Raw genomic sequence first — 144,179 nt, forward strand, 5'->3', positions numbered from 1 at the left:
AATTAACATTCGCAAAGGCCGAAATTCATAGAATTTTGATCTTTGCAAATGCTAATTAGCTTGATACATATGGCCCCAAGTGAGGCCTGTCTTGCGACATGGTGCATCTTTTGCATTACTGCTGATTGGGTTTTATGTGGTACGTTTTTTTTTTACACCATGACATATCTGCCTAAATGCATCAATTTTTAATGTTGTCACCTCATAGCAAATATTTTGCACCACCGCTGCATCATAAAAGTGACGCACAGTGGCAGAAAAAAGGCATACACCTATCATAAATCTATCCCTAGCATTTTAAATGATTAATCCAGGATGACAATAAAGTGTGTCCTATCCAGAGGTTTGTTTAAGGTGAGGCCTACTCAGGATTGCAGATCAAAGTTACGCTTGATGAAGAATACAGAGGAGATAATACATATAAAGGACTACCAATGAAGTAAGTAATGTGCACTTTATTGCACCAGTCATCATAAATGTATCCTTAAGCTTCTTATCTTGTTACAGATGAACCACCATATGTACCATCAAACTATTTTCCATTTCCTAAATAGCAAATTTTAAGGAATAAATAGCAATTCTTTACTATTCCTAATTTGCAATGAGCAAATTGCTAATTGCAAATTACCCATTCATTTCCATGGGCTAGGAGGCTCATAGGAATTAAGGTTGCAATTTGTGATTAGCAATTAGCTCATCACAAAATAGGATTTTTTTCAAGCGTGCAGGGGTATCTCAAGAACACCCTGCTGCACCCCTGAAAAAGAAATTTGAGAGCACATGGCACACCTACATGCCCTAATGGCATGTATGGGCGTCATATGGGACCTTTTTTTTTTGTTGAAAAAAATGCTTTTTGAAAAGAATTCGCAAATTACCACAAACTAGAAGTTGGTGGTAGTTTCCAAATCCTTAATATCATTTTTTACATATTTTTTTTTTGATACATTGCATTTAAGGAATCGCAAATTTTGAATTATTGACATTTTAAGTAATTTCCACATGTGCAGTGTTTTCAAAATATAATTTGAAAATCGTTTTTGGGGAAAAGTAATGGTTTGCAAATTTATGACAAGGACATAATGGTGTATGCTTCTCTATAAGGCATTTCAGTGTCTCTAATGTCATTTTTCCCATATTACATTATAAGACCTTTCCCCATGAAGCACATTCCTTGTAAATATGCTCCCACCTGTGCATTGCAAATTTAGATTTTGACTGTTTCAGTCACATAGCCATGTTGAAAGTGACCCAAAAAAATTGCAAACGTTTTAAAATAACACATTCATGTGTCTTAAGGACATTTTAAGTCATTTCCCCATGGACAATGTTTTCTAAGTGGCACAAAAGAGGTATACACCTATCATAAATCTGTCCCTAGCATTTTAAATGATTAATTCAGGATGACAATAGGATGTGGCCTATCCAGAGGTTTGTTTAAGGTGAGGCCTACTCAGGATTGCAGATTAAAGTTACGCTTGATGAAGAATACAGAGGAGATAATTCATGTAAAGGCCTACCAATGAAGTAAGTGATTTCTACTTCATTGCGCCAGTCATCATAAATGTATCCCTAAGCTTCTTATCTTGTTAGACATCAACCGCCATATGTATCATATAACTATTTTGCATTTCCAAAAAAGCGAATTTTAAGGAATAAATAGCGATTCTTTACCATTCCAAATTTGCGATGAGAAAATTGCTAATTGCAAATTACCCATTCATTTCCATGAGCTAGGAGGCTCATATAAATGAAGGTGCAATTTGCGATTAACAATTTGCTCATCACAAATTAGGAATTTATTCCAAAGGTGCAGGGGTGTCTCAAGAACACCCTGCTGCAACCCTAAAAAAGAAATTTGGGGGCATATGGCGCACATAAATTTTAACAACATTCCTTTACCTCAACAACGATTTTCAAATCATAACTTCAAAACACTACACATGGGAAAATTACTTAAATTGTCCTTAAGACACATAAAAGCGTTTTTTGATTGGCTTTCCTGCATGGTAGGGTCACTTTTAACATGGCTATGTAACACAAACATTCAAAATTAAAACTTTCCATGCACAGGTGGGAGCATATTTACAAGCAATTTGCGCCACAGAGAAAGGTCTTACATTAAAATGGGAAAAATAACATCAGGGACAGTTAATTGCCTTATAAAGAACCATACACCATTATGTCCTTCTCATGAATTTAAAAACAATTCCTTTTTCCCAAAAACGATTTTCAAATCATAATTTCTAAACACTGCACATGAGAAAATGACTTGAAATGTCATTGAAACACATGAAAGCGTTTTTTGATTGGCTTTCCTGCATTGTTGGGTCACTTTTAACATGGCTATGTAACACAAACATTCAAAATTAAAACTTTCCATGCACATGTGAGAGCATATTTACACACAATTTGCGCCACAGAGAAAGGTCTTACACTAAAATGAGAAAAATAACATCAGGGACAGTCAATTGCCTTATAAAGAACCATACACCATTATGTCCTTGTCATGATTTTATAAACAATTCCTTTTCCCCAAAAACGATTTTCAAATCATAATTTCTAAACACTGCACATGGGAAAATGACTTAAAATGTCATTAAAACACATGAAAGCGTTTTTTGATTGCCTTCCCAGCATGGTTGGGTCACTTTTAACATGGCTATTTAACACAAACATTCAAAATCTAAATTTTCCATGCACATGTGAGAGCATATTTACAAGCAATTTGCGCCACAGAGAAAGGTCTTACACTAAAATGAGAAAAATAACATCAGGGACAGTCAATTGCCTTATAAAGAACCATACACCATTATATCCTTGTCATGAATTTAAAAACAATTCCTTTTCCACAAAAACGATTTTCAAATCATAATTTCTAAACACTGCACATGAGAAAATGACTTAAAATGTCATTAAAACACATGAAATCATTTTTTGATTGACTTTCCAGCATGGTTGAGTCACTTTTAACATGGCTATATAACACTAACATTCAAAATCAAATTTTTCCATGCACATGTGAGAGCATATTTACAAGCAATTTGCGCCACATAAATCATAATTTTCTCCTTAAAGCACACTATTCTCTATCTAAAATAAAGAAATATTTTCTCACCTTAGCAAATACTTTGAGTTTGAAAACAGTCTAAGAAACACACCAATTTGTCTTCAGCAGAGCAAAAGGTATGCACTCCAGAGTCTGCAGCTATCAAAAGCACAGAAATGCTGTAATTCTTCACACATATTTCTCATGTCACCCAATCAAAACTCTTCCCTCACTTTTTTTCAAATGAAAACCCTTCCCCCCTCTGCCATTTCTGGCTATTTTCCATAGCAACCACCTCTTGGAGAAACTCTGGTGTTTGCAAGTTCACACAACAATGTTGCAATTGAACTCTGAACTCTCAGTGCACCTGCATATCCAGTGCTTTCTTTCATTTAATGATTTTTTATTGACCACTCAAAATACATCTCTCAAACAACACATCTGTACACCCTAACTTTCTGTTTTCATCAATCAAAATCCACCAATCACTGTTACTGCTTCATGAACACAGAAACTCCATATTTTTTTTCATTTCAAACTCTCATTTTTTCAACTGCCATTTCATTGCCACACTTCATCTGACTGCAGGAGAACCTTCTCTCACCATGTTTTCTGTCTGGATTGTTGGTCATAGTTATATTCACTGGGCTCAAAGGTACGTTGAAAGCAGGAATTTACCTAACCTCAATTTACAAGATATGGAAATTAAGTGGTTTGGCCACAGAGTATTAAAATGTCACCAATTGATACCATTGGTGAAAACCTTTATGCATTTGCCCAAACCTGACCTGTTAATTGTGCACTGTGGAGGTAATGACTTGGGCACTTTGACTGGGGTAGGTCTGGAAATGCTTTTAAAGGACACCTTTGAGCAATTGATGGCACTTTTTCCTCAGACTGCCTTGGTATATTCAAATATATGCCAAAGACAGAAATGGAGGTGGTCCAACCAATTTTGTCCACAAATTGAGAAATCGAGGAAGCATGTAAACAAATCTGTTTCAGCTTACATGAGAGACCATGGAATGGGCTCCCTGTACAACAATAACTTGCGTTACTACATGCAAGATATCTACAGAGGAGATGGAGTTCACTTCTCAGATGAGGGCAACAGAATTTTCACTCTGAATTTAAGAATGTGCATTGGTACCTACTTATAAGTACCTAAATGTACCATAAACCCAAAAGCTCTTCTCAGAGCTACCCTACATCTGATCACTCACAATTATTATTTAACTCTAACATTTTTCACTAATTTTCAACAAAATACGCTACCGGGGCCGCTACCCGGTACGCGAACCGGGAGCTAACCTCGCGAAATTTTTTTTGAACATTTTTTTTTTCCGCACATATAAGCCTCCTCAGCCACCCTCAGAAAACCTAGGGGGTCAAGATAACTCTACCGTGCCCCCTTCTACCCATTCTGAACATTATTTGCCCTCCATCTTGTATCTTAATTCGACCGAAACACAAAATGGTGGACTCCTGGAACGCTTAAGGTCCGCGAACCGGGGCGCTCAACGGTTCGCGTACCGGGTCGCTCCCTGGGAAGCGCACCATCAAAAAAGGTGGGAAAGTAGTTCACACAAAAGCCACTTGAGATAATTTCACCAAATATAGATTAGCTCATACTACATACCAATCCCTACCATTTTCACAAATTTGATTGGAATTCCATTTAGCCATTTAGCCTGTAGACCTCTCTAAATACCGTGAGGTAAATTACTTCACAAAACACATCTGAAGTGTTGGAATTCACAACCAATTAAAATGTTACTTTCATTTTCTACTTTTTTTACCTGACATTTGATTGGTTATGTACCCGAATATATATAAAGGAAGAGAAGGAAACACAGCCATTTTGACTACTACTTCCTGGTGTACATTTCAATAGGATTTTCATTAATAACTTCAACTTATTTTTAAAGGTAAGTTGTTATTTTTAAAACTGAAGTATATTGTGCACTTTAAGTTAATATGGCAAACTTTTTCTGTTAGTTATATACTATCCCTCTGTAGTACTTATAAATTTAGATACAATCACTCTGATACTATACACTGCCCAAAGATAAATTCACTGTTAAAAACTGCCTATCTAAAATTAATCCCAACATTGCCCTACCTCTACTAATATATATTTTTTTTATGCAAATTTCAGGGAAAATGGAAAGCGAACAAAAAATTTCATTTGAAATTGTCCTTCCAGAGTCCAACACAGAAATCATTGATCCAAATGAGATTGAATTTATGGATGAAACTTGGGACCAAGAACTACTGCAATGTGTACAAGCAGTAGATAACCTCCTTGCAAATGAGGACATTTTACAACCTCAGAGACTACAATGTATATTCCATGATAATTTTGAAATTTCTGACAATGAAATGTTAGAAAGTTTAATAAAATATGAAACACAATAAAAAATGCTTAAAAAATAAAAAAAATAAAAAAATAATCAACAAAAACAACAATCAATTAACATACAGCATTTGAAAAGTCTATCATTCATTTTTCATTGCAGTACGCTGCCCAGAACGCTTCCCGGTTCGCGTACCGGGCGCTACCCACGCAAAAAAACAAAAATTTTTTTTTATTTTTTTTTGCCCCGCGGGGCCCTTTTAAAGCCTCCACATTAAACCTAAGGGGTCAGGGAGGATCTACTATGCCCCCTTATGGTTATTTCCCCTTTTGTTTTGGCCTCCTCTTGTCTCTCAATCCTACCGAGAGACAAGATGGCGGCCGCTCCGGACTGTTTGGAATGTTTACAGACGCCGGAGAGCCAATCAGCTTCGCTACGCGAAGTTTTGGTACGCTCCCCGGTCCGCGAACCGGGAGCTGCCCAGTCCGCTGTTACAGATATATATCTTTTTTTAAATGTTAATTTCTCAAAATCCACTGGAGCACATATATTGAGACCTACAAAAGGCACATCGGGCTACCAGTCTCTACAATTTTGCCAAGTTTCGTGCAAATCCATTCAGCCGTTCGGGCTAAAAGTGCGACAGACCGCCCTATGGAAAACTCAATGTTAAAAACACGTTTTGGGACCCCCCTTTTTTCTCGGCCCCCCCTGGACGAACCCCCCCCAAATTTCCAGGGGCTGCTCAGAAACAAAATGTTCCATTTTCCAGAAAATTTCAGCCAATTCCGTCCACAAACGCCAAAGTTATTAGACATAGAATTTTCAAAAAACCCATAGGGAAAAAATCCTAACTATATATACCTACTGGCGACCGCCAGTAGGTAATATAAATATATATATGTGTTTGTCTGTGTGTGTGTGTGTGTGTATATATATACTTGTATTGTATGTGTGTATACATAAAAATATATATGCGGATATATTAGGGCTTTTACTAGTTAAGTATAGGAAGTCAATATTTGTGTGAGCGATATTTAAATTCCCAACTTTTTATGCTTTGATATTGTATGCATCAATATTATGTCAGTGATCCGAAGACCTTTGGGTAGAAATACTAAGCTTTTGTGTAGTTCAACCATTGTGCCACCCAGCACAGTGGTCAAAGCAACATAAATAGGATCTTGTTCTCCTCACACTGGTCAAAGTATGCCAATGTGCGCTACTACCTTTACTGAAGGTGAGTTCTTAATGTCCTTACAGGTATGCTTTTTGCATTGTGGTATCTTATTGAGGAGCACAGAGGCGAAAGGAGGATGGTTCAAAGTACGTGCTAGGAGACCACATTTTTTTATTACTGTCTCTATTCTTTATGGTTAAATAGGTATAGGCAATTGATTCGATCCTGTTATGGGGTATATATGTTTCTGACAAAAAAAACGCAGCCCCTAATTGGGTGATCAAGTTATCATTAGGAACATATCCCTCTTTTGTGGCTAATTCAATGCTTGTGATCTCTAGTTTGAAGAAATATCTAGTAAGCGAAAAAACACTTCACCAGATTAGGCCAAGAATCAATGATAAACTAGTACTGTTTCTGACTATTAATTCACACTTGGTGTGTCCCTATACATTTATTTTCAGAGCTAAGTGGCTGTAGTCATTATACTAGGTTGATGGCAGTACCAACATTGAGATAACTGATTACCTGATAAATTCACATGGTCGTACAAACAAAGTATGTAATTGAATATTCAACCAATCATAATAATAGAAGTATATTTAAATATCTACATCAAAATATTTATTTATTTCATTTATTCTGTTTATATTTGTATAGATTTGTTTTTATGTCCAGACAGTGCATCTAATGTATCAGACATTAAGCTTGAAATCTTTGAGTCCATAGAGCTATCCCTGCCCTCCTTGGATAATGATATTATCTTCAATAACATTTGGACAAAATTCGACCAGCAATCCTGGGAAGGGAGGATGATCTGAGAGTGTCTCCTGTACAACAATAAGTCCCTTCTTTTGACAAAGAATGGGTATGGATGCCGAAGATCCATCCTTCAACTTTAATATGAGCACCTACAGGACAACAAAGGGGCATATTACCAACAACTAGCGATAATTATCGCTATTTTGGCTTAGCGGCAATATTTTTATCGCCGAGCTGCGGCGATTTTTATCGCTTAGGAACCTTGCTATTATCAAGGTTTATCTCCTAAGCGATAAAAATCGGCCGAAATGCATGCATATCGCTGAAAACTCAGCGATATTCATGCCAGTCAGTCAAATACACTTTATTCGATTGTTAAAATCATAAAAGGTATAAACATTTTATATACATACATTTAAAATACAGGATAACACATAATAAAACAGATTTAGCAGCAAAGATTATAAAAATTGCTAGGTACATTTGATTGTAAAGATTTTATTTCAAAGAGTAAAAACAGACCAGCTCAATGTTAAAAATAAACATGTTCGTGTTATGCGAGATTTCGATCTAGTTGCGGCTACCAAAAAGTTAGCAACGCTAAATATAATGTAAGTGCTGCCTAGATGCTGGAGATAAATTACAGCAGGCCTTACCCGGGTAAAGCCTTCCTTTCTTAAAATAGGTAACAAAAATGTAGCCCTTTCCACAGTGAAAAACCTGCAAAACATAATAAAGTGCCTTGTGTTTTGTACGGATATATCATCACATTTACAAAATGGGGCTGCCTCAGGTTTCGCCCATTTAGGATAGCTGCCCAACTGATAATGGATTAGGTTAAAACGTAACTTGGTCAACAAGAACCTATGGAACGGTTTGGTGACAATGGCAAGATATGGTTCCATTGAGGGAGAATGCAGAAGGAAGTAATGCGATCTAACAGTTGGCTTCTTCAATTCCCTTTCCTCCCTTGCCAGTCTGGCCCCCTCCATGTATTGCTTTTTGATCATACCAATATCCTCGCTCCTAATGCAGGAAGGTGAATAAAAAAGTTCCGGGCGACCCAGCTCTACTAAGGATCTTTTTATATATTCCAGCCAGGGCACCCTATTGGAATGATCTAAGGACATGACATCAGCCATGATGGAGTGGTTCAAAGATAATTCGCTGTTCAGCCAAGTCCTAAGCCTAAAGATTATTGGGGCCAGCCTCAACCTATCGGTAACAAAGTCCAAACCCACCTCCACGTGTGTCGAGAAGGTTGGGGTGGACTGAGGAACCTACAGCAGTGATCGTAAGAACCTATTTTCCACCTTCTGAATGGTGTTGTCTTTTATGTAACCCCATAATGGTGAGCCGTATGCTGCAATTGATACACATTTGGAGTTTTAGATCTTTAACATTGCCTGCATCGGCCTAGCCCCCAACCTTTTAGAAAACCCCATAAGTGAGGCAGTTGACCTTGCCACGGCTAGTCCTCTGGCTCTGACCTGTGGCCTCCATGAGCCTCTCTCGTCAAAGAGTACTCCTAGGTAGGGAAAAACAGCCACTCTTGAAACCACATCCTCCTTGCATTTAAAAATCATCTTTTTTTCCTTTCTGCAATGGAGGCCTACTACCATAGTATGGGATTTGGTGGCATTTCTTTTTTGATCGAGTTGGTCCATGAAAACCCCAAAAGCATCCAACAACCGTTGCAGTCCGGCACCTGTACGGGCTATAAGTACTGCGTCGTCCGCGTAAAGGAGGGCAGGTATTTTAGCCTCTCCAATACGCGAAAATCGCCCTGTACTGCCTCAAGATGACTACTTAGGCCGTTAATGTACATTGTGAAGAGGAGGGGGGCCAGGATACAACCCTGGCGCACCCCTCGCATGGACCGGAAGGAGGTCGTACATCTACCCTCCTTGGTGACTCTGACCTTGGCAAACAATTCCTGATGTAGTGATGCCATAAAGTTTACCAAGGCCCCATCTACACCCATCTTCAAGAGGATGTCCCACAATTTAGTTCTATTTACCAGGTCGAAGGCCAAGGAGAGGTCCATAAAGGCCAAAGATAACGACCCCTCCTTGGCTACAGTGTATTTTGCGAGCAAAAGATGTAGGTTTGAACACTGCTCGACCGTACCTCTCTTCTCCCTAAACCCATACTGGGCATTAGCTATGCCCCCACAACTTTCCACACTATCCCTTAATTTCGTCAGAAGGACTCTTCCCAATATTTTAATGGCAGAATCTAAAAGGGATATGGGTCTATAACACCCTGGATCCTCCCTCTGGCCTTTTTTAAAAATTGGTACTATAACTGAGGTGGCCCAGTAAATAGGAATTACATTACCATTGGCGGCTGTAAAGACATTAGATAGCACTCCTGCCCATAACTTTGGAGAGTGCCGATAAAAGTCTACGGGCACTCCGTCTGGGCCTGGTGCTTTGTTTTTCGAGGTTTCTAAAATGGCTCTCTCAACCTCATCGGTAGTAAAAACTAGCGGGGCATGCTCTGAGGTTGTCGCTTGGGGACCATGTGACCCAGGCGATGAGTCTCCGTACACAATTTTAAAATGGGCGAGCCACCTGTCGTCAGGAATAGCACAATCCGTAAGCATATTTTCCAGACCAGAGAACAGGGGCTGGTTAATCACTTGCCAAAATTGGCTGCTATCCCGCATAACATCAACTGAGAGTAGCTTCTCCCATGCGACTTGCTTAATACCCTCCTTACGCTCTCTGATGGCCTGCTTATACTCCCTCTTTAGGATAGATACAGCCTCCCTATTTCTAGGCTTATGGTTTAAGGCTGCTAAGAGGGCGCTATGTGTTTTGGAGCATTTAGAGTCGAACCAGCGGTGTTGTTTGTTGCCACTCTTCCCCAATCTTACTGTCAGCTGGTTCGAAATTTGTGAACAAATTTCTTCATAGGCCCCCACAATTTCACATTTTTCTGCACTAAGATTCTGACAAATTGCCACAGTACTTTCAATTTTGGGGAACAATACCTCATAGAAGTCATCTGGCACCACGTTAGCCCACTTAAGCCGTCTGCCCTGGTCCACCACTTTTAAGGTTCCCACCCTAGGATTTACAGAGGGCTGCATAGGGCCCATGGAATCACCCCAATAAACTACCAATAGAACAGGATTGTGATCACTGAAAGGGGAAATCAGGGTTCTATATGAAGCAACGCTGTGTAAAATCGCAGGTGACACAAATATATAATCGATAATGGATCCTGGGTCAGGACACCCCCGCGCCGTGTTTGTATTTTCCCTCTGCCGTCTCCCGCTGGCCCCTGTGCCCCCGCCCCGCTCCCCGCTTCCCGCCGCCGTGCTCGCTGCCACACCCGCTTTTCTTCTGTACCCTCCCCGCTCCCGCCTCCCAGCTGCTCCTCCCTCCCTGCACTTGGCCATAAATGGTGACCGCGCGACGCAGGTGAGTGTGACCTGTGCTCAGGACACCCCCGCGCCGCACGGCCACCAGCTGCTGCGTGTGCCTCTCCGCCCGGCTGCTGCACTCAGCCTCGCTGAGCCGCCCTCGAAGACCCCGCCCCCCGCTGCTCTAGCGGGCTCTCGTGCAATTGTGCGTTGTTCTCTCCCCTTGTGCTAACTCCTTCTCATTTTTGTCTCCATCCTTGCTTTTAAGTGTTTTATTCCCCCTTTGTGAACTGACATTTGTTTTTCTGTCTCCAGCCTCGCTTACTGTGTTTTTCACCTGGTTCCCCTGTTTGTATTTTCCCTCTGCCGTCTCCCGCTGACCCCTGTGCCCCCCGCCCCGCTCCCCGCTTCCCGCCGCCGTGCTCGCTGCCACGCCCCCTTTTCTTCTGTACCCTCCCCGCTCCCGCCTCCCAGCTGCTCCTCTCTCCCTGCACTTTGCCATAAATGGCGACCGTGCGCTCGCGCAGCGGGCGCGCCGATTGTGTGCCGAAGGCGCGCCAAAGGTAAGCCCGTCTGCACCCGTCCGCTCCTGGACCGCACCCAGCGCCCGGACCCCTGGCCCCCGGAGACACCAGCCCACCCGCCGGACCTACGACGCCACCAAACTCCACGCACTCAACGCCGGTCTAATCCCGGACTGCTATCGAGCCACCCCGAGACGCACCCACGGACCCTTCTGCTGCCACTCCTGCAAGTTCACCTGCATCCGGACCTGCACTACACCAGCACCGACCAAGCCGAGCTCCAGCAGCAACCACCTCAAGTGCATCCTGCTCAACACCCGCTCCGTCCACAGACACGCCGTCGAGCTCTGGAACCTGCTCGACACCACAGCCCCAGACGTCGCCTTCCTCACGGAAACCTGGATGAATGCCTCCTCAGCGCCCGACATCGCCATCGCCATCCCGGATGGATACAAGATCACCCGGTAGGGACCGCGTCAACCAGACTGGAGGAGGCATCGCCATCGTACACAAGAACACCATCCGCATCACGACCAACACCGACGACACCCTCCCACCCGCCGAACACCTGCACTTCCAGATTCACATCAACCCCAAGACCACCCTCAGAGGCACCCTCATCTACAGACCCCCGGGACCACGCACACAATTCAGCGAAGACATCGCTGACTTCATCAGCCCGCACGCCCTCAGCTCCTCAGACTACATCCTCCTCGGGGACCTCAATTTCCACCTGGAGAACAACAACGACCGCAACACCACCACCCTGCTGGACAACCTCGCCAACCTCGGTCTCAAGCAGCTGGTGACCACCCCCTCCCACTACGCCGGACACACACTCGACCCCGTGTTCTCATCCAGCAAGGACATCGCCTTCAGCCACGCCTCCCGACTCCACTGGACGGACCACAGCTGCGTCCACTTCAGCTTCAGAAGGACCACGATCCACCACCACCAGCAACAGGTCGCACGCAGAAGCTGGAACAAGATCACAGCCGACCAGCTCGCAACTTCCCTGAGCATGAACCCTCCCACCAGCGTAACGAACCCAAGCCAGGCGGCCTCCAACCTCGCGAAGTGGATCAGCAACTGCGCAGACGACCTCGCCCCCTCTGAAGACCCCGCCTGGCAGACCCGGCAGCAAGAAAGCCCCATGGTTAACCGAGGAACTCAAGAGCTCCAAGAAGAACTGCCGAGCCCTCGAGAAAGCCTGGCGCAGAGACCAACACCGAACAACATGACTGCCCTCAAGCTCGCCACCCGAAAACACCACCAACTGATCCACGCCACCAAGAAAACTGCATTCAAGGAACGACTGGACAACAACGCCCACAACAGCAAGGAACTCTTCAAAATCGTTAAAGAGCTCTCCAACCCCAACGCCGGCAACAACGACATCACCCCTTCACAAGACCTCTGCAACTCCCTCGCCTCCTACTTCCACAACAAGAACGCGGACATACACAACATCTTCAGCACTCAACCGACGCACGCCACGACTGAACCACCGCCCCCCACCACCACCCTCCGCGCCTGGACCCCGATCAGCACCGAAGACACCATCCGCACGATGAACTCCATCCACTCCGGATCTCCGACCGACCCCTGCCCTCACCACATCTTCAACAAGGCCGACGTTGTCATCGCACCCCACCTGCGGGACATCATCAACACCTCCATCAACACCGTGACCTTCCCGGAGAGCTGGAAGCACGCCGAACTCAGCGCTCTACTAAAGAAGCCATCAGCCGACCCCACCGACCTCAAGAACTACCGCCCCATCTCGCTGCTCCCGTTTCCTGCCAAAGTCATCGAGGAGACCGTCAACAAGCAGCTGGCCGCCTTCCTCGAGACGAACCGATCCCTCGACCTCTCACAGTCTGGCTTCCGGGCCAACCACAGCACCGAGACTGCCCTGATCGCAGCCACCGATGACATCCGAGCCCTGCTCGACAACGGAGAAACAGCGGCCCTCATCCTCCTAGACCTCTCCACGGCCTTCGACACTGTCTGCCACCGTACCCTAGTGCAGCGCCTCAGCAGCGTCGGAATCCAGGAGAAGGTACTGGAATGGATCATCTTGTTCCTCGCCGGAAGGACACAGAGAGTCCGCCTCCCCCCGTTCAGATCAGAAGCCACCGAAGTCATCTGCGGTGTTCCTCAAGGCTCCTCGCTCAGCCCAACACTCTTCAACGTCTACATGAGCCCCCTCGCAGCCATCGCACGCCAACACAACCTTAACATCATCTCCTACGCCGACGACACCCAGCTGATCCTCTCCCTCACCAACGACCCCGCCACCGCCAGAGCCAACCTACACGAAGGGATGACAGACGTAGCCAAGTGGATGATGAACAGCCGCTTGAAACTGAACTCGGACAAGAAGGAAGTCCTCATCCTGGGATCTTCACCCTCCGCCCGGGACGACTCCTGGTGGCCCCCCGCCGGGGGCAGCGCACCCAAACCAACAGACCACGCACGCAACCTGGGCTTAGTCCTGGACTCCTCCCTCTCCCATACCAGACAAGCCAACGCCGTCTCCTCGTCGTGCTTCAACATCCTGCGCATGCTACGTAAGATCTTCCGGTGGATCCCCACCGAGACCAGGAAGACAGTCACCCAGGCCCTCGTCACCAGCCGTCTGGACTACGGCAACTCCCTCTACGCCGGAACCACCGCCAAACTCCAGAAGAGACTCCAGCGGATTCAGAACACCTCAGCACGACTCATCCTGGACATCCCCCGTCGCAGCCACATCTCCGGACACCTGAGAGATCTGCACTGGCTCCCGGTCAACAAGAGAATCACCTTCCGTCTCCTCACCCACGCACACAAAGCCCTACACAACCAAGGCCCAGGATACCTCAACAGCCGCCTCAACTTCTACGCTCCCACACGCCAACTGCAATCGACCGGCCACGCCCTCGCCGCCATCCCCCGCATCCGAAGAGCCACCACAGGAGGAAGGTCCTTCTCCTACCTGGCCGCCAAGACTTGGAACTCCCTCCCGACCCACCTCCGCCTGACCCAGGACCACCTTGCCTTCAGGAAGCAGCTCAAGACCTGGCTGTTCGAGCAGTAGCGGACCCCCCCCCCCCACCAGCGCCTTGAGACCCTCCGGGTGAGTAGTGCGCTATATAAATGCTCTGATTGATTGATTGATTGATTGATTGACCCTTTAAAAGTGCTGAGCCTCGGTCCGCCTGAGCCACTGGCAGGTTCCAACAAATTGGAATTAGCCAATTACTCCTCTAATGCCTCTCCCCCTTTGGAATGCTCAAAGTGCATAATGTCTGGGCCACTCTGTCCCAAATAATCAATTTTGCCGCATAACAAAGTACATGGATGGATATTAAAATCGCCCATAAGGACGAATTCGGTATTAGTGTGTGTATCTAAACTGACCTCTGACAAAAATTGGTACAGGATAACGAGATTATCATTACTATTATCCTGGGTTCCTGCATTATAAAAGTTAATAAAAATAGTTTTCTGGGTTGGGGAGATCACCCTTTCCACTAACAAAAGATTTGGCGAAGCTTGGTTAATTACTTTTAAAGCCCCCTTGAGTTTTAATTAAAATAGCAGAATAAGGCCACCTTTGGCTCTGCCCGCAGCACTGGGGGCAGCTGGCACCACAAAGCTCGAAAAACCATCTAGGCAAAAATTAGGTGATATGTCCCAGGATTCCTGCAGTGCTACAATATCATGCAAAGAAATAAAAGCGAGCCATGCCTCATCGACCCTTCTTGTTCTAACACCCGCCACATTCCAACTCAATAGCCTGCATACTTCCACTGAGTCAGAAATGGGACTAGGTTCTTCTCCTAAATGTGCTAATGGTGGTGCAGGTAGTCAATCTGTGTCCTCTAGCCCCAAAAGTGAGGAAAAACGGTTGCTAAGAACCAGCCCACACCCATCTGTTGTTCCAGATATGTGTTGACCAGGGGGTGCGTGCTGCCGTGACTCAGAGGGCTTGGGTCCAGTGTGGGTCATTGGGCTCGCACCTACTGATGCTAGATGGCAAGGGTTTTGCATTCCTAACCTCCCCTCCCTTACCGGATGCGGCCCTCTCCTACCCCCTATGGGAGCACAATGCGGGCCGTGTGGACTTACTATGGGAGGGTAAAAGAAGCCTAAAGGCAACGGTCTTAAATGATCGTTGCTCAAGACTCCAGATCCGTCCCAGAATAACCATCAGCCACACCGGCCCTGTCAAAATTGACTATCACCCAATCCCCCTGCACCATTTTCGGTACCCTCCCAATCCACCCCACCCTATTGGCTGAAATGATCCTGTTGGAGATACTGCTCCCACTACATGAGTCCGTACACCAGGCTCGTGCTTTAGCTATAAGGTCTCTTGCGCACTCACGCTCTCCTATTTTCAATGGGGGAGTACCCACGAAAATTGCCACTAACGGGGCTGCTTCTGGTGGTAAATCTAGATGAATATTACTGCCCTTAGGCCTATTAGCTACGGGCAACCTTTGTGGTGCCCTAGGGTTTTCCAATTGGATGGGAGGTAATGGGACTACCATAGGATCAGCAGGTGACACGCTAGCCCTGGGCTCACTTTTTGAGCTACCTGACCCTGGCCCAAGAAGGCCCTCATTGTGTCTATCCAAAAGCAAATTGTGACCGTTAACCATTTTATCAATGATAGCACATTTCTTAAGGAGTCCCTCCAAACAAGCGTTTAGGGTATCCACAATGTCCTTAGCGATGGCCACGAGAAGCGGTTCAATCCGGGCAACAAAGAGCGCCTCCAACTGGTCCCCTAGAATATTGGTAGATGTACTTGTGGACCCTGGCAAGTGCTTAGCTTTCCCCCTTTTTTTCTTCATCGATGGGTCGCTGGGCTGTGGACAGGTGGTAAGTTGTGGTGTCTGCGGGGCACCAGATGAGTTACCCGCTCTCGTGGTAGGTGCGGCTGCTGGCTTTGTGATGATTACCAAAGGTTCCAGCGGAATAGTGGGGGTAATAAGTGCATCGCCACAGTCTACTGGGTCAGCAGATTCCACTGGTGTTAGAATACTAAGTGTATTGGGTGGAGGGGCGGCTTGTACCAGGCCCAGTTCATGTTCGGCAATAGCAATTTCTATGTTGATAGCCCCCACCTCCAAAGAAAGAAATGTTAAGATAGACTGTGAATGTCTTGGCACCTTGGCTTTCGTGCTATCCTCCTCACCATTGCTTGTGTTCTTTCGCTTACCCATATCAAGGTGTTAAGGGCCTGGCCCAGCCCTGCCTCCTTCTGCCAGCGACTGCCTTAGACTGCCTGCCCTTTGCCCGGGCTTCGCCCGGCGCCGTCCGCGCGCGTCCGCAACGCGGAGGAAGCTGCTCGTCTTTATGCGCCTCCGTGCGCGGTAAATTGCAGGAAGTGGGTGTGTCCGCCGAGGAGTCTGGGAGCTGTAGTCTTCCTCTACTACGGCCCCGCGGTGGTGCTTGCGGTGGCGGCAGGGAAGACCAGCAGCGTCAGGGCCCCAGACAGATGTAATCAGCAAGCAGCAAAAGCAACCCTAAAGGCAAGTAAGTATCAGCAGCGTTGTCCCCGCTCCTCAGTGGGAGCTGCTCGTCTTTATGCGCCTCCGTGCGTGGTAAATTGCAGGAAGTGGGTGTGTCCGCCGAGGAGTCTGAGAGCTGTAGTCTTACCCTACTGCGGCCCCGCGGTGATGCTTGCGGTGGCGGCAGGGAAGACCAGCAGCGTCAGGGCCCCAGACAGATGTAATCAGCAAGCGGCAAAAGCAACCCTCCAGCAAGTAAGTATCAGCAGCGTTGTCCCCCCGATATTCATGCATTACCGAGCTAATGCTCTTAGCCATGCTATCCACCTACCATTGGATAACATGGCTAAGAACTACTCAGGGGCAGGTGTTAGCTTTTGGAGATATTCGCGCTTAGCGCGAATATCTCCAAAAGTTGGTAATAGGAGATAGCGATGTTAGCGACTGTTTCCAGTCGCTAACATCTTGGCACGCCCACTTTGCATGTCATTAGTATTAAATTTCACTGACATGCAAAGCGGGGCCCAAGATGGTCGCTATCTCCTACTAGCTGTCGCTAACTGGTGTTAGCGACTGCTAGGTAATAGGGAGATAATTTTTATCTCTACTTTCTTGGCTTTTAAAGCCAAAAAAGCAGAGATAAACCCCCTTGATAATATGCCCCAAAGTCTCTAAAATGAAAAAGGGAATGGAGACACTCTCATTGATGGACTGTGAAGATGTCAGAGCTCTAACAACACCTTTGCAGAGACAATCAAGAGGACACAAATGTGGCTAGAGGGAATTGATGATCGCTAGCTGATTTAATAGGCCAACTAGAAGAGCACTATTACGGGCCAGACATCAAGACAGTTTACAACATATCAATACTTCCATGATCAATTTTGAACATGGACCGAAATGTAAAATGGACTTCTTCATTATTATCCTGAGAATACTCAACAAAAATTAGGTTTCTGTCTGTGTGTCCCACCAAACCATTGCAAATGATATAATTGTGGCCTTCAGTCATCTCACTGCTGTTTTGGAGGGCATATGGCCTACACCATCATCCTTTGGTGTCTCCACAAAAGAGGAACCTACACCTGTATGTCCTCCTTTAAAAACCATCAGTCAGCATCATAGATACAAAACACTGCAAAACTAAACAATGAGGGCATGTTCTACTCCACTATCTCCTTAGTTTTATATTTCTTACCGTCATATCTTTTCATTGTTTTAACACCTTTTTGGTAAAATGCATTTATACTCTATCAATTCTTTTTAATCAAACATCGTTATTAACTATTGGGAGATGTATAGTTTGCTAAACTTTCTTTTTATAAAAAATGCTTGTTCAAACATCAGTCTCCTACATGGTAAACTTAGGGTTTGACGTACATGCTGAAATGTGAATCCTCAAACACTTATTATTTTTGTGTGATTACAAATTATTAAGTCACGTTAAAAGCATTATTTTCAGCAATAAATATTTCTGTGGCTACTTCCTAAAAAATACCTTTGTATTATAAGTACACACTTACTAATGCTTGCATAATATGTGTATACAAAATACTAATGCAAGTTCAGGCCTCATACTTCAAAACTCCTTGAAATATATAAAGTTTTAAGCAGGACTCTACAATTGCAGACATGAGTATTGTATTTCTTTCAAGGAATCGGCGCAAACAGACTGCAGTACAATTGACACATATGTCCTTAGATTCAAACCATACTCATTTTGTTACCTGTGCATAACTGACACCGACACTTCTCCCAAGAAGCTCTTTATGAAGCAGACACCCCCTCTTGCATCATTTGGAGGCTCATTCCCTCTTCCAAAAGTAGGTAATCGTCTGGTCACTGCAGACAGGTGCAAATGACTTAATGTAATAAATAATACATTGGATGAAGTTACATTCCCTTTGGGAGGTGACAGTAAAAAAGAAATCTATACTTGTTTCAAAGCAGCCCTCTAAATACTCAACACAAAAATCCCTTGCTCTCGAATACAAAATTTAAAACAATATAAAAAATAGGGGTAATGATGTAGAATTACCAAAAATATCAATCTGGCAAAAGAAATATTTCTACTGTTAGGCAGCGTATATTTTGTTAGAGGTGGTTCTCATTTAATACATCAATGTGTATCATTCAATAACAAAATGAATACCTCACATGCACTATAAACACATAGAATTAGTTTTTAAAAGTATGTTAGCATGCATCAAATTGAGCAACAGAAAATAATAATATTTTGCATTACTATGAGACATATTGGCAAAACCAACTTTGAGTAAGTAAGGTGATACTCCTGTTATACTTTTTTATGTACTCTTACATGAATTTGGGATCTGCCTCAAAAACATTTTTGAAATTGATATAGAATGGGAAATAATTTTAAAGTGGGTTGTTCACCCAGTATGCCATGATGGTCCTACGAACAATTGGCATGTTGGCCACTGCACAGAAGGTCCTTTATCTAAAAATAAAGGTCAACAAACTGATTTTTCCCTAAAAGCATTACATTCCATAATTTGGGTAGAGGAAAAAGAGGGAGCACCCACCTGACTTGGCTCTCTTTTTATGTGGTACCATAAAACTGTAAATTTTTTGCGAGTTACTCATTGAAGTGTAAGCTTTAAAGGGAGATGCCAGGGGAGCTTTTTGAAAATGTAAAGAATTCTATGCATAAGGCGTTTAATCAATTTAGAGTGAGGAATACCAAGAAAATTAAGATTACAATAATCAGTCTTTGAGAGAGTACAGAATGGAATAACCTGAGCATGAAATTGGGACATGAGGAAGAAAAGTGTTTCCTAATAATTGAGAATTAAAAAAGACATGCTAAGGTGGGAGAATTCATTGGAGATTGCAAAGAAAGAAGGGAGACAAAGATGATTCCAAACAATTTGACCCTAGAAGCAGGCACCAGAGCACTGCCTAAAGAATTAGAAATAAAATAATCTTGACACCTCTCCTAGAAGTTTCCAGATGCCAAGACTTATATATTGCTCATGTTAAGATTCAAAACATTAGTGACCATCAAACCCTGAACCCATGATAGGCAAGTTGCAATGTTAACCATAGAATCAGCAGCAATATTTTAAGCAATAACTAATCAATTGAAAAATATATTAGTCTCTGGGTGGGTCAAACGACCTCCATCCTAGGTAAACATATCAGTGAATAATTGAGCTGCTACACACAAGGGTCAGAGAATCTCTGAGGGGCATATTATCAAGAACTGCGATAAAATTATCACCGCTTTAGCGGCAGGAAACTGCTGCTAAAACGGTGATAATGGACATATTATCAAGCCTATTATCGCCATTTTAGCTGCAGTTTCCTGCCGCTAAAGCGGTGATAATTTTATCGCAGTTCTTGGTAATATGTCCCTGAATTCTTTGCAGTAGCCGCCCTTGCAGGTAAGCGCAGTGGGGTAGAGTGGGGGTGAAAGTGTCAAACGATGGGATAGGGAACGTCAAATAAATCAATAAATAAAACCACTTACCTTGCGCTCGCCGCATCGACGAGTCGACGATGCGGAGAGCGCAAGGTAAGTGGTTTATTTATTTATTTATTTTACATTCCCTATGCTGTTGTTTGTCACTTTCACCTCACCCTTGCCACACCCGCCGCACCGCACTTACCTGCACGGGCTGCCACTGATTCTTTGACTCCTTTGATAACTGTGGTGTATAATTAATGAGTTATGATAATCCATTGATGTAAACTAACCATTCTGGCATTGTTGGAGTTGGTTTGTCCTACTATGGTGCATGTAAATTCTAAGATCATTGTGTTTGCTCAGTATTTCCTGAAAATATATTAAGTGACCTAATGGTGTTATTTTCTGTGTCCTGCATCTTCCAAATATGTTTTTACTGATTTACTTACTTAGGCAAACCAATGACTTTAATTTTGAATACCCCTATCTCGGTCTTCAACAAGATGCATTTTGATGGTTATGGGCTTGATTTAGAGCTTGGTGGATAGGTACACCAATACAAAAGTTGTACAATGATGCGTGTGTTGGCGCCTGGCAGTCAAAAGTGCACCAGCTCAGGGAACGAAATATTAGGCTCTATTTGAATAAATATGTTATAATGTACTCTCTCACTTTGACACAAGGAAGCACAGCAACTCTGGTTGCTGTGCTACCTTGTGCTAAATATCAGTAAAGCTGGAACTATATGTGTGCACAGAAGTCTTCTTTTCGGGACTGCCCTAAGTTTTCATCTCACCCAAGCTCAAAAGCGAGAGCTTTCCATTTTTAAATTTCAGATCCACCCATGAAGGGGTGGAGCCTTCCGACAGCATGATCTTTCAGCTGCGAGCTGCTTCAGCTTTCCATTTTACACAATCCGTATAGAGCAATTGTTACTACAGTGTACCATGTCATCTAATTAAGAATTTTATTTATTTTCACTGCAAGAACAAGAGAGGCATCATAATATAACTACTAAAGCATAGATGGCAGTGGGATGGAGCACTTTATTTTGAATAAAGATAAAGAAAAAAAGGAAGGGAAAATGCAATAGAGATTCTGCCTCAGTCACAAAGAAATGTGATTTATCAAACTAAAAAAAGTCATGTAGAGGCAGTTCAGTACATTCTTGTGCTTCATACAAAAGCGAAAAAATACTTTATAAAGAGCCCAGTTGACATGAACATAATGCACTACATGGCACCTTTCATTTTCTAAAATATGCAAGAAATCAGTAAGGAATTTCGAATTGTATTATGATGTTAATTGCTTTAACATTGAAGCATGCTTTAGAATGTATTTCATTAGGTTTACTGTGCTTAGGTAGAGAGCTGTCCCTGACACGAACTTGCTGCATTGGTCTGTGCTGACCTACAACATATGCTCACCTGCTTTCATAGTGAACTTACAGACACTTATTTCTACAGTAGATAACACAGGAAGTTACTTAATTGGAGTATTTCTAGAACACCAGCTTATAAAAGCAAGTAGGACAAAGGTCCTAGGGTGTATTTGAAGAACATATGCATTGCTACTACTACTACTGAAGAAACTGATATGTATTCCACAATTTTCATTTAGTTTTTTTTATTTAATCAAATATGTTACAAAATGCTTGTTAATACTTTATGTGAGTAAATGGAGGGGGGACAAAATACACAGATTGAATAATTGGTTTTATTTATTTTTATTCTAACAGGTGTGAGGTAGCAACATTTTAAATTTTAAAATCCATGGAGCTCATCTATGGTATTTTGGCATAGGGAAGCACTATGCCAAAGCAAATGGGCTGGAAAGCACCGCATTGAAGCAATACTGTGCATTCCTGTCCTTTCTGCCTGCCCTGGCACAGTTTTGGCAGCCTAGCTTTAACGTAGGCACCCTTGTTATGTTATGTTATGTCAAATGATTCTTGTTAAGCGCACTAACACCCAAAGGTTTCTTGGCGCTGGCTGAAGGGACATGTAAGTGAACAAGAAGAGTTTATTCAGAAAGGGTAAACAAAAAGGTCTTAAGGAGTTTCCTGAACTGAAAGAGGGAATTGCTGGATTTGGTGATCAGGGGAAGAGAATTCCAGAATTTAGGGTCAAGAAAAGCAAAACGACGACCTCCAAATTTATTAAGTTTAAATTTGGGGATGACAGCCAAGTGAAGGGAGGCTGAGCGAAGAGAGCGAGCAGGTTGGTACAAGGTGATCAAGGATTTTAAGAAAACAGGACAGGAGCAATGAAGAGATTTGAATACCATGCAACCCATATTGAAGGCTGCTCTCTCCTTCACTGGTAGCCAATGAAGCTTGCGGGTCAGAGGCCTCGCAGATTGCCACTTAGGGATCTTAAATATGAGGCGGGCTGCCTGGTTTTGTACAACCTGGAGGCGGTGTAAAAGAAAGCGCGGGAGTGCATAATAAAGAGAATTGGAAAAATCAAGGCGCGATGTGACGAGGGACATGACGACCTGACACAGGGCTGCATGTGGGAGTAGGTGCGTGATCTTCCGGATTTTTCGGAGTTGGAACATACACGAAGAGATCGTGGCACCCACTTGAGCCTTGAGTGATAGTTCGGCGTCGATTGTCACCCCCAAACTCCTGACGGCCTTGAGTGGTGTCGGGGGGGAACCCAAATCGGGAGGCCAAAACTGCGGACCCCAATAAGCGGCACTGGAGCCAGGGAGGAGTAGCTCAGTGTTTCCAGGATTAAGTTTTAGTTGGTTCAGATTCATCCATTGATGGATATGAGTCATGACGGCATGGAAGTTGGTAATCGCCTGAGGAGAATCGAGTGGAAAGACGAGCTGCAGATCGTCAGCATAGTTGAAGACGATAACGTCCCAATTGTGAAGGGAAAGAATTAGAGGGCGAAGATAAAGATTAAATAATAACGGGGAGAGTGAAGAACCCTGGGGGACACCGCAAGTGATAAGGGATTTGGATGCAGTGAAAGGCCCAAGACGTACAGCTTGTGATCTTCCTGTCAGGAATGACTCCACCCACCTGAAAGCTGTGCCCCGGATGCCAGCTTGTCCGACACGGTGGAGAAGAATGTCATGATCCACCGTGTCGAACGCGGCAGACAGGTCCAGAAGGACCAAAGCCTGAGGTCTCTTGGCATCTGCGTTCCCTCTCAAAGTATCCATGACTGCCAAGATGACAGCTTCCCTGGAGTGGGCCGGCCTAAAGCCGGCCTGATTAGACTCAAGGAAGCACGAGCTCTCGATGAAATTAGAGAGACACCAGGTGACATGGGCTTCAAGGAGTTTTGACAAGTAAGGCAGTAAAGATATTGGGCGATAGTTGGAAGGTTGAGCCGCATCAGCCCCTGGCTTCTTCAAGAGAGGCAAAAGAATGGCCTCCTTGAAGGAGCCAGGGACCGTGCCGGAGATGAGGGAAGCATTCAGGAGGGGAAGTATGCACTCAGGCAATTTAAGGCAAACCTCACGCAATACCGCAGGAGGACAGTGGTCATCCGGGGAGCCCGATTTTACACGGTTGGCTAGTTTCGCCAGGGAGGGAGGATCAAGAGTGGGAAATGAAGTAAAAGATAATGGATTGTCCGGGTGGGTATCCAAAAATAGTGACGGCTGTGAGGTAGGGGTAATAGAGTCTTTTATTTTAATGATTTTTTCAATAAAAAAGAGATTAAGGGCATCACAGGTCTCTTGAGACGGGGTTTGAGCTGGAAGAGTCCTGTCGTCCGTAGTCAGTTCATTCATGATCCTAAATACCTCGCGAGATTTATTGGTGGCAGAAAAGATTCTATCAGAGATATGCTCCGATTTGGCTGATAAAATAGCCAGTTTATAATCTCTCCGAGCAGTTACATATTTCTGTCTGGATAGCAGGGAGTAATCCCGCCTCCAGATGCGTTCCAATTGACGCACCTCAAGTTTTATTTGCTTGAGGTTGTCAGAGAACCACCGGTTAGCGTTAGGGTGTCTGGTGCAAGGGAACTTGACTACTGGGGCAAATTGGTCGCTGGCCCCTTTCAGCCAGCTGCGGATGTTGGTATCAATCCTGTTAACATCCTCAGAAGGGAGGGTGTTCGGACAAGTGGAAGCAAGGGTGGTTAGGAATCCCTTGGAATCATAATTCTTCCATTTGCATGCAGAACCACCTGCCATTAGAGGAGCCTTGGTGCGCCCACTGAGAGTGATGGTCGTGTCTACTATGAAGTGGTCAGACCCTTGCACCACAAATAAGGGACAAAATTCAGGGTTTGTACCACCTCGGAACAGTAATTCCATACAACAACAAAAAATGTACCCAGGCCTGGATCTCAAATTGTGAATGTGCTACAAGCCCCAGTGACGCAGGATCCTCAACCTCAGAAGCCACAGCAAGGTGAAAATTGTAGGATCTGCTTCTTACAGTTACCCCCACTTTTTGCTGATGTTTCACTGTTTTTCCACTTTAGTCTGGCTGGGGCCCTGCTATCCAGGACCCCAGCCTAGCTGCTTCCTCTCTAAAATGATTCCATGTACTTTAGGTACACTCCAGTTTGGTTACTGGGGTACCCTTATTAGTCCCTAGTATATGGTACTCCAGGGACCCAGGGCATAGGTACCCCAGAGGCCTACCAGAGGCTGCAGCACGTATTATGCCACCCCTGGTCAGCCTTCCAAAATGACACCACAGGTCTGCTATTGTAGTCTGTGTAAGGTGGTGTATGCACCCCTTACTTAGATATAGGTTCCCTATATCTACCTTATATCACTACACATACAAATCTATCAGTCACCCCATGGCAGGCCTTATCAATCCTGAAGGCAGGGTCCTGGGTTTTGTATGAGAGGGTTCCCATTCATGAGCAGGGCCCTTCTGCAGCCTTCGGAATCTATTCTCCGGGATTGTTCCGTGATGCAGCCGGACCATACACTCTTAAGTGCATTATAACCTTGCTGTAAATGCTAACTTTGGATTGGCTGCAAGGAAACATGTCGTGTTTGGTGTCAAACACTTTGGAATCATACCCCCATCAGTCCTGGCAGTGGAGATATTATTCCACCCTTCTAGAGGGAGAGACATGTACACACGGTACCAGTTTAAAAGAACCCTGGCATCACAAAATGAATGCCACAGCAACAGACACAAGTCTGGGCTCCTACTGCTGGACAAAACTCATGTTAGGGGAGGCCTGGACAATAGGTTTCCTGTCACATGGAGGTGTCACCACCTCCCAGACAGGCTTTAGTGTAATGGGGCTCGGTGGGTGCACTCCAGGAGTGCTTTGAAGTCAGCACTGGAGGCATATTTGGTGTCCCTGTGCATATCCCAGTTCAAACTGGTTGCAGAGGCTACCAGCCCCTGCTCTGATGTGAAACTGGACAAATGAAATGTGTGTAGCCACCCCTCTTTCCAAACCCTCCCCTAGGTGGGTCCCCAGAGTTTGTCCCATCCTTCCTTGGGTATAAGATAGGAACCCCAGGCAACAGGACTTTAGATTACACCTGGAGGAAACTCTGAGACTGAATCCTGGAACTTTGACAATCTACAAGGCGCTAGATGACTGAAGGACCTCCCTTGGAGTAAAGGAGTTACTCCCCTGCATGGCAGGCACCAAAGATGCATCTGACCAGTTTGCATCTCCAAAGCTCCCGCCGGACTCCAAAGTATTTGCAACACAGGAGGTGGGTTTCTGGACTTCACAGAGTCTGACCCAAGTCCTCAGCAAAGCTGAGACCCGTAGCCCTCATGGGTACCATGGAACCGGAACCCCTGGACACCTTGCCCATTTGCAAGTGCATTAGCTTCTTGGCATTCCTTGAGGCTGTGCATTGGGTTTTTTGTAGCCCAGACTCCAAGCACCTTATCCACCGAAGATTGCTTGCTTACACTCCACAAGTGTTCCATGAGCTGGCCCTTTGTGTTTTTGCTTGAGGTACCATCCCGATCCCTGGTCCATCGACTGGTGGGTCCCTGAGAAGGCAACTTTAACTTTTCTTGGGCTTCTTTGATTGCTCCAGATGTGCCGGACTCTCCACCACTTGGGGAGTCCCCTGGACCTTGCTGGTCTACACCAAAGCATCTTTTCTGTTTCTGCATGGGTTGCTGTTGCCAAGGCTTGTTGTGTTCAATCTGAGCACTGACACTGCAGCACTCGACATCCTTTGTGGGAAAACTCAAATCCATCTCCTGGTCATATTTGACACCTCCTGGTCATCGTTGCTGCAGAGTCAACCATCATCTCTTCGCATCTGAATCATCCGACATCGGTGGGTGTTCGTCTATAGTGCCCCTGGTCACTGGCAAGTGACACAGACTCTGTCCCCTCTGCTTTCAGGTCCTTCACATCTTCAATCCAGTCTTGGATCACACCAGACACTTTTCTCCTCCACTGCAGCACTTTGCAGCAGATCGCCATTGAAATCAACGATGATTCCCGACACCATTTGGCACCTATGCACCCGGCTTCCCTGAGTGAGGTAACTTGAGTACTCCAGTGCTCCCGTGGGTGTTGGCCCTAGAACCCCTTAAGTCTAAAGGGGTTTGCTCAAAGTCTTCTCCTAAGTTTCCTTAATCTTTAAAACTTCAACTGCGACTTTCCCCATGGAAGCTAACTGTGTCTTGAGGCTGTGTTTTCACACTGCCCGCGTCCGCTCTGGGTCCCCTGTGCCACTACCTTTCACACCCCCCATTATCCTGAGGTGGAAGCCGGGTGCGGGCGAGCGAGTGCTGTACTTGCTGACTACTAGCTGATTCCTTATTACATGTGTGTTTTTAAGCGGACTACGAGCTGTTTTTAATTATTCTTTTTGTTTCATTGCTTTACCTTCATTGTCTGAGGCGGAAAGCCGGGTGACATTTAGGCCCTCCTTCTGTTTCTACTATTTTAAAATTATTCAACACTCACCCCTCTGCCTTTTGTGAATCAGTACTGGCTGCGCTGCTCCCACTGTCCTTTACCCTTTCAGCCGACTAGGAGCTGAAGGGTACTCTGGGACCAGTAGGCCGTTCACTTCCTAGCGGACATCTTGGGGGGAGGCTGGCTCGCTGGTCGGCAGACTAGTGGTGCTGCCTCTGGCCGGCGACACTATATATTTGCGTCATTTGACTGCCCTGGTTAGACCTTTCACACCCCCCATTATCCTGAGGCGGAAGTCGGGTGCGGGCGAGCGTGTGCTGTACTTGCTGACTACTAGCTGATTCCTTATTACATGTGTGATTTTAAGCGGACTACGAGCTGTTTTTAATTATTCTTTTTGTTTCATTGATTTTAAATCGCCGCATATTTGCTTTACCTTCGTTGCCTGAGGCGGAAAGCCGGGTGACATTTAGGCCCTCCTTCTGTTTCTACTATTTTAACATTTTTCAACACTCACCCCTCTGCCTTTTGTGAATCAGTACGGGCTGCGCTGCTCCCACTGTCCTTTACCCTTTCAGCCGACTAGGAGCTGAAGGGTACTCTGGGACCAGTAGGCCGTTCACTTCCTAGCGGACATCTTGGGGGGACGCTGGCTCGCTGGTCGGCAGACTAGTGGTGCTGCCTCTGGCCGGCGACGCTATATATTTGCGTTCCCTCGACTCCGCGCAGCAGACGCGAGCAGCGGACAAGCCTCCTTCGTGCCAAAGGAGCGCCTAAGGAAAGGCGGTCTGCGCCCGTCCGCGTCCCGAAAGCGGACGGGTGCTGTCGGGCCGGGGACTTAGACATCTATCTGGGGGCGAAGAAGTTAAAATACACTTCGGCCGACCTTTTTACTCTTAAGGGAAAGGCCGGTAACTGTCGTACTGTTTTCCCTTGTAGGCCTAAAGGCAACAGGCGTTGTGCTAGCTGCGGATGGCTAGCAGGAAACGGTTCTATTTCAATCCCCACGGACATACCTAACAAGAGCACTTGTTTACTTCTTAACACCAGGTCCCTTAGGAAGCATGCGCTGGATCTACATAACCTACAGTCTGACATTAAGCCTATCTGTCTCTTTTTAATGGAGACCTGGCTGGGTGACTGCTCTGGCCCTGACATTGCCACTGCGCTTCCACCTAATTATGTTATTTTTAGGAAGGATAGGGTCAATGGCCGGGGTGGAGGTGTTGCATTGGTGGTGGACAAGTGTTTTGCTTGTTCTATCATCCCCACCGATGATATTCAGGGACCCGAGGCCTTGGGATTTTCACTGTCACTATCACCATATCAATCCTGTACGGGGCTTCTGATATACAGGCCCCCTGGCCCAATTGGCTCGTTTTACGAGGAGCTCCATTCTGCTGTTTCATCTTTATGTCTACGATCCAAGCACTGTCTGCTTCTGGGTGATTCTAATATCCACTTGGATATGGCAGATGCGTAGACACCATTAGGATTCTTGACACTACCACCCCTCTGGGGCTCATCCCTTACCTCTTTGTCCCTACTCACAACAAAGGCCACAATTTAGACCAAGTCTTTTCAACTATCCCTATTGACATAACCACTCCAGTGCCAGTCCTGTGGTCGGACCACTACTTGGTGAACTTTCAAATCACTCACTTGGACAGAACTTCTTCAAATGCATATGGTCGCAAAACTCAGACCTCACGTGCCTTCCACCGCGTATCCTCAGTTGTCGGGCAACCTTGAGGCCGATCTCGACCTCTTGCAAACATGGTTTGCTCAGCGCCTTGATGAATTAGCTCCCCCGCCCGGGCCGCCCGCAAAGACCATTCACGGGCTTCAGCTCCTTGGTTTACACCAACACTGACCGAGAAGCGACGGCAATGTAAGAAAGCTGAAAGGGCATGGAGTCGTCATTATGATTTGGTGGCCAAGGAGGTGTACAGGAAATCGATCAAGACATATCACCGGGATATTACCCTGGAAAAGAAATCTTATTTTGCTACAAGAATTGAGGCAGCTAGTAACAACAGCAAAGACATTTTCTCAATAGTAAAGGAATTTACATCCCCTTCTTTGAGTATTCCCAAATGCTCTCACTCAGAGCTTTGGGTCACTCAATTGGCAGACTTCTTTGCTAGCAAAATTAAAAACATCCGGGCCTCTTTTCCGCCTTCCGGTGCCACCCCAGTTCCCTGCGAGACTTTTCTCTCCCCTCCCGTGGCTGCTGAGGGCTCTATTTTTTCGAGCTTTCCTTCCCTCTCTCTTGCAGCCTCCTTGGACCTCCTTTCCAAATTAAAGTCAGGCTCCCCTTTGTATCCCTGTCCGGCAAAATTCCTTGCTAAAACAGCGCAAGTGATCAATCCTTTAATCAACCCTGTGCTCAATCTATCGCTGAGCACAGGAGTTGTCCCTCTGGCCTGGAAGCAGGCCCTTATTCTTCCACTCTTGAAGAAGCCCAATCTTGATCCCTTAGTACACGCCAACTATAGGCCTATCTCTCTTGTTCCAGCTTTTGCCAAGATTGTGGAGAAGCACATACATTCGTCTCTTGCCAATTTCTTGGAGACCAATAACATCTTGCACCACACTCAGTCGGGCTTCCGTGAAAATATGAGCACAGAAACAGCATTGCTGGAAGTAACGGAGGTAATCAAGGAGGTTTTGGACTCTGGAGGAAGAGCGATCTGGTGATGCTGGATCTGTCGGCGGCTTTTGGCACCGTCCCCCACAGCCGTCTCCTTTTAAGACTCTGGGAGATTGGTCTGCGGGGGCCGGTGTACAGCTGGTTTAAGTCCTTTCTAGCCGACCGTCAACAAACGGTCTGGGCCCCTCAGTACTCAGCTTTAGTGCCGCCATTGGAGGTAGGAGTTCCTCAGGGCTCAATTTTGAGCCCTACTCTTTTTAACATCTATATGCCCCTCTGGCGGCACTGGCGGAAGCCCACGGTGCCCAGATCGTTTCGTACGCAGATGACACCCAGCTCCTCTTTTCCTGTGACAAGAACTCAGACTTTGATGGGGAGAGGATCAGAAGTTGCTTGGGGGCTGTCTTTGACTGGTTCCAACTCAATAGCCTCAAGTGCAACTCTGATAAATCCGAGGTGCTTTTCTTTGGTTGCTCCTCTGAACCGTGCTGTGGCCATGTTCCCGCCCTTAGCCTCCTCCTCTGTTGTCAAGAATCTTGGAATGATGGTAGACAAGGGTCTCACCCTAAAGCCACAGATTCTGTGTCTAGTGGGCAAACGTTTCGTTCTTCTGAAAATGCTTAGAAAGTTCCTGCCTTTACTCTCTTTTGCCCACAGAAGAATCACTGTTCAGGCATTGATAGGTTCACGCCTGGATTATGCCAATGTTATATACCTCGGTATTCCTGAATTCCTTTTAGCGCGGTTGCAAACTGTGCAAAACTCCGCTGCTCGAGCTGTTTTTGGCCTTCATCGTAGATCCAGTGCAAGAGACCTTTTAAAAGCCCTTCATTGGCTTCCAATTCGGAAGCGTATCACTTTCAAGGCTCTTACTCTGGCCTTCAAAGCTCTCCACGGCTCGGGTGCCATATACATTAGGAAACGTCTGGAGTTTTATCAGCCATCCAGGTCACTCAGGTCTTCTTTGGCATTGGCCTCGGTCCCGGCAATCAGCCGAGCTCGCACCGGAGACCGCTCCTTCAAACGCCTGGCGCCACAATTGTGGAATGCCTTGCCTTTGTCGTTGAGGATGAATGCCAATCTTTTAGCCTTCAGGAAAGATCTCAAGTTGTGGCTCTTTGTTCAGTAAGTGTGTCACCATCCCTGCCCGCCCCCTTTTGGGTTTTTGTTAGCGCCGGGACACTCTTCGGAGTAGCTGAGCGCTATATAAAACATTTCTATAACATATGACTACCTTGCGTAGTTCCTTGTGGTCCCAGTGATTCTACAAGCTCTAGACCTTGTGTCTAGTCAAGTCGTGGTTCTTATACCACTTTCTTAATATATGGTTTCATTCCCCCCTGGGGCCCAGTGTATATTGTGCTATTTACTGAAGTTCTATTGCATTTTAAATTGTGTACTTTGCTCTGTAATTTCATAAAGAGATTACTAGAGAGTGTTTAGGAATAAATACATATTTTGTATATATATATATATACCTTGTGTGGTTCTCCTTTCATTTAGACATTCAAGAGGTTATAATCTGGTAAACCAAGCTGCTTTACACTCCTTCAAGACTTAGCCGGAAGGCTGTTCTCCATAGCTACCACTAGGATAGCTTTCAATAAAGGTTGTCTTAAACCTATCATCAATAAGGGTTGTTTGGACTGGTGCAAGGTGCCCACTATAACTAGTGGACAGCATATGCCAGGCACACTTCTTACATTGGTGTGCAGCAGTTGGATTCACACTTTTTATTGCTTTACCAGATAATCTCTTTGAGTGACTAACTGAATACCACTCTAGATACATAGTTACATATTAATCAAGATATAATAAAGTAAGTTCTACTGAACTTACAGTTGTGTGCCAAGGGTCTAGCACACCCTTTCTACAACTCAAGAGAGAGTTTAGTAGTCCCACTAGAGTTGGTAAGGTAAGGTAAGGTAAGGTAAATTTATTGCACAGTTAATTAAAACTCACAATTTAGAATACACAGCTTTAAAAGAAATATATATCAAAGATAAAAATTAGTTATCAAAAGTTAAAATTATGTGAAGTTCATATTAACGGTTTACTTTTTGTTATTGTTCATTTGAGCTACGGACCCAAAGTTATGCTCAAGGGCACTGTCTTTCTGTTGCTCAGTTTCCTCGTTTTGTGTTTCCTTGATTCTCTCCGTCACTGCGTCAAGGAAATGTGTAAATCGGCAATTTAGTTGGGTTTCCTGCGGATTGAAACATAATTTGTCTGCCTGTCTGCAGGATCTAGTGCCCTTCTGATTCCATATTGCGCGGAGTAAGGATCTCCTTATGTCCGTTAAGCCTGGGCAGATACATATTATGTGAATGAGGTCTTCAGGTCCTGCTCCGCAGGTAGGTTCAGACACCACCCCACACTAGTATGTCTTCAAAGGATGAAGCCAGTGGCTCCATATTAACTAAGTTTAACCATATCCACTTTCCAGATGTGAGGGCCATGTGTACAGATAGGAAATTGAAGACAGGGAGACACCTTGATACTCAACGCTTCATAGAGGTATTGCTTTTAGATGATCTCAGAAAGACCCCAGGGTCTGATGAGACAGGCAGGATGGGTGGGGCAGCAGAAGAGGAAAGGCAAGCAGGTGAAAATATCCAAGACCTGGACCTTGAGGCTGACCAGGAGGGTCAGAATGATTCTAACCTGGATAACCACATTCTTCCTGTGGGTGTAGAAGGGATCCCCAGTGGTCCCCTATTCAACCCTCCAGGTGGAACTCACAGTGTACGTAGGAGGTCTAGAAGTCCCTCAGTGGAATCGAACCATTCTGGTTCATCGGTAGGGACCTCTGTCTCTCATAGGACCTCGGCCTCCTACAGGAGGGAGTCCTCCCCTGAGAGAAATAGTACGCTGCTTTCCCATGAGAATGAGAAACTCAGATTCAGAAGAGCACAGTTGGCTTTAGACAGGGAAGCCCTGGAGCTCCAGAGAGCTTCTAAAATTTTGGGACTAGAGTCCCATGGTGGCAGCATCAGTGTCAAATGAGTTAGAGAATATACTCATGACCATGGGAACCTCAACAAGATTGTCAGTCCCTATCTGAGTGGGGATGACATCCACAAATGGACAACTGCCCTTGAGAGGGACTGAAAAAGTACAGAGGGTCCCTCAGGAGCAGTAGGTAGTAATCTTGTGGCTCTCCTTTGCAGACAAAGGTAGAGACAAGCTCCTCAATGTAAGAGAAGAGGATGCTGATAATTAAAACGTCTTGAAGAGGGCTCTGGTTGAGTGGTTTGGCTTAATCACTAAACAATACCGGATTAAGTTCAGAGATACCCAAAAGGCACAGAATCAAGACTGGGTTGACTTTGTAGGATGTGCTACTAAGGCTCTGGAGGGCTGGTTACTTGGCAGTAAGGTGTGTGATTTTAAAGGATTGCATAACTTACTTATGAGGGAGCAGATCCTTAATAATTGTCAAGATCAGCTGTTGCATCAGTACCTGGTGGACTCTGATCTGACATTCTCCTCAAGAATTGGATCAGAAGGCAGACAAATGGGTCAGAACCAGGGTGAGGCAGAAGGTTCAGAACCAAGGTGACCCTAAGAAGCAAGATTCTAAGAACTCTGACAAGGGCGGGGAAAAGGGTAAAGACCGGAAGTCGTTTCAAGATCCCCAAAAATCTGCATCTGGTGGGGAGTCCCAGTCGAACAAAGGAAAAGGCCAAAAGAAACCATGGTGTAAAATCTGTAAACCGAAACCCCATTGGACTAATGATTGCACTAAGGCCAAATGCTCAACTCCAGCCGCCATTGCCCCTAAGGCAACTGTTCCCCCTAGTTCAGCTCCAAGTGGTGGTACTCAGAATAAGGGTGTAGTAGTATTAACCCTGGGTTATGATATGGACACTGTCCTAGTCAGAGTTCCAACTCAGGCTGTACTGATCTGTGATGGAGGCATGGATATATCCTCCTTTGTCAGTCCTAGTAATCTGGGCAAATATAGACAGCAGCCTTTGATTAATGGAAAAGAGGCTTTGGCATTCAGGGACACAGGAGCAAGTGTCACAATGGCAACACAAGATATTGTGGCCCCTGAGCAGATCATACTTGGTGAAGTGTACCAAGTGACCAATGCTAGCAATGTCAGGACTGACCATTCCTTGGCAGTTGTTAGTTTCTCCTGCGGAGGGGTAACTGGCGTTAAGAAAGTTGTGGTAAGTGCAGACCTCCCTGTAGAATGCTTGTCTGGCAATGATTTAGAAACTTCAGATTGGGCTGAAGTAGATCACATGACCTATGCAGAAATGTTAGGAATCCTTGCAGATTTGTTTGCACAGGCCAAAATGTCTAAAACTGAACAGGCCCTGGATTCTGGAAGAATGGACCAGGTGCCTTCCAAGAGGAGGAGCAGTAGGGTCAAGGCAATGCCTTCCTCCCTGACTCGGAGTACAGATTATTCTCTTGAGGGAGATGATCTTAGTCCTGAAGAAGGAACTGTCCCAGATGAGCTTCAGCCTGATCAGGTTGGGTTCTTAGAGACAGGGGGTCCTTCCATGGCAGATCTGATCCAGGAGCAGCTGAGCTACCCTTCTCTTGAACCCCTTGGACAGCAAGCTGCTGCTGAGGATGCTGGGAATGCTGGTGGTACCCATAGGATCTATTGGGATGATGGACTCCTATACCCAGAGAGTAGAGGCCCCAAACCTGGTGCAACCTGGAGGTTGATTATACCTCTGAAGTTTAGGAGCTTCCTATTAACACTAGCCCATGATATTCCCTTAGCAAGTCACCTGAACCAAAACAAGACTTGGGACAGGATTGTCCCTCACTTTCATTGCCCCCATATATCTGAAGACACCAAGGAGTTTTGTCGCTCGTGTCACCTGTCAAGCCAGTGGCAAGGCAGGCGGTACTACAAAGGCCCCCCTGATACCACTACCTGTGGTGGGGGTTCCCTTTGAGAGGGTGGGGATTGATATAGTTGGTCCCATGGATCCTCAGACAGCATCTGGGCACAGGTTTATCCTGGTGGTGGTGGACGATGCCATCAGGTACCCAGAAGCAATTCCCCTCAGGACCACTACAGCACCTGTAGTTGCAAGGGCCCTCCTGGGAGTATTTTTCAGAGTGGGTTTTCACAAGGAGGTAGTATCAGACAGGGGTATAAACTTCAAGTCTAGTTACTTGACTGCTATGTGGAAGGAGTGTGGAGTGAATTGCAAATTCATCACACCCTATCACCCACAATGCAATGGTTTAGTTAAGAGATTCAACACAACCTTAAAGGGCATGATCAAAGGTCTCCCAAAAAAGCTTAGGCTCAGATGAGACATCCTTTTGCCCTATTTTCTATTTGCCTACAGGGAGATTCCTCAGGTTCAAACCTTCTGTTTGGACATCCTGTTAGGAGTCCACTGTGTCTAGTGAATGAAGGATTGGACTTACCTCTCAAACCTCTCAAACAGAATATTGTGGACTATGTACTTAGTCTCTGCTCCAGGATGGCAGAGTAATGAAGAAGGCAACCAAAAACCTTGAGGCAAGCAAGGAATTGCAAAAGGCCTGGCACAACCAAAATGTTGTACTGACTGTTTACCTGCCAGGGCAGAAGGTGTGGGTGTTGGAGCCTGTGGCCCCAGCAGCCCTCCAGGACAAGTGGAGTGGCCCCTATACAATTGTTGAACAGAAGGGAAAGGTTACCTACTTTGACCTGGATGTCCGCCAACTGTTTGGAACTTAACGGTAGCAAGACCGAGGTACTCGTGGTGGGGGGAGGGCCATCGGTCTGGTCGTCGGCATGGTGGCCACCCTGTCTGGGAGAAACACATGTTCCTTGCCAGGAAGCAAGGAATCTTGGGGTATGGCTTGATGCCGACCTTGCCTTTGGCCCCCAGATTGGCCGGGTGGTGGGGGTATGCTTCGGAGTTCTAAAAACTCTGAGGAAGGTTTTGGACCTTCTGCCTATGACAGCTCGTCGGATGCTGGTGCATGCCCTCGTCACCTCGCGCCTAGATTACCGCAATTTGCTGTATCTGGGGACCTCGGGAAGGGCCATCAACCGCCTCCAAGTGCTGCAAAATGCAGCTGCACGCTTAGTTTTGAGGCTCCCCAGGAGATCACCCTCAAAGGCAGCGCTCCAGGCCCTGCACTGGCTTCCTGTCAGGAGCAGGGTGGAGTTCAAGGCTCGTTCCACGTGTCACCGCATCCTGAGCGGCAAAGCCCCAGTCCCGCTACAGAGTCTGGTTACTCGTTATGAGCCTACACGGGACCTGCATTCCTCTTGTACAGGGCTACTGAAAATTCCAAAAATAAAGAAGGCTTGAATGGGGGGCAGGTCTTTTAGATATCTGGCTGCTAAGCAGTGGAATACCCTGCCATTAGAGCTACGCTTGGAGCCTTCAGAGCCCACTTTCAGAAGGAAACTTAAGACTCACCTATACGGGAGGTAGGCGGGCTGTGATGGCTGCTGGGACAGTTTACCCTACTTACCATAGCGCGGGAAGACGCCGGTGTGCGTAACCAGGCGCTTTACAAATTTCCCTAATAATAATAATAATAACTCCCAGGAGCCCCCATAGGGCACTCCATGTCAACAGACTGAAACCATATGTTGACAGGTCAGACATGAGCTTGCTCATGGCTACTGATGAGGGACAGGAGGACGAGAGTTATCCACTCCCTGACCTGCCCTCACGGAACCCTAATGATGGGTCAAAGAATGGTGTAGACTTGGCAGGCAGCCTCACTGCCCAGCAGCCAACTGATTGCAGACAGGTGCTCAATCAGTATAGGCATATGTTCTCACTGACTCCAAGTCAGATTACCTAGTGCACTCATGAAGTGGACACTGTGGACAGTCTGCCTGTTAAATATAAGATTTACAGGCAACCTGACCATGTCAGGGACTGTATCAGGACTGAAGTCCAGAAGATGTTGGATTTGGGAGTTATTGAACCCTCAGATACCACTTGGGCTAGTCCAGTCGTCTAAGTGCCCACACCTCACACCCAGGGTGGTAAGAAAGAGATGAGGTTTTGTGTAGGCTACAGAGGTCTCAATGCAGTCACTAGGACTGATGTCCATCCTCATCCTCAGATCCAACCCTTCGGCCTGGGACGACTCCTGGCGGCCAACGGCACTGGGAACCGCTCCAACACCCACTGACCACGCACGCAATCTAGGGGTCATCCTCGACTCCACCCTCTCCATGACTAAACAGGTCAACGCTGTCTCCTCCTCCTGCTTCAACACCCTCCGCTTGCTCCGTAGGATCTACAAGTGGATTCCCACTGAAACGAGAAGAACAGTCACCCAGGCCCTTGTCAGCAGCAGGTTGGACTATGGAAACGCCCTCTACGCAGGAGCCTCGGTCAAACTCCTGAGACGGCTCCAACGCATCCAGAACGCCTCTGCACGTCTGATCCTTGACATACCTCGCCGCATCCACATCACACCCTACCTGAGAGACCTGCACTGGCTCCCGGTCAACAAGAGGATAACCTTCAAGCTCCTCACCCACGCACACATGGCACTCCACAACACCGGACCAACGTACCTCAACAGACGACTCAGCTTCTACACCCCCACTCGCCAGCTATGCTCCGCCGACCTCTCCCTCGCTACAGTACCCCGCTTCCGAAGAGCGACCTCAGGAGGCAGATCGTTCTCCCACCTCGCCCCCAAGACCTGGAACACCCTCCCCATCCACCTACGGCAGACCAAAACCTGCTGACCTTTAGAAAACTCCTCAAGACCTGGCTTTTCGAGCAGTAGCAGCATTCCCCACCCCAGCGCCTTGAGACCCTCACAGGTGAGTAGTGCGCTTTACAAATGATATTATTGATTGATTGATTGAATACCCAGAGCAGATGAGCTCAGAGACACTTTGGCCTCAGCCAAGTTTCTGAGCACATTTGATCTGACAGCTGGCTACTGGCAGATGAGACTAGTTGATGATGCAAAGCCCAAGACAGCATTTTCTACCCCTAGTGGCCATTACCAATTTGCGGTGATGCCCTTTGGTTTAAAGAATGGGATCACTGACAGAACATCGAGGAGCAAAATATCAACCTGTCAAAATATTGATGAAAAAATATAGAATGCCAGAATATCGCCTTCCTATCTACAAACAGGTAAGTACAAAAATATCAAATCCAAAATATTGTTGTAAATAATATAGTTTGAAAAGATATCGAATTTTTTAAATGTCTTAAAAGTAATGTAAAATATTAAAATAATGAATATAGTGAAGTGAAACATATTTAAAAATACTTAAATAACCTTATAATTAATAAATAATAAATGTAATTATTTTTTCATACCTATATATGTTAACTTAATAATATTAAAAAATATTAAATATTGCTAGTGTTGGATAGCGGGAGGGTAACATTTACTATTCCCATTCCAGTGAGTGCAACAGTAGGAAAAGCGTTGGATAGCGGGAGGGTAAAAATTACTATTCTCACTCCAGAGAGTGCAACAGTAGGGAAAGCGTTGGATAGCGAGTAGGTAAAAATTACTATTCCCACTCTAGAGAGTACAACAGTGTGGAAAGTGTTGGATAGCATAGGGGTAAAAATTACTATTGCCACTCCAGTGAGCGCAACAGTAGGGAAAGTTTTGGATAGAGTAGGGGTAAAAATTACTTTTTCCACACCAGAGAGTGCAACAGAAGGGTAAGTGTTGGATAGCGTAGGGATAACAATTACTATTCCCGCTCCAGTGAGTGCAACAGTAGGGAAAGTGTTGGATAGCGGGTAGGAATAATTTACTATTCCCACTCCACCAAATGTAACTGTAGAGAAAGTGTTGGATAGCGGGAGGGTAACAATTACTATTCCCACTCCAGAGATTGCAACAGCAGGGAAAATGTTGAATAGCGTATGGGTTACAATTACTTTTCCCATTCCAGTTAGTGCAACAGTAGGGAAAGTGCTGGATAGCGTAGGGGTAAAATTACTATTCCCACTCCAGAGAGTTCAACAGTAGGGAAAGTGTTGGATATCGTAGGGGTAAAAATTACTATTCCCACTCCAGTGAGTGCAACAGTAGAGAAAGTAATGTTTTAATAATTAAATATTCATAAATTAATTATCAATACAATTAAAAAAATTACCAATTACTAATTATTTACTAAGTATTTAATTATAAATACCAATGCATATTAATTATTAAAAACAAATTACCTATTAATATTAATTACCAGTAAATTAATTATCAATACACAAAAATAATTTCAATAATTGCTTAATTGCAATTAAATTACTTCCCACCCTATTCCCCTATAAACTCACAACTCGCTCTGAATAATACATGAATACAATTAATATACTTATCAATTAATCAATTAATACAAATTAATTACCAATTAATAATGAATTAATAATAAATGAATCATCAATACCAATAAATAAAAACAATTAATTACTTAATCACAATTAAATTACTTTCCACCCTATTTCCCTATAAACCCGTAACCCGCTCCAAATAATAAAATGAATACAATTAATATAACTATCAAGTCATCAATTAATCATAATGAATTGCCAATTAATAATTATTAACCATTAATAATTAAATAACAATATATTATTTATCAAAACGAATACATAATTACTTAATTACAATTAAATTAATTCCCACCCTATTCCTCTATAAACCCACAACGTGCTACAGAACTAAAATGCAAAATAAAATTAAAAATATTTAATAATTTCTAAAAATGTATATTTAATTCACTATAATTAAATTACTCCCCAACCTATTCCCCTCTAAACCCACAACCCACTACGGAATTAAATTACGCAAAAATTAAATAAAATAAAATTCATTACTTTAAAAAAAATGCAAACATACATTACAAAAATAATACATACTTTTAACACATACAAACAGTTAAAACACTATAAAAAAATCGATATTTTTACCAACTATATTATGACTGTCAATAATACTAACTTCGATATTGTGGAATTCGATATTTCTTACCGGAATTTTGATATTCTGCACCACTATATTTTTGTGAGTCAATAATATGTCCACTCGATATTTAAAACTTGATATTTTGCCAATTCAATATTAAAAATCCAATATTGTGACTGTTCACCGAAGAGTGCACAAGCCACTTTTCAATGGTTGGTGAATAAAGTCCTAACAGGACTGGAAGACTATAGTGCAGCATATCTAGATTATATTGCTGTCCTAAGCTTCACCTGGGAGGATCACCTGGTCCACCAGAGAAATATTTTGGAGGCCCTGCAGAAAGCAGGCCTAACTATCAAGGCTACTAAGTGCCAGATAGCGCAGAGTCCGGTTGTATACCTGGGCCACCTTGTAGGTGGAGGCCAAGTTCAACCATTGCAGAGCAATATCCAGACCATCATGGACTGGGTTGCTCCAACCACCTGGACTCAGGTCAGAGCTTTCTTGGGCCTGACTACAGAAGATTTGTCAAGGAGTATGGATCCATTGTGACCCCCTGAATGACTTAACTTCCAAGAGAATGCCAAAGAAAGTTCAGTGAACAGTCAGCTGTCAAAAGGCATTTGATGACCTGAACCAGGCCATGTGCACTGCTCCCATTCTGCAAAGTCCTAACTACTCCAAAGAATTCATCGTTCAAACAAATGCATCTGAGTTGGGGGTTGGGCTGTGTTATCACAATTGAATGATGAAGGTCAGGATCAGCCAGTAGCTTTTATTAGCAGAAGGCTGACCCCCAGAGAAAACGTTGGTCAGCCATTGAGAGGGAGGCCTTTGCTGTGCTTTGGGCTCTGAAGAAGTTGAGGCCATACTTGTTTGGCACTCACTTCATTGTTCAGACAGACCATAAGCCCCTCTTATGGCTAAAACAGATGAAGTGTGAAAGCCCAGACCATAAGCCCCTCCTATGACTAAAACAGATGAAGGGTGAAAATCCCTAACTTTTGAGGTTGTCCATTTCCCTACTGGTCAAGGTTAGTTTAATGTCCCGGCGTTTGGGTGGTTATGAAGGAGAGTAGGATCTGCTTGTTATAGTTACCCCCACTTTTTGATGATGTTTCACTGTTTTTCGACTTTAGTCTGGCTGGGGCCCTGCTATCCAGGACCCCAGCGTGGCTGCTTCCTCTCTAAAATGATTCCATGTACTTTAGTTACACTTCAGTTTGGTTTCTGGGGTACCCTTAAAAGTCTCTAGTATATGGTACACCATGTACCCAGGGCATAGATACCCCAGAGCCCTACCCGGGGCTGCAGCATGTATTATGCCACCCCTGGGCATCCTTCCAAAATGGCACCACAGGTCTGCTGTTGCAGCCTGTGTAAGGTGGTGTATGCACCACTTACTTAGATATAGGTTCCCTATATCTACCTTATATCTCTACACATTTAAACCTATCAGTCACCCCTATAGCAAGCCTTATCAATCCTGAAGGCAGGGTGCTGGGTTTTGTGTGAGAGGGTGCCCATGCTCGAGCAGGGCCCCTCTGCAGCCTTCGGAATCTATTCTCCAGGGTTGTTCTGTGATACAGCCAGACCATACACTCTTAAGTGCATTATAACCTCGCGGTAAATGCTAACTTTGGAATGGCTGTAAGGAAACATGTTGTGTTTGGTGTCAAACACTTTGGAATCATCCCCACCTTGCCAGTCCTGGAGGCAGGGGTATGATTCCACCCTTCTAGAGGGAGTGACTTATACTCACCGGTACACCGGGTACCAGTTTAAACGAACCCTGGCATTACAGAATGGATGCCACAGCCACAGACATGAGTCTGGCCTCCTGTTGCTGGATGTAACTCCGGCTGGGGAGGCCTGGACAATAAAGTTCCTAACACAGAGAGGTGTCACCACCTCCCAGACAGGCTTTAGTGTATTTGGGCTCGGTTGGTGCACTCCAAGAGTGCTTTGAAGTCAGCATTGAGGGCACATTTGGTATCCCTGTGCATAGCACAGATCAAACCGGTTGCAGGGGCTACCAGCCCCTGCTCTGGCGTGAAACTGGACAAAGGAAATGGGTGTAGTCACCCCTCTTTCCAAACCCTCCGCCTAGGTGGGTAACCAGAGTTTGTCCCACCCCTTCTTTGGGTATTAGATAGGAACCCCTGTCAACAGGACTATAGATTACACCTGGACGAAACTCTGATACTGAATCCTGCGTGGCAGGCACCAAAGACGCATCTGACCGGTTTGCACCTCCGAAGCTCCCGCCGGACTGCAAAGTATTTGCAACACAGGAGGTGGGTTTCCAGACTTCCCAGAGTCTGATCTGAGTCCCCAGCAATGCTGAGACCCGTAGCCCTCGTGGGTAACATGGAACCGGAACCCCTGGACACCGTGCACATTTGCAAGTGCATTAGCTTCTCGACATTCCTTGAGGCTGTGCATTGGGTTACTTGTATTGTATTGTAATTGCATTTATATAACGCTTACTACCCCCGGCGAGGCGTCGAATCGCTTTTTTGGCGAGTAGCACGCTACTCCGGGACCCATAGAGGATTAGTGTTGAATTAGTATAGTGAAACCTGCAAGTACATTTTAAGTGTTGTAGGTTAGTCAGTTAATTGGATTCGGAATGATAGCAGAAGGATAGAGGAGGACAAAGGTTTATATTTATATAGGGCTTGTTGACGTACACTATTCAGGAAGCCTACAAAGGATTAGTGGTGAATTAATATGGTGAAATATGAAGTAATTTCAGGGGTGGATATTAGTCAGTTACTTGGAGTGAGAAGGTTAGCGGAGGGATAATAGGGGAAGAAAGATTTGCATTCATATAGTACTTGTTACCACTGATGTGTGTTCAAGCCCCTTTCTTGCGAGTAGCACGCCACTGCGGAACCCATAAAGGATTAGTGTTGAAAATTTGTATAGTAAAAAAATATGACGTAATTTGAGTAGTGGATATGTTATTCAGTTATTTGGGTAGTATATTAGTATAGTTTAATATGGAATTTGAGAAGTGAACATGTTAGTCTGTTAATATTGATTGGAAAGGATAGTGGAGGGATAAAAGAGTGAAGGATTTTAAAAAAAAGTTTGTAGGTCTTAGCAGTAGGAGGAGGCTTTTGAGTGAGTAAAAAAGAGTTTTGGAGGGGAGGACTCAGAGGGAAGAGTTTATAAAGGTTTGTTTTAGGGGATTGGTATAGTAAAAGAGGTGTCAGATGATGCAAGGAGGGGTAGAGTAGAAGAGAGTCTAGAAAGGGTTATTTTGGCAATCATAGTAGAGCTATGGGGTTTGGGATAAATGAGAGAGTGGATGTAGAGGGTATATTGATAGATGTATAGGATGAGAGATAGGGTAGTGCATTGGAAGGAGTAGTAGAAGAAGTTTGAGATGAATCAGAAGGTTGGGCTAGAAGATATATTGAGCTGAGAAATAGGGTAGTGAATTGGAAATGGTAAATTAGAAGAAAGTGATGAATATATAGATCCATAATTACATTGAAAGTATATAGATACATAAAGGAGGTAAGTATATGTATAGATATTGACAGAGGCACATGATGAGAAATAGGGTAGTGCATTGGATATGCTTTTTCAGGAGAAAAGTAACAGACACTCAGATCCAAGTACATGGAAGGTACATAGATGCACAATGGAAGTATGTAGAGGTAGACCAAAGATGATTTTTATTTATTTATTATTATTTTTTTTCTCTCAGTCTCAACAACATAATTATTTTATATGTTTATACAAAGTAATACACAAAGATAGGTGCATATCTATAGTGGAAAAAATGCTTGTATACAGAGGGATATGCTGTAAATTTCTGTTTACATATGGCGCTTATGTGTGGAAGAGCCAAATCTAGTGTAGTTTTCTGAAGATAAGGTGGTTGTCGGTGAACCTTATGTTGGAGGATAAAGAGTTCCATAGTTTGGCTGCTTGAACAGAGAAGGATGTGCCACCAATAGTTTTTTTCTAGTATGGTGGTATTTTGAGCCGAGATGCTCCTTTAGAGCAGAGGTTCCATTGTTGAATGTGTTTGGTGATTTTATTCCTGAAGAAGAGTGGTCCCATTCCATGTATTGCTTTGTGGGTGATACAAAGCAGCTTGAACGTGGATCTTCAGGCAACCGGTAAGCAATGCAGGGCTTTCAAGGCATGAGAGATGTGGTCTCGTGATTTGATATGCAAGAGTAGTCTGGCAGCCTAGTTCTGAATCCGTTGTAGTCTTTTCATGGTCGTTAAAGGTGATCTGTGGTAGAGGCTTATGGTGTAATCGAGTTTGGACAGAACAAGGGAGATGGTAGCTTGGACCTTGTGTGTAAATCCCAAATGTGAGAAAATTCTTCGCAGCGTTTTGATAGTAGCAAAGGTTGATCTTGCTAGTTTATCCACTTGGGCATTCATCGACAGCTTGGAGTCCATGGTCATTCCTAGGTTTCTTACTTACTTCGATACTTTAGGCAGTGATCCCAGTTCATCAGGCCATGCGACAAGCGGGTTGTAATGTTTCCAATTGCCACACTTGAGTAATACAGTTTTTGAAGCATTCAATTTGAGATGGCTCCAGGCCATCCACTGATCCACGGCTTTGAGACAGCTGAAAATTGGTGATTTTCCAATGTCTTTGGGGCATTCCAGTTGAAGGAGTATTTGCGTGTCATCTGCATAGTTATAGCACATAAGGTGAAATTTATTGATCAGTACTGGTAATGACTTCATGTAGATGTTGAAAAGCATGTGCGAGATGATAGAACCTTGAGGGACCCCTGCTTTTTTGGAGTACGGTTTAGACGAGAAAGGTGGGGTATGGATGACATTAGTTCAGTTTCAAAGGTAGGACGCGATCCAGTCTAGACCAGTTCCCTCTAAATCCACTTGATAGAGTCTTTGTTTCAGAGTGTCATGGTCAAGTGTGTCAAAGGCAGCTGAGAGGTCCAAGAGGAGTAGCGCAGCAACCCCATTGCGGTCAACTGTATTCTTTAGGTCATCCCAGATGCAAGGAGGGCATATTCAGTGCCTCTTCCTGGATGGAATCCTGTTTGGAAGTCTGAAAGTATGTCATTCTCTTCAATGAATTGTGACATCTCAGCGAACGCTGATATTTCTATCAGTTTGCCCAGGAATGGTCCATTTGTAATGGGTCTGTAGTTGTCAGGGTTCAGCGGGTCCAAGTTTGTCTTCTTCAGTAAAAGGCGTATGTATGACTTTTTGAGTTCTTCTGGAAATATTCCAGTAGTTAAGGAATTGTTGATGATTCTTCTTACTGGAGTGGCAGCAGAGGTTTTTAAAAGAATTGTCTTGAAAGTTTGTGGTGGACAAGGGTCAGAAGGGCTGCCGGCAGGCCTGCTTGCTTTGACCAGGTCCATGAAATTCATTGTGTGAGATGTGTTAGAAGGAACGGAGAGGCTTGATTAGAGCATTCTTGGATTGTTGTTTTGTACAAGGGTTAGTGCTGGTGCTTTGTTACTGTTTTAAGTTCGATTCCAACGTGTCTGCTTTGTCTGTGTAATGATTGCCACTTTGTGAAATCTTGAGTAACAGGATGAGTTCCTTCTAGGCAATTTGGTTTGTGAAATTCATTGAGTATTTTATAGAATTCTTTATGTGCACATTTAGCATTTTGAATTCTGCCTGAATAGTACCTTTTCTAGCTTTTTTGATAGCAGACTTGTATAATCTGTTAATTTTCTGTAGGTGAAGTTTGTCTCGTTTGGCGTTTGTTTTGAGTCAGGTACGTTGAAGCTTTCTAATTTGTTGTTTTATGTCTTTTATTTCTATGTTTCTCCAAGGTGCTTTTTTTCTTTTGTTCTGTTATGTGGTTTTGAGTGGTATCAGGATGTCAAAAGCTTCCTGTAGCCACTCATACAGACTTTGAACAGAATTTATGGTTTCCAGATTTGTACTGGATGTTAGTTGTGTTTCCAAGTGTTCCAAATTGAGTTTATTCCATGGCCGATAGGCGGATGGGTGTAAGGTAGTTTTAGGTGAGTCGCTTAGCATTGTTTTATGTTGGAAGGCAAGCAAGTGGTGGTCTGACCATGTGACTGGAGTTATAGTTTGAAAGGTAACTAGTTCAGTATTAGAAAAAATTACATCTAGGATATGTCCAGCGGTGTGTGTCGGATTGTGGACAATCTGATGCAGGTTCAATGCGTCTAGGCTGGTGATTATAGTTTTTGGATGGGTCATATTGGGTTTATCAAACCAAATGTTAAGGTCACCCAGAACGCATAGGTAGAGTGTTTTGTTATCAGGTTTGAAACTGTGTCTAGAAGTGCGTCTGGGAATGTTGCCTTGCTAGGCTGAGGTCTGTAAAGGAGCAGAAAGGTACAGGAGCAAGACGGTGTAAGATTGCATCTTGTTAGAAGAGCCTCACAATTCTTTATGGAGATGTTGTCAATTCTAGTGATACGTATTGTTTGCCTGAATACAACAGCTAGACCACCTCCTTTTTTGGCTATACGATTTTGGGTGATTATTTGATAGCCTAGAGGAATGGAGCCATATCTTCTTCCAACCATGATTTGGTTACGAATAGTATGTCTGGTTTTGCATCGGTGAGAAGGTCGTAGATGTGATGCTTGTTTTAAGAGAGGGCGACCATTTATTAGTAGACAGTTTAGTAAGTGTCCTTTGGTGATAGTGGGACTTTGTTTGGTAGAAGAGTGATCAGTGTTGTGTGGGTTTGTAGCAAGTGTGTGTTTTAGTGCTGGTATTAACTGTATTAGGATAGCAATCGTGTAGCTGTTCTGTATCGTGTTCCTCATCCAGCAAGCTAAGAAGGCATTTTGATGGGTCTGCATGTGTATTTGTTGGAGATGGTGTTTTAGAGTGAGTTGGAGTGCTGTGTTGCTTTTGTGGTGTAACATTGTTGTGAAGTAGACATGGAGAAGCAAAGTTGTGATGTTTGGCAAGTTGCTTATATTTTTTGCGTGTATTTAAGGCGGAAGGTGTACGAGTCAGAGGAGGTGGTGCAGCATGTGGGTCATGTAGTAATGTTCTAAATAGTCCAATGGATGAGAGGCAGTTAGAAGAGAGGCGCTGTATTGCTGTATCTGTGTTAGGTTGGGTGGAAGAGTGAAAGCTTGGCATTGGAGTTTGTTGGATTACACTCCACAAGTGCTCCGTGAGCTGGCCCTTTGTGTTTTTGCTTGAGGTACCATCGCGATCCCTGGTACGTCGACTGGTGGGTCCCTGAGAAGGCAACTAAGACTTCCCTTGAGCTTTCCTGGTTGTTCCAGATGTGCCCTGACTCTCCACCACTTGGGGAGTCCCCTGGACCTTGCCGGTCCACACCAAAGCATATTTTCTCTTTCTGCGTGGGTTGCTGTTACCAAGAGTTGTTGTGTTCAATTCGAGCACTGATGCCGCAGTACTCGACATCCTTCGTGGGACAACTTGAATCCAGCTCCTGGTCATCGTCAATGCCTCCTGGTCCTCGAGGCTGCAGAGTCAAGCTTCACCTCTTCGCACCTGAATCACCCAACATTGGTGGGCATTCGTCTATAGTGCCCCTGGTCACTAGCAAATGACCCAGACTCTGTCCCCTCTGCTTTCAGGTTCTTCACATCTTTGATCCAGGCTTGGAAATACACTGGACACTTTTCTCCTCCATGGCAGCAGCACTTTGCAGCAGATCGCCATTGAAATCAACGACGATACCAACACCATTTGACACCTATACACCTGGCTTCTCTGGGTGAGTTTACTCGAGTACTCCAGTGCTCCAGTGGGTTTATGCCCTAGAACCCCTTAAGTCTAAAGGGGTTTGCTCAAGGTCTTCTCCTAAGTGTCCTTAATCTTTAAAATTCCAACCGTGACTTTCCCCATAGAAGCTAACGGCGTCTCACGGCTGTGTTCTCACACTGCCCGGGTCCGCCGTGGGTCCCCTGTGTCACGACCTTGGGTGGTTCCTTGTGGTCCCAGTGATTCTACAGGCTCTAGGCCTTGTGTCTAGTCAAGTCATGGTTCTTATACCACTTTCTTAATATATGGTTTCGTTCCCCACTTGGACCCAGTGTATATTGTGCTATTTACTGAAGTTCTACTGCTATTTAATTGTGTACTTTGCTCTGTAATCTCATAAAGAGATTACTAGAGAGTGTTTAGAAATAAATACATATATTTTATATATATACCTTTTGTGGTTATTCTTTCATTTAGACATTCAAGAGGTTATAATCTGGTAAACCAAGCTGCTTTACATTCTTTCAAGACTTAGCCTGAAGGCTGCTCTCCATAGCTACCAATAGGATAGCTTTCAATAAAGGTTGTCTTAAACCTATCATCAATAAGGGTTGTTTGGACTGGTGAAATGTGCCCACTATAACTGGTGGACAGCATATGCCAGGCCAACTTCTCTAATAAATGTATCCATATGTACTTCAAATGAGGTCCCACATTTTAATCAGAATGCTATTTAGATGAATAATCCATACCAACAATTTCCTATGTTTTGAGACAAGTGAAAATCATGACATCGATCAGTCCTCCTAACGGTGCCTGATTGGGGAAGGAAGATTGCATGGTTAGCACAACCTGGAAGGTAGACCGGAGTGGCTTTTACTGAGGTAAATGTCAACAATGTTATCAATTTTGGTTGATACTAGTGTTATCCATTCTACTGTGAGATCAGTGAATTCCCAAACCTACCCTTCTCTGGAAGAACTATCCACGTCTTTAGAGTTGCTAATCAACATGTGACGTATCCCATTATTGAGGACGTCCCTGTAAAGATAGGGAGTTTTGAGGATAACCATCAATTCATGGTAGGGGTGGGCGGAATTTGCTAAATTCACTTTAGCAAACTATTGCAATTTTTTTTTAAATCTCTGCGATCACGTGGAAATATCGTGAAGACGCAGAAGTTATTATCCCGCCTGTTTGCAGTATTTTCTGCGTGATCAAGTTCAAAATGTCTCGCTAACTTATCCATGTGGTTGCTCATGAGCGCGGACATCTTGTTTTCACTTGTCCCGCCCGCTTGCGCTGCTTACTTCCTGTTCCGGGTCACACAATGCATGCTCGCGCCCGATCGCGTTATGTATTTCCAGTTCGGGAATGCTTTTACGTGTTCGCGCTGCTTTTTTTGCATGCTCAGTAACAAAATATCGCGCAAACTTGCGCACGTGGTCGCCATGGGCGCGGCCATCTTGTTTTTTACTCTATGATATGATTCTGGGGCCTGCTTTTGAATCCTCCCTCTATCTTTTCAATCCTTTGTTTCTAGAATTTTTTTTGGATCTTTTTTACTTATTATTATTCAGACTAATTTCCTGATTCTATATTTTTTGTTTTGTCTACTTTTCCTCTTTTTTAGCTACTTGTTCACTTTTTTTCGATTGCCTGCTATTTTAATTTCTTTTACTTACTTTTTAAATTTTATTACCTTTACTTTCCCACCCCAAGAACCATGCCCAAGGGTAGGGCTCACCGCAGCCAGAGCCGTGACTGCCTTCCTTGTGGAAGGCGGCGCCCAAAAGGGGTGCAAGCACGGGCCTTATTTGGGGAGGTGGAGTTCGCTGCACTCATTTTCTTTGTGCAGTACCACCTCCCCTTAACCCTGGCAGCAGGTGGCAAGCCTGGGTCCGGGTTTGGGCTCCGGGAGCGTCGGCAGCGGTGGGAGAAGGTGCGCCTGGCATTGTTCCGCTAATCTGGGGTTCGGCGCACCCAGGCCCAGCTGACGCACCGGTGGTCCGACATCCTGGACCGTGAGCAGGACCTGCTGGACCTGCTAGGAGTGGAGATCCCGGGTCTTGGTGACTATCTATTTAATTACTACTTTGTGTCTGTTCTTCTGCTCTGTGTTATATAATTATATTGCAAATATCTTTTTTTTCAACCAGCTAGAATGCTGCTGCCTACATTACAGGTTAATTATTACATTTAAAACTCTTCTTCGATTTTTATGACACAGGTGCTCTTCTGCGCTAGTACTAATCTTACTTGTTTGCAACTTTGCGTTTGCGCTCGCTTGTTCTTGCGGCTGCTGCTGCTGTTGTTGCGGCTGCTTCTGCTGTTGCAGCTGCTGCTGTTGTTGCTGCTGCTGCTGTTGTTACTGCTGCACACTTATCTGCTGAGTTTCCGCCTGCGTTGATTGTGTACTACTTTGCGATAATGATATTTCAACATCGCTGCTCGTTAGTCTACTGGCTACCTCTGCGACACTCAAGGGCTTGGGCCTAGGTTGGTGGGGTTGGACCGCTGGTGCGGAGGTGCTGCTCCCAGCTTGGTTCCTGGACAACGCTGCTGCAGGCGTAACTTTTTTGGACCCCACATTGGCCGGCACACCAGTCGTGGTTAAAGGCACTTCATTTTTCTGTTCCTTCTTCTCCGCGGCAACTTTCTTGGTACTGGACCTGGTACCTTTCTTTGGGGCCATCTTCTTCAGATGTCAGACAGGATGCAGGTGCCCAAGTTGCAGAGATGTCTATGGTCACACGTGGATGTGATGTGGTGAGCAGCAGGACTTCTGTCTGGCAGTGCAACGGGTAATGACAATGACACCTCCTCCTCTGTCTTTTTGTGCACCTACAAGCAAATAAGCCAGGAGAAGAACATCAGTGAAATGTTGCATTTGTTGTTGTGGTTCAGTTACTACTGTACTAGTGCAAACAAAAGATATAGTCTAGCCATTTCTGAGACTTTGTCAACAAGGGTTATGTGATACTACTGTGTACACACACTACACTCTCCGGAAGGATAGGAAAGATAATAAGAATCACTAAAATAAAAATGTAATGGAAGTGGGGTGGACCCTATTTGCCATTAAATTATTTGAGCATCACATCTTTCATGGAGCTGCTGCTGGCAAAGGGGGTGGATGGATGAAAGCAGTAAGCCAATAGGAAAACCATGCAGGACTATATGGGAAAATCAGGACACTAATAAGTCCCAACACAAAAAAAGGCCACCAGCTACATGGACACTCACAAATCACAAGCAACAAGCAGTGGGCCTGGGAAACACCAGGAGCTGACAAAAGGCCTATAAAAGCCAGGCAAATGATGCATGCGAAAGCCCACTGCTCTGCCTTTTTAATGCAACAAAATGCAAATACGAAAATTCACAGGCCCCAAAAAGGTCTGCAGGGTGCGCATGCTTTGCACACCAACAAACAACAGACACACACAAGAAATGCATGTCTTTAAGAGGCCCAACATCAGAAAGCCCACCCCAAAAAAACACTTGCCAACTCAATCCAATGCCATCCATGCCCTAAATGATGTCTAAATTCAACAGACCACAAAGAAACACTTGATTAATAAAGGTGGGGCTACCTGCTCTGCACCTACTGGATGAAAGAAGCAGGCCTCTTGGCAGACAACAAGGCCAGACAAGCTTGCAGGCCTAGGCTTTAAAATGGCCACCAGCCACATGGCCGGGCCCAACAACATCAGAAAGCCCACCCCCCAAAAACACATTTCCCAACTCAATCCAATGCCATACATGCCCTAAATGATGTCTAAATTTAACAGTCCACACAGAAACACTTGATTAGTAAAGATGTGGCTACCTGTTCTGAGCCTACTGGATGAAAGCAGGCCTGTTGGCAGACAAGGCCAGACAAGCTTGCAGGCCTATGCTTCGAAATGCCCACCAGCCACATGGCCAGGCCCAACAACATCAGAAAGCCCACCCCAAAAAAACACACTTCCCAACTCAATCCAATGCCTTCCATGCCTTAAATGATGTCTATTCAGCAGACCACACAGAAACACTTGATTAATAAAGCTGTGGCTACCTGCTCTCAGCCTACTGGGTGAAAACAGGCCTCTTGGCAGACAACAGGGCCAGACAAGCTTGCAGGCCTAGGCTTCAAAATGGCCACCAGTCACATGGCCAGGCCCAACAACATCAGAAAGCCTACCCCAAAAAACACACTTCCCAACTCAATCCAATGACATCCATGCCCTAAATGATGTCTAAATTCAACGGACCACACAGAAACGCATGATTAATAAAGCTGTGGCTACCTGCTCTGAGCCTACTGGGTGAAAGCAGGCCTCTTCGCAGACAACAAGGCCAGACAAGCTTGCAGGCTTAGGCTTCAAAATGGCCACCAACCACATGGCCAGGGCCAACAACATCAGAAAGCCTACCCCAAAAAAACACACTTCCCAACTCAATCCAATGCCATCCATGCCCTAAATGATGTCTGAATTCAACAGACCACACAGAAACACTTGAATGATAAAGCTGTGGCTACCTGCTCTGAGCCTACTGAATGGAAGCAGGCCTGTTGCCAGACAAGGCCAGATAAGCTTGCTGGCCTAGGCTTCTAAATGGCCACCAGCCACAAGGCCAGGCCCAACAACAGAAAGCCCACCCCAAAAAACACATTTCCCAACTCAATCCAATGCCATACAGGTCCTAAATGATGCTTGAAAATGAAATACATTCAAATAACACCAAAGGAACAGTTGCTTCATCATGCACACACCAATGACGCCATGACTAGCTCGGGCCTACTGACTACTAGTCTACTACCCGCAACATTTAAAAAAAAAGGAATGATAGTTACCAAAATTAAAATGTAGTTGCAACAACTGCAATGCCCCCAATCAAACAGACACAACAACCACTTACTTGTAAAATATCCGATTCAAAAGTCCTCAAATCCAATTGCAATGATGCAGCAGACAAAAAGAGTGATCTTTCCAGCTCAAAATCCAAAGGCAGAATGATCAGGAGATGGAAAACCCACTGGGAGGAGTCTGCTGGACAGGAACAGGAAGTTGGAGATGCTGTGGCACTTCCTCCCTCTCCCCACCTTTTTAAAAAAGGACTCCATGCACAAGAAAGGACAGCCAAATGTCTATCTGAGGAGTTTTTTTCATCCAAATCATCATTTGCAGAAGGTTTCATGCTGCTACAGCAGATATTCTTCTCCAAATTGAAAATCTTACATGTTCGAGTTCTCGGGTTTCACGTTACTTCCGCCGGATGTCGATGGTGCGTCCAAAATAACGTGATCGCGTTCTCTCGCTCCTTGTTGCATTGGATATGACGTGTTCGGGGTCTCCCGCTCCTTGTCGCGTTTGATATGACGTGCTCGCGTCCTCACACTCTCGCTCGCGGTGGAGAATGATGTGTTTGGGTTTTATCGCTCCTTGTCGTGTTCGATATGACGTGTCCGCGTCCTCATGCTCTCGCTCGCTGTGGAGAATGACGTGTTCAAGATCTCATACTCTCGTGGTGCATGATCGTGAGATGAATGATGTGATCGCAAGACGAATGACGTGATCGCGGGTGCGAACTCTCGCGAGATAGCTAAAATGGCTATCAACAATCCAACATCTTGTGGAGAACGCGACCGGATTGGAAAAACTTGTTGGCGAACGCCGGGATTCGGGTAAGGCGATCGCGCGCGCAAGAACATATTTTTACAGCGCGAGCAAGAAAAAAAATTGCGGGACTATGCGGATTGCAGAAATTTTGACATTTTCGTGCTCGCACGGAATGCGAAAATGTAAAATTATCATAATTTCCGCAGGCGGAACGAAATTTGACGCCCAGGCCTAATTGTGATTCAAGTCCTGTGAATACGATACAACTTTTTGTGCAAGTTGAATTGCACAATATATTGTACCCCGAAAGGAATAGAACCACAAACTCATAATGAGGACATTGCTTTTAAATTGGGAAATCATACGTCAATTATGCGAATGTATCCAGTGATGTTGACAGGCTAGCGTTTAAATCTCAGAGACTCAGTCGGATTTTTCAGGACAGGACATTGAACTCATTAAAGGAGTTGAGCATGTCCATATATATAGATAAACCTGGTTTATCTGTATTTGGACATGGCTGCCTTCGGAGAGGTGAGCGATCCCCCATCCCCCGACTCTTCCCTCCCTTCAAGGATCCGCAGCACACAACACACTCTTGATATGGAACAGGTCCAAGGATGCCTGAACTTTGACTTACTCTACCCGTCCAGGACAGCGCCTGCCCTCATGAGAACATCTGCAATTCTTTCAGACCATGGCTTCCCAACCCCCCCGCCACTCTTCGGACTTTTCCTGAGCACACATGACCTCTATCCTGACAGTGGAGTCTGAACATTATGTCCGACGCCAGGTGGAGCTGCTCTGTTCAGCTAATTAGGAGATTGGCCTTGGCTCACCCGCTAACCGTCACCTACCCAGCCGGACCTTGGGCACAGTTTTTCCTCTTCTCCCTATGTCGCCCATCCGCCGCTCTTTGTATTTCCTACGCTTGGCCCTTGCCCTGTCTCTTTTCTCTCTTCCTTTCTGACCGATGCCCGTTGGAGCTTCCTTTGAGAGCTATAGGGGAGACTGGCTCTGGACTACCTCCCTGGCCGTCACCTACCGATCCGTTGTTAGGCTGACTTTCCCTTTGTCTCCTATTCCGTCTTCCCCCTCGTCCTCTCCTTTCTCACCACCCTCTCTCTCTTCCCTCTATACTTGTCTCTCCTTTTTACCGTGTCTCATTTGCTGATGTAACGTGAATTTGTTATTATTGTTGTAACTTTGCTGACCTTATGTAAAGTGCTCTGATACCTAAGGGTCCAGCCAGCGCTACATAAAACTGTTTAAATAAAAATAAATAAATACATCCCTGAACACTGCAGTATATTTGACACCTAAAACGATTACTGGAATAACTCCAGTGATTCAACAGGGTATACTGAAGGAAAACATGGGGGTCCATGTAACTCACCCATTACGGGTCTTAAAAAGCCTAAGGTTAAGGACCCTATAGTCCCATGGTGCCTAATCCTACTGTAAAATTGTTCCAAATTCCATGTGAGGCTGAGTGGTGTACTGTCATTGACTTGTGTCAGGTGTTCTTTTTGATCCATAGTTAAGATTGCTGGTGTTATGTCACATGTGTTGTGTGACAACAGAACAACGTAGGGAAAAGAACTGCAGTGACATTGACCCACATAGGGAGGTCAGGAGGTCATTTCAACAGGATGCGGATGGACTTTATTGAGATGCCTCAATGCAATGGGCTGAGATGTGTATTGGTTGTTGTGTGCACCTTTTCCTGATGGGTTGAGACATATTTTACAAGAAGAAATGATAATATCACAGTAGCAAAGCTGTTGTTGATGAGTTAATACCAAGGTTCTGCTTCCCAACTTCTTTGGGAAAAGACCGAGGCACGCACTTCAATAGCAAAATGCTGAGGCTGCTGTGTGCTGACTTGCAGGTTGAACAGAGACTGAATTGTACTTATCAACCTGAGGCTTCAGATCTGGTGGAGCAAGTCAATGGCATGCTGAAATTAAGACTTGCCAAAGAGTGTGCTTCTAAGTCTCTGAAATACGAGATGCTTTGCTGTTGATGTTGAGGAGTCTGCACAGCAAACTTGATCATAGGACAGTACAATCTCCCCATGAGATAATTATGGGAAGGGCAATGACATTGCGAGCTGTATCTGCAAAGGCTCTGGTAAACATTACTGATGATCTGATACTAGATTAATGCAAAGGATTGGCTGCTGTGGTGTGTTCTGTGTGGTGTGTTCGGTCTCTCATCAGGTGAAGCTGCTACAGCACCGCCGCACCAGGAGCAGTGCCACAGCCTAAGACCCGGAGAGTCTGGTTGGTATTGAAGAAACATGTACAGAGGTCGTTCTTGGTGTCTCGCTGGCAAAGACCATACCAAGTTACACTAGTAACTACAACTGCTGCGAAGTACGGAGGTCTCACCAATTGTCTCTATGCTGCTCATACTCGCAGGGTTTCATGTCCCCTTGATGAAATAGCAGCGTCTCTCCCAGAAGAGCCAGTGGTGGCCGAGAGATCACATGATCAGGTTAATCAAGCTGTAGGGAAACAGACAGAAATTGAAATAGCACTTGATCAGCCTGAGGAGGGTTCCGGAGAGAGTTGAATGATGAAACTAGTAAAGATGAGGCTAATCCACTGGTCATAACAGAGATAGACTCAAACAATGATGAAGGGCCTAGTGCTAGAGACCTGTGAGGAGCAGCAGAAGAACATTGACTGAGAAGGCAGGAGAGAGGGAGCCTGATCCCGCAGTCAGAGAGTGATCTTCCACATATCCCAGAGCATATAGAGTATTGAGACCTGAGTGAAGGAGAAAATACTCAGGAGGTCGAAGTGAGTATGAGTGCCCTGTTGGAGTTTCATACCCCCTGATTGGACATATTATCTTGTAAATGACAGGGAGAACATGTTCGTTCTCGGAGTTTTAGGATCACTGTGAAAGTTCAATTAAAACTTCAGGAACTTGATTTCCAGTTTTATCTTACCTCTGACATTTCTTTGTTGACAAGACTGAGTGCCTTAAGTCATCTTATCTTAGATGTAGCTGAATTTACCTTATTGGGGTGCATACATGTTTCCTGTGCTAGTTGATGAACGGAAGCATTTCATGTTGGGACTAATAGTGAGTAAAATAACATTTTTTATAGACATTGCATAGACTTTGTAGGGAAGAAAGAAGAGTGCAGAGGCTCAAGGGAACAAAAGGAGCCTAAGATTTTTAGAAGAACACGGAGAAAGGACTAATGAACATTTATGAAGATTTTTGTACATATTTTGTTGCTTTTCATTTGAAATTTGGCTTTGCTGTTTGCCCAGGTTAAAACTGACAGAGAAGTATCTGCAGCTGCTATGTTTCACCTAATGTTCAGATTACAATGAAGTAATGGAACTTGATCCCAGTACTAGTAAACATGGATATATAATTTTAGGCACACTAAGGGCTTTAGTTGTAGCACTAGTTATAGTTCTTATAGGGTTATATTCAACTACATATAGCTCAGTAGAATCTAAGGGCCAGTTGTATCAAAATTCTAGATTACATTTTGCGAGTCTATAATAGCTAATTTTTTTGATTCGCTATTATAGACTCGCAAAATACAATGTATGTGGGTTTCTGGAAATATTTAGTGATTCCTACATTTTCCATATTAGCGAGTCGCAAATTGCGATTCACAATTAAGGAATACCTTCACATTCATTCCTACGGGCCTAGAGGCCCATAGGAATGAATGGAAATTGCCTGCGCAACTTGCGAGTACCTCAAATTGTGCATGCAATTTCAAGAGTGCAAGGGTGCCAAAAGGACACCCTGTTGCACCCCTGAAATATGCATGTGTGCACACGTGGCACACATACATGCCCTAAGGGCATGAATTTGCTCCACATGGCACTTAGAAAAATGCAAAAGTGTGCATTTTTCTAAGGATTTGCAACGTAAAGACTCCAAACGTTTTTGGAAAACTGTCAATGAAGAGTACTTTGGTGATACAAAAAATAGTAACATTGATGCAACAATCATGCCTGAAATGTGAGCAAAACACTTTGCCGGCCTCTACAGTAACAGCACTGAGACACAATGTGGTGCCCATTTTCAACATGTGGCCTATCCCTTGGAACCCCAAACTTTAGACGAGGTAAACAGGGCGCTTTCCCAGACTGTAAAGAACGAGGCGCCTGGGCTGGATGGTATACCCGCTGATCTATCTTTAGCAAATATCCCCCTGTGGCAACGTTTACTAACAAACATATCTAGGGGCATATCAACAAGGCCCGGAGTTAAAATTATCGCAGCTTTAGCGTCCATTTTCGGACAAAAAGGGGGGATCATTTTAACTCCCTATTAGCAAGGACACACTAACGCACAAATCCATGCTTCTTCGCCCATTCCCTTTGCGCATCGCATCGCTAATGGGATGCGAGGTAGGCGTGCTCGTCTGAAATACTGCGAAAATCATAGCTAACACAGCTTCTCTGTATTAACAAGGGTATCGCTAACCTGACTAGCGACATAAAAAGTAGCGATAACCAGGTTTTTTGTCGGTTTCTGACACCTGCTTTTTTTCCTACTATGCCTTATCAGTCATGGGAGGTGGATTATTAACCTGAGATACATCTCCCTCTTTAAAATATTTTCCCTAACGCTGTTCCCTATCGCTAGAATTCCACTGATATTGCTGCTTATTGCCACTATTGGCCAGATTTCTATAGCCTTGGCAATGCGCCCTGTTAATAGTGCGCTGACAGGGTGATAGAATCCGGCGATAGACGGCGTTGGGATTTGTCACGCTAAAAGTAGTCAGCGATAAATATCACTGTCGCTTGTTGATATGCCCCTAAGATCTTAAGCGGCCAAGGGCCCTCCAGAGTCATGGAGATCAGTTACAATAGTCCCTATATTTAAAAAGGGCGATAGATCAGATCCTAAATGTTATCGACCAATCTCTCGAATTGATAGCACTTGTAAGATCATGGGACAAGTAACACTGGAGAGATTGGAGACTTGGATTACAGAAAACGGGAAGGTCTCCGCTGTTCAATATGGCTTTAGGAAAGGCCTTGGCACTTTAGAACAGTGCCTTAATCGGTACATGGTCATTGGCAAATACACCATGGCTAAGTTAAGTCCTTATACCTTGGGTTTCTGGACCTGATGTCCACCTTTGACAGGGTGCAGAGGGGGAAATTGTGGGGGGGAGAAAATGCTGCTCATGGGCATTGATCCATCCATCGTCCATTTTTTAGCTGCAATGCTATCATGGGTATCACAGGAAGAGTACGGTACGGAGCAGCTGGCGATCTTACTCCACCCATAAAGATGGACTGTGGGGTTCGACAGGGATGTGTACTCATCCCTTTCCTATTCTGTTTATACATAAATGATTTAGAAAGCCACATCAGAATTGGAAATGTAGATGCACCCACAATAGGCCGCAGTTCTCTACCAGCCTTGTTATATGCGGACGACTGTGTCCTAATGTTGAGAACTGGGGCGGGATTACAAAGACTTTTAACTAGTTTTAACAAATTTATGAGTGAGCTCAGGTTAAAAACAAATTTTGCAAAGTCACACGTCATGGTAGCAGGAAAAGCTCCATCTAAAATGAAAACTTTTATATAAAGAATGAAATACTGTCAGGTACCAACTTTTTGATATTTAGGTATTCTTTTTGATGAAAAAAACTCTTGGTCCTACCTAGTTAATGCTGGGATTGGGGGCTTCAACAAAAATATGAAGGACATTTTCAGATTTACAAACAAATTAGGTTCTCGCCCCATAAAAGTAATTACAAAGCACACAGGCAAAAGGGGTGCAGAAAGAAGCAAGTGAGGTGCATAAAGAGGCAAGAGAGGTATAAAAAGATGCAAGAGAGTTATAGAAAGAGGCAAGTGAAGTTAAAAGGGAGGCAAGAGAACTGCAGAAAGAGGCAATAGAGGTGCAGAAAGAGGCAGGTGAGGTGCAGGAAGAATCAAGATAAGGGCAGAAGAAGCACCAGAAGTGCAGAAAGAGGGAAACGGGGTGGAAAGAGAGGCAAGAGGGGTGCAGAAAGAAGCAAGACAGATTCAGAAAGAAACAAAAGAAGTGCAGAAAGAAGGGACAGAGGTGCAGAAAGAGGCAAAAATGGTGCAGAAAGACGAGAGGTACAGAAAGAAGCAGATGAGGTACAGAAAGAGGCAACATACATACAGACATGCAGAAAGAGGGAAGAGAGGTGCAGAAAGTACGAGATTTGCAGAAAGAGGCAAGAGAAGTACAGAAAAAGAAATAAAAGTGCAGAAAGAAGCAACAGAAATGCAGAAAAAGACAAGAGAGGTTCAAAGGGGAGCAGGAGTGGCTTGCACACCATTAGTATCAATTTAACACCCACATTTAGCAATAAGTAACAGGTGACCATTTTAGGTTTACAAAGGGCCTTCCGCCACGCTATAACACTCGTCGCTACATTTTTAGTAACTTTTGAGCCGTTTGAACTAGAAACAAGGCTTTTTTAGTACGAATATGCATGTTGGGGTGCAGATGCTGCATTTTGTGGCTAATGCAGAAAATGTATAATTGTGTGAAAGCTGGTGCAGCCAAACAGTCACATAATTCCAGTGGCCCTGCCCATACCTCTGACTAGCTCCACAAGTGCTCCTCAGTGATTCCTTTTTTGTCTCACTGAGTTCATAGTTGCACTTCTATGGAAACGAGGAAGACTAAACCTGAGGTTACCACTCTACAACACAAACTACCTTACCACATAAGTACTCTCCATACACATAATCCCACTCTATATAATTCTTATACACTAAATATCACATACTGAGGCGCAAGATGGCCGCCATGCTGGAGCTCTCTAAAAAGCTCTGGGGCTGGGGATCACTTTGTTGTGAATATCCCTGCGTATTCCCCCATCCAACCCTCTACTCGACATCCCAGCATAGGGAAACTCGACTGCAATGCAACTATCTGCTCGACATCTCCGCAAGGAAGAATTTGATGAGAAACCTACCTGGGAGCCTTCTACGATGATGGTGCTTCCTCGGGTCTGCCTCTGACTCAAGAGAGGATCGGAGGCTCCCGAGTCCAGGCTGGAGCAGTTGCTGATTCCTGTCACATCAGCCGCAGGGTGAGTCTCTCTATTTTCTTTAGCCGTGCCCCGAGCTCCCATTGTTGTGGCTCTGATCTCTGGGCAAAGGAAGGAGAACACCTTCACTGCCCCCTGCCGCCGAGATCCTGGATATGGGGCTGGCTTGAGGGTCCAAACCTCCCTTGTGGTGTTGCTTCTTGCCACCGCACAGTGAGTTGAGTGCCTGGACCTCCTGATGTGCTGTTTGCGGAGCCCCCTGCCGGCGGAGATTACCAAGTGTTGCTCCGGTCCTGTGGTCCTGTGGGGCTGGCTTGAGAGGCCAAATCGCTACTGCAGCGTGACTTCCTACCACCGCACAGGGGTGTTGAGTACCCGTGCCTCCTGAGGTCCTGCTGAGGAGCCCACTGCCATCAGAGATTGCAGAGAATCTCTCCGTTCCTGGCAGCGAAGCGGGAAACAACGAGGTCCTGTGGTTCCCCTACTGCCGACAAAGGCTGCTGTGTGATGCGCGTTCCCGGGACTGAACTCCTGGGTTCCTGGTTGATCCTGCCTGCTTCCGCTTTGTGCTCCCGAAGTAAGTGAGGAGAGATGGAGGTGTGGGGGCTGCTGGTCTAGTGCTGCACTTCAGCGCGAGTTGCTACGGCTCTGGCCTGCATGCAGGTGTCGCCTGCTCTGTCTGCCCTTACTGCCTCTGCCTGTGGTTTCCACGTGAGCCTGGTCTGTTCTGGTGATTCTTGATGGGCTGTCGTCGATCGGCAGGCACGTTGTGATGACCCTGACCTCCAAAATTTACATTGGTGGGTGCCCATTTTGTTTGTCTTTTGATGTTGTTGTTGGGCACCCATTTTGCCCTTCTGCTATAAAAACTGAAGAGGGGCTCTCTCGTCCCTGGTCTCTATGCTCTGCTGGCAATTGAAAGAGTAAGAGGCTTGCTCCACTCTCATCGTATGGTGGCCATCTTGGAGTGGTCATTTTACCTATATCCCACACACCTCATCCATGAGTACTCTTGTTAACATCATACATGCTCTACTCTTCAGGTATTCCCTTCGGCTAATAGGATAAATACATCCTTTTATGTGGACCACCCAGGATATCAAACACACTTGGCCTCAGAATTGTCCTTCAAGTACTTGCACGAAATGCCCTGCGTCCACTCCCTACTGCAATCAAATAAAATTCTCCATAGAGGGTGACCTTGCTTGAGCTGCTAGGCTGCCCCGAAACCACATGGTTAGAGGAGGTTATTTCCTTTAAGGTCATCTGTGAAATGCCTTTTCTGAACTGCCTACCCCCAAGATTTAAATCCATCCTGTGATTTGCCTTCAAATCATCACGGCCCAGCCTTCTGTTTTTTTAGCCCTAGATAGTCTGGCTCATATGGGTCTTGGTCTACTCAAAGGAAACCAAGGTTTTGTTGCTAGTAAGTGTGATTCAACTGCTCACTCAACCTTCAACCCATGAAACTCTCCTTTTGCTGTCACACTGAACTCTCTAGACACGTCCCCGACCTCTACCCAGATGCTTGGCTTACCTACACCTCCTATGGTTGGAGCTGGCCTCTGTCCAGGCTCTTGGCTTTCCTACGCCTCCATGGTCGGAGACAAGACGTATGCTGGTATGGATCCAAAACCTTCAAACTTCATCTCTCCCAACCAGGAGCTAACTGGCCATAATGCTTTCCGAATCATATATCCCCATAACCTATAAAAAAATGCGGCAAAAAACTTCAAACACAGACTACTTGAAACCCATCCGGAAACCCTTATCTCAGACTCCTTCTACTCCATCAGGAAGGGTGCTACAATAAATGATCTCATTTTCTACACTAAACGTCATGCTCAATGGCGGAAGGCCATATACTCTCTCCTCAGGATCTCCACTTCCCTGCAGACTCCACATGGTCTTAGATTGATGGTTGCGCCCTCCTCGGCTTACAGAGGTGAAGCCACCATCTCCCTTTACAAAAACTAAACCATCCTTATACAAGCTTCAGATCACAATCTAGTGTTATTTGAGAATTTTTGGTTTTCCCCACCATCATGAATAAAGTAGCTAAAATCAAATTCGCCACTTTGGAGGGGCAGGCCCCCCAGCGGTTCCCCACTCTCCGCAAAATCTATTTCCCATCTCTCCACCACCATACTCTGACCCTACATCTGTTCTGAAGGGTCCCCTTCTAGCTACCTTAACTTCTAATAACAATTCTCCCTCAATGCCTGATGTGAACGAGCCGTGTCAGCACAGTCATCATTCTAGTCTACCTGCTACCCCCTCACTTTTAGCTAGCTCTAAGTCCTCTAGCTCCACTGTTCTCCGCACTGCGCTGACTCTCCCCAGGATCCCTTCCCCAAGCCAAACCAGTAATCCCGACCTGCTCCCACAGGCTTCTATGGGTCTCTGTCCATCTGCCCCTCCTCCCCTATCCCACCCACCCCTCAGAGTAACAGCTCCAATTCCCAGAATCCCTTCCCTCTTGGCACATCCATTCATCACCTGCCGTATGATCTCCCACTTCCACTATCTCTCTACCTCTGCAGGGTCCCCTGAACCTAGCCTCCCAATCCCATTCCCACACTTCATTGGAAGGTAGACTTAACGAGATAGCACTCTGCCTACAACAACTAAAGACAGAGGTACGTAGCCTATTACATATCACCGAGGAACTGTCAGCTAACTGCAGACTAAGTTGCTCCACTATGAATAATCACCATCTCCGCTTGCTCCCAGCTAACGGGTGTACCTGGCTCCCTTTCCCCCTCTATTCTATGATCATTGTCCCACATCACCCACAAATCCCATAGTTGGGCCTCGCTCTGCACCCTAACGACCCATCTTGTCCCTCCAGATGTAGAGCCTCCCTGTCTGATAGGGATATTTATTCTCTCCTACTTTCATATGATTCAGCACAACCCTCCACCATTATAAATTTGCAACAAATTGAATTCACCTCCACGGATCCCTACACGGAACCTAGGCCACACACCAGATCATTAAACAAGAACAACCTCACAAGAGTCACCACCACACTACCTGCACCAACGGACACTAACATAAGACTCAAATGTGTGCTCCTAAACTGTAGATCGGCAGTTAAACATGCTGTGGTTTTTGCAGACACCATCTTTGCCCAGGGCCTTGACCTTACATTGCTGACTGAAGCCTGGCTAAATGACTCAGCTGCTCCCATCCTGGACTTTTTAGTGCCTCCCAATTACGAGATCATTAGGTTGGACTGAACAAGTTGACAAGGTGGCGGCATTACATGCTTACATCGTAGCAATCTAACTGTGAAAGTACTACAATCTGACGTCCTGCCATCTTGTGAATACCTATGCATTGAAGTGACTGTTAGCAACAATCATTCATACAAACTGCAACACATTCTACCACATGCCTCGCGACAATCTTCCCTTCAGAAAACAGATCATGGACATTATCTTGGCCAATGCTGATATCCATGGCACTCAGATCTTCCTGGGAGCTTTCAACCTTCACTGGAACGATGTGAATGATGTGGTTGTCAATAGCCTTAAATCCTTCCTACTAGAACTCAACCTAATCCAAATCTGTGGCAGCCCTACTCTTATCAAAGGAGCTACCTTCGATCTTGGCATTGGTAAGCCCAATTCCATCCTTCTGGATTAGATTCTCCTAGGTGATTGGACAGACTACTATTGCATCACGTTCCTCATCCTGGAATCGGTAAGAGCAAGTAGAGCCCAGTCTAAGAACCCAAAACAGTTGAAAAGATGTCTACGGAACATCAACTCACAAGAGCTGACTGCTCTCTGCAATAACATCCTGCCCCCTCCCTTGAACATGTCGGATGTCCACGACGTTACGGCCCACTATAATCTCTCAATGCTTAATGTACTAGACTTGGTTGCACCACTACAGCTTAAAAGAATGTCCTCTAAACTCTACAAACCATGATTCAGTGATAGTCTTGATTCCAAATGAAGAAATGTAAGACTTGCGGAAAGGCTGTGGCGATCTCATCCCTCCCTTGAACATCTGTACCATCTGAGATCCCTAAGAAGCATATACAATAAACTCATCAGATGCTCGACCTTCTACAGAAATCAACTAGAGCCAGCAAAAAATCATCAAAAAAAACTTTTCAAACTCATCCTAATCTCATGTCACTGGATCAAGGGACACTGCCGAAATGCGAAGAATTTGCCAACTTCTTCACAAATAAGACTATTAAGATTGAAACTCTGCCCTTGATCACCTGTTGATCAATCCACTGAACACCCTCCTTCCCCCAGAGTTTGTTATAACTGACCCTGCGCAGACCTACCTCCCCAAAAACAACGCATCCTGGAGTCGTTCCCACACTTGGATGAATGCACTATACGCAAAATGTTGTTGACTTTGAAACCTTCCAATCACTACTACGACCCCCTGCCATCAAACCCTTTCCCGGAAGTTAGAACCTCTTTACTAAAACTTTGGACTACGATCATCAATGCATCACTTCGGCAAGGTGCTATTCCGTATTGTCAAAAATGTATGTTGTTACCCGATTCTAAAGAAACCATCTGCTGATCCCATGAACCTTCATAACGTTCGCCCAACCTCCAACATCCCCACCTTGGCAAAGCTCCTGGAGAAATGTGTGGTCGCCCAACTCTGTAATCACTTCATCCATTTCCAACTCTTGGACCAATGCAAATATAGTTTCTGCCTGGGTCATAGTACAGAGTCTGCGCTAACGCACATTGTCGATGATGCGCTAAGAATGTTCGACCATAATGAGTCGTGCCTACTGATCCTTCTTGACCTTTCGTCAGCATTCGATACTGTCAAACACGATAACCTAATTGACCTCCTAGAACACAGGATTGGGCTGTATGGGCTGGTACTAAACTGGTTCTCTCCAATGCTTCATAACAAATCCCAAAGCTTCAAGGTGAACCAATCCCTGTCCCATCATACCCCAGGCACTCTGGGGGTTCCCAAGGGTTCAGCACTTTCTCCCAATCTCTTTAACCTGTTCATGGAGCCTCTGACAGAAATTCTGAAATCATCAAGCATTCACTATCACATGTATGCGGATGATACCCAACTATACCTGAAGATCGCCTCCCCCAAGGACATTCAGTCCCTCAACTCCATCCTTCTGGAAACAAAGCTGGCTGACACGTAACCACCTCCAGCTAAATGCTCTCAAAACAGAATTCCTCCTAATGGCACCCCACAAGCAATCTCCGGTCATGGAACAATGGTTGAATCAGTTTACTGTTCTTAACTGTAAACCTCACCTCATTGATTTGGCAACATCTCTGGGTATCATGTTAGACATAGGTTTGAACATGAAGAAGCACATCAGTACCCTCACCAAAGGAGCGAACTTCCAAGTCAGCATCCTAAGGAAACTCAAACCCTATCTTTCTGCTCATGACCTAAAGGTTGCAGTGCAAGCGTTAGTGATCTCAAAGCTGGACTATGGTAGCGCAGCGCTTTGCGGCTTGCCCAGGGTGAAGACGGCTCCTCATAAGGTTGCCCTCAATTCTGCTGCTAGGCTCATAACTGGCACAAAAAAATACAACCATATTTCCCTGGACTTACTGGCCCTGAGCTGGCTTCCATATGAAGCTCGGATAAGTTAAAAATTGCATGCATGGCACACAAAGTCATGCACTTCAATACCCTGCTGTACCTTGGTCAGAAACTGGAGTTCTCATGTGGTTCGATAGCCTCCAGAAGCGCCAGCACCCTATTGCTCAAACCACAAAAAATTCAAGAAAAAAGACCTACAATCGAGCCTTCTCAGGTATGGCTCCGAAGATCTGGAACTCCCTTTGCTCCAAAGTCAGGCTGAACCCTTCCACTGTCCTCTTCAAAAAAGAAGTCAAATTTCTCCTGATGAAGACATTTCTGACTCAGTCTGGCTGCTCCATTTGATATTGGGAATTTGCCGTTGATTTGTGGCCCAGCTACCTGGTTCACGAGAATGTCGGGCTTTATAAGACTGTGAATTTTTCGCTTTGTTGGTTCTGTTTTGTTTGCTTGTACCCTTCTTTATGTATAAACAGTAAAACGCTCTGACACCATCAGTGGTCATGTTTGCGCTATATAAATCTTTCTAAATAAAAAAAATAAAAATACTTTTATCCACATAATTTCACTGCACAACATACCACATAATTCCACTACACACAATGTACATCTGCTTCACTCCCAAAAACATTAGTAAAAAACTTTTGCATTTACAACGCCAATAGCTCTAATTCTCTCAAATGTGAAAACTATTACATTGCAAACACTTCTTTACCTAGTAGTCGCGTTTGCAGATTGGTAGAGAAAGGGTGCTGGCCTCCGAACAGTGCACAGGAATTCCGCTGCATAGGACTTACAGGAGGTACCAGGGGGGCTTCTTGTCCCCCAAAGTCCCTCAGGAGTAAATTGGACTTCATCCCCTATCCCGTGGTGCGTTTGCAGAGTGGTGGAGAAAGGGAGGCATGGCCTCCGAAGACGTCTTAGCATTCTCACTGTGTGGGACTTACTGGAGGTAACAAGAGGGGTAGTTGGCCCCCAAGGGTCCTCAGGACACTAGTGGACCTCATCACCCCACCAGCAGTGTGCCAAGAGGCATGTTTGCAAAGTGGTGTAAAAAGGGGCGTGGCCTCGGACCACCTCTCAGCAATGCAGTTGTGTGGCGCTTCCTGGAGGTACCTGGTGGGCTAGTTTGCCCCAGGAACCATCAGTATTCAAGGGGACTTAATTCTCCTACTTAGAACGTGCCAGGGGGCACGTTTGCAAAGTGGTGCAGGCGGGGCGCAGGGGATCCCAAGAGATGCTGGCTTTTTTTATTTTGTTTTTGGAAGGGGGGCTGTGTGGCCCCCCTTTCCTTAATTATTTTTGGCCCTGGGGATCCTATCTCCCAGATCCTGAGCATTTGATTCAGTTAAAAAAAAAACGGGAAGGGTATGCGTGGCCCCCCTTTCCTCGTCCACTATTTCTTTTTTTTTTAAGGAGTCGGCCCATGTGGCCCCCCTCCCCTGGGCCATTTCTGGCCCTGGGGACCCCATACCCTGGGGGCTGGCCTGTTTTTTTTCATTTTGCGGGAGGGGACTGCCCTCCCTGGGCCACTATTGGCCCCACGGACCCCATTCCCCGGGGCTGGCCCTCAAGTTGGGGACCATGGGGGGAACCTCAAGAGCCCCATGGTCCCAACCCACTTCCCACCTCCTGCGAGAGCCGGCATTGAATTTGGGCACGGGAAGCTGCTGACATGTAGCTCCCCTTGCCCAAAAGCAATCTGCTTAGCTTTTTGGAAGCGTGAGCCGCTTTCCTGATCTCGCTTCCAAAAAGCAAAGCAGTTTGCTATGACAGGGTGAAAGCGTGCACCCCAGGACATTGCAGGAGCTGGCCCTGTGGTGTGGCTGTCCCCAGGGCCATCAAGGACTCCAGGAGGGAGGCTGTGCGGCCCCCCTCCCTTCATTTTCAATGCCCCGAGGAAGTGGTGGTCCCCAGGGCTGGGGTCGATTATGGACCCCGCATTTGAATAATAATTGAATAAAGGTGGTGGTCCCAAGGGCAGTGTGGGGTGCAGGAGCCCCCAGGGAGGTGGTGGTCCCCGGGACTTGGGGGGAGCATGTGAGGCCCCTGCATATAATTAACAATTCCCTGTGGAGGTGGCGGTCCCCGGGGCAGCGTGTGGGGGGCAGGAGCGTCCCCACACATTTCTTTTCAAGCCCCTGGGAGGTGGTGGTCCTCTGGGCTGCGGGCCCATGCATACTTTATAAACATTGCCCCCGGGACCTGGCCGACCCGGGGGTTTAAAGATAACAAAGCTCAGGAGCCTGTGCTTCATTTTTTAAACATTTTATTTTGTCCTGGATTCGCGCTCCCAGCGTAAATTTGGCCGATTAAAAAAAAAATGAATTTTTTTGGGGCTGGGGTCTTGTGCCTTGTGGGACCCCCTGAGCAGGCCTTGGGAATCAGGGTGTTTCTACCCTGCCCCCTTTTCTTGTTTTTTATCTTTTTGTCACGCCAGTAGGTAATATGTATATATTACACTTGGCCTTAGGTACTTGTGTGACTCAATTATACTAATGTATCAAAGGTAGAGAAAGTACATCTATTGTGTATTTTGACATATATGTGTTTGTGCATATTAATGTTTGACCTTTTTCAAAGACATTTGGATTGCTGATAGTAATCATGTATAGGTTTAGATTGCAAGGTAGTGTGCAAAAATGCATTTAATGCAGTGCATTCACCAGGGATTAGGGAGAACAAATCATTTGTGTGTTTAATGCTCTCTTTATAAATTGTGACCAGTTGTTGTTTTTGTTTAAAATTACATGTATTAATTTTTGTGCCATATATAGGTGTACCCAGATCAGTTGACTGGGGGTGAGTGCTTGATTTGCTCCAATGCTCTGTCCATCATCCCCTTTGGTATCGCTTTGGTCGCCCTAAGTTGGCAGGGTATACCCAGACGTGGGTCCTTGCTCACTTTGCCACTGGATTCAAGATAGCCAGGCTGATGACGGTTGATTAGCCGTAAACCGGTCCCAGGATGCTTGTTTCCGGTCCATGGAAGACATGGCTTGGCAGTTCGAGCTGGACTGTTCCAATGAGGCACAGGGTCAGACTGATTTGCATATGGCCATGTCTGAACTGGGGTGGTGGAGTGAGCTAAAGAATGATGATGGATTAAACCCAGATCAGTTGACTGGGGGTGAGTGTTTGATTTGCTCCAACGCTCCGTCCATCATCCCCTTTGGTATCGACATATAAGTGTACTGCACAATGTAGCTTGATTCACTATTAAAAAATTTATTTATCGGATTATATGTAAGTAGTAGAACAAATATATTTTAAGGATAACTATTAAGTAATAGTGATTGTGGGCCTTAAGCTTACAGTCAAGAAACTTTATCTTAACATGAAAGTTGTTTTTCTGCATGTTTTTTTCCTCTGCAGGTGCAGACCAAAGGCGTTTGTTGGAAAAGCACATTGTATTTTAGCGATAGAGTAGCAAGGAAGAGCTGCCAATATCAAATGATTTAATGAAGAACAAAGGGAGTGTTACCAGTTGGTACTATCAGACAAAGGGAGGAACCAAGGACACTATGGAAGCAGAAACTGGAATATAAGAGTACTCATCAAGGCGCCAAGTTCTTTTCTGGGACCTGGAACACATATTATGATGTGTATGAGGTCATGTTTTCTCAGATGTTCTTTGTACATTTTAATTAGTGAACCCTCCTTGGGTTTAGTCTAAGTTCCCTTAGACTTGGAGAGGTACATGCCTCTCTTGACATCTCTGACCGTGTGGTTTTATGCTCTACATTACTCTTTACTGTTAGAACATCTACAGAGGTAGTCCCTACCTTGAGACTCTAAGAAAGTCTTCTAACTCCCTGGCCCATCTCTCCACTTCCCGTATTCATTAGTCCTTATCAGTGCTTAAATTTGAAACCAAAAAATACCAGGGCCCTCGTCAGGAGCTCACCGCAGCTTGCAGTACCTATTGCCCTTGCCAGCACTGCCAATGACAGTACCAAAGAAACTACTAACCATCACACTCCTACAAGTCAGATTATTCTGGGCCCCCAAAGCTATATGAATGGTTTGGGTGGAAGGTATTTGTCATTTTTACGTAAAGTGAATTAATAAAGAGATGCTGCTATGTTCATCTCTAAATGCGGCATCACCATGTGGCAGACTGCCATAAGTGCTGGTGTTGACACTTAAGTGCCACTGCTAAGCACTGGAAACCAGCTGCTCAAATTAAACACTGGTCCTTATAATGACCCCCTGGACCCTTCTTGCTACTTCCTAACTATAACTTGATTCCGTGACCCATTGGGGGTTTCATATGACCCAGTGTCTCAGTTCTCCATGTCCAATCGCCACATTTTAGAAAAGCCTCCATCCTATTCACTGCTGAAGACGAAAACTTGCAGGACCCAAAATCTTTTGAGATTTTGAGGACTTGCTCTAGACCCTCTCTTACCTGTTCCTGGGGCATGCAGACCCTTGTTTCAACTTTGCCACAACAATTCTCTGGAACTGGAACTGTACCTAAAAGAAAAAAGAGGAATACAAACTTGAACAAGAGAAAACACAAAGCCTTCGCCAACAACATGTGCGGGCAACAGAAAAGTCAGTGCACTGAATAATTGATTCATTACTAAGTGATATTGCTATCGCCTGGTTTTGATACTGTTGGCATTCAAAAACCTGAACAATCCCAAAAGGGGAAAGGGCATTTCACAATGTCTATAAAGCAATAGAGGGGAAAAGAAAGAGCATTTTCGTTTATTTATGGTGAGTCACAGAATTTTAGAAGAGGAATCAATAAGAATAGATAATATAAGGAAACGTGTAAAAGATGTAACTTGTACAAGTGTTTTGATGATTATCCTGGTAAAGACTTGTAGTGTCACTATTAGAAAATGAGTAATTAGTTCAAGTCAAGTCAAAAAGATTTATTGCGTAATTAATTAAAATTATTACAATTTTTCACATGATAAAATAATATTGCAAAATTTAAACATTTTACTAAAATTGTTACTGCGCACAACTGGAAAATATTATAAAACAATATTTAAAACTTTCATCCAGAGATGTTCCAACTGTCTAGAGTTCTCAGTCTGTTTTTGCAGATTCACAATTTCCTTTACAGTCCCTAGAGGTACGATGGCCATAATGTCCTGCCTCATGGGCCTTTCCCCTGTTTGGCTTGGCCAAGGAGTTGTTTCACCTCTGCCAGAAATTTAATTCCCCGGCACGCCAGAATTATAGAACTGCCTCCCAACTAACTTGTTACGGCTTGTGTACAGGAACGGATCTTTAGTTTGTTCATGGTGGGTTTCAAAAGTCGTAGCCTCTGTGCCGTAAGTGCCGGACATACACAAAGAAAATGGGCTAAGGTTTCTGTTTTGTAACCACATAGCCGATATTGCTCTGTCTTGTAGGTACCTTTCCAGCATGGTAGTAAATCCTTCGAGATGTGCATACCCATCCTGTACTCTGTAAATGCTCTTTTTATATACTCGCTGAAATGGGAAATTAAGTATGCATGTGGTTTTCCTGCTGTGAAAGAGTTGATAATAGTCCAGCCGACGTTTTGTAAGTATACATTTATCTTCTTGAAAGGATTTCCTTTTCTGCTGCCACATTGGCCGATCTACTTAGGTCTGCTTTATCCATCCCAGATTCCCATGCTGATTCCAGTTCCAGCTCTTTCAAACAGGATTTCAAATACGTTCCCTAGGTACAAGGGGTTCTGGTCTCCCCTTGGTTTTTAATTTTTTCCCAGCTTATCCAGTCCATTGTATCCGGATCTGCAGATCTAAGTTTGTAACAGAGTTTCACGAATCCGCTAATGCTCCTGAATCTCTGATTTTGCAGTCCAAATTCAAGCCTGACTTGCGACGCTGAGGCAGACTTTGGAAGATTAAAAACGGCTTTATAGATTTTGATTGTAGCTTATTTAATAGGTCGACTTCCTTGCCGCACCAAGTAACCAGACCGTAGGATAGGGTGGGTAAAACTTGGGCCGTCATAACTTTTAACAAGTGCTGATAATTTGGGTAGTCCATTTTTGCTTTTAGCAAACGGTAAGCGAAGATTAAGGATTGGGCTTTGGCTTGTATTGCAATTTTGTTATCCGTGTGTTTCACTCTTTGTGATATTATAATTCCAAGGTACTTATAAGACCCTTGTTCTTCCACCTTTGCGCCGTTCGCCATCCATTTATACTTAAGCTTTTGAGGGTCTACTAGACGGACCACTTTTGTTTTATCTTTGTTTAATTCTAACCCTTCCTGTTTCAAGTATGCTGCTAATTTGTTTAGTGCTCTTTGTAAGTCAATTGGAGTTTTACTCAGCAGTACTATGTCGTCTGCGTATTGTAAACAAGGAATTTGATTGTTAGCCAAGGATGGTGGGTGAACTTCGGCCGACTCCAACACACTCGAGAGGTCCGAGAGAAAGAGATTAAAAAGGGTAGGAGCTAAAACACAGCCTTGTTTTAGACCTTGGTATGTTGGTATACTCCTCGTTGTACAGACTCCATTTCCCAATTTCACTCTTGCCCAGGTATTTTAGTATAATGCTTTTATTGCCTTCACAAGTTGGATCGGCACACCCCAGTCCTTTAGTTTTCCCCACAAACGCTCTCTGTTGACCCGGTCAAATGCAGACTTAATATCAACAAAACAGGCGTACAGCCATTCTCCCTTTGCTACCGCTCTGTCCATTAACAATGACAGGCAGGTCAGGTTTGTTATTGTTCCCATTCTCTGCCTGAAGCCTGTTTAAAACCGGGGAATTCTATTTTGTTTCTTCAATCCAATCCTGTAAGTTTGAGAGTATGCAGGAGGCGTAGAGCTTAGCCTCCACGTCTATTAAAGATATAAGTCTGTAGTTAGCTGGGTTGCGATAGTCGCCATGCTTAAATATTGGATGAATAATATTGCCCTTCCACGAAGCAGGGACATGTTCTTGTTTGTAAATGTGGTTGAAAAGTGGCGTTAGGTTCTCTGCCCAAAAGGCCGGATCATGTTTGAAGATTGCGTTTGGCAGCCCATTCGGGCCTGCTGCACCTTCTGTCTTCAATCTAGATATTATTTTGCTGAATTCACCACTGGTGGTTAAATCAAGAAAATCAGTAGGTGCTTTTACATCCTCCTCCGGCTCTGAGGAGTAATTAGTTGTGTGCCCTGCACAAGTAAGTCTTCACTAGCAGAAGCTAGATGTCTTCCAAGGACCTGGGGTCTCTTCCTCTTACTAAGTTAATTATATATTGTGTATGTTTCACCATGGGCTACATGTATGAGCATTATGATCTGCCCTTATAGACATAGGCTGTAAAACGTGCAATAAACCTTTGCTGTTGTGAGTGATGGATATGGGTCATTATTGTTTAGGTATGAATGAATGGAGAAGATCAAAGATGGTGCATGACAAATGTTTGCTCACAACCAACAGGTCTCTCCTGGCCCTGAACTCTTGGAGTTGTAATTGTATGAACTCTTTGAAGTGGAGAATGCAGAGAGAGGTCTCATAGGCTCTGCAACAGGCTGTAGCATAGACAGAGTCTGTATACAAACATGTGTTGGTTCATGGCCCAGTCAAACATTTATCTCCAGAGGGTCAACCTTTCTCGCAGCACAAGAGGTAAAAGCAGAAAATTATCACGTGCTAACATCCCATTTTTGTGGAACCAATGCAGACGCACAATAATCCACTCAGCAATATGATTTGGTTTTAGCAGGGTGTATTTATTAAGTTAGAAACAAATCAATGTAGAGCAATTTCAGCATCTATTTATATTAAAACGAATGTATGTCTGTCTGTCTGTCTGTCTGTCTGTTTGTTCTTTATGCATTACTACACCATTCATCTGATCGCCATGAAACTTTGGGAAGTTGTTGAGAACACTCCCGCGAAGGTTTCTGGCATATGCATTACTACACCATTCATCCGATCGCCACGAAATTTTGGGAAGTTGTTGAGTACACTCCCGCAAAGGTTTCTGGCATATGCATTACTACACCATTCATCCGATCGCCATGAAACTTTGGGAAGTTGTTGAGTACACTCCCGTGAAGGTTTCTGGCATACATTTTTTTTAAATATCGCCCCCCCCCGGGCCCTCATAATCTTACGAGTACTGAATTTTTCCATTTATGTATCCACAAGCACTCGAATAAATAAATAGAATTAAAACGACACTTTGAAATGTTTGCCATATTACAATGAATATGTTTCAATAAAAATGACACAATGTAAATTGAATGTTATCATAACAAGTCTCCTTGAGTTTTCCTTATTTTGAGATCGCAGCAACGCGCGACGGGTAAGCTAGTAATTATATAAAAGTACAGAAGACCAAGATATGACCAAATCTCGTGAAGAGAGCTACCCTATATAATACAAACCTGATGACTAGCTCAATGACGATGATGCAGACCATCAGGAAAAAGAATTAAGTATTACATTTCATCTGATGATTCTCCAAAGTAAGCATCAACATGATATCTCTGCCTACACTGCCTTAAAAGGGACAACCCTAATCTAAGAAGCATTCAATAAGGGTGATATCAGAAAGGTGTCAGTTTTAGGAGTCTTCAGTAGAAGAAACACCAACCATGGGTCAAGTAGCATAAAGCCACACATGCATAAGCATAGTTCTGCTCTCAGTGAAAACATACGATGACTCTTTTGTCCTTCACTTCATTTAGCATAAAATATTAATTGCAGTCAGCGTAGACAATCCCATGTGATCTTTGCCTGTGAATTCCCATAGCTCGAGTACAACTGGATACTTTCACCACCTTTCCCACATCAATAAGTTGGAACTTCACTCATCCTTGGTGATTCCTCTCCTTTCCGATGAGAACTTGCCTCCTTGCTCATTACTGCACTTTTCCTTGCCAACTTTGTCTTCTCATACCTTGCTATCTAAAGAAAACAAAATCTTCTCATGCTGCTTTTTCTCTCCATACCTGCAGTGGAAACAAAATGCAAGTACACACATGCTGCAATGAAGGATAACTACAAATTACATGTTAAACTCTAAACGATAGCATGGACCAAACCGTTTCTCGAGGCCCACTCTAGAGAACTTTAGTAGTGCAAAGGGTTACAGAATATGTGCACATTTATACACAAACACAATAAATGCAGCTCCTTAATACGTATACATTTTAATAAATTATGTAAATATCATCCTAAATGCACCTGCATGAAATAAATTCTCGTCACATGAAAAAAATGCTTAAACATTAGTTTACACATATTCAATTTTAATAACCTCACAATGGGACACATTTATGTCCATTTATCCTATCAAATTATTATGTAAGTGTCACATAAATCCTTATTAATCACGTTCTATACATACGTACGTCATGTGGAATACTCTAAAATGCAATACTACACTCCCTTTAGTAACGTTAATTACACAGAATATATTCGAGTGCTGACTATGTATGAATATAAAGCACTCCTACAATATCTCCGATCGGATAAAGATTACACTTCTCCACATGGAATTAGTCCTGTTAGTGACACAGGTTGGAATATCATGTGGCCCTTTCTTTCACAGCCTTCCAAGACAGAATACACACAGCCTTTTCTCTACAGACCTGTACCTCTCCTATAGCTGGATTTATGGGAAATAACAATCAGTGAAACCCGACAGGTCTCAGCGACAGACTCAATGGCCTAAGAGTTTGATATGAATGATGTATACATTGACACTTATGGAGACAAATTTGACTGTATCCAGCATACCATCAGAGAATCACAAGAAGCACGGTTGTCCTAGACTTGAGTTTCCTGACACCAGATCAAAATACCTATCAGGTAAGGTCACAGAGACACCATCTATACTTGAGACAATGTCCAGTAGAGCTGCTCTTAGTGGACAACAGTAAGATCATCTTCTTCAAAACGACATGCCAACAGTGCAGCTTAAGAGGCATATCTTCCTAGAGGTTAAACTGAAACCCCAGCAACTGGACACCAAGTTCTTGCCTCTAACGAGCTGGAACAACTAGGAATTACAAAAATCACAATTCTTCACTCACCCAAAGGAGGCCTTGATTTTGAAGAAACATTGGCTGTTGAACATGATGTAAAAGACACAAGCGAACAACTAGGGCACCTAAACAGGAGGCATAGTCCACAACCCAGAAGTACTGTCAAAACAACTGCTAAACAAATGTCCAACGGAGAGAAGCACCAAGCAAATGGCACTTTGAAACAGCTTACACAGAAATAGCTGACAAAGATGCCACAGCATTCATAACTGATACAGATAAAGATATCACTGGCAAGGACCAAATGCTGCTGCCGCAATTCACACCAGCAACCAAAAATGAGTTGATGTGGGAAGACAAATGGCTATGTAGTGCACACCTGATAATTCATTTTGGTAGCCCACTCTCGGAAAATATCTTCCACAGGATGCCTCCTCACAGAGAGTATGTAAGTTCTAGATACATTACGTTTGGTACCAGAAGGGAGCTGCCTATTGATAAACAATGTCACGGCCTACACCTTCCCACTGAATCCCCCAAACCGAACGGTTTATGCAAGTTGAGGTTAATACTGGGCTACGTTAGTCCCATGCATTGCCCTGGAAGTGAGTTTTTTTAGGGATTTTCATACCAAATCTTACATTACACAATGAGGTAAAGGAAAGGAAGGTTAACCATAAAATGAAGTCCATGCTACTGTTTATCGACCCAAGATAGGGGAGGCTTAAAAGACAGATGTCATAGGGTGACATATGACACACTAATCAGGAAAAGCATAACTCCCCAAACCAACATACATTGAACATGGCTGAGCAGAACAGAAAGAAATGAATGTCTGGAATCTCAGGAGAATGGGTTATGTATCTAAACAACAAACGATTACACATACATACAGTGGAGCAAGGTAAATATAGACTTCCTGTAGAAAATCCACTTGAATCAAAGGAAGGGTACAAAACACAAAAACTCTGGAGAGATTTATTAGGACACATAACTCCGACAACTTACTCTTCATTTACACTCAATATGAGAGGGGGCCCTCTTCTCTGTCCTTAACAGACTAAGATAGATCATTTTGTACCTCCACCAAGGACAACAGCCAGCAGATTATCAGGAAGACTCATTACTTAGTTAAACACAGAAGGAGTGAAATACCTAGGCAAAAATAAATGAGAAAATAACACACTGCTATTTTCTCTATTATGGGCTAGACAACCAATATGCATACCATCTTGACAATTGCAGGCAGTGTTCCTTTAGGAGTCAGATTTTAGAGGGGGCATAAGGGAATCTATAAAACGTTACTACTCTGACCACCAAAAACAATGTGAATGAGTAGGGGACTTTCAGGTTTTGAACTACAAGAACATGCATTAAAACCACATATACAGTAAAGGACACCATTGAAAGTGGAACCTAGGAGGCTTCCTCGTTACTTGATTAGTGAACTCGGAAAATACACTGCCACATACTTGTGCTGCAGAAACCAGACAGTACCATAGTAAACATGGAGAAGGAATGCAATGGTACACGGACAGAATACGTTCTGCTCTGAAATGGCTCTGCCATCTCTAGCTTACACACACAATTGTGTACAAAGAAGTGCTCGATTTGTAAAAAGAAATAAGTGCCAGGGCCCTTGTCAGGAGCCCTCTGTAACGTGCACTACCCATTGCCCCTACCATCTCTGCCAATGACAATGCCATCACAACTACTAAGCATCACACTCCTACATGTGTGACAAATTCCGTGCCCCTAAAGCTATAAGAATGGTTTGGGCAGCAGGTATTAGACATTTTATAATGTATTTTAAATTAATAAACAACTGTAATTGTGCTCATCTGTGAATAAGACAGACAGCGCATCCATGGGGCAGTTTTCATAATCGTCAGTGTTGACAATTAAGTGCCGGTGCTGAGCACTGGAAACCACCATCTTAAATTAAGCACTGAAAGAACACAACTTAAACAAGCATTTGCAGAGCAATAACCCTGGATGGAGGTGGTGGAGTGGCACTAAGCAGAGGTCCACGGAGTTGGGAACCAACTCTGTGGAAACTCCGCTCCGCCCTCCACCTCCAGCCCCCTAGAAAAAATTACATTAAACTATAAATTAAAGGTAAAAAAATAAACACTTACCTTGACTGCGGTGTCCCCCGGCTGCTGTCCTCTTCTTCCTCTGTTTCACGATGATCTGCGCACGCATGCACATTTCTTGCAAGGAATGCACATGGGCGGGAGCACGCGCATGCACAGATCATCATGAAATGCAGAGGAAGAGGAGGACGGCAGCCCAGCTACACTGCAGTCAAAGTAAGTGTATATTTATTTACCTTTAATGTATATTTTATGTAGTTCTTCATAGAGGGGTGGTGGCGGGGCTGGACAACTCCGCTCTGCCGTGGAGTGTGCGAAGTTGTGCCAACTCCGCGTTCTCCGCAGGATGCGAAGGAGGCACAACTCCGCACACTCCCCGGGCGGAGCAGAGTTCTCCGCCCATGGTTATAAACCAATAGGTCTCGCATTTACAAGAGTTGGAACTATTGGCATTGTAAATGACAATGCCTTTTATTTACAATGCCAAAAGGTTAAACTCTCAGAAATGCGAGACCTATTGCATTGCAAATCTTTTTAGAGGCGCGGCTACCACTATCAGCGTGGCATGCCATGCTATGAAAGAAAGGTGTTGCGGGAGAGCATCATTTACTCAATCTTGATACATAATTTGGCCCTCCCCTGATTCCTAATTCCAGTTACCCTGGTAATATTGCATAAGTGTAAACCACAAAGGCCTGTGTGATTGAGCATGAAGAAAGCAATTTATGTAATTCCCTGGTAATGTAGTTAGTTCCAATTATTTAGGCCATGCTGTGGCAGCTGCTGAGTGTATATAAACTTTAGATCATGATACAATTGTTGAGCATGAATTATTTCTGGACCTATGAGTTGATCATGTAAGATTTTCTGAATCCTGTAGTCAGATGGACTCAGAATTGCATGTATGACTGTATTACATAATACTTTATTTCGTGTTCACACTATGGGAAACCTCAATCAATCAATCAATCAAGCATTTGTAAAGCGCGCTCTATACCCGTGAGGGTCTCAAGGCGCTGAGGGGGGGGGGGGCTCCTACTGTTCGAAAAGTCAGGTCTTGAGGGGTCTTCTGAAGGCCAGCAGGTCTTGGGTCTGTCGTAGGGCGGCGGGGAGAGCGTTCCAGGTCTTGGCGGCGAGGTGGGAGAAGGATCTGCCGCAGGCGGTGGTTTTCCGGATGCGTGGAATTGTGGTGAGGGCGAGGTTGGCAGAGCGGAGGCTACAGATGGGGGTGTAGAAGCTGAGTCGGTCATTGAGGAATGCTGGTCCGGCATTGTGTAGGGCTTTGTGTGCGTGGGTGAAGTGTTTGAAGGTTATCCTCTTGTCGATGGCGTGTGTTGTGGCTGCGTCGGGGACGTCGAGGATCAATCGTGCCGAGGCGTTCTGGATGCCTTGCAGCCGTCTCAGTAGCTTGGTTGTTGTTCCTGCGTAGAGGGCGTTCCCGTAGTCCAGTCTGCTGGTGACGAGGGCCTGGGTGACGGTTTTTCTTGTGTCTGAGGGGATCCATTTGAAGATCCTGCGCAGCATTCGGAGGGTGTTGAAGCAGGATGCGGAGACGGCATTGACTTGCTTGCTCATGGGGAGGGTGGAGTGAAGGATGACCCCCAGGTTGCGTGCGTGGTTGGTGGGTTCTGGGGCTGTTCCTAGCGATGTAGGCCACCAGGAGTCGTCCCAGTCTGATGGGGTGGGGCAGAGGATGAGGACTTCCGTCTTGTCAGAGTTCAGCTTCAGCCTGCTGTCCTTCATCCATTCGGCGACGGCCTTCATTCCTCTGTGGAGGGTGGCTTTGGCGGTGTGGGGTTCTTCGGTGAGGGATATAATTAGCTGGGTGTCGTCGGCGTAGGAGATGATGTTAAGGCTATGTTGTCGTGCGACGTGGGCAAGTGGTGCCATGTAGATATTGAACAGCGTTGAGCTGAGGGAAGATCCCGGTGGAACGCCGCAGATGATCTCGGTGGTCCTGGAGCAGAAGGGTGGGAGCCAGACCTACTAAGGATTTGTGCATATTGCTGTACAGATCATCCCCAAAGTACCATCATGTTGTGTGGGTGGTGCAGATAGGTAAGCTAGTTTTTCTAGGACACACATGGAACACCTCACAAAAAAACTTGCACTTTATGGGTTATGAGCCTTAAACAAGCTTGTAATCCATTTATAGACGATTGAAGCCCTTGATAAATGTTACTAATTTAAGACACCAACTATAGTTTTGTGGAAACCTCATGCACATCTGGCTCGCCTAGTAGCAGTTTCTCATGAAATCATTAGCTATATTGCCACTTGACGTTTCTCAGCATCATTTTAATGGCTATCGAGAAACTGCAATAGATTTTGGTGATGTTTTACTGCTCTACCTTAGGCCAAAAACAACCGCAGATATTGAAATACTGGCCAGGATTCAAGCTGCTTCGGTACACCTTACAAACAATCTCTCCTTTTTTCAGGCACCTGTAGGTGGTATAAAGTGAATGCAAACAACGTCAAGAAAAAATAAACATCTATAAAGTCACCTATGATGTGGCAGCAAGTTTGTGGCTCTGCCCCGGTGCTATCACTAATGCTGCAAGCTGCGGAGCAGGGATAGTGATGTGAGATCTAGCCGCTGATGGCGTCCTTCAATACAGCGCCACGCCAACATAGAAAAGGGATTGGTACCGGGAATAAAGTGCAAGAGAAACTGCATGAAGGGTGGGTTGTAGGCAATGAGCCCACAGAGTAGCCATCTTATGAGTAGGAGGTTTCCCTTCGAGTAATGTACCTCACTAATGTAAAACAAACAAGCAAGGACAGGGAAGAGGGGACGAAGGAACAGCACCTGGTGGGAGTGTAAAGCAATAACACAGGGAGACAAGTGAGGAGAGAGCAGGAGCAACAAGCATTTGCATATGTGAGAGCAGCTGCTAAAAAGAACAAGCATTGGCCAATGCAAGAAAATTTGTTACAGCCAATAGAACTGGAGGAAGAGTAAGTGGCCCACACAGGAACCAATGAAACGCCAGGAAAGAGGGGGGGGGGGCAGGATGTAAACCCTTTGCTGGACATACATAAAAAAAGCCAAATCCCCCTTAAAAGGAAGCCCATACCAAGAAAATATCCTACTAGAAAAAGCCCAAATGACGGTGGAGATCAAAAAGTGCAAAAAGCCTAATAAAACATTTGAAGCAATGGAGCGGGAGCCACATTGGGGGAAGCAGCAGTAAAAAGGCAGCAGTAACACAACTGTGGCATTAAGAGGAGGTAGGAGGAAGAATGCTATATTCGAATGTAAGCCGCTAGGGTGCTGATGCTAAACACAGAAAAACCCTAACAGAGCAGGAAGCCAAGAAAACAATAGTCCCCCTAAGAACAGATAAAGAACCATAACGGAATGAGACAGTACTAAGTCTGTGGGAGGTACAGAAGAGAGAAAGGAGGGACAAAGAGGCAGGACTGGCCACTAGCAAATAAGGATTTTTAAAGGACACTGCAATAGACAAATGAAAAGCAAGGGCAAGAAAGGAGATGGACTTGAAGTCCAAAACTGATTACAACAGGTATCGAAAAGATAGCATATGTGCTGTCTAGCTTGACCTAAAAACTATCACAAACACAGATCAAATCCATAGATGCACCAGGATCAGTAATCAAAATTACATCAGCAATTGCAGGACTCGCCAGATGGAAGTCATGTGATACTGACAGGTTCCAATGTGAGTTCACTTTTCAAGACACATTAACTTAACTTTTAGTAATACACTCTATCCTTAACCCATTGCTGAGGACTACACCAGTTGTTAAAAACCTTAAGCCCAAGTTTTAGGCCTGAGCCACAGATGAGGGCCTTGTAATAACAGAGAGAGCCTTTATCAAGTGGTATAGCTCAAGGCAAAAGGGCTATAAGAACGCTTCAGCCAAATGAGGGTAAAATATACTAAATTAAGAAGGAAGAAACAGTAATACAAACATTTGAATATTGGCGCAAAAAGGCTTAGATTGTCTTCAGTGGAGCTCTCAACATTCCAATGTTCTAATTGGGAGAGAAAGAAGCTGGTAGACTACCCCTCATCACAAGGAAAGCCTTGGTGGTATCACTGACTAAGCCATGTAAAAAAACTCTTGAAGCTTAATATGCTTTTTCCATGATGATGGCTGGAACATCTCCGCATTTATATGAAAAATAACCTCTTAATGGTAGCTAGAATAATCAGGGTGGTCACCATTGAACAAGGACTATTTATTCACGGTCTTCAGACAGATGTGATTTTGGTACAAAATAATGGTGTGGATTTCATTGCCATATTTAGATGCCATGGCATGGGTCTATAATGGACAGTAATATTCAGATTTTAGCTGGTGCAAAGGGGAAAAAGGCAAAAATGACCATTGTTGCCACTCCTGTTTGTCTTGCTGGAAATAGTGACTAAGACACACAAAGACCAAAGAAACACACCCACAATACCAACAGCTGTCGTATTACACCAGATTCAATGACCTAGCAAAAACACTAAAATTATGTGAGGCTATTCTTGAAAAGTAACTTACACTTATGAGCAATTTACACTATTCACAAAATCCGAGTGCAAAGTACTCAAACCTGTGGACTTACATGTTTCCTATCCCTAAAATGCAGATAGAGACACATTTATGAGTGTAATCTACTACTGCCAAAATGAAAAAGAAGCAAGTCCAGCACCACACATTACACTGATACTGCAACAACCACCCCAGGAAAATATTTGAGACAGGGACTTAAAATTAAACCCCAAAGCAGTTAGTGTTATAACAAATACAATTATTTAAAATAGTTAAAAATACAAATAAATATAATTTAATATTAAAAATGTATACACGTAAACCCTGTTTATTACTCATATATAACATATTTTAATATGGATTTAAAAATGAAAGTAGAATTATTTTTTATTAAAATATCATCTAATTCGATAGGTGGGAATTTTGTTTTAATGTAAGCTACAGAAAAGTAATTTTTATTTTAAATAAATATATTCAAATTCATTAAAGATATAATTAAAAATTAAGTTAACAGTGATGGAGTATTGCTTGACTTTTGGTCCACATTTATTATAAATATAAAAAATTACTTACAGTAATATTTAACATAAACAAATTATTTTGTATTTGTTAAAACATGTTTATGTCGATATTACAAGGAATTATTTTTATAAATGTATTTTAAATGTAGAAGAAATTAAAAAAATATAGCACTATGAACTTCATTTTGAACTAATTATGTAATTAATTTAAATAAAAGAAACCAAACTAAATGATTTTTGCGAAAATTAAATTAAAAATATAAACCCACCCAAAATGTTTTTTTGTTGTCCATTAATAAGTATTACATTTAAAGTGATGAATAGAATTATTTAAACATAATTTAATTACACATTGTTAAAATATAACCTTTCTTTTTTTTTACATACAAAAGGTCGTTAAATATTTTATAAATAAATAATAAACATACTTTGTTCTTTTTTTACATTGTTTTATATTTATCTACATATTGAACCATTTTAATCAATTGAATTTAATTTAACCTTATTTCCTACAGGATTTTATTGTAAGTACCTGTTTCAATAAGTTTCTTTATGCAAGGTTGTTGCCATACCAGTGGTTGGCCATGTTTGGTGCTGGACTTACTTCAGCTATGAGCTGAAGTAATATACTACTATTTTGGTTTCCTTTTTGGCTGCAGTAACTTTAGAAGTACAGTTGGTGAATAGCAATGACCTTACTTTTTTGCGATTGGGTGCACGTCCTTCCCTAATACTCCCAAAACTCCTCCTTACTCCTGCCTAATGCCCTCCCATTTAGCTATAATTATTCACCATTTTCCATACACTCCCCTGTCCCTTCTACATTTGCTAATTTAACATATACCAACATGAACGGAAACTCTACAGTCAGTGCAGAGATCTCCAAGCAGAGAAAGATAGGCGAGGCGGAAGAAGAACCTCCACACATAATATGTGAATATCCTTTTGCAATACTATTGTAGTGCTACAAAACATACTACAAAATGCAGTTTTTGAATGGGGACCATGGTGTGGCACGTGCTAGACAATGCAAAATTGGGAGACTTATTTAACAGTGGCTGTCCACTTACATTCAAGTGCACACATCAAAACAGTTGGCTAATTTCTGAGATAGGACTCATTTGTCTGACTAATCTGTTGGACATCAGAGAAAAAACAACACTAAAACACAAAGAAATGTTAAGTTGTTAACATTTCTCACCCTTGAGGGAACAAGAAGGGCAGTCTTACTATATATAAGAACATACCAGCAACACTGGAGTTTAAAGTGTATCAGGTCAGGGCAGTAGCATAACATTAGCCCCGCAGTCCCCATTGTGTGTGAGGGGCCTGAGCGCCAGGGAGCCCGCTCAGCACAGTACACTGGGTCTGGGACCAAAGTGATAGGTGGTGAGACAGGGACATCCATGTACTTTGCAGAGGGGCTCCCTAATGTTTCGTTATGCCACTGGGTCAGGGAGAGATGTTATAAGGAAATGGAATGAGTGTTAAAACATCAGGAGTGGGCTTCAATGTAAGTATTTCCTGCCAAAGAATTAAATAATGCAAGATTTAAGTTAATATAATACTGCATTCTACAAAGAACCTATCTATCAACATGCTTACATAGTATAAACCTAGAGACAACAGGCCTTCCAAACTGAGATTTAGCATTGGATGTGTCAACGGTTTGTGACCACAATTCTAATCAGCACCCAATGACAAGTTACCTACTCCATGATGAAGGCAGTAACTGATTAGCAAAGGAACCTGGGTCCCTATGGATTGGCAGCCTTGGAATGAATAGTTAAGGACCACTGCCTGTTCTTTCTAAACTTTTTCCAAACCGCATCCTTTTTTTTTTTTTAAAGTAGCACTGGTTTCTTTAGGGAACTCGGGTTAAACTTTAAAAATTAATACATTTGCAAATGCAAAAATATGTGGTCTGCTGTCCCATACAGGCAGGGCCTGATTTAGTGGCCGTGGCGACAATACTTTTTGGCGCCCCCACACCCCATGATCGGCGCCTCGGATTATCGCACTACCACTGGGCAAAAGTGCCTCTCTTCACTCCAATCACAATTTATTGCTAAACACAGTGCCCCCCCCCTGAAGTCTGCACCCCCTCCACAGGTCAGCGCCCAGTGCGGCTGCACCGTTCGCACTGCCCTAAAGCTTGCCCTGCATACAGGCCACCACCTCTATGTTTATAGACAATCACCAGAGGCAACAGATTGTGACTTACCTAATTCATAATTATTTCTCATTGGCAGGTCATTTTGGGAATGGTGATTTTTTGATTGTACATATTACTAAACAGGCCAGTTCATAAATCAGATTTTGTTCGCAAAAGTGGGTGCACTTTGTGAGAATAGAATCTTAGGGACAGATGTACAAGAAACTGACGCATCTGTAGAGATGCATCAGTTTCCCTACGCTGGCCTGCTATACCCTTGCGCAACCATGGATGCACCGTATTGACAATGCGGTGCACCATGGCACAAGGATTGATACGTCTGAAATTCTGACGCATCTGTTGGCACAAAAGTCATGCATTGCTGGAGTCATGTCGTTAGCACAACGCAACTCCAGCAATGCATTTTGAAGCCTATACTTATTGTACTGCGGCACTCCTTAATGATGCAGTGGCATCCTAGAAGTGGCATGGTAACATCTTGTAGATTTCACTGCGTCACCTTTAGGAGGCATTCCTGCGTGGGAACGCCCACCCTGGATACATTATACCTGATGCAGGTATAATGTGACGCAGGGCTTTACAACGTGACGCATCTCCCTAGATGCGTCTTGTTGTAAATTAGCTGGACTATTTACGCAGTCGCTGCATCGCAAAAGTGACGCAACAGTGGTGCAAAAGTGTTGCAAGGGGCTTGTAAATCTACCCCACAGTACACATTAGCGATGAAAGTCCCAGTTTGAATTATACATTTCATTAAAAGGAGTGCAGAGATCCTCTGTATTTGAATGTCTCGCCTGTAAGGTCTCTCACACCATCGGTCAGTACATAAAGGTTTTTTCTAATTTTACGCCTTTTATAGTAATATGAATTACAGATGCCTCTGCCGTCCTATTCAAATATTTCCAATAGGCCTGCCTTCAATTCTTCGAAGTCTTTGAAATATCGTGACGTCCTTTGCGCATGGTTCTCTGTTAACTCCAATAATGTGTTCATAGGACACCCCTCTGAGCTACACTATCTCCATGGAAGCTAGGGTATGTTTTCTTTCTCCTCACTAATGATGTGCTTGCTTTGAAAAATACCCCTGTGTGTGCCTGCATTTTTTTGATATTACCCTTGAACACTTATCTTTGTTTCATATTGCAGGTTGAAACTTACATTTTGTCATGTGACCTATGCACAGGAGAACCAACCCAGCCAGTCTTTTCAAAGATTCAGGACTGTGGCTCATGCTTGGATGGTGAATAGGACCTCGTATTCTAGTGCTGTATATTATTTATTATTGACGGGCGTACAGATACTCCTAGGGCAAGGTAATATCATTTTTAGGCCATGATTGCAAAGGAAAGCCACCTCAGCGTAGTCCCCGCCAGGGAAGAAAGAACCCTGCAAGGTATTAGCCTTTGTTTGCTAAAAAGCCTCTCAATAGCTGTTAAATAGACATAGTCACTCACTAATTCACGTTATTTCGCCATCACTGAGTCACCATTATTGATGGTCCTGATATTTCAGAGGGAAGAAATGCTTTTTGTGGACTAACCCAAGGAACTGGGGGGCAGATTTACAAGCCTCTTGCGCTGCCAGTGCGTTCTTTTTTGTGACACACTGGCAGGGCATGTTTCTGCACCATATTTACAAGGACAAGAAAAGCCTCCTTGTATGTCTTTTACTGTCCTTGTAAATACGGCCCCTTTACACGCAGCACTTTGCGTGAAAGGGGCTTTCCATGGGTGCTGCTGTGGGTGTTCCCGCGCAATTCACATGGAACCAGGCACATTTCCAGTTTTACAAGAAATCGTAAATCTGGAAATTTTATTGAATGCTATGCCTCCTCAGGGGAGAGGTAGGGAGGCACAACAAGGAGAAATGTATTCATTTCTCCTCGTTGATTTCCTCTTTCTATGCGTGCTGCATTCTTCAGCACACATAGAACGAGGAAATAACCTCTAATGATTGTTTATGTACAGCAAGGTGTCTCCTCCAACACATAAACAATCCTTTAAAATAATGGTGTTTTACAAGCTCTATGTGTGAGAATGCAGCACACACAGAATTTAGAAAACACAATTTCTGATTGTTTATGTGCAGGAAAGCATCCGTCTTGCACAAAAACTATCATACCCGTGACACAGGCATCCCTGCACCATGGTGCAAGGATGCCTGCGCAGACCCCTGGCAGCAGTTTGTGCGCGAGCACAGGAAGGGGCGTGACACAGGCCCCCGCAGCCCAAGCGGTGCGGGGGGGGGGGCCGAAGCTCAAGGGGGCCGTCTCGGCACTGCACTCTGTCTGGAAAGCTCCTAATTGAGCCCGGAGGGGCCCCTCTACATACCTTGCAGGGAGGCCCCCTCAATTTTCGTTACGCCAGTGAGCACAGGGGGAAGCACAGAGATGCGACATATTGTTGTAAATATGTTGCATCCCTGTGCTTTCAAACTAACGCCAGCCGTGCAGCGCATCAAAATTACTTGCTGCACCATTCTGCCTTAGTTTATTGTAAATCTGCCCCTGGGTATTTATGTGCTGATTTCCGCCTGTATTGTCCTCATTTTTTCACAGAGATTTTGGCTATTTTCAGGTGCCAACTTTTCCTTTTGGATTTACTTGTAATTCCTATGAACCAGGTAACTTTTGTTAATTACCTACTTGTTATTTACTTGCTACACACAATGAGGGCCATTGTAGGAAAAATGTTGTTTTTGGTGTTGACGTAAACGCAATTATTTCTATACTATGTCCATAGAAAAGCGGACACGTGGAGGAGAGCTCCTGCTTCGCCTTTTATAAGTTAATAACGATAATTTACAGTGACAATACAAGGGCAGTCCTGCTTGGCATTATCTACTGTAAGCGAAATAGAAAAACGGAAACAAGTGCAACCACATCGGAAATTGTGTATGAGCACTGTTATTCATATGCCCTATTAAATGCATTATTTTTCTTTTATTGAGTGATGCTTGGTTTTGACATTCAATTTTATGGTGCATTAACATTGACATTAATTCAGGAAAGAAAATGGTCTTATGATTTCAAAATAAAATATCAAAGATGGCCATGGATTTTTTTCTTTAGTCACAGTCAAATAATTTCGAGGACGATGAAATGTAGGACATAATCTGAAAAAGAAGTATTGATCTATTTTCTTAAATGGCGTTTTGCTGCAAGAAAGCAGATGAGGTAAGTGAGAAATATTACAAAGAGGTATTTTTTATTTAGTGAGAGAATGTTGTATTATGGTGGTATCAGAAGGACACTGCATTTTGTAGTTACTTTTCTTCTGTCCTCGACAGCACAGTTGACATTTTAGTCTTTTTTTAAATGAATTACTGACAATGAACTTTTGATGCGAAAGTGTCTTTATTGCAAGAGTGGCACTGGGGAAAGCCTTGTGTGCCAGAGCATGAGTGCTTCGACCAAACGTAAATAAATGTGATAGAAGTACAAAAGATGGGGCACCATAACTCTACTCTGGCCCTATTATTCTCGCATTACACTATCAAAACAGATGCCTCGTAGCTGGCCAGTTCACAGAGTTAGATATGAGTTAGGGTCCAATGGATGTAACAGCTGCCACCCCATCTTGCCCTTGGTACCCCAATAGAGTCCTTGCATTTTAAGGCAAGAGGGCAGGCCTATGGTAGCTAGCTTATTTTTCTGGGAATTGAAGGCAAGGACAGGAAAATGAAGCAAACTGATTTTTAAGAGCCCATATTTATTTTCTGTACCTTTCACTCAATGCCCCTTTGCTTGCTCCCAACAAGCAAATAGAAGACTAGAGAGGAGCTAAGAGATGGACACGAGCTTACCACTGTGGTGTGATCTGTGATCTAAAGGTTCATATATCTGAATCTAAGTGCATGTAAGTAAAACATGATGATATGGCAGCATCATGCTCTTTCTCCCTTGAGCGCTGGTGCATAATTAGGAGGCTGAGAACCACGCCACACCTTTGCACCATAGTGCAAAGGTTTCTGTGTGAGTCTAGGTTAGGTTTTGTAAAGGAAGGAACCCTTCCAGTACACAATACCATGCCTAGATAAACTTTAAAACTTTTCTCACGTTGGAGGTGTGCCGAACAGTGCAGCACACATGCAAAGTGGGAAACGTTAGAACAAATTAAAGCTTTTCTCCTTTTTAACGATTTACAAACAAAAGGATCTAGGATTCAATACCGCACTTATTTATGTAGTGAGAAGTTTAGTGACCATGTGGTGCGTTGACCAAAGGAAACCAGACCCTTTTGGCTTCCTATGCAGTGAAACCTTCCACAGCAGACAAATACAAACATAGTTTTGGTCCGCACACAGCACCCAAGAAGCCTGTTCATAAAATAATTTAGTTCACAGAGGTCTTTTATTCCTTGAATCTTTATTTTCTTATTAATTCTTCCCAGAAGCCAATACGTTTTGTCCAATTGAAGGACTTCTTCAGGGCTCATTAATCCACATATATATTCAACGAATGTCTCCGCCTCTTCTGTTCAAGCTGACCACTCATTTTCGCGACGGCACACCATCTGATTGTGTGCAGTCGCGAAAGAAGGACGTCTGGACATATTTTAAAGAATGGGTCAACTTTGGCCATATACTGTTTGAAGAACCTCCTTTAAGGCATTTATACGTGACATTACTACAGGCTGAGGAAAATCACAGACTAAGGAAATCAAGTAAATAAAGCTGCCCCCTTGAGAATCCAATCCCATAGAGAATAATAGGACCAGTACGTTTGGAATTAGAAAATTGGAATAGCTTAGCACTACAGAAAAAGGACCGAGTGGTCAGCTTGAACACAAGAGGAGGGGTCCAATGGTGGAAGGACCACCACTGACAGCCTGACAGTGGCTGTCCCACTGCCATCATAATCAAGCCCATAGTGCTAAGTACAAGCTTACTCTTCTCTTGTAATTTTGCGTAATCTCACAGAATGTTTGGTACTTCTGCATGATAACACTGCCAGGAATTACGCAGATAAGGTGCACCCTAGACACTTTCTGCTCTTTGGCTTCAAATTCCCTTCAGAGTGCCAAACCAACAGGTGTTGGTGTAATTTTTTCTTAAATTATTATTAGGGAGGAGGGTGTACATTGGGTACTCCTCTTCAGAGGCTAATTTGTCCCAGGGCCCCAATGCAACCTAGTCACAGGAACACCAAATCCAGGACAAAAAATGGAGCAGGATAAAGGCCAAGCAGTCTCCCTGCTCTTGGGTGACTATAGCATCTGGGAGCAATGAAGGCCACTCCTTCCCGCATGACTGGGGGGAAAGAGACGAGGCAACACTATCTCATTTACATTTCACATGAATGGGGAGGAAAAGGAACTATGCTCTTCCCACCTTCGAGACCAGTAGTATGGGCACAAGAGAGGCAGATTGCCAGTTCGGCACCTTGGTTGCGCAGTACCATGCTGCCCTGATAAACAGGAGGCAGCTGGGACAGTTTTTGTGTAGGTCAGTTTTTCTCAATTTGCATGCTCTAACTAGGCAACCATGGATACGAGGTAGTTATATATTGTTATGGTGCACTCATTAACTTTAGTTCTGCTTTCTGTGCCTAAACTGTAGTGGGCCATCTTCATTTCCTGTATAACATATCAACAAATCTTTATGGTGAATAATAACAAGAACAACACCAATAAAAACAACAACAACAGCAACAATAATAATAACACTAATGATAATAATAATATTATTAATAATAAATGTATTACTATCACTACTGCTAATACTAATAATATTAATATTAAAAATGAATATAATAAAAACTAAAACATAATCGTATTATTAACAATAGTAATAATATTAATAATGATACTAACAATAATAATAATAATAATAATAATAATAATTGGGGTTTTTATTTGACCATGATGTTATTAGCAGTTAACTATGACAAATATGTGTAATCTTAAATAAATTATTAATTGTATGAGTTCCCTCCTTTGGGTTGTGAATGAGATTAAAATGTATGTGCATTTTATGGGCCACTTCTTGAACCTGTACACACCTGAGCACCGGCCACTGCTAAGAGCCTAGTTTTCAACCACTCATACTGTCTCAAGTGCAGTCATTTTTTCAAAAATCTGCAATATACAAATATTGTTTGGAAATTATTTTTGAAAACGTTTTTAATGATGCATGAAGAAGTAATCATGGATTAAGGATGTTGCACTTGGAACAAATGTGCTATGTTACTTGGTAGTAAGATTAAAAGTGTGAAATAGTTATGTCATATTTTTGTGTTAAGACACCATTTATTTTCAAATGGATGCAGACTTTGCTGGGCTGCTTAATGTTGCTCCTGCTCATTCCCCCTCCAAATCAGTGTCCCACTGCAAAACATTTCTCCTCTCTTTTCCACAGACCACCCAGTGAATGACGTCAAACATTCAAAGATTTACAATTGGTTAGGAAGTGTATATTGTGAATGAAGCTCTCATTGTGTGCCCAAATGAGCATTTTCAAGAACTTCCACTGGAATTTCCATTGCAGGCATGTTAAAGCTATAATCCCTTGTTTAAGAAATGTTTCATTTTGTGTTGTACATCTCCAGAGGCGGTTGCTGAGGGAGCAGCTGGAATATTTCTCTCACCTCAAGAAATGGGTCAGTACTAAGATTTAGAAAATTATGTTGCTGTTTCCTATTTGCCAAATGCAACATTAACTATGAGAATAACATGCAGAATTGATTAGGAGCTTGTGTGAATTGTGTATAAAAACTATTGGATAATCGACGTGCAGGGTAATTTTTTTAGTGTGGCATTAGCTGTTGCTGGGGTGACTTTTTCATTCTTTTTTCCTTAGACTATGTCCATTTTGTCTTTTTTTTCTTACGGGGTGCTGTCAGTACTCTTTATGGGTTTGACTCACTGGATTTTGATAGCCTTGACTAATTGGACTAAGTGTTATGATTCTGTATTTCAGTATCTGAGCCTGCATGGCAATTTGTGTATTCATGTATTTAATGTCTGTACATCCTGTAATATTTCTGTAATGAATCCGTTTTGCCCTATGTTTGATTAGAACATAACATAACATGTGTATTTGTAAGGGCACACGTACACCCCAACGAGGTCTCTTGGCACTGAATAACAGATGTTTATTGTTACCCAACTCAAATGAGAGGAAACACGATATCAACAACTTAAAACAAATCCAACTAATCACTGATTCACTAAACGAGAAGACAAACAGAACAGACAATTCATTAAAATGCTTACTGCTCAACTGTCGATCTGCAGCTAAACATGCCTCTGACATAGCCGATACCATCATCAACCAGGAAATAGACATAGCAATACTTACCGAAACTTGGCTATCTGAATCCTCGTCCCCAGTCTTGGACCATCTGGTGCCCCCGCATTATAACATAATGAGACTAGATAGACCCAAAAAAACAGGAGGGGGTATAGCCTGTATCCACAGATTGGACATACAAGTTGGACAATTCCAATCTGACCCTCTTGAATCATGTGAATACCTGGGGCTCAATATAAGATTGGCTAATAAACAGAAATGCAACCTACATGCCTTGTATCACCCTCCGGGAAATAATATAAACTTCATTGACCAGCTAATGGAGATCATCACAGCTAACGCTAACACCGACACTAACAATATATTTTTAGGTGATTTCAATCTACACTGGAACAACATCAATGACAAACAGGTCAACGCGTTTAAAGACTTTTTAACTGAACTAAACCTATCCCAAGCATGCCTACAACCAACACACTCGAAAGGAGCAACATTGGACTGGATTATCTCTAAAAATGATAACATATCAATCCTCGCAATAGAGCCATGCGACTGGTCTGATCACCATGACATAACCTTCCTAATACCCACACAGGAGAAAATAAACACTACTCATCCTAGCAAAATCAAAAGATGGATGCGAAATACCAGAGATCCGAATATGGATCTACTAATTGAAAGTTGCAAGAAAGACCTAAAACTCCCTGACAACATGCAAAATGCGAATGATCTAACGAACCACTACACTACATCAGTAACGAAAATAGTCAACACCACTATTCTGCTTAAATTGAAAAGAGTTACTGAGAAGATTAAAAACCCATGGTTCAATGGATTATTGAATGAAGAAAGGCGAAAACTGAGACGCGCTGAAAGAAAATGGAGACAACACCCATCATCCCCTGAGCTGATTTCCCTCAGAAAAATCAGAAATGAATATAACAAAAAGCTCCTCAACTCAAAAAAGGAATTTATCAGAACAGAACTGGATAATGCCAAAAACAGACCAAAGAAACTGTTTGAGATCATAAAACAACAATCAAACAAGCTAGCAAAAACTACCCAAGAAGTCACCAAAACGCAACTAAGCTGCGAAGAATTCTCTACCTTTTTCTCCAACAAAGCCAACAAGCTAGAAGGTGAACTCAGGAGCACAGCAGATAACCCTGACTACATTACACCATCCTCAGAACATACTTCGAATTATGCGAATAAGGCGATAAAAAAAATAAGGCACATTGGGACACATTCAAATTATTGGACCAGAACGAGATTGCTAAAACGCTATCTGACACCAAACCCAACAATCACTATAACGACCCATTACCATCAAAATGCCTGAAAGAAATCAGCCATATCGTGATTCCAATATGGACAGAAATTATAAACGCCTCTCTTTCCCAGGGGATCATTCCAGAATGCCTTAAGACATGGCAAGTAGTCCCAATCATCAAAAAACCTTCTGCTGACCCAGCAGATCCAAATAACTATCGCCCAGTGACCAACATCCCTTTCCTTGCCAAATTAACAGAAAAATGTGTACAGAATCAGTTGAGCCGGCACATCGAAAATTTCTCACTGCTGGATGACTGCCAATCGGGATTCAGAACAGGTCACAGTACAGAAACAGCAATACTTCACATTGTCGATGATGCACTTCAGGCACTAGACCACAATCAATCCTGTCTACTCATCCTCCTAGACTTGTCTTCCGCATTTGATACAGTTAACCACGAAAAATTACTGAACAGACTTCACGACAGAATAGGTATATCGGGTAATGTACTGAAATGGTTTGAATCATTCTTATAGAACAGAACTCAGAGATTCCTGGTAAACCATTCACTCTCATCTTCATGCCCAAACACTATTGGAGTTCCCCAAGGATCTACTTTATCTCCCTCACTATTTAACCACTTGGCTGCTAAGGGTGTTGGTTGAGCTCCATTGACTTTCCATTGAAATCAATGGAAAGTCCATGACGAGTTACCCTTGTCATTAGCGCTGAAGGGGTTAACCTGTACATCGAACCCCTTACAGAAATTCTACGAAATTCCAAAATTTCATATCACATGTACGTGGACGACACGCAGATATATATCAAAATCTCTTCCCTGAAAGACATCACCTTAATGAATGAGGCCCTCAAAATGTCGCTAAAATGGCTAACCATCAATCATCTCAAGCTTAACACAAATAAAACAGAATTCTTACTTATCTCTCCACAAAAGAATCAATCAAATTGAAGGAATGGCCCAAAATTATCACAGCGTTAAATTGCACCCCCACTCTAGTTGACTCGGCGAAATCACTGGGAATCACACTAGATGAGAACCTAGACATGAAATCCCACATTAAATTAATGGCAAAAACCGCCCGTTTCCATCTGAACTACCTACGAAAAATGAAATCATTTTTAACGGAGACGGATCTAAAACTAGCAGTGCAATCATTGGTTATCTCGAGGATTGAATATGGGTGTACAACGCTAGCAGGACTACCAAAAATCTCCACAGCACCATTAAAAGCATGCCTCAATGCAGCTGCAAGACTTATTACAGGAACGAGGAAATTTGATCATATCTCCCCTCACCTGAAAGCTTTAAAATGGTTACCTTACGAAGCCAGAATACAGCTAAAAATGGCATGTATCACCCATAAAGCGATTCACTTCAACACACCGAGATACCTCGCCCAGAAAATAGAAATTTGAGGAGGAAACAGACCTGACCGAAGTGCCAAAGATCTGGTGCTGAGACCACCTATCTTCAGAAAGAAAAAAACCTATGAGAGAGCGTTCTCAGGAGCGGCCCCCAGAATCTGGAACTCTCTTCCCCCGAGCATCAGAAAAATTACAAACACTGCAACATTTAAGAGGGAAGCTAAGATCTTTCTTATGAGTAAGTTCCTACCACAGACATGACAAACCACCAGCTAAAACCTGACATTGAGCTGACTGTTAGATAACAACTCAGGAAAAATCATAGAAAATCTTCAACGATATGATAACACCAGCGATTGAGATGATGCCAATCATGGGACTGGAGAAGACAGAGACCTAAAGAAATATAATTAGTCCCCAACCTACCTCAGTGCATTATATACTAGTGTTTAAACAGATACCGGTCCTTACGTATTTTTATTGTTACATTATCTTCCTAAATCGTCCGGTATGGAATTATTCCTAACTAATTACCTTTTAGTCTTATTGTATATTATATATGTTTGTGTTGTCATATTGTATAGGTGTGTGTTAACCTACTCCATGTGTTGTTAAGCGCTCTGATACCCATGGGTCATGTTCACGCTATAGAAAACTGTCCAATAAATAAATAAATAAATAAATAATTAAATGGTACTCATTTTATCGACCTCAGATGGATGAAAAGCTGAGTGGACCCGCCAGGGTTTGAAACTGTGACCATGAGGCCCTGCAGTGGATGCATTAGTCCACTGGGCCACCAGAACTGGCTTAGTACACAGCTAATAATGCTTCTATATTTTATTCTGTTTTACTCTGCTAAATTGTGTATTTTTCGTCAATGAGGAGTGTTGTCTGTAACCGCTAGATCAACTGGAGACTTTGAAGCCAAATTGATTTGGTTAAGATTGCGTTGTTCATATTATTGGGGTTCGTGTGATTATTGGGGTTAGGCTCAACACAACAGCACCTGCACTAACTTGGTAACTCTATGAGTTAAAGTATGGGATGAAGATAGTACAGCTTGGAAACATTTTCAGTAGTCGTGCTCCATGTTTCCGAGTTACGGTGTCTGAAACGAATGCCTTAACCATCATTGGTACAGAGTTAGTGCATGTCCTGGAAACAGTATGATATCTTCCAAAAAAAGGCTGCAGGGCTGTATTCTGTGTCTGTCTGCTTGTGATGAACGGATTCATGATATGTTCTTAGTTAATTGTTTAATTAAATCGGAGATGTGCTTGGGCTCTAGCAGACAGTGCATTGTGTACACTGAACAACAGAAAACTTTGAATGACAAATATGTTAGTAAACCTGATCTTCACTAACATGTTCTGTGTTTCTTTTACTGAACTTTGTACAGTTGTTAAGGATAACTTCAGTTTGAAAAAGTGAAGCCTTGAGCTTCTTTCTGTGAGTGAGTAAAAATACATTGATTAATTCCTAACGTTTCTGGCATTCAGATGCTTCAAGCATCTTGTCACGTCACTATGTTCCTGTGAATATCAGAGTTATTCCGGAACTGTGTATGATTCTGTGTGAGCTCTGGCTCTTGGCGTTTTGCTTGCAATACTGTCATTGTCAGGTTTGCAGCTGTCATTGACATCAAAAAGTACACTTCTAAGCCTACTTTAGTCGATGCCATTCTCTTTAAAATCGTAACACCAGTGTGATTTTTTAAATTGTACCATGGACAGGAAACAGATAGGGCTGCATTACAAGTAAGTCATAAATATGATGTGCCCTTTCTGCAGCTGTAATTTCTGATGCTGCGGGGTGCAGTGTTTTTAAGGAGAGACCTGAGAAAGGCATGGGATGTTTGTAGTTGAGCAAACAACATATAATATTGACTGATATGGACTACTTGGGCACGCAATGTGTGCCAGACATTAACTGATGATACCAAAGGGGATGATGGACGGAGCGTTTGAGCAAATCAAACACTCACCACCAGTCAACTGATTTGGGTTTAACCCATCACTATTCTTTAGCTCACTCCACCACCCCAGTTCAGACAAGGCCATATGTAAATCAGTCTGACCCTGTGCTTCATGGGAACGGTCCAGCCCGAACTGTCAAGCCATGTCTTCCCTGGACCGTTAGCAAGCATCCTGGGACCAGTTTCGGGTTCATTAACCCCCATCAGCCATGCTAACTTGAATCGAGTGGCAGAGTGAGAAAGGGACCCACGTCTGGGCATACCATGCCGACTTAGGGCAAACAAAGCGATACCAAAGGGGCTGATGAAAGGAGTGTTTAAGCAAATCAAGCACTCACCCCAGTCAACTGATCTGGGTGTAATCCATCACCATTCTTTAGCTCACGCCACCACCCCAGTTCAGACAAGGCCATATGCAAATCAGTCTGACCCTGTGCCTCATGGGAACAGTCTAGCCCGAACTGCCAAGCCATGGCTTCCCTAGACCGAAAACAAGCATCCTGGGATCGTTTTTGGGTTCATAACCCTCATCAGCCAGGCTATCTTGAATCCAGTGGCAGAGTGAGCAAGGGACCCACATCTGGGCATACCCTGCCAACGTAGGGCGAACAAAGCGATACCAAAGGGGACGATGGACGGAGCGTTTGAGCAAATCAAACACTCACCCCAGTCAACTGATCGGGGTTTAATCCATCACCATTATTTAGCTTACGCCACCACCCCAGTTCAGACAAGGCCATATGCAAATCAGTCTGACCCTGTGCCCAATGGGAACAGTCCAGCACGAACTGCCAAGCCGTGTCTTCCCTGGACCGAAAACAAGCATCCTGGGATCGGTTTTGGGCGCATAACCCTCATCAGCCAGGCTATCTTGAATCCAGTGGCAGAGTGAGCAAGGGACCCACATCTGGGCATACCCTGCCAACGTAGGGCGAACAAAGCGATACCAAAGGGGACGATGGACGGAGCGTTTGAGCAAATCAAACACTCACCCCAGTCAACTGATCGGGGTTTAATCCATCACCATTCTTTAGCTTACGCCACCACCCCAGTTCAGACAAGGCCATATGCAAATCAGTCTGACCCTGTTCCCAATGGGAACAGTCCAGCACGAACTGCCAAGCCATGTCTTTCCTGGATCGGAAACAAGCATCCTGGGACCGGTTTAGGGTTCATAACCCTATCAGCCAGGCTATCTTGAATCCAGTGGCAGAGTGAGCAAGGAACCCACGTCTGGGCATACCCTGCCAACTTAGGGTGAACAAAGCAATACCAAAGGGGATGATGAACGGAGTGTTTGAGCAAATCAAACACTCACCCCCAGTCAACTGATCTGTGTTTAATCCATCACCATTCTTTAGCTCACTCCACCACCCCAGTTCAGACAAGGCCATATGCAAATTAGTCTGACCCTGTGCCTCATGGGAACAGTCCAGCCCGAACTGCCAAGCCATGTCTTCCCTCGACCGAAAACAAGCATCCTGGGACCGATTTAGGGTTCATAACCCTCATCAGCCAGGCTATCTTGAATCCAGTGGCAGAGTGGGAAAGGGACCCACGTCTGGGCATACCATGACGACTTAGGGCGAACAAAGCAATACCAAAGGGGATGATGGAGGGAGTGTTTGAGCGAATCAAGCACTCACCCCAGTCAACTGATCTGGGTGTAATCCATCACCATTCTTTAGCTCATGACACCACCCCAGTTTAGACAAGGCCATATGCAAATCAGTCCGACCCTGTGCCTCATGTGAAAAGTCCAGCCCGAACTGCCAAGCCATGTCTTCCCTGGATCGGAAACAAGCATCCTGGGACCGGTTTCAGGTTCATAACCCTCATCAGCCAGGCTATGTTGAATCCAGTGGCAGAGTGAGCAAGGGATCCACGTCTGGGCACACCCTGCCAATTTAGGGCGAAGAAAGCGATACCAAAGAGGATGATGGACGGAGCGTTTGAGCAAATCAAACACTCACCCCCAGTCAACTGATCTGTGTTTAATCCATCACCATTCTTTAGCTCACTCCACCACCCCAGTTCAGACAAGGCCATATGCAAAGCGGTCTGACCTTGTGCCTCATGGGAACAGTGCAGCCCGAACTGCCAAGCCATCTCTTCCCTGGAGCGGAAACAAGCATCCTGGGACCGGTTTTGGGTTCATAACCCTCATCAGCCAAGAATGATGATGGATTAAACCCAGATCAGTTGACTGGGGGTGAGTGTTTGATTTGCTCAAACGCTCCCTCCATCACGTGGTGCGTTGACCAAAGAAAACCGGAACATTTTGGCTTCCTATGCAGTGAAACCTTCCACAGCAGACAAATACAAACAAAGTTTTTGTCCACACACAGCCACTAAGAAGCCCGTTCATAACATAATTTAGTTCACACAGGTCTTTTATTCCTTGAATCTTTATTTTCTTGTTAATTCTTCCCAGTAGCCAATGTGTTTTGTCCAATTAAAGGACTTCTTCAGGGCTCAATAATCCTCATATATTTCCAACGAATGTCCCCTCCTCTTCTGTTCAAGCTGACCACTTGTTTTCTCGACGGCACACCATCCGATGGTGTGCTGTCGCGAAAGAAGGACGTCTGGACATATTTTAAGGAATGGGTCAACGTTAGCCATATACTATTTGAGGAACCTCCTTTAAGGCATTTATATGTGACATTACTACAGCCTGAGAAAATTCACAGACTAAGGAAATCAAGTAAATAACCTGCCCCATTGAGAATCTAATTCCATAGAGAATAATAGGACCAGTTCGTCTGAAATTAGAAGATTGGAATAGTTTAGCACTACAGAAAAAGGACCGAGTGGTCAGCTTGAACAGAAGAGGAGGGGTCCAATGGTGGAAGGACCTCCACCGACAGCCTGATGGTGGCTGTCCCACCACCATCATAATCATGCCCATAGTGCTAAATACAAGCTTACTCTTCTCTTGTAATTCTGCGTAATCTCACAGAATGTTTGTTAATTCTGCATGATTACACTGCCAGGAATTACGCGAGTAAGGTGCACCCCTTGACACATTCTGCTCTTTGGCTTCAAATTCCCTTCAGAGTGCCAAACCAACAGGTGTTGGTGTAATTTTTCTTAAATTCTTATTAGGGTGGAGGTTGTACATTGGGTACTCCTCTTCAGAGGCTAATTTGTCCCGGGGCCCCAAGGCAACCTAGTCACGGGAACACCGAATCCATGACAAAAAATGGAGCAGGATGAAGGCCAAGCAGTCTCCTTGCTCTTGCGTGACTATAGCATCTGGGAGCAATGTAAGCCACTGCTTCCTCCATGCCTGGGGGGCGAGAGATACGGCAACACTAGCTTATCTGCATTTCACTTGAATGGGAGAGGAAAAGGAATGTTGCTCTTCCCACCTTCGAGACCAGTAGTATGGGCACGAGAGGGGCAGAGAGACAGTTGGGCACCTTTCGTGTGCAGTCCCATGCTGCCCTGATATACAGGAGGCAGCTGGGACAGTTTTTGTGTAGGTCAATTTTTCTCAATTTGCATTCTCTAACTAGGCAACCTTGGATACGAGGTAGGTAAATATTGTTGTGGTGCACTCATTAACTTTATTTCTGCTTTCTGTGCCTAAACTTCATTTCCTGCATAACATATCAACAAATCTTTTTGGTGAATAATAACAAGCACAACAACAATAAAACAACAACAACAATAATAATAATAATAATGATAATAATAATATTATTATTAATAATAAATGTATTACTATCACTACTGCTAATACTAATAATATTAATAATAATAATGATCATAATAAAAACAACACAACTAATTATATTATTAACAATAGTAGTAATAATAATAATAATAATGATATTAACAATAATAATAATACTAATAATACAAATAATAATAATAATAATAATAATAATAATAATAATAATAATAATAATAATAATAATAATAATAATAATAATTGGGGGTATTATTTGACTATGAACGTATTACCGTTAACTATGACAAATATGCGTAATCTTAAATACATTATTAATTGTATGAGTTCCCTCCTCTGGGTTGTGAATGAGATTAAAATCTATGAGCATTTTATGGGCCGCTTCTTGAACCTGTAAGCACATGAGCAACGGCCATTGCTAAGAGCCTAGTTTTCAACCACTCATACTGTCTCAAGTACAGTCATTTTTTCAAAAATCTGCAATATACAAATATTGTTTGAAAATTATTTTTGATTTTTTTTTAATGATGCATGAAGAAGTAATCATGGATTAAGGATGTTGCACTTGAAACAAATGTGCTATGTTACTTGGTAGTAAGATTAAGACTGTGAAATAGTTATGTCATATTTTTGCGGTAAGACACCATTTATTTTAAAATCGATGCAGTCTTTGCTGTTCTACTTATATTGCTCCTGCTCATTCCCCCTCCAAATCAGTGTCCCACTGCAAAACATTTCTCCTCTCTTTTCCACAGGCCACACAGCGAATGACGTCAAACATTCAAAGATTTACAATTGGTTAGGAAGTGTATATTGTGAATGAAGCTCCCATTGTGTGCCCGAATTACATTTTCAAGGACTTCCACTGGAATTTCCATTGCAGGCATGTTAAAGCTTTAATCCATTGTTTAAGAAATGTTTCATTTTGTGTTGTACATCTCCAGAGGCGGTTGCTGAGGGAGCAGCTGGAATATTTCTCTCACCTCAAGAAATGGGTCAGTACTAAGAAAATATGTTGCTGTTTCCTATTTGCCAAATGCGACCTTAACTATGAGCATACCATGCAGAATTGATTAGGAGCTTGTGTGAATTGTGTATAATAACTATTGGATATGCGACGTGCAGGGTAATTTTTTTAGTGTGGCATTAGCTGTTGCTGGGGTGACTTTTTCATTCTTTTTTCCTTAGACTATGTCCATTTTGTCTTATTTTTCTTACGGGGTGCTGTCAGTACTCTTTATGGGTTTGACTCACTGGGTTTTGATAGCCTTGACTAATTGGACTAAGTGTTATGATTCTGTATTTCAGTATCTGAGCCTGCATGGCAATTTGTGTATTCATGTATTTATTGTCTGTACATCCTCTATTAATATTTCTGTAATGAATCAGTTTTGCCCTATGTTTAATTAGAACTTAACATAACATGTGTATTTGTTGAATTTGATCGTATCTGACTAACTCTTGAGTAATTGAAAGAAAAGAACGACAATAGTACAAACAAAATCCCTTGTAGGCCTTCTTTTACCTTGAAATTATTTATTGCCCAAACCTACAGGGGTATATTGGGTTTCCCATTTTTCTCAAACGCATTACAAGTAAGTCATGAACATGATGTGCCCTTTCTGCAGCTGTAATTTCTGATGCTGCGGGGTGCAGTGTTTTAAAGGAGAGACCTGAGATGACATGGGATTTTTGTAGTTGAGCAAACAACATATAATATTGACTGATATGGACTACTTGGGCACGCAATTTGCGCCAGACATTACCTGGTGATACCAAAGGGGATGATGGATGGAGAGTTTGAGCAAATCAAACACTAACCCCCAGTCAACTGATCTGGGTTTAATCCACCACCATTCTTTAGTTCACTCCACCACACCAGTTCAGACATGGCCATATACAATTCAGTCTGACCCTGTGCCTCCTGACTGGGGGTGAGTGTTTTATTTGCTCAAACACTCTGTCCATCATACCCTTTGGTATCGCTTTAGACATTACCTGGTGACATTTTTTGGACAAAATCATCAGTGTGCTCATTGGTGCCCAGGTTAGAATACCGATTCGGCACAAACGGGCATTTTAATCTGAACTGAGGTTTGTGCCCTAATTGGAAATCGATTCGTACATTTTTGCTGTTCCCACTTTCTGCTCCAGATGTCTTAGAAAGGCATTGTGTGCCAATACTGTGTTTGTCACCAAAAACTTTAATGTAAACCTGTTCCATTAAGGAAAAGGAATTCAGGCTCAAACCTATGCTGTTTTCTTCACATAATTTGGAAGAATTCCTAAAAATACCTGTGGCCCAGAGAAGGGTTGTTGAGTTGGTGCATGAAATGTTCTTTCTGGCTGCCTCACTTTATTTACTATCCATTTGAAAAAGTGATATAATACACTTGTAGACCCGCAATGAGAAGCTTGTTAGTCAGATTACAGTGCTCTGTTTTTAAATGGCTTACTTTTCTTTATTTTACAGCATGAGTTATGAATTAGTAAAATCGGGTCGGGGTCTGGCCGCCTTGTACCTAGGAAATCTGGGTATGGACACAAAAACGGCATTTAAAAACTGAGATAAGCAGTATCCCACCCAGAAGGCCCACTCAGCTCCTATTCAGACACCAAGACAGCTCTTTTATTAAAATGTATCCTTTAATGGAGGAACGAGACAGCTCGTGTGTTAAGTGTTCTCCACCCCATACCATACAATCTAAAATGTCCCTGAATTACGAACTCTTTCCTTTTAGATCATATACCACCCTTCCCCTCATAGAAAATCAGCTCGGCCTCATAATTCTCTGCCCTTTAACTCGCAGTCACACCTAGGTCACATCTCTTATCCTCTTCTCTAGAACTTACAATTCCCACTCTGTACTTGAAGGCACCATATATCATTGTCAAATTCACAGTTCACTGCCCAACCATTGCCCCCAAGTACCCATTTTCACTGCAACTGTAATAAGGGTGGATGGGATATTATTGCCATCACTAGATGTAGAACATGGTGAACAGATCAATTTGTTATTTCCCACACCAGCTCCGTTCTTGAACCTTACAAATGTCTATACTAATCAGCATTATACACACTATTGTACTCTTCGACTCCTTCTCTTTCTTCATTGATTCTAATCAATTATCCATCCTTAATCATCACTGTAGCGTCGCGCTACTAATTATCACAAACACATGATGTGGTTTAACTGGAGCTTTATTCATTACATCCAGCGTGGACCCTGTCCCTACTCTAACTGCTCTAACCTCCTCCCCTTAGCTCCTCCTGTTCCTGTTCCCCTAGCTCCACCCCAACCACTAGACTGCATCACAATACTACATCTCCCCGTTTGTTAACAAAATAAATTTAGCGTCCACCATATCTGTAGTACTTCGATCAGCCACACGGGTCTGCAGGCCGCCCATTTAAGCTATGATGACACATCTCCAGTTCCATGGTGTGACTTCCTCTTGCCTGGACAAAAGTCTCCTTGACTACAGGAGTGCATCTTTGAAATTGCGAAATGTCTCGTGTGATCTTCTTGTTCCTTGATTCATGGCGGTTTCCTATAGACTTCTGGGTTATCCACTCATCTTCAGTCTCCGAGGCGATCATGACTGCTCCTCGTGAGGTGACCATGAAGGGCTCAGCGTGATGGCGGCAGTCCGTCTTCCTTTGGGGCTCTTGTTCGATTAACGCTTGATCTCCTTCATACCAGCTGGCTGTTGGGTGCTCTAATTTCTCCATTATTGGGGATATGAATCTGCATTTTGACAATCTTTCTAGCCCGTCGGTGTCTAGTTTTATTGCAGATTTAGAGTCGCTTCAGCTGGCCCAGATGGTTTTACAACCCACTCACATAGGGGGGCATATTCTTGACCCGTTTTTCACCAACGCTGCGGGAACCAGCATTACTAACCTCACACCGCTGGCATGGACTGATCATTATCTGATACAGATCCAGTGCCCCGTACCTGGTACGCAGCCCAAACCAGTGGTCTGTCCAACACCTAGATGGCGTTGGAACAAACTTAAGCTGGACGAGTTCTACCACCTTTTATCGTCCGACCCACTAGACATAACTGGGGCGGTAGATCAAGGCTATGATGGTTTCTGTAACTGGGTGACTAGGGCTTTAGATTCCCTTATCCCTACAGTTTGGTGTAAATCAGGGGCAAGGAATACCAGCCCATGGTATAACGATGCGCTGCGGGCTCTCAAGACCTCTTGTAGGCGTGCAGAGCGGGTATGGCGCAAAACCTACAACATCCAGGAGAAGATCTTGTACCAAGCCACTGTGAAACTCTACCATCGAGCAGTGTGCAGAACCCGCGCTGCCTTTTATGCCTTACAATTTCGGACTAGTGCCAATCCCTCTAAAGCCATCTTCAAGGTGTTGAAAGACCTTACCACCAAAAAGGCGACTGCGATCTTCCAGAGCTCTGTGGAGCACTGTGAAATACTGGCAGATTTCTTTGTGGAAAAGGTGAATGCTATCCATAGGGCTTTTCCGTTGGCCATTCCATCTGCAGATACACCTCTTAAACCCTTGACTGCTGAGGAAATGCACTCTTTTCCGACCTTAACAACTGAAAGCCTTGGCAAATTGGCCTGCCAAGTGAAGTCGGGGTCCCCAGCAGATCCACTTTGTCCGGCTGTGTTCAAAGATCTTGCGGTGCACGACATCTCACCGCTATGCTCTTTGATCAACAAGTCGCTTACATCCGGCGCAGTTCCACTTAAGTGGAAACAGGCCATGGTCCGGCCTATTCTCAAAAAACCAAGCCTGGACGGGAGTAAGCCCGAAAATTACCGGCCAATTTCACTTCTGCCGTGGCCCACCAAGGTGACTGAGGCGCATGTAAACGCGGTCCTCTCGGAACATCTCTACCAAGCCGATATCCTCGATACGATGCAGAATGGGTTTCGAGCAGGTCACAGCACGGAGACGGCTCTGCTGTATATGGTGGAGCACTTGCGCTCCGTGCTTGATGCGGGCCAAACGGCGGCGCTGGTGCTATTAGATCTGAGCGCCGCCTTTGACACCGTATCACACCCTATCCTTCTGCGTCGGTTAGAGGAGGCTGGTGTCACTGGTACCGCTCTCCAATGGTTCCGGTCCTTCTTAGCTAATCGTACCTTTAGCGTGACCATCCCTCCATACCAGTCCAAACCCCATCTGCTGGATCTGGGGGTCCCACAAGGCTCCTCGCTGAGTCCTACGTTGTTTAATCTATACGTAAGGCCGCTGGCTGAGGTTGTCCGACAATGGGGTATGACTATGGTGTCATACGCCGATGACACCCAGCTAGCGGTCACGATCAGCGGGGATGCTGATGTGGATGCACCCAGATTCCAACAAGGACTGCGGGCGGTCGCTGGCTGGATGACGTCCAACTGTCTCCAGCTGAACGCTAGCAAGACCGAGGTCATGATTTTTGGGAAACAACCGGAACTTTGGGGAGGGAGATGGTGGCCTGGGGATCTGGGTCCTACACCTCTTCCTGTCTCCGAGCTTAAAAACCTCGGAGTATGGTTGGACCCTTCCCTTACGTTTGTATGTCACACCAAACGTACGGCAGCCTGTTGCTTTGGCATTCTACGGGGACTACGTCCAGTGCTCAAGTTTTTTGATGCCACCACCCGGCAACTTGTGATCCAAGCCACTGTTATTTCCAGGCTGGACTACGCGAGCTCCCAATTCGCTGGCTTAAACCAAGCTGAAATCAGTCGTTTACAGCGGATTCAGAATGCCGCTGCGAGAGCGGTGGTAGGACTACCTAGATCTTGTCCTACCTCCAGTACCTTGCGAACGCTGCATTGGCTCCCGGTGGCTCAGCGGATTCAGTTTAAGGTCCTCTGTGTCGCCTACAAAATACTCAAGGGATCTCCAGCGGTGATTTTGTCCAAACTTCTGGCTCACTACACTCCGGCGCGAGCACTAAGATCTGCTGACTTAGAACTAGCTGTTGTCCCCCGCTTTAAGCGCAGCAGAGCCGGTGGACGTTCCTTTCAAGTCCGCGCAGCTATGCTGTGGAACTCCCTTCCCCCGGCGATTCGCGCCCATAGGGACTTGCTCTCATTCCGACGTGCGGTGAAAACTTTCCTGTTCCCTTAGCTTCACCCTATTGTGTTTTTATTTCGTTGTGTTATGCTGCTACCTTGTCGCGGCGCCAGGACGCTCCTTCGCTGGAGCAGCTGTGCGCCTGATAAAAGTGCATACCATAACATAACATGTGAGGATGTTGTTCTGGTTCTTTTCCGAGCACCGGCACATAATTTTACTTCCTTTTGTCTTGTCCAGTCGAGGGCGGCACGGTCCTCCTGTTCAACGTCATGCATACCAGACGGTGACACACCATTTGAACAGATCATCCTAGTTTGGTCCGGGGACTCATTTGCCATCCTCTTCTGGTCGAGGGACTCATTTGCTGCCGCTGGTTGTCTCACCCACTCCCACTCACTTTTGGGACTGGTGAACCCTTTGACTACCTGAGCATGTGCATGTTTTCCTCTCCTCTGATGATGATTTGTCTCTGTCAACACGTCAGGTTTTCCTTGCAGAGTGACTGGATAGTAACCCTGGGCGAAGAACTACGCTCCGTTCGCGGAGCTTGCGGAGTTTCGGCAACTCCGCGTTCCGCGGAGAACGCGTAGCTGTCGATTACTCCGCGATCTGGTGCGTAGCGTAGTTCTCGCGCGCTGAATAACATTATCGCGTGCGCGGCAATGGCTTACCTTGGTTCTGCGTTCGCTTTTTCCCGGTCGCGTGTGCCACCATGTAGGTTCGCGCGATATTTAGCGCGATCACGCACTTTTGTAGTGCGAACGAGAAGATGAGTTCCCGAACATGTCTTGCACAACCCGAACACGTTACTTGTGACCCGGAACAGGAAATAGGGGAACGCAAGCGGGCGGGACAAACCTCTTGGGTAACTTAGCGCGCTAGCCATCCCGAGCATGCAGGCAGCGCCCCGAACACGCGCACCGCGCTCCCGAAGACGAAAAACGGCGCGCGAACGGGTCTAGCAAGCAACTACGCATGTCCGCGGAGCTACGCGTAGTTCGCGGAGTGCAAGTGCGTCTTCGCGTAGCTCCGCGGAGTGTGGCTCCGCGAACTACGCCCAGGGTTACTGGATAGTCCTTTCTCATCCGGTGTGTAATGTCCCTTATATCTGTTTTCATTAGGAAGGTCCTTTGAGTCAGCCTCGCTGACCCTCTCAGGGGTGATGGTATATTCTTTATGTCTCGACATACCTGCGACTGACATGACAGATTGTCTTGTGGTGTGATTGGTTCTTCAGAGACATTGGTGTGAGATAGTTTGCTCTTGATGGGAAGACTGTCTTTTGGTTCGATGGTGTGTTCGGGTGATTGATGCCATGGACGTTGTCGGAACCATGACTCGGTCGGCCCGAGAGATCGAACAGACATGCTTTCTGAATCGGAAGAGTATTTTGCTGATTTCCTTCGAGAACGTTCCTTTGGGTGTGTCTTGAATGATAGATTTCCTACACAGATAGGCCGTGGCGGGCTGCTCCTAGAGTCGGAATTCTCTTTGAGATATTTCTCTGGGTATCTTTCTCGAAGTGACTCCGGTGCCATCTCACTGGAGGGGTTGTTTGATAACCAATTGTTTATTTCTGGAGTTTGATCCCCAGGTACTTCGTCTCTGCCTCTCTGGTGTCTGAGTGAATCACTCCGCCTTATGTGGTTTGCTTCTTCTTCTCGTTTGTTTGGTGCACTGGCATCCGTGCCAGAGGGTGATGTGTCCCACTGCTTGATGCTTCCTCGGACTCATCTCCAGAATTTGGCGAATAGTGAGATGCTCAGGGTTGTTCGTGCGCCAAGTTCCAGGGCTGACATGATTGGTCCAATATTCTATGGTTTGTTTTTCTAACCCGCTTGTTGTGCAGGCTGTCATCTGGTCCATGGGTGCGATCTGTCCCACTTGACGATTCATCCTCTTCAGAATAGTTAGTGCCATACTTTGAATGACTCCTTGAGGGTGAACAGCTTTTGAGGTTGTCTTTCGTATTGTTGACTCGGAGTATTCCATGTCACTTTGGCTCTCCTGCTGTCTTATCTCTCGTCTGCATTTACCCTCCCTCTTTCTGGTTTTGTTTGTTTCTTGAGCTTTATTCCCGGACATGAGGGATGTCTCTTTCCGGGTATCTTGGTGTCTTGCATTAGGGTGCAGTTCCTTCGATCTGTCTCTTGCTTTGGGCCGCACTACAACTTCGGCCTTCCTGATGATTTCCTTTAGCGACCAATGCCCTCGAAGGATCTTGCGCTTCGTGGTAGAACTTGAACAGCCTTCGATGATCCGGAGCCGAACTGCTTCCTCATTTGTAAGGGTGTTGAAATGGCAGCATTGTACCAGACTTTGTAACCGGTTAATTAATTTTGGCAATGGTTCTCCTGGTTCCTGCCGTGCTGTGTTGAAGGCGATGCGATCATGATCCACGTCTGCCTGTGCGTGGAAATGGGCACGTAGCTTCTCTTGGAGTCTTTCATAGGTCTCTGTGTCCTTTTCAGGAAATGTTCTGACTAAACGTCGGCCCTCATGACCTACTAGCTGGAGGAGTAGTATCAGACATTTCCCATCCCTTCGTTCACCGATTGCGTCCAGAAAATCGTCCAGTGATTCCAGCCACCGGGTCCATTTAAGACCCAAACTCCGACTGTCAGTCTGCGTCACTGGGGGCGGCACTTCAATGCAGGGATTGAACCGTCGTGTTGCTTTTCCCCCGCCATGAGGGAGGCAGATTCTGATCCGCTACAATCACAGGACTGTTCACTTAGCTTCCCGTCTTCTTTGCTGACTCTCTTCGGCCGAAATCTTTGGTCTGGCCGTTTCCTTTAAGGTTGGTAAGCTTCGCAACGATATCAGTATGGCCAGTGAATGAAACTTGGATTTCTTGAGTTCCGAACGGCCACCACTCAGCTACACTATGCGTGACTCGTGGCTCGCTTCCTTTAGAGTCGCATGCAGGCTGCAGGTGATTTGTGGCTCTTCCGCGAGGATGCATGCCACATTTGACATCTTGTTCATGCGTTTCTTTTCGCCCTAGCGCAGGTCATCTAGTCACTTAAGTGATGGGAGAAGGCTTCCTTGATATTCGTTTACTCAGGCTTCTGGACCACTTTCATTTCTTGGCTTCTCTTACTATTGATCCTTTCTCTTCGCGTGATGTTGACAGTCTACTTTGGTACTTGTCTTTGCTTGTGTTTGTCGCATTCGAGGTTTGTGCATGGTGGTGTTTGTTTTCAGTGCATCCCTTGCACTTGCCAGTGTTTGCTGTGTTTATTGGCCCTTTACTCCTTTCACTTCATGTTGCTTGTACTCTTGCTTATTTACATTCAGTGCGATCTTCGCTTGATTCTGGTACTGTCTTCTGCCGTTCTGCCCTCTCTTCGGGGTCTTCTGCAGGACTGCCTTCTTTGGGGTCTTCTGTAATTCTGCCCTCTTGGGGGTCTTCTGCAGGACTGCCCTCTTGGGGGTCTTCTGCAATTCTGCCCTCTTCGGGGTCTTCTGCAGGACTGCGCTCTTCGGGCTCTTCTGCAGTTCTGACCTCTTCGGGGTCTTCTGCAATTCTGCCCTCTTCGGGGTCTTCTGCAGGACTGCCCTCTTCTGGGTCTTCTGTAATTCTGCCCTCTTCGGGGTCTTCTGCAGGACTGCCCTCTTCGGGATCTTCTGCAATTCTGCTCTCTTCGGTTTGTGCTCACCGTTGTCTTTATTTGTCTTTTGCATTTGCTTATGCTTGTTTCTTTATTTGATTCACTTCTTGCATTTGCTTAGGCTTGTTCGCTTGCCTCTTGTTTTGTTTGCCAATGCTTGTTTGGTCTTTGACAATGCTTGCTTTGCATTTACCAATGCTTGTTTGCTTGTCTTCGCCAATGCTTGTTTGGTCCTTGCCAATGCTTGTTTGCTTGCTGCTTGCTTTTGCCAATGCTTGTTTTGCATTTACCAATGCTTGTTTGTTTGTCTCTTGTCTTCGCCAATGCTTGTTTGGTCTTTGCCAATGTTTGCTTGCTTGCTTTTGCCAATGCTTGTTTTACATCTACCAATGCTTGTTGGCTTGCTTCTGGTCTTTACCAATGTTTGTTTGTTGTCTTTGCTTGTTTTCTTAGACTGTTTCTTGCATTTGCATGTGCTTGTTTGTATTTGCTTTGGCTTGGGTTTGTTTTCTTATTCTGCTGCTTGCATTTGCATGTGCTAATTTGCTTTTCCTCTTGTGGCCTGACTTCAAGATGGCCGCTTACAGTTCTCACATAGGGGATGTCTGTGGCTGCCTGACTCAAAGATGGCCGCCGCTGTTAAAATCTCGTCCCTCACGAGATTTGGCTCTCCCTCAGGTTGAATTCACTCGGCCCCACTTGCAGCACTCACCGGGTGCAGGGGCTCCTTCTTGACTGTCGAAACTGCCACTATCTTCACTACAAAATGCAGTAGAGACCTGATGGTCCTTACCATAGAGACTGCACATAGAATATCATTTAACCACTTGGATGCTAATGACAAGGGTAACTCGTCATGGAGTTTCCATTGATTTCAATGGAAATTACATGGGAGGATGGAAAATCCCTTAGCATCCAACTGGAGGAGATAGCAATTCTGCAGAGGGAAATCGAGAACAACCAATTGATCACCGACTCTAAAACACTATTGGAGAAAATTGACAAAGAAATCTTGGAATTTAAAGATTTCACGGTAACACAAAAAAACAACAAGTTTGAGTTAGACAAAAAAAACTTTTCTTTGGAGTCCGTCTATCCCTACTTCAACAAGGATTTTTATACACGTTCTGATTCACGAAGATTCCTACAAGACAACCAAGGCCGCTCACGCCGGAAATTCTTGACATTTTCGGATAAAACTTCATCGTCGGGGAGTGAATCTGACAGTTTTGCCAGGTCTCTTCAGAACAGAAAGGGCAATCAACCAGCACAACAGCAGCAACAACAACAAAACCAAACGCCTTTTTTAGGGCGAGGCCAACAGAGAGGCAGGGGACGGACCCGCTTTACCCAGCCATGGGAGATGAGGACTCGTCGGCAATTTTACAAGAACTAAACAAATCACCTATCTTTAACTTATCTGATAGGATCCTGACAACAGCAGAAACGGCTATTTTGACCAAAGGTCTCAATTGTGTTCCATCTAGACCAACAGACTTCGTCAAAATGAAGCTGGAGACACTAGAGTTTTGTCGCAAAATTCGGTTAAAAACATTTTTCCAAGAAGCACAAGAAGAACAACATGAGGAGGTAACTGGCCTTAATAGAAAATCTACATTCTGTCCAACAGGATCTAAAATCCCTAAGGAAGTACTGACGTTTGAACGCACTGTTCTATCAGGAATATCTTCAATAGAGAAAAATAAATGTTTTGTGAAGTATAACTTACCAAAAGCCGAAAAAGACGCCTTATTGACTATAAAGAATGACAAAACAGTGGTCGTTAAACAGGCCGATAAGAGAGGATCAATCGTGATTTGGGACATCAATAAATATAAAACAGAAGTCCACCGGCAATTAAACGATAATAAATGCTACAGACGCATTGGAAAGGACCCTACCATGGAACTAAAAAATCAGCTTTTTGATATGATCCAAAAAGGCTTTGAACAGGGCATCGTCGGGCCAAAAGAACTGGCATTCTTACAAAACAAAAACCCCAGAACGCCGGTTTTTTATGTGCTGCCCAAGATGCACAAAGATGAATCCAACCCGCCAGGCCGCCCCATAGTTTCTGGGTGTGAGTCTCTCATGGAACCAGTGGCGAAGTACATTGATTTCTTTTTGAAACCTTTTATAGAAACTATTCCAGCACATCTTAAAGACACTACGGCCTTTCTCAATAAAATAGCGACAACCCAGTTTGATTGCAACAAACAACTTCTAGTCACACTAGACGTTGTTTCACTTTACACCCAAATTCCGCAAGAACAGGCGCTGGAGACACTGACTGTCTTCTTGGACACTAGGGAAAGACCAATGAGAGTCCCGACGGTTTTAATCCTAGGTTTGGCCAGTTTTGCCTTACAAAATTTTTTTTTTACTTTCGACTCTGAGTTTTTTTACCAAATAAAGGGGGTAGCGATGGGATGCCCCTTTGCACCAGAGTTGGCAGTGATGTTTATGGGACTATTTGAAGATAAATTCATATACAACAACAATCCCTACAGTAATTGCATATCTAGTTATATGCGATACATAGATGACGTGTTCCTCATCTGGACAGGAGGACATGAAGAACTTAATGAATTCGTAGGCTGGCTTGACTCAAGGACTAATGACATCAAGTTTACGTGTACGGCATCTAACAACTTTATCACATTTTTGGATGTTAAACTGGAGCCCCAGGAAGGGGGTTTAAGTACCACCTTATTTCGCAAACCAACCGACAGGAATAAAGCCCTACACTACACTAGCAACCACCCTCGCAGTCTGAAACAGAACCTTCCGTTCGGACAATTTCTCAGGATTCGGAGAAATTGTTCAGGGAAAGAGGAGTATTTTGAACACGCTGGTCATCTAAAGGATCGCCTCATTCAGAGAGGGTACCCAAAAAAACTGCTTAAAAACTCCCTTAAAAGAGCATGGTGGATACCACGAGAGACACTGCTGGAGAAGAAAATTAAACCAGATATCAAAAGATTGGTGTGTGTCACCACCTTTTGCCCAGCAGCAAATCAACATAAAAAACTAATAACGTCCAACTGGCATCTGCTGAAAGATCTTCATGAAGACTTTTCAGCACCTCCATTATTTGCCTATAAAAAAGAAAAAAGCGTGGCCAACCACATTGTGAGGGCTGCCCTTCCAATTGCAAAAGCCCCCACATTGAGAAGCCTTTTTGGATTACCTCCAACGAAAGGACATCATAAGTGTGGAACCTGTACGTGCTGTGATGAGACTATGGAAGACTCGGTTTTCACATTTGACAACATCCATTGGAAACACAAAACTTTTACTAATTGTAAGACCCGAAATGTGGTCTACGCAATTGTCTGCCTTTGCCCGATGGTTTACATAGGGAAAACTACGCAAGAGGTGAGACACCGAATAACACAGCACAAATCAAGGATTCGGAGAGGAACTGAGAATGCCCCATTGGTCAACCATTGGATGGGCAAAAAACATGAGCAAACTGACCTGAAATGGACAGTCCTTTCTAAAATAGAAAGGGACCCACGTGGAGGAGACTTGGACGCAATGTTAAGTCAGCGTGAAGCGCTGTTAATTATGAAATTCAACACTGCCCTGAGGGGGCTCAATGAAATTTCAGAAATATATAAACCTAGCAGCTAGACCATTTTTACCCCTCCGTTACTGCCAAAACCCCTTTTTCCAAGTCAAGATGTTATACCTACAATGCGCATCACAGTCCACGACATCAGCATTTGCTGAGCCGAACTACAATTCCCAGAACCACCAAACGGGACCTTTCTATTAACCAGGAAGTAACCGCCATGTCATTCACAACGTCGGAACGAGTGAAGGTGAAGCATCAAGCCTTCCCGTCTGAAGTGCCTAAACTGCCTACACCGGTAAGTCTCTCTCGGTTTCCATCGGCGGAGACAGTGGCTGAATACTTTGACACCGCATTCTGTTTTTGACACACACCCCCCGTTTCTTCCACACAGCGGATGAATCAGATCCAGCCGCTTCACGTCCCTAGCAACGAGGTCGGACAAACTATAGAAAATCGGGGATTTATACGCCATCACCCGAGCGGGTAAGCCTTACCGCTAAGCATGGGCGGAAAATCCGATCCGCTCGCGGATTTTCGGCAAATTCGCAATCCGCGAACTCTCGCGAATTTGTCGAAAATCCGTGAATTCGCTCGCGGCGGATTTTTTGCTTGGTGATACAATATTGCGGCGCGCGGCGTGGTGCACGGCGTTCACTTTCCGTCATTAAGCATTTGGCGAGTTATTTTTCTTGATCATATTTTGCGAGTGCTGCGCCATTTTGGATCTTGCTGTGGGATCCCGCGGGAGTTTGCCGCCCGCGAATACGTAATCGCGGCTTGCCACCTTGCACAGCACGCCTCGCGATAGTTCGCAATTGCGAACATGTAGGTGCGGCAGACAGGAACAATCTCGCACTCGCGAAATATATATTTTGCAATTCTGCACAAGAAATCCACCAGCAAACAGCATAAACCTTCAGAAAATGATGATTTGTATCAGAATCACTCCTCAGGTTGACATTTGCATGCACTTTGTTTTTGCAAGGAGTCCATTTTTAGGGGGGAGGAAGGAAGTGCCCCACAGTCTCCAATTTCCTGTTCCTGTCCAGCAGGCTCCTCCCAGTGCTTTCTTCATGTGCTGGTAACTTTCATTTGGACCTTGACCTGGAAGGATTACTTTTTGTGGGTGCTGCTGGATATTTGGATTTTAGGCCTTTTTGACTTTCTTTGGATCACTTTTGGATTAGAAATCAACTTTCACAAGTAAGTTTGTTTGGGGCATTACAGTTGCTGCAACTTCAATTTTGGAACTTTTTCAGAACATTAAATAAAATATATTGTGGGCAGCCACAGTATCCTGTAGGACCAGGGTTGGTTATGGGTGCATGATGCAAATGTTTTGTTGAATTTAAAAACCATTGAGGCCATGGATGGGCTGGGATTGTGCTGATTTTTGTGGTTTTTGTCGTTTTTTTGGGGCTGCTGGTGGGGCCCTTTGCCCAGGGGTGGTGAGTGTTGCATGGGCCTAGTCTTTCTGTGGGGTGTCTTCTTAAATTTAAACATCATTGAGGCCATGGATGGGCTGGGATTGTGCTGATTTTTGTGGTTTTTGTCGTTTTTTTGGGGCTGCTGGTGTGGCCTTTTGCCCAGGGGTAGTGGTGGTGCATGGACTGAGTGTGCCTGTGGGGTCTCACTCTCTTTAATGTAAACATCCTGGATGGCATTGGATGTGGTGATTTTTGGGTGCTTTTCGTTTTTTTTGGGGTGTACTGTTGATGTGGACTGGCCATGTGGGTGGTGGTGGTGGCCATCTTGAGTGCTGGTACAGGCAACATGTGCTTGGGGTGCAAGGGGCCATTTTGAAGAGAGGCAGTGTCTGAGGCCTGCACCTATTTTGCCTACTTTTCATCAATTATGCCCAGGGGTAGTGAGTGGTGCATGGGCCTAGTCTTTCGGTGGGGTGTCTTCTTGAATTTAAACACCATTGAGGCCATGGATGGGCTGGGATTGTGCTGAATTTTGTGGTTTTTTGTCGTTTTTTGGGGCTGCTGGTGGGGCCCTTTGCTCAGGGGTGGTGAGTGTTGCATGGGCCTAGTCTTTCTGTGGGGTGTCTTCTTGAATTTAAACATCATTGAGGCATGGATGGGCTGGCATTATGCTGATTTTTGTGGTTTTTGTCGTTTTTTTGGGGCTGCTGGTGTGGCCTTTTGCCCAGGGGTAGTGGTGCATGGACTGAGTGTGCCTGTGGGGTCTCACTCTCTTTAATGTAAACATACTGGATGGTATTGGATTGTGGTGATTTTTGGGTGTTTTTTTTTTTTTGGGGTGTACTGTTGATGTGGACTGGCCATGTGGGTGGTGGTGGTGGCCATCTTGAGTGCTGATACAGGCAACATGTGCTTGGGGTGCAAGGGGCCATTTTGAAGAGAGGCAGTGTCTGAGGCCTGCACTTATTTTGCCTACTTTTCATCCATTATGCCCAGGGGTAGTGAGTGGTGCATGGGCCTAGTCTTTCGGTGGGGTGTCTTCTTGAATTTAAACACCATTGAGGCCATGGATGGGCTGGGATTGTGCTGATTTTTGTGTGATTTTCCATTTTTTGGGGTGTTCATGGGGACTGGCCATGTGCTGGGAGGCAGGCGGACATTTTGAATGCAGGCAGTGTTCTTAGGTCTGCAACCATTTTGCTTAGCTTTCAACCTTTATGCCCAGGGGTAGTGAGTGTTGCATGGGCCTAGTCTTTCTGTGGGGTGTCTTGAATGTAAACATCATGGATGGCATGGGATTGTGCTGATTTTTCTGTGTTTTTCGATTTTTTGGGGTGTATAACTGAACTGATGTTCCTCTGTCTTCCATTGCTTTTAGGTGCACAAGATTCAAGAGAACCACCAGTGCCAGGAAGAAGTCCTGCAGCGGTGTGTGTGTGCAGCATAACGTCACGCGACGTCACGTCTGGACACAGACAACTCTGCAACTCGTGCAACTGCTGCCTGCTGTTCTGACCTGCTCTGAAGAAGATGGCCCCAAAAAAAGTTACCCGTAGCTCCTCTAGCAAGAAAGTTGCCAGTAAGGAGCAGAAGAAGCAAGTTACCAAGGAGACTGGTGTGCCGGCCGCCCCTTTTTTTGGGAGTAAAAAAAAAAGTATGCCTGCAGCAGCAGCGGGATCTGCTGGGGACCAAGCTGGGAGCAGCACCCCCGCTCCATTGGGCTCAGTGCCACCACCACCACCACGCCAACTTAAGTCCAAGCCCTTCACTGCTGCAGAGGCACTTAGTCTAGTTGTTCAATCACCATTGACCAGTGATGTTGGCTCATCGCAAGAAAGTAGCAGCAATGTCCCTCAATCAACACAGGTTGTTGTAACTCATCTGACGAGTGTTGAACAACAACAGCCGCAACAAAAACCACATGCGCAAGTACAAGCCCAAGTACATGTGGAAGGAGAGGCAGCGCAAGGAGATGCGCAAGCAGAGGTGCATGGAGGGTCACAAGTGCCCACAATAGTTGTTCCTCCCGAAGTAGGGGCACATCAGGAAATCGACAATCAAGGCGAGGTATCATTTGAGGAAGCCACTCCTCCTGATGATCATTCATTGTCTTCCACACCCCTAGCAAGGAAGAGATCAAGGGTGGTGTCTACATCTTCTTCAAGCACACCTCCTTCTGATGATACAGATCAAAATTGGGAACCAGCACCACTGCCGTCTGAGAGTGAGGCACACCATGATCTGACAAAGGTAGTTAAGCGTAAAAGGAAGCTCGTCCAAAGTCTCGGAGTTATGGAGTGTGATGAGGCTCAACAAGAAGTGGCGGATACTGCTGCTGATGAAGACTCTGACAACGACGACCCAGTCATCATAAAGGTCACTGCAGCCCCAGCGGGCATGCAGCAAACAGACATTTTGACCCTAGCCCGAAGAGCTGCTGAGCGTGATGATGATGATGTTGTCGACGAGGAGGCAGTGGAAACACCACAATCATTTGAGTTAAGTAGTACACCAACTCGTACCGCTTCCATATTTCTTTCTCGCAAGAAGGGACCTCCATCCACCTCGACCTTAATTAGTGGTGGTGAAAGTGCACAACGTACTAAAGTTTGGCAATCCACATCCTCCAATTCATCTGGCATTAGCAGCATGACCACCACCACCAGTATCGCCGCCTCCTCCAGTCCCCACAGACAATTCAAGTCCCCAGTTTGGGACTTCTTTACTGTTTGCCCAAAAAGGAAAAAGTTTGCCATTTGTAGCATTTGTAAGCTTGCAGTTAGTCGTGGTAAGTTTGGTACCAACTATGGTACCGGAGGCCAGAGAGGTCATCTTAGGAGACAGCACGCTGTCCAATGGTTTGCGCACCTGAAGGAGATCAAGGAAGCCCGAATTGGAAGTCAAGAAAACGTTGATGTTTCATCTGATGATGACGAGGAGGAAGAAGACGTGTCAAACACTTCACTTACACCCAGTACCCCTGTCAGCAGCACACCCCATGTGAGGCACACTAAGAGTGTTGGAGCAAGTGAGACACCAATGCGAAAAAGTTCACCAGCGAGCATAATTGGGTCAACGAAGTCATTATCATCCCGTAAATGCTTGGTCCAGGGCAACATTAGAACCATGTTTTGTTAAGACGCGCCATTTGAACGCAACCACCCACTGACGCGTCTGTATAACACTAAGCTGGCTAAAATGCTAGCTCTGGACCTTCTCCCTTTTTCTTTTGTAGAAGCGGTAGGTTTTCTAGAATTAGTGGCAGCGCTCTGCCCTAAATGGAAGGTTCCTAGCCGTTTCTATTTTGCCCGAGTTGCGGTTCCAGCACTACATGAACATGTGCTGGAGGTGATTGGGGCAGCTTTGCAGAAGAGTGCTGTTCACACTATACATCTGACAACAGACATGTGGACCAGTGGCGCAAGCGCTGATTACATGTGCATCACTGCACACTGGGTCTCTTTTTCAGGGGTTAAAGCAAAGCTAAACGCAGGTGTTGACCCGGACCAAGTTTTTAAAGCTGCTCGGAAACATGCAACACTAGCCATGTTTGGCTTGGAGAAACGTCACACAGCACGAAACATTTTGGACGAGTTTAACAAAAAGGTCTTTCACTGGCTGTCCCCAAAAAAACGCCAGATTGGTTATGTTTCCACCGATAATGGCGCCAATGTAGTTAAGGCCATGGCGCTGGGTGACTATTTCAGAGTGCCGTGTTTGGCGCACTGTATCAACCTGGTAGTTCAAAAATTCTTGAGTGATAAAGACAGTCCAGCGTGCGAGGTAATGGCCACCTGCCGAAAAATGTGCAACCATTTCAGCCATTCTTTTAAGGCCCGGAAGCATCTGAGGAGCCTGCTACATCAACATCGAATGCCAGTGAAAGCACTCATCCAGGAGGTGTCAACACGTTGGAACTCAACCTTCTACATGCTTGAGCGTCTGTATGAGCAGTATACGGTACTCGATCACTATTTCTTAAAACAGGGTACAGGTCAGAAGGACCTGAGGATGGATGCGGCGCAATGGGACATAGTTAAAAGCATGACAGAAATGCTTCGTCCTTTTGAGGTCTTCACGCGTGCAGTCAGCAAGGAGGACTGTAATTTGGGAAAAGCTATCCCATTGTTGTGCATGCTGGAGCACCAACTGAAGGCGGTGTCTTCTGAGTTAGAAAAAGATGAAAAAAACAAAGACCCTTTTGTTTTGTCGGAGAAATTATTAGAGCGCCTACGTGGTGATGAACGTCTTCAAAAAATCAAGTCAGAACAGCATTACATTTGTGCTACTATTCTGGATCCACGCTACAAAAAGGCGCTGGCAGGCCAAGCATTCTTTCCTTTTGCTGATGAAGATGTTAAAAAGTACAAACTTTGGCTAGCCAGGTTAGCCAAGAGGTTTGAAAAAGAACGGCAGGATATTGAAGGAGAAGGCAGTACATCAGCATCAGCATCAGCAGGCCATCCCCAGTCAAAAGAATCCACTTCTGCACCTGTGGCTGTGGCACAAGTGACCTCTCAGCCGTTAAAGACACCGGCAACCGGATCATCTGCACCACACACAAGAGTAACATTGGCTGCTGAAGAGGATTGGCTATCTTGGCTTGGGTATGGTTCTCGAAAAAAGGTCACAGGCACAGCAAAAAGTAAGCAAAGTGGAGGAACCGTTGAGGACCTTGAGTCGATGGTGCAGGACTATCTGAATGACTCAACAGAGGTCTTTCTTAATGATGAGCCATTGGAGTATTGGCATGGGAAAAAACAATTGTGGCCACAGCTCTCCAACCTGGCTATAAACTACTTGTCTTGCCCACTCGCAAGTGTGTCTTCTGAACGTGTTTTCAGTGCTGCTGGTGGCATTGTAACTCCCAAACGGAGCCATCTCGCACCCAAAAATGTGGAGAGGTTAACAATGATAAAGATGAATCAGCACCTCATACCACCAGATTACAAAGTACGAGAAACCACGCCGCATGAAGACGAGGAGGACAGCAACGTAGATGAGGGAATTTGTTCTCTGTTCGGTGACACTGACCGCATCCTGCCTGAATTAGCAGAGTATGATGACAAACTCTTATTCTTATTCCCTGACACCGAGCCCTGAAAATGAGACAATGAATCAATAACTTTCTTTTTCATCCTTATTCACTTTTATTCCTGTGTGTCTGTCTTTCTTTGTTTTGCACAGTTAATTTAATTCAAACTTTAATACCTAATCACAAAAACAAGCCCATCAGCAGAACTGTCTTCACTTGTTTGCTTATTGATTTGAAGGTGCCGCAGTCTACATTCCTCAGGTTCACAAGTTCAGAAGAACATGCTCCTCTATCCTCCTCCTCCAGACTCCTATTTCCCTCAAAGCAGAGGGCTGGATTACGCCCAATGAAGAAAGACTCAGCACTTGTGGGGGTGTTCTACTTCTTTGCGGGTGAGTTGAGGGCTCTGGGGCCATTGCTGTGAAGCTCTAATAACGGATAAAAGTTGTTTGGACCAAATATGAGGCGGAAATTTCTTGCCGTTTTTGCTGACTTGCTTGCCTTTGAGGTGCTCTTTGGCGGGGTTCCGGGTGTTTGTGGGTGAGTTTTGGGGTCTGGGAGCACTGCTGCGACAGTCTAATCTTGATTGCATTTGCTTTTCAGGAAATCCGTGGTGGAAAACAGGAGTTATGATGATGACCTAGCTGCACAGCGCGTTTGGACCGAAGGCCGAGCGATATTGTAAGTATGAGATTTTGCTTTTTGGCTGTTTGGGGGTGTTGTTGTTGTCGTGCTTTTTTGCGGGTGGGTTGGCGGGTCTTGGGGCATTCCTGGGAAGGTCTAATACCGGATAGAAGTGGTTTGGAAAAAATCCATGCAGAATTTTTTTTTGCGATTTCTGACATCTTGCTCAATGTAGCGTTTTCGGGGGCCTGTTTGGGGGGCTTCCTGGTGTTTGTGGGTGGGTTTCGGGGTCTCTGTCGGAGCACTGCTGCGACAGTCTAATCTTGATTGCATTTGCTTTTCAGGAAACCCGTGGTGGAAAACAGGAGTTATGATTATGATGACCTAGCTGCACAGCGCGTTTGGACCGAAGGCCGAGAGATATTGTAAGTATGAGATTTTGCTTTTTGGCTGTTTGGGGGTGTTGTCATGCTTTTTTGCGGGTGGGTTGGCGGGTCTTGGGGCATTCCTGGGAAGGTCTAATTTTGTTCTAAAACACACTTTACAGTACACCTAGCTTGAGGGGAAAGATCCGCTAAATTAATTTGGCCATACTTATTTATCCTTCAAAAGGTGACTCAGACAGACTACGCACTTTCCAAAATATTGTACTGTCTATTACGAAAATCAAAGTGTGACTAATTGGACAACACAGTGTACATACCTTATATTTATTTATCAGTGGTATTGTAATAGCACTTACTGTTTTCCGTTCAATAATTACAGGCCGGGTTTCAGTCTGTGCAATGGGGAAAAAAGATGGAGTCAGGCTTCACATTAACGAGCCACAATTCAACATCCGCCAGGCAGGCAGTGGACAGGGTGTCTTCTGTCAGTGGTCACCAACATTGATGGACGAAGCGTCAGCTGGAATGGAGGAGTGCCGCTAATAAGAGGAATTGTTTGCTGCATGCAACTTACTTACCAAATTCAACAGGACAACTCCAACAACAACATACAGATACAGTATCCATTGTTTTCTTCTATGAGTGTGACTGCATTTCTTGGATCTCTCTCTGCTTCTAAATTGATCCCTACAGCCATTCTATAGGTTTTACTTCGGCTAATTTTTAAACCTAATGTAATGTAAGAAGTGTCTCTCTGAGTGCAGAGATAGGCTAGTGAAAACGCTGCAGCCCTGTACTGTCTCATTCTAGTACTACTTACTTTTCAGTAACAATGCATGCAGTAGGGCATGCACTTCCTTTATGTCACTTAAAAGATTTGTGGTTAGCTTTGTACCCAAAGATTTCTTTATCTTCAATTATTGTTTGTCCATGCTGTGCTTTTTTTTCTTCTCTCAACAAAACCTAACCAAAAAGAAACCACCATTCCCATCCATTTTCCAAACCCTAACCCTCTTCCCCCGGGCTGTATGGTTTTGCTTGATGTGTGACTAAATGACATCAATAATTCCACACACTTGCTGGGGAGGATAAGGTCATAGCAACAGGCTGGTGAAGGAATCCGAGGATATATTCTAGACTTACTCAGCTTCAGTACTATTTCTTGTAGTAGTAGGAGCCAATGTCAAATAAATTCAACGCAAGTACTAGTTATACTTACAATACTTTACCATTTGTTAGGCTACATTGTGGCACTGTTCTAGTGTACTGTCACCTGCTATATTCTCTATCGTACCGTAACCGTTGTAATGCTACAGTATGGACAAACCAGGTTTCATTTTCTTTTTTTCCATAGGCATGCAACTGCCACTGTGTCACACCACTAGTACCACCGCAATGAGGACATTTCATCCGCCCAGGATTGCCAACCTTAATCCCCATTTCCCGTGGAGCCAGCCCTGGGCCTAGCCCTACTTTCAAACACAAATTCCAGGTAAGATAAGCGTTTGGTGGGAGGTAGTATAATGGAGTATTAGGACTAGACGAGAGATTGACGGTAGTACTACTAAAGTCCTAGGACTCTTCAGGAAAACAAACTTACTGTTAAACCCCCACCCACCAGACTCAAAAGCAGTAAAAAACAGGTATGGTCAGATAAAGTTTGAAAAAGTATATTTATGTAGCCCTAACAAAATAATCTCCCTCAAGACCCTCCCTAACCCCAACGATTGTCTTTCAAAAGTCCCAAAAAGAACCCAACTCTCAAATCCCACCCCCCAAAAGTCTCTAAAAAAAGGGCAAGGGACACTACACTACGGGAGGGTGCTGTTGAATTTAGCGGCCAGGGCATCATACTCCTTGCGGAGGGTGGCATGGTCGAAGCGGAGGCCCTCCACCAAGTTCTTGTAGCTAAGGACCTCCTGCTCCAGGTAGGACACTCTGAGTCCTAAGCGGCGCTGGCGTGCCTTGCAACTCCTGTGGGGGGCAGCTGGTGTCTTTGCTGCTTGGCGGTACCGGTTGGCTTTGGTAGCCCGGCTTCGTACCGCTGGAGCACTGCGCTGGCTGGCAGCCCGTGGGGGCACGGAGGAGGATGCAGCTGTCCCGGTGGAGGATGTTGTGGTTCCACCGGTTGACTGCGTGTCCTCCTCCTCCAGGGCCACCAGCCGCCGATATTCGGCGACAGTGGCATCCAGCCTCCGTTGCCGGGCCATTCGAGCCTGCTCCCTCCGTGATGGTCGATTTGATTTGGAAGGAGCAACTATATGAAGAAAGAAAGACATAGTCTGTAACCAATGCTCCTTAACATTAATAACACAAAGTGATTGAGCAGAAAGTTGTGTCACAGTACAAGTAGCAAATTGAAAGCACAGTACATAACTATTGAGGACAGTATCTATCTAACCTCCCACTTCTTCTTCCTTGCTCTAACATTAGTGGGAGTTTAAGGAACAAATTCTACGACCGCTATGGACTTCCATTACAGTCGACTATGACAGTACACCAGTCTTCTTCTTCTTCTTCTCTCTTGTTTAGGAAAATTGATACGTTATCTTATGCAAGCCGGCATAATGCCAGCGCAGTAAACTTGCACCCGAGAAAAACAGACGCACACCATGATGAGTGAGACAGACTTGCGTTACTGTACCGGTCCAGTACATGCAGGTGGTGAAGCTCTTACTTTTCTATTACGGGTGGCACTGAGAATACTCTGTTACAAGGGCTACTGCTTAATTAATTTAGCTTTCACCCTACAGTGCAAATGAGTACTAGAAAAGGAAAATGAAGAAGCTAAATAATTTGATTATCTATCACTTCACATGGGATGTATTTGATGACATATGGGATGACTTTAGGTGCTTTGCTTATTATTGAGTGAACAGTGATACACCCACACATGAATGATGTACTACTACTAAACTAAAGTTATTAAGAGAGGTACGGAGTGTCCACCGTAATAACCGGATATATGCTGTGCTTGCAGTTGCAATACAAACTACTGCTACTATTCATGGTAGTTTTTGGAAAAATTTACAACTTCTTTTCCTTGCCTTCCCTACACTGGAACGGACGTGCGGGTGCGTTGTTACATGCTCTTCAAGGTAACACTTAGTTCATCCAGTGACCATCTACTCTCTCTAGATACACATATGCTATCTAAGAGTCAGATAATACCATGCTCCAGGCATCCATCCGTTCAAAGTATATGCACACATACAGTTTCTGTTTCACCCACCCAGGCTGTTCTCCTTCCACCCATCCTTGCTTCATCATTGACCCAGCCATGCACCATACCATATTCTTTCCTTCCCAGCCACCTCGGGGACCAAGCAAACACATATCATTCTTCTTTGCCAGCCATCATAAAATTTCTCGTCCTTCCACACTTACTTACACCCTTCTTTCACTTTTCGTTCATCACTTCCATCCAGTTCATCTAAGATCTTATTGGGATTCTTCTCACCAAAAACTTCACAGCTAAGTCGAAGTACATTTAGAGGAGGCTACTACCTGGTTGATTTATCATACACCCGTGCAGAAAGCACACTATGCAGTCTTCAATCTCAATAAGTAAGGAATATATAGCTTACCTCTTCCCGCCACCACCGTGTGAACCCTCACAGGAACGTCCGGCACTTGCACCGCATTCTCCCCAGAGTCCTCGTCCAACACCACAACCTCCGCGCTGGCCCCGCCACCAGATGTTACACCTACAAAGTACATTTAAGAATGTTAGAATACACCACTCACTAGTATATAATATTTGGTCTAGGAGGAATAAAGAAATGTTAAAAAAACGAAAGACAATGTAATAATTTGTAACTGTCTACTCTAAAGTAAAAATGTCCCTTTTTCCAGGGAAGGCTGTTGTCTTGCTGCACTTTTTGGCACAACTGATGAATGCTTGCTTTAGTTGCTTTTTATTTTTAACACACACCACTTTTTCTCCTAACAGAAGCTTGACTTCTAAGAACACGATCAGGGTCAAGCTCAAGTTCAAACCAGGTGAGAGCTCAGCTCGACCACAAGAAATGTGTCCAATTATTCGTTAGCACTAAGCACTTTTCCATTTTCAGTTAAACGTTTACTTTTATGACAAAGTTGATTTTCATAAATGTGTTTACTTTTAATAAAGCTTTTAAACTTAAATAGACTCTGTGGTTTTTGGTCCTCCAGACTACAGTGGATGAGCTAAAGGTTTTGGAATTTTTGCAAGCATGAGTGCCTCTGACACTTCTTGACTCTGACTCCGTACTCTTGTCATGCGTTGGATAATCTAATCATCATTGGGGATCAATCATCGGTGACTTTGGGAGTTAAATGACTCTGCCACACTATCTAGTCAGTAAGGAGATTGGGGGTTCTTCAAAGTCTGATATCACTGAGGTATGTGGAAAGAAAGTCTACCTGTGCCTATTTTAATTGATAAACAATGCACTATTTAGTGTTCATAGTTCGGTTTGTGCAGATTTGTCCCTGCAACAGTAGTAGAATGGATTGTCCTCCTATCCAAACCAAAAGTAAAGTAGTATGTTAATCTTTCTTGGTGGTCATTCACCTTTTTAATGTTGGCAATTGTCAAAGCATAAACATTTAGAAGACTTGAAAAGACATTATGGACAATCCCAGAGGACTGCACTCAGTGCATAGAGCTATTGCTGACTAGAATGGGAGTCCAATGGAATTGCCAAATGGGCAATCTTAGTTAGCTAGACAGACAGACTAATAAGAATAATCTAGTAATACCACAGGGAGTCATAGTCGAGGCAGGATAAGATTTTAGATCCAGTCTACAAGAAGATCAAAGACGATTTAGAAAAAATCGAATGAGGAACGCTAGGAAAAAATAGGTACTCTATATTAAAATTAAAACTTACTGGGGCCAGCAAAGGAGCCCTCGCCTGCCCGATCCTGGCCTGCATCTTCCTGAACAGCACCCTCCTCCTCCTCCTGTGTCCTCTTGCCCCTGGGGGAAGCTGATGTACAACATGAAAGAAAGAAAGACCAGAAAACATGGATGATATTTGTCAACCAAATCAAACATTTCAAAAGAACAATAACAAAATATTTTGGCGAAATAGCAAATAGATAGACAACTATTCCACGGGATATATTGACCAATCTCATGTGGTATACTACTACGTTATTCGTATTGGTTGATTTGCGGACCGTTGACTTTGAAAGTTCCTATGTAACTCACTAAACAGACTACTAAAAAGGTTTGCCTAGGCCTGGCAGGCAGCAGTCCGTCAGGAGGCCATCAGGGGGCGTTCCGGCGCAAGGGAGGGCGTTCCTGCGCAGGAACGAATCCTAAAAGTGGCTGCGGGAAATCTACAAGATGTCAATCAGTCACTTTTAGGACAATGATGCGTGACTGAAACCCTGCGCCTGCTTGAAGCCGACGTACGGCTTGATGCAGCATTGGGGAGATAGGGCACCCCAGAGCATTGCTGGAGCTGCGCCATCGTTGGCACGCAACTCCAGCAATGCGCCGCCTTTACGGCACAGATGCGTAAGGCTTCTGTGAGGTTTTGGGCCCATGGGTGGTGGTGGTGGCATGGCGCACAATTACTGCTGCATCCCTGCTACTTTGCAGGGACGCGCCGGTAATTGAAAATATGACCCTTAGTGTCTAGCATTACGCAGTTCTTTACACTACACTCATACATAATTTATCAGGCCAATGAAATGAACACAAAATACAAAAGAAATAAGCATAGTAGCAAGGCTACTGAGAAGGAGAGCAGTGCACCTGAAATGCATAGAAGATTTTGAAATATAATTTACCTACAATGTAATCGGCAGCATTATTGCTCTTGGTAAAGAACAAAGATTTGCAAATAACAGAGCCGGATAAAACAGAGTAGTGATGAAATAGCTAGAAATAGCTACTACTACTCACCAAGCCCGGGTACCTCTACGCCGAGCGCGTCCAGCAAGTCGCGTTCCCGGTCCATGACATCCGTCCAGCGGTGGGTGGCCTGGTTATAAGTGCGCCGCACCCCAGAGAGTTTAAACATGGCCCGGCACCCCTTCTCCCACCGCTTCCGGCGCTCCCGGATGCCATAGCCGGTTGCGATCTTGCCGCCTCCCAGGATGGTCTTGGGGAGGCGGCGCTGGACGTGGAATATTAGTGCGGCCACCTCCTCCGCACTAAAAATCTCCCGGGCTGTCACTGTCTCCCCCCTGAAACGCCCGCACGGGAGCCGGGCACGGGGTGCGGGACCCTTCCCCTTCTCAGGATGCTTCCCGGCTCCCTTTACCATGGTCTGGGCAGAAATGAAGTTAAATAATAGAGAAGAAATAGAATAGGGAAGAAGAAAAGAAAAGAGTTTAAAAAAGTAGTTTAAAATTAACAAAAAGTAGCAGAAAACACAAAAATATAGAGCTAGAAAAATAGAGGGATAGATAATAAGTAAAATAGCTCAAAAAAACTTCAAACAAGCCAAGGATGGCAGAGATTCAGAGAGGATACAAAAAGCATGCCCAGAACCATAGCAATGAATGAGAAACAAGATGGCCGCGCCCGTTCACGACCGCGTGGGTAAGTTCGCGCAAGATTTTCCTCACGATCACGCGCGAAATTGTACTAGCGAGCCGCACACTTTGCGAGATTACACATAGCGGGCGGAAACGGAATTACGTCACGCAAACAAGATGGCCGCGCCCGTGTACGACCGCTAGGGTAACTTCGCAAAGGTATTGCTACAAGTGCCTTGCGAACACACACAAAATCACACGAACATACACGCCGCAAAAAAAAAATAGTGTATTCGCATGAATTCGCGGCTTCCGAAATCGATCTCGCACGGATTCACGCCCCGCAAATCGCGCGAAATTGCAGAAAAACGATTTTTGCAAAACTGGAAGCAATCAGCAGGTGCAAAAGTTCAAACTTAACATTAGTAACCATTCACTCTAGTGCTTCCTGAGGGGCCCCTCCAGAGTTCAGTTGCCTATTTGCAACTATTCTATGACCCTGCTATGTCCCAAACAGCAGGCTCATAGAATAGCTACAAGTAGAACATAAAGGTCATGTGAAAAAAAATTGCACTGCAACAGAAAGCAAATTACAGATAAGGAAGGAAGCAGGTGCCAGCCAGACTGGAAGTTTCAAAATTACTGACACATTAATCAACCCCAAATTAATTCATGGCAGTTGAAGAAGGGCAGGTGTGCTTGCTTTCACTGCAACAGAAAGCAAATTACAGATAAGGAAGGAAGCAGGTGCCAGACAGACTGGAAGTTTCAAAATCACTGACACATTAATCAACCCCAAATTAATTCATGGCAGTTGAAGCTGGGCAGGTGTCCTTGCTTTTTTTCACCACCATAATCTACAGTGATAAACAAACCTAATGGGTGGCAGTGAGGATGTACCAGAGGGTGGCATGGGTGTACCAGAGGGTGGCAGTGGTGAAACAGAGGGTGCTGTGAACCTGTGATGATAAACCAGACGTAGAAACAACATAGTTGCGGCCGTTGCGAGCCGACAAGTAAGTTCGCAATTGTGAACTGGTCCACAAATCCTCGCGAACGCTCGCGAACACAAAAAACACAAAAATCCGCAAATCCGCGAGAGTTCGCGGATTTTGCGGATTGAGAATCCGTAAATACGCAAATTCGCGTACGCGAGATCCGCTAGATCCGCCCATGCTTACTTACCGCAGAGATGGTAGACACTCACAGGTCAGAAAGCGGGTGATTGCAATGACTAAATGCAGCGTGCGTGTGTTCTTTTCCCTTTCCTCAACTCCCGCGCGCACTTCCATAGGAGATACAACTTTTATGAAATTGGATTTGTGATCAAAGAATCAAGGTAGGATGAGGTTGCTTGTGGTTTGCACAGGGTTTAGTCTCTTATTACAGGTCATAGTCCTAAAGTCATGTCTTTCTATTGTTGCAGTGTCAATCATTGGTCCTGAGGAGAACCCCGGTAATTGGCGGGGGTTTGAAACGCGTCGACCAACCTGGTCTCGGGTCATTTAAAACATCTTTTTCACAACGGCTGTTAGTGAATAGCAAGAGATTTCGTTACTCTACTGATTTGCATTCTGCAAATATTTTGACATTGGTTGAAAACAAAAAGGACTTCTCACCTGAATATATGTTTAAAGGTCCATTGATACCGAGACCAATTCTTGTATGTTTGTTTGTTTGAATGGTTTTGGATGAATGAACGGCCAAGTATGTCTGAACTGCTTAATCGTCAATTTTTTTTGTGTTAACTGTTTTTGTATATATTATGTATTTAAGTATTTTTGTATCTCCATGCACGAAATGAGTTGTGTTTAAAAAGCGAAGAATCCAAAAAGAAACATTAAAAATGTATATGTTGCAATTCTTAAAGCATTTGTTTATGCTACATTCATAACAATTATTTATTTCAGCTTGTCAGCTTATAATTGAAGTTCTCAGCACTGGCGATCGTTTTGTTTGATCATTCAAGTTTGGCTCAGCCTTGTTGAGTTGAGAGTCAAGGCCCTTTGTGTTTTTTGACTATCTTCACTACAGCAGCGGACACCACGGGGAAGATCGGGGTGGACTCCCGACGTCGCTCTCCCTTTCCCAAGTCTCACGCTTCAGGGGTGAGCTTTCAAATTCGTTTTGGCGCGCAATCGCCCTAGCTGCTTCTTCCACTGATTCACCTGCAGCGTTGCCCGCTCCACGCATCCTTCTCAGCCACGGAGCTCCAGGGCAGTCAGGTAATGCTTCCGACAGCTCACTCTACGCCGTAGCGCTCCTTTCTGTCTCGGTGACCACGATGGCAGACTCTTCATCGGCACCAGGGACAGGGTCACGCAGCGTCACGGGATCAATGTGGTGTGCACGGTGTGCCCGATCCCACCCTCGTCGCCAGCGGTAGCGTCGGGCTACTAATTATCACAAACACATTATGTGGTTTAACTGGAGCTTTATTCATTACATCCAGCGTGGACCCTGTCCCTACTCTAACTGCTCTAACCTCCTCCCCTTAGCTCCTCCTGTTCCTGTTCCCCTAGCTCAAACCCAACCACTAGACTGCATCACAATACTACATCCACAGAGGTGAAAAGTCTGTGAAAAGACTTGAGACCTTTTCTTTGTGTCTTGACAAAGTAAGTGGTTACTACAGTATATGTGCTGAGTATTGTTATGTACAACTGATGTAACAGAGACTTAAGGGGGCATATTATCAAGAACGGCATTAATAATTATCGCCAATTTAGCGGCAGAAAACTGCTGCTAAAACGGTGATAATGGGCTTGATGATATGCTCTTGAGAATTCCAATAGAAGCCCATGTTCTGGTGTGAACATGGGCTTCTATTGGAATTCTCCAGGGCATATTATCAAGCCCATAATCGCCGCTTTAGAGGCAGTTTTCTGCCGCTAAACCGGCAATCATTTTAATGCCGTTCTTGATAATATGCCCCTAGGTCATTTAGATTTCATTGGAACAACCAAGTTACTATGGGGCATATTATCAAGGACGGGCGTTAAAATGATCGCCGCTTTAGCGGCAGAAAACTTCCGCTAAAGCGGCGATAATGGGCTTGATAAATTCCCATAGAAGCCCATGTTCTGGTGTCAACATGGGCTTCTATTGGAATTCTCAAGGGCATATTATCAAGCCCTTTGTTGTCTGATTCATGTGCAAACTCCTGTTAATTACCCAGTGTATTAAAAACATTATACTACATTATATTTCAGCAACAGGTTATTTGCCGTAATATGCAAATTTCAGTGCACTGAGCGTCCAAATATGCATATTATTCACCAAAAACTCGGAACAGGTGTTATTTTTCTTAACTGATGAATCTCAAAACCCATGGTGTTGGATGTTATTGGGTATGATAATTAGCAAGCACCCACACCTCCGACACACTCAGTCTCAGTGCCAATTGAACCGCTTCCAGACATGGGTTATCGGAGTAACTGAAAATAACTGCGCATTTGCAGGCATTCGCATATTGAAATCAAATCTTTCGGTATCTAGATAAAGTTGGAAATGTACTTCCACGTAGAGAAAGTGAAGGGGGTCATCTCTAGATTTGGAGAGTTTTAGCAGAAGGGCTTTTTCCATTGGTAAAATGTATTTTCCCACATCTAAATATAGAATAAAACTGTGCTTTTGCTGAGCACATTCTACTGCCCTTCACGCAGTGTCGAATTATTCACTTTATAAAATTCCACAAAGGGCGAATCGACAACCTTAAAGTAGGTAGTATGCCAGGTGCAGTACGTCTGTAAACCTGTACCTAAAGTTACTTTCCAGGTAAACTATTAAACCTCTTTTGTAAATAATGATAAAGTGTATAAGCACGTTAAGATTGTAGAAATACTATTGAAAGTGTGCACTAATACATGTGAATTGTCAACGTATCAGTCTATTCTACCGAGGTCTTCTTTTTAATGGACTGCACACATTTCTAGCTTCTGCAGCTGACAGATGAATCTGGTAGAAAGAAGGCCATTTAAAAGGCTTTTACAGTACTCCAAATTGAAGTGAAGTGGACTGCTGGCCCCATCACCAGTGCTTTGTGTGATGAAGACAGCAGAGAAAGGAAGAATAATTTCTTCAACTAATGAAAGCAGTTCTATACAATAGAACCTCTCAAGGACCCCAGGGACATGTCTGCATCGAAGTATAAACCTAGGGTTTTCACCTTCCTAGAAATAGTCATATTTACACAAAGGAGCTTGAGAGCAGGCATGGGCAGCAGGATGGAATGTGCAATGGTTCCAAATATGTTAACGTGTGTTTTTTAACTTTATTTACCAGTTTCAAAATAATCACAATATCATTACCAGCTCAAAATGTAATGAGAATTGCAACATTACACAGTATTCGACAGATGTACCGTTTACACAGGAGACAGAACCCTGTACGACTTCTCCGATCATGGCACAACATCAGTTTGTACATAGTAAGTTACCCTGACCAAGCAGATTCCTGACATCATAGTTCAGCATCGCTGTTAACCCCTTCACTGCGGCAATAATTTTGCAGCGGTGCGGGATGTATTTAGGGGGCATAACCCCTTGCGTGTTCAGGACCGCAACAGGCCGTCCTACGTCACGCTGGGCGTGTGCGCAGGACGGCCGGGGGCCGACTGAACTCCGCCACTAATTAATTCATTAATTAATAATGGAATTCATGCCGCGCATAGGAATCGGCGGCGTTCAGACCGTCCTGAGCACACGCCCAGCATGACATAGGACGGCCTGGGGCCGTCGTGAGCACGCAAGGAGTTAAACCACAATTCAGGAGTCATGATCCAGTTTGAATTGACATATCCCAGTTGTGTATGTAAAAGGAAAACAATGATTTGGAATTTAGCTAATACCCGCAGGTACAATCCCGCTATTTTGCATCGTATGAGATTGTGATTGTGTTGTGGCTGTATATTGTTTAAAAGGACCCCAGATATCCCGGGGACGGGATTTACCGGGCAAATTGGACGTATATAAATCATAGTTGTATTGACAATAAGTGAGACTGCACAGCCAGCCCATACACTGCAGTACCAACCTCTGCCCCCATTTCAGTGCAAACTCCCTTTTTGCCATCAGCAGCCCCAACGCTGTGAACTTCCTGACCGGTTTAGGGGTATTGAGTAAATATCCCAACAAGGCTATGGCCCATGCAGGGTGTCTATATCAAACCCAATCATGTCCCCCAATGTGTGGAAAATGTCATTCCAGAATTTGCCTATATTGGGACAAGTCCAAGCCAAGTGCGCAAAGTCTGCTTGTGGGGCCCTACATTTAAGGCAACAGTGGAGCCTCTCCAGGTCTATTTTGTGTGACATTTTGGGCGTGATGTAATGTCGCCATTGAAATTTTAAGTGGAGAAGCGTATGTCTGTTATTAAGGACACCTACTTATTTTGTAAACAGCATGAGCCCATTGATCATCAGACATAAGGTGGCCCAGGTCTGCCTCCCACGCGGCCTGTTTCTTGGTGTCTTGGACTGGAACCATCTCTATGAAGGCCCTCTATAAGTTAGAGAGCAAATGCTCCCCAGTGCTACTGTCTAGTACTATGGATAGAGGGGTTAGAGAATCGGGTTCAATTGGAAAGCTGGGGACCCTAGCTCTTAAAGCTGCCTGCATCCGGGCAAGTACACACCTATCCATAAATTAAGATTCTGGGAACATATCCCCGTCAGATACCGAGAAAACTTGGCGCTTAGTGTAAAGAACGCCTATTTTTTTCACATCTAAGCTTTTATGGGTACGTTGTACTATCCGTTCCCTGTAATTGGAATCCATATCTGATACAGAAGTGGTAGGCCCGGGGTGTACATACTCGGAGAACCCAGCACCCTGAGCAGTTTTTCCAGGCCCAACTGGTAGTGGATACCGTCTGGATGTCTAGGGGATTGCGTGGGAACCCCTGCGGTAGCACTGTGCTCAAGGAGTCCCGAAGGACAAAATCTGCTTCAGGCCTCAGATAGGGGAGTCTGGTGTCCGGGTGAAAACAGGAATGTGCATAGCCACATTGAGCAATTGAATAATATAACTAAACGTTAGGGACTCCCAATCCTCCCCTGTGATATGGGAGGGTCATGACCTCCCGGCGAATCCTGGGGCAACTTCCCACTCAAGTCACCCAAATAAGATGGCCGTTGATGGACTGTAGAACCGATTCATGGGAAGAATGGGTTTGTATTGAATAAATACAAGAACTTCTTGATTAGAACTAGATGCCCAGTTATTGAAAGTGGAAGTCAAATCCATCTTTCCACCTGTTGTTCCAAATTGTATATTGCAGTGCCATAATTTAATATTAGTATCTCGTTTATATTTAAATGTATGTTTATCCCTAAGGATTTAATGGAATCAGAGCACCAGGTGAGTGGGTATCCACAATCCAATCGGATAGTGCCAGTGGTAAGGGGGAATATCACAGACTTGTGAATATGTATACCAAGCCCAGAGAAACTGCCAAACCAAACTATCTCTCCGACCAAGGGTTCAAATTTGTTTGGGGGTCCTGACATCGTCTGCATAGAGTGACGTCAATAAAGGCCCAGTGGTGAACTGGAGCCCTCTATGGAGATGGCGTTCCTGAAAGTGTCTAATGAGTGGGTTTATTGTCAATATGAAAAGCAATGGAGACAAAGAGCAGCCCTGCCTTGTACCTCGAGATAATTTAAAGGAGCGGGAAAGCGTTCCATTTAAATGCAGTTGGGCAGTGGGGGCCGAGTATAGCAACAAGGTTAGGTTTATAAATCCAAAGGGCATGCCCAACCGGCGCATAACCATCCATATAAAGGACCACTCAAGAGAATCAAAACCTTTCTCCGCGTCTAAGAGCACTGCCGCTGCCGGGACCGCAGGATTAATACGGTGGAGGACTGCGAAGAGAGTACGTAGGTTTAGGGAGAAAGATCTAAGGGGGACAAATCCCAACTGGACTGGGTATAATATTTTATTTAACAACAAGGCAAGATGCACTGCGATCATTTCAGCCAGAATCTTATAATCAAAGTTTAAAAATGATAGTGGCTGATATGATCCGCATTGCAAGGGGTCTTTGCCGGTTTGGGCAACAGTACTATAACCGCCTCCCATAGAGTCGGTGGAAGCAAATTTCGTTCCAATGATTCATGGTGGACCTTCAACAGTTTAGAGGCTAGGATATCTTTGTATCATTTGTAAAAGTCACCCATGAAGCTGTCTAGGCCAGGGGCTGAGGCACCATTTATAGCATCAATCGTGTCTATTATCTCATTCTGTGAGAAAGGCTCAGTAAGGAAATACTGCATATATTTGTCCATATATACAAGTGCGATCTCATTGAACTAGTCTTCACGCACCTCAGGGAAATGCTCAAGTTTAGAGGTGTAAAGGTCCTTGTAATGCTTTAAGAGTGTGTCTTGGATATCAACCGTATCCGTTAACGGGAGTCCTGAATTTGAATTGAGAGCTGTGACATAAGACTTCAAGAATGGTGGCCTCAAAAGCTGTGCCAGTGTGTGCCCCGGCCATTCACCTTTGCCATATTTGCGTGCAACTGCATATTTACTGAGGAAGTGAGTTTCCCTTTCCGCAGCCTCTCTGGACCTCTAGTAGCAGCGCCAACCAGTGCCGTTCCCAGTCGGCGGTGTCTGGGGAATCTAGCCTGGAGTCCTCCAAGGCGGTTATCTGCTGCTCTATGTTAGCCAGAGTTTTTCTCAAGACCCTCAGTATCCCTGCATGCTTGGAGGTGACAACACCCCTGATGTAAGCCTTGAAGGCTTCCCAAAGAGTCACCCACGTGTCTACTGACCGTACATTCAGTTCAAAGTATTCCTCCATAGCCTTCCTAATGTCATTGTCAAATAACTAATCATTTAGCGCACTGTTTGGAAAGCGCCACTGGTGCTCATGTCCCTCTAGTCTGGGAATGCAAAGTTTTATCTAAACGGGTGAGTGATCAGAATAGGTGCGAGGGAGGATGTGCATTTTGTTATGCCATGTTTGAGGGATTGTAGCGAGCAACCAGAAATTCACTCTGGTCCAAGTGTCGTGTTGGGATGGGAAGTGGGTGTAACCCTGTGTCTTTGGATTATGGACCCTCCAGGTACCAGTGAGTTGGAATTCCTCGCACATGTCCATCAGTACCTTGCCGGCCTGGGGTTTGGTATCTGCTCTTTTAGAGGAGCAGTCTATGTTAAGATCTAGGAGTAAATTAAAATCCCCTCCCAGTATCACATTGCCAGTGCTCATATGTAAAACGTGAGTGTCTAGTTCCTGGAAAAATTCAGGGCTGTCGACATTCGGGGAGTAGACCCTTACTGGAGTAACCATATGACCCATCAGTTTACCTGCAACTATGGTGGAACGTCCTTCCTGATCAGTATGGCAACAAGTCAGTGAGAAAGGTAGACTCTTGAGTATTGCCGTAGCCCGAGCATAGGTGCTGTAATCGGAGAAAAAGCGATGAGCACACCAGCCAGCTGCAAAGCGAGTGGTTTCGTACATCGGTCAATGCGTCTCCTATAGGAAGGCAATGTCCACTTTGTGCCATTGCAAATAATGGACAACATTTTTATGCTTTTTAGGGTTATTTAGTCCACTAACATTCCAGGTGATGAATGACAGATATGAATGAGTAGCTAAGTCAGGGGCTGTCATCACGTGTAATGTGTAGTGTAATCTTGAATGCCCAGCGCGCAATGAAAATCAATGAGAATGATGTGGCTGTAGCTGGTAAAGGAGTAACATGTAACAAATTGGAAATGTTCCTCTCCCAACCTCGCGCCCCAGTACGCAAGGCAATAACCTAATAATCAATTACTTGATGCATCCTTGAAATTCACTATTTGGAAAAAACGGGGTCAATGCAAGATGCACTTGAGTTACGCCCCTAGGGGGGAAGCAACACTTCAATGGGACCAGGCCTTGCTTAAACAATAACACAGAAATGTAGTCTTGCTGTCTAATTACTTCAACTGACAAAAACTATAGGGCATGTATTCAGATGATAACAGTGCTATGGCAAGAGTAATTCACAAGAGAAGAGTTCCACTCTGGCAACCGAACCACTGTGAGGAGGGGATGAATCTGGACCGCCATCTCTCCGTTGGTTATCCAAACCCTTGTATGATTTACAGAAAGCTTGAACATCCGTAGGGTTGTCAAAGATGCGGAATCTCCCATTGACGTTGACCCACAGACGTGCCAGGTAGAGCATGGGTATCTAAGACCTAGACTTCGCAGTGTGGCCTTGATCCCGGTGAATTTGTGGTGGGTGTCTTGTACCATAACAGAAAAGTCTGAGAAGAAGGACACAGTGGAGCCCTGCCACGTGACCGCACCTCGCTCTCTGGCCAGATGCAAAGCAGTGTCCCTGTCGTGGAAGTTCATTACACGGGCAATGATAGAGTGAGGCGTACAACCAAGACTTTGACATGGGCCCAACAAACGATGTGCCCGTTCTACCACGAAGCCGGGAGTGAATGCGCCTTTGCCAAAAATGTCGACTAGCAGTGATTCCATGAAGGTGTCCATTCTGAACGAGTTTGTCGACTCCAGAACCCCAGTTATATGGAGGTTATTGCGACGGCTATGTGCCTCTAAATCTTTATTTTTGATGGTGATGTCCTTCAGGATTTTTGCCATACGGTCCAATTGTTTCGTCGATTGAGCGGCACCATCTTCAAGATCTGACATACGACCTTCGGCTGTGTCAAGCCACCATTCAGGCATGTCAAATCTGGTATTGATTGACTTGAATCCAGCCCTGAGTTCTACAAGGAGATCGCAGTGGGATCCAACAGTACCCGGTATCGCAGCCGGGCCTTGAGCACTGTCTGCCATTGCGACACTAGAATCTTGTGGTTTGTCTCTGGCAGCTGGGAAGGCTAGCACTTGCTGCTTGGGATCTTTTTTGCCCATAACTGTGAGCCCACAGCTAGAGGAATCTCCCACCACCTCTCACTGTAACAAAGTTGCAGGGCAAGTAGGGTACGAGTCTGTGGAGTAGGTGGCGGGACAAAGTAGGCAAGCAGCTCTCAACTGGCGGGAAGCTAAGCGAAGGCGGAGTGACAAACTCATTTTCGGAGCAGGAGCAGTTCTTACGACAGGCCCTTGTCAAACTTGCAGCTATAGTGGATCGTAAGTCCGAGAGCAGGTCTGTCCTCTAAGCAGGAAGAAGGACCTGTGTCATCCACTGGGGAGACACGCTGTAACCAGGATGGTGAGGGCTGGTGAGATTGAACGTCCCGCCCTGCAAAGGACCGTAACGTCACGTTGTTAGGAAGCCAGTGTCCTCCTAGATCACAAGCCAGTACTCCTCTCAGCTCAGAGTGTCAAATGAAAGGCCAACAAGCCGACCCACGGCATAATCCCATCGCGTCTGCCACCTGTAGCACTGTGGAAGTATAGCAATGCCCCGGTTGGACTGTCGCAGTCGGTGCTCTTCGTTCCCCTTGACCGGTTTGCAATCAGGGGCACTCCGAGGCCCTGGCAAGTCTGACTCCCCCCTCAATCCTCAAGTGCAGCCGGATGGCTGCCCCCCAGCGCATACGAGGCGCCTGGCAGCCTGTTGGCACAGGGGAGCATCAGCATCTGATTTTGCGGACCCTGTGACTTCTGGCAAAATAAGGAAAAGCGCGCTGTGACAGCAGGGATTGTGGCAGGGAGGGGGGAACAGTAGGGTGGCTCACTCACCGCAGGTCTAAGTCTTCGGCCCGGTCTCTGCAATATCTGAAGCGGGAGCACACAGGCATCAGGCAGGAGGCTTCAGCGATCAGGGATGTAGGCCGTTGCCGGTTCCGCCTCCCTCAGCCTCTGAGCCGATACTCGTGCGCCACGGGGAGAATCCAGGACCGAAGTGGTTTCACCACTTCTCCAGCAGGCAAGGATGGCAAGCCTTGCAATTTGGAGCTGTCAGCCCGCCATTACAGCGGGACAGCCAGGATCGGAGCTGGGTTGCCGATCTGAGCTTCAAAAACACACAGCCATTTTGGTCCGCGGCGTGGATCCGCCCCATCTTTTTGCATAATTTAATAGCAAAGGGGCAAATCAGCTGAGTGCATTTTTCATCAACATTCAGGCCCGGCTCCAGGAATTTTTATTTGGGTGAGCCAAGGGTGCATTTGGGTGGGCCACTACGGGATCAATTTGTCGCATATATGTCTGGACAGCCCTGCTTCAGGGCCCTCCTTTATCTCTTCTTAGTTTTACAAGGCCCAGAAAAACACACTATTTTCCAAATCTCTTTCTAAATATTCTCACTCTCAAAAAGTGTTTTTTCCAAGTAATGTTCCTTTGATGGGAAGAGGAGGTTTCTGAGGTGGAAGTATCAGGCAAGTGACACTTCTCGGCCTCCCTCTGTGTGAGCCTTAAGGGAGAATCCCTCTTCATTACTATCTCCACCTGACCCCAGACTCCGCAACGCACTCCTTTACAGGCTTGATTATCCACTTTTCTACCACCCCTCTCCAGTGCACCTTATCTCACAGCTGACCTTGGGCCCCAGCTCCATATCAGGCACCATCGGACTCATTTCTTTCATTTTTCCCAGTAAAAACATCAGTAAAACACCTTCAAACTTAAAATATTGAATATAGCAGTAAATATAATTAGCACGCACTTTAAAGTATGTTCCACTGAAGCCCTTATGACCCTACTGCTAATCAAAAAAACCCAGAAAGGCCATGACAGGGCCGGTTTAAGCGCTGGTGCGAAGTCCTTTTTGGCGCCTCACCACTGACCTCTTTCTCCTAAATACCTTTACTGCCACCTTCCAACAGTGCCCCTCATCCCTCCATGGGCCCCCCTATTGACCTCCTCCTCTGATACCCTCACTGCCACCCTCCACCAGTGCCCCTCATCTCTCTGTAGCCCCTCCCCCTCATGACCTTCTCCTCAGACTCCCTCACTACCACCCTCCACCAGTGCTCTCATCTCTCTGTAGCCTCTCCCCCTCATGACCTTCTCCTCAGACTCCCTCACTACCACCCTCCACCAGTGCCCCCATCTCTCTGAAGCCCCTCCCCCTTATGACCTCCTCCTCAGACTCCTTCACTACCACCCTCCACCAGTGCCCCTCATCTCTCTGTAGCCCCTCCCCCTTATGACCTCCTCCTCAGACTCCTTCACCACCACCCTCCACCAGTGCCCCTCATCTCTCCCTAGCTCCCCCTCCATCCCATGACCTCTTCCTCAGATTCCCTCACTGCCACTCTCCACCAGTGCCCCTCATTGCTCCGTAGCCTCTCCCACTACCTCCTCCTCGGATTCCCTCACTGCCACCCTCCAACAGCGCCCCTCATCTTTACGTAGCCCTTCTCTCATTTGCATTTCCTTTGTTGTGTAGCGCTACTCATATCAGTGTAGTGTGTGTGTCAGTACTTTACATCACGCACACATTATACAGAGACCATTAATCATACAAGTATGTAAATCAGTCTACAGGGAATGTCACATAAGGCAATGAGGATTACAAGGTGTAGGAATCACGTGTCATCCATACTGGTGGGCAGTATATTTTATGAGGGTTTTGTCTGGGGAAACACAACCTTAGGATTTAAAGAGTATTCCATGGGGGTCAGCTTTACTGATAAAAATGTATATCTGCCCAAACATACTCATTTTACCAATATTAGAATAATGAAAGACTGGGGAAGTTCTAACTATATCACAAAACAAAAAAAGCGAAGTTCTAACTATACTATTTGTGTTTATATGCAGCTCTTTGGTGACAGTTCATTGGTTGCTGTCCTATGTTAGGATTGTAACTTCTGAACTGCACGTAACACAAGGATCTCTGTGACAAAGGCAGTAACCCACTGAGCTTCCACATAAAATACAGTTTATCTGCATTTAAAAACCACTAACAGACAAATTATGCTCTCCAGCAGGATCATTACTCCCCAGCATTATCTGGACATTTTGTCTTGTCTTATTGTTGTCCTGCATCAGCCATTTTATTTGAAAAGTTTTATATAGCGCTGGCTAAACCCGAAGGTATCAGAGCGCTTTACATGGGAAGGTACAATTGCATCAAAACATAGTTACATAGTTACAACAGTTTCAGGTACGTAGTTACTGGAGATACAAGAGTTACAAAGGGAAGGCCCAGGTATGGGGAGGGAAAGGCTGGCAGGGGAGAGAGATTCAGTGAAGAGAGGGAGGCAATAGAAGAGGAAGATAAGGAGGGAGGAAGGACAGAGGAGAGGGCAGGGGTAGGAAAATACAAGGGGCGACAAGAGAAGAAACAGTGTCTGATGATCGGATGGGTAGGTGATGGCTAAGGAGGGGGGAACCAGAGCTAACTCCTCAATAGCTGCGTAGGGCAACTCCACCGGTTATCTGCTCAAGGTTGCTCGGTCGCCGAAGTACATCAGAGGGTTGAGGTATCAGTCTGGAGGAGATTATCAAAAGGTTCAAGGAAAGCGCCTTTCACGGTGTGAGGTGCTGGGTTCCCAGCGATAATGGGAACATTCCCAAACCTTCGCTATGTGAAGAATCCCTTAACACTGTGGACTTTCTCAGAGGGGTGTCTGAGACACCAGGGCATGTATGTTAGGATCCCTCCCCAACAAGGGGAGAAGGAGTGCTTTGGTAAGGGGCACATTCAAGGAGGCCATATAAGGCCTTTTTCCGCTATGTGGGAAACCCTTAACACTGTGGAATCTCTCAGAGAGGAATCTGAGACTCCAGGGCAAAAATGCTGGATCCCTCCCCAACAAGGGGAGAGTGAGTGCTTTGGCAAGGGGCACAAACATGGAGGCCGTTTAGGGATAGTTGGGTGGTAGGGGAGGACTAATACAGCAGACAGGGGGAAATGAGAGTAGGTACACATGTACAGACGCCTTCTGCCCTAGATCAGCTAACGATGGAGGTAGAAGGGCAAAACCATGAAAATAAAATAAGTAGTCTGCCGAAGTGAACGTAGCTTAATCAAAGTCAATAACCCTCATGGTCTAAAATGGGAGGGCTAGAAGAAAGAAGTGAGTTATGGGTGAAAGAGCATAGGCAGAATAAGGAGATCGTAGAAACATTGGAAACAAATGATAGCAGAGGGGAAGGGAAGATGTGGCCCGGGGGAAGTTTGGCCACCATTTTAATGTCAAGTCGGTACCGGCCGTCTTCATAGGGATGGTCACCGGGGGTGCTGGAAAGACCTGGAGGATTCGGCGTGTTAACAAGGAAATTAGTAAGAAACAATGTTACAGAGAGTAAACAAAGGACAGATGCAGTGTTGCACATTACGAACCATGGTGTTAAAACATGCAAATATACGGGGGTGTAGAATATGACATAAAAAGAGTGGGGGGAACAGAGGTATCAGCAATATTCTTAGATGATGCCTGGATCAGTGGAGAGAAGAGAAGATCAAAGGTAGTCCATGTTAGAGTCTCAGGAATGTTCTGAGTCGATCTCAGTATCAGAAACTGCCTATGTGGGCCAGGGCGTGTGACGTGTATCGAATGATAGTTTGGACTGTTGTTTGTCAAGTTTGCCCAAGTTGCTTGATGAGTCTATATTTTGCACCCTGGGGAGAATGAGTGCGGGAGTTAATCTTTGTGTATTGGGCTAATTAAGGGTCCTGATGAGTGTTGCCCTGGTGCCACCCTTCAGATCCAACCAGTCTGTTTCACTGGGGTTGCAGTGGTATAATGGGGGTTGTCGTTAGCCATATATAGCAATGAGGAAATTGCCGGGGGTGATAAGCGTGGCTCAAATCCACCCGAGTGACTTACCGCACTCACCTATAGCTACCCAATAATAAGTCAGCCGGACAGTGGAGAAGAATGAACAAGGTAATTTTATTAGGCCACAAACTCCCATATGAGAGGGCCCTGTCTGACCTCACCCCTAAGAGTGCGCCGAGAGGACTGACCCATCCCAACACAGCAATACATTATATCAGGATACAGTAGAGTAAAACACGCCCAGTGTGGAAAAATACTGGACCCCTGGAAGAGCGAACAATGGCCTCACACAAGAGGCATCTGCACCTGCGATGGTAACATTTCTTATCTCGGCCTAAGGCCGCAGAGCCAGGCCTCAGCGTCTCCAGCACATGAGAACACCACTAATAATGAATTTGTTATAGTTCCGATCACAGTTAGCTGAGAAGGGAAAACTACTGCGTTAGCATTTCTTTCTCTATTCCTACGGGAGAGGTGAGCGAGTGCGACTCGCACGCAGAGAGAAACACTTCCAAAATGGTGGCACACAAGCTAAGCTAAGAAAACATGATAGTGTAACACGCATACATAAATATTAGATGAAGAATATGAGCAAGAATGCATAAATGAATATACCATTGGTTAGACACATCCTGCTAACTCATAAATGTAAATGTAAATGGGAGGGGCATCGGGAAATGAAACATATCAGACCCTCGTTTTAGCAGGATTGTGGCTAACATAAGCGCTGTCTTTATTAACCAAAAGAAGGGCCTTCACAGCAAATGCTAGGGGCAAGGAATCAATTACTCGAAAATATCATCATCAATGAGCATTAACTAACGAATATCATGAACTTCCACATCATTAGAAACAGGATATTGTCGTGTTGGTCGTTTAGAAAATCGTAGATTGCTGGCACACATGGAACAACAAGGGGGAAGGCAATACACACAGAGGCAGCAAGTCAGCAGTACACCAACAATCTCTACAATCCCCATCAAAATCTTCCAACCCCAGGAGGAGAAGACACTCCACAACCATGTCTTTAAGGACCAAATACCTGTATCCTGATGAAGATCAGCTGCCAACCTATGGAGCTTCTGTACCGCTAAATTAACAGTCGGTGCCGAGTCTGGAATCTACACACAACAAGAGGTCCCGATGACGCGACAAGCTCCACCCCTATCTGCGAGGATGACGTCAAGCACCATCCTGTTCTGGATCGTAAATAATCTCATAGCCTGCATCTCAATGGACATATTGGCAGCAATATCAGCCTCCGTATTCACTACCTTCTCCATTACCCTTGAGAGACGCCTAATGGCTCTGCTGTTAAAGATAGGACCCCAGAATGGCAGTAAACCCTTAGAAGAATCTGTGAATTGCTGCCCAGAGGTGTCAGTCTGATCAACATCCTCAACCTGGAGTTCCCTCCTTTTACGCTGACCGGGCATGATGGCAAACCTCCGATGAGTCTTATGATAATCTGAAGGTGCCACATAAACAGGGGGGAGTAAATAAGCTAGGTAACAGACCCCACCCCAACCCTCAGGCAACCACAGGTATCCATTACCCCCACAGACAAAATAAATATTCGGGGGAGTAACTAAGGAAGGACTAAGGGACAGGCGAATTGAAGCAGTCACATTGCAGGAGCTGTCCCCACCTTAATGGGACCTCTACCCAAAATACAGAAATATGGCGAAGGCCCAACAACCGCCAGGGGTACCAGAGAACGAACACTACTGTTTGTCGCAGGAGGATGTCTATAGGCCAAGGAGGAGTTCAGCTGCAGAAAACTTTCCCTCACTTTGTCAGTGTCGTTGGGTGTCACAAATCGTTCTACCTTCTTCGAGCACGTCTCTAAGAATGTCTGATCAAAACGTCTGTCAGTAAACAACCGTCCAAGGGATGAAGTGGGCATAGGGCATACTCGCATCGTCAACGTTGACCCAGTACCAGGCAATCGGGGGTTCAGAAAATCAGGCTGCTGAAAGAATTTCACCATACCAATCAAAGTGTACCAGCCCAC

Source organism: Lissotriton helveticus, chromosome 2_1 (genome assembly GCF_964261635.1).
Source record: "Lissotriton helveticus chromosome 2_1, aLisHel1.1, whole genome shotgun sequence".
Taxonomy (NCBI): Eukaryota; Metazoa; Chordata; class Amphibia; order Caudata; family Salamandridae; genus Lissotriton; species Lissotriton helveticus.